We start from the raw sequence: 144,179 nt of genomic DNA, 5'->3' as shown, positions 1-144,179 counted from the left end.
ATACACAAGACAGGCTGCGAGTGCGAAGTCCCTTCTTCCGATTAGTTCGTTCTATTCTCTGGAAACCGCCGAGACCGTACCAACCGTTAATCTGTTCACCGGTTGTCGGAACTGTTCGAGCGTTCTCCCGCCGTGAGAATGCATGCACGCGACACGGCACGGACTACTTTCCGCATCGGAGGCGTGCGAGGGCCAGTCGCGCCAACATTTTCCCGCGCTGACCCTCCTCCTCTGCGTCCGCGCTGCGACGCAGCCTTCGTTGATTTCCGAAGTTTAGGTTTCGCGATCAGCCAGTTGCGTTTTCACTGTTCTCTTGCGCTGAGCTACAATAACTATTCGGCAAAATTCAAGCTCACTGTTATAGAATTTGCCTAAGGAAACGGGAACCGTGCCGCAGAAGAGTTCGCTTTTTAATACAAGACCGGGAAGGAGACCGTTCCGAGGACTGAAGCATGGAAAGTTTCCTGCCGTTGAAGAATACCTTTTCAAATATGTGCGAGAGCTTAGCCCACTGGTATCGCCGTGCCGTGGCACCTCGTTACTCCCAGCATTGTCGCGAAGAGCTTCAAGAAGACGCCTCAACGCACTCGACGGAACCAACCCACGAAACACGAAAGCTCTATAAAACGTTTTATAGAGGTTTATAGAGGTTTTAAACGTTTTAAAGACGTTTTATAGAGGTTATGTGTTTCATGGGAAGGACGACGCGCTTTGGGAAAGCGGTGACAGCGGCCGCGGCGATGATTCTCAGTCGGACTTCTCAACCAGTGATTCTGACTAGACCGCGCATGACCGAATCTGGCTGGTTAAAGTACGTGCTAATTCTGTTAAAAACCCTTCGTTTGCGCTATAATTTATTTTCTTCTTCAATGTATTATATCGCGCGTGTTAGGACTATATATTGTGCGTTATTTCAGATGTGCTCGCGAAATCTCCGCGTAATTTGCGCACCCCCTTTTCGGAGCTCCAAATTCGCGAAAAAAAGTGCGCAAATTATGCGAGTAAATACGGTAATTTATCTTGCAATACACCCTGCAGTTTTATTTTCATACCACAGAAACGATTTGTTGACAAACCATGGGCGTTCCTCGGAAATGCTGGCAGCGCCGTGTGGGCTGACAACACTTCGCTGGGAACTACCGTATAATGTGGAATATAGGTCGACCCCCTTACCTTGACCGGCAAAAAAAAAGAAAAACGCGTAACTGTTGACTGAAGCACTTTATTCAGTCCTCCGAACTGTCGGAGCTCTCCTCCGAGGACGACTGCCTCTCGCTAGCCGCCTCCCACAGCATGTCGTCCTCGGTGCCATCGAGAGCGTTGCTGATGCAGCACTTCTTGAATGCGCGCACCACCATTTCTTCAGGCAGGGACCTCCATGCCTCGGAGACCCAACCAGAAACTGTCGCGAGAGGTGGCCTGCGCAGCCGGCCTGTCGGGGTCCGCGGGTTGTCGCCAGCCATCCATTCATTGTACAACGCACACACACGGTCCTTAAAAGGCTTATTAAGGACGACGTCCAGCGGCTGAAGCGTTGACGTCATCCCTCCCGGGATGACGACAAGATCAGTCTTCCCGTCGCGAAGTGCCTCCTTCACCGATGCCGTCAAATGCCCGCGAAATGCATCCAACACGAGCATGTTCCGGTGCTGTAGGAGGGCTCCGGACCGCCGGTTCCACACTGCGCGGATCCACTCGCGCATTAGGGCCTCGTCCATGTACCCCTTCTCGTTCACGCGGACGACGACATCCCGCGGGAAGGCCTCCTTCGGCAGCGTCTTCCGCTTAAGGAGGGACGCGGCTTTCGTATCGCGAAAAATGGCAAAAAAATCGATTTTTTGAAAATCACATTTTCAGTTTCTGTAGCCTTTTTTATATCCGATTCCAAAATATCTTCACCGAAAACTGCGTAGAAGTGCTATAAAAAAATTGTTGCGCCTGCCGAGGTGGCAAAAATTATTGGGGAAATCGCAAAAAAACACTGATTTTCAAAAAATCATAGCTCCGCAACGACGCCACCGGGCGCCGATATCTTGGGCTCATCGGAAAGCGCATTTCTCCGTCTTCAAATTCCCCGCCTCAGCTGGCTCCTCCCTTCGAAAGCAAGCGCACAAAAAGCAAATGTTCGAAGGTCGTTTCGAGTCCTCCGATTGGCCGCGTCCGCCATGTTGCCCCAGCGCGCCTCGCCATTGTTCCGATGCTCGCTCCAGGAGATCGTCGTCTGCAGCTCGTGCGTCTCGAGCTCACGGCTGTTGAAAGTCGCGCTACTTCGTGGCGTATTCGCAAGCGCTCTGTGTTCACGGCTCAACGATAACATTGAACAAGAACTACGTTTTAGTTTGGAGCTACTAGCGGAAGCTCGGTGGGATTACGATGGCGCGCCGCACTCGTAGCGAACATCGCAAACGCGCGTCTCGGACCGACTCTCAAGCGTTGACTCGTCCGATCCGTGGTTGGAGGTTCTGCTTATGCGCACTTCGGACGTCGTGACGAAGATTATCGCAGGACGACTCTTTGTACTCGCGACCACGCATTACGTGCTTTGAAACATCGAGCACTGTGGCCGGCGCGTCTACTGCTCAGAGTCGTCACTAGGCCTAACTCCGCTCACGGCGTCGGCACGCGAGACGAACCTCGAACTTTGCGGGCAAGAACAACGCGTTAGCGGACTCGCGGCAGTGTGCTTCTTCGCAAGGAACGAAGTGCTTCCCCCTCCGGCTCCTCGGTACAGCGGATGGTCATTTTACACATCGGCAGCGGACCCCACGGCCAAGCTCGTCGCGCAGCGGGCGCGCGTCGGCGTCCCGAAATGCGAGGCCAAACACGTTGCGCGCATATTTTTCATCGCCGCACCTAGGCATATTGCGCATCGTCACCGAATGCCGCCACCCAGCACATCGCATGCCGACTTCCCGGACTATGCAGCCGAGCACTTAGTGGTGAAATAAAGCACCGGTGAGGCAATTTAGGCGCGCTTGGGGCCGTGCTTGGTATCGCCGTAAGCGCTCATGAATCATCTGAAAAAATAAAAGCCACACAGAAAACCGTGTCCGCGACCGGGTGAATGATGAAGCGCATCGCAGGCGAGGTTTACAAATTAACTTGACGAGTGAAACAGGGAGATGAATTCATATCTGCCCAGTTCGCGTCTTGAATAAACTGCTAAGGAATTCCTATTCCACCAATGTCTTGGCCATAACTGCCTGTTATTTAGGAGGAAGGGATAGGCTGTCATGATGAGAGCCGCTCTTAGTATCCTATAAAAATGATTCAATGATCAATTGCAATCAAGGCTGTTAATTATGTTAATGAGAGCATGAATACAAGAAAGCTGGCAAATCATCATAGTACATGACCTACTTGCATTACAATATCTTGTTTTTTGTCATGTCTATTACCCCACTTCATAACTTCGTTTAAAATTCATGCTACATGTTCTTTGTATATCAGAAAAGGATTTTAAGAAAAAATAAAGAAAACAAAGGCACAACAGATGAAAGGCTACATGTGCAGGAGGTCCAACCTTATAAAACACATTAAAGATCAAAATCTTCTTGTGTTTTAGAGAAGCAAGGCACCTCAAACTAAAGACAGGGCACTCAAGAAACTGCGCATTACGAAGGGCTCAAAAGATTACGACCCCAGTGCCTTTTGATGAAGTAATATCGTTGGTACAACTTTAAAAGCCGTTTTCTCAAAACGATTTTTCTTGCTTCCTGCTTCGCTTGTTCCGCTGATATCTCCGTGACCGCTGGGTCTATTTCAGTTCCGTTTTTTGTTCTATATTCCTTGGAGCACAGTTCAGGGCGTGACATTCTCGCTTTTTCAGTATGGCCTTTTGATAATTAGCTATTTGACAAGTTGCACAAAGCCTCGATGCCTGTTGCACAGTCACCTCATGAAAAATGAGAACTAAAAAAAATTTAGTTGCAAATAAAAAAATCCAAAAATATCATGCCCGCAATCAGACATCTTAGAATGCATAGCACTTTGAACGAGTTTCCTATCGCATTGTTTAAGCTAGTCAGACTCGGAACAAGAGCAGAAGGTGAAATATATTGTACATCAAAAAGTTGTAAAGATATATTCATGAAATTTCTACAGTAGCATTAAAAAAAACATTTCAAGTAAGTGTGCCAATTTTCATCAAAATCTATGAAGAAATAAGAAAGTTCGTACCGAAAGCCACGTCCCCCCTTAAAGATGATGAACGGGGGCAACTTTCTGCCGTCGGCCGTGCAGGAAAGCATCACGGTGAAGCGCGAATGCTCGCTTCCGGTCGACAGCAGCCTCACTCCTTTGCCCCGTGTTCACAGACGGCTGTGGACGACGGCATGTCGAACCACACCGGCGTTTCGTCGGCGTTGCCGATCTGGCCTAACATGTAGCCATGCTGCCGCCGGAGGCTATTCACGTAGAGTTGAAACTCTATCAACTTGTCCTCGTACTCCTCCGGCAGCTTCTGGCAGATTGACGTGCGCCGTCGAAGGGCAAACCCTTTGCGTCGCATGAAGCAGTGGACCCAATAAATGGACCCCTTGAAGTCTTCCCTCGACAGACCGGCTTCACGGGCGAGCTCGACAGCTTTTGTGCGAATGAGCTCCGCACTCACTGGCAGGGACCTGGCACGGTACTCGCGGACGAAATCCGCCACTTTGTCCTCGAGTTCCGGGTGCACAGCTCGGCGACCGCGAAACGACGTCTTCCGCGCGTTACACACCGACAGTTTGGATTTCTGGTTGTGCCAGTACCTGACGCTTTTCTCAGACACTCCAAACTGCCGCTGCGCCGACGTGTTGCCATTCGCTTCCGCGAATTCAATGACTTTTCTTTAGAGCTGTGCAAATAGCAAAATTTTGGGTGCGAAGCGAATTCGAATAATAAAGATTGAGTGCGAATCGCATCGAATAATTTCGAATAATTTTCGAATATTTCTCAAACATTTTTCGAATAATTCGAAGTGAAATTACAGAAAAAGTTGCAGAGAATCCCTAAGTATGATCTTGTGAGATCGCAACATGAAAGTGTTTCTTTTCGCTAGGTTGATGAAGTGCTGGTGGGGTCATATTTCATAGTTGTCTTATCAAGAGTGAGGCAATGTAGAGGTCCTTCTTTCAAGCAACGACGAGTCATAAGCAATGTTTCACTGGCAAACAAATGTTTCTTTGCATCACTCCCTCTTCTGAACAACTTATTGGTGAGCTATGGCCGCAGCATGAGGCTGTGTTCGGAGTCAACTTTTTTTAACACGAAAGTGTTTTATGCCGGGGTCCACCAAGTACATCCGTCACAGATATGATGTTGATAAAATGGACGCCAACGGGTGATAAAGAAAAAAAACCAAGAAAAAGATACCCCGCTGGGAATCGAACCCACGACGTTGCGGCCGCGACGGCAAGCGCCCTACCGACTACGCTAACTCGGGAGATGCTAGACACGGCGCGAACGCACCTTATGTCTTTCACACATTCTCTTTTGCGTCGGGCGGAGCGGGGCGGTGCTGCAGTCTGTGAGATGTGACAAGAAGTAATGCTTCATGATCGACACTTACTAGCGCTTACTCCGAGATTGCACGTGATATCGGAGGCCATGGTTAAAGCGTCTCAATACGAGAGAGGTAGACTGACCGCTCTGGCGTCGCCGAGTCACCCTTGACGCAGTTACATTGTTTGCCTTTGGCTTCGTGTTAGCGTGCGTCGGCTCATCGGAGTAGTGCAGCTTCCACGTGCACCAACGGGATTTCTCCGCCGCCGACTGCTTCTATTGCGAGAGCACCGACTAACAAAACAGCTGCAATATGCGTTGCAGAAAGGACGCGATTTCGACGGGCGAATGTCGTGCCTTCGTGGAGCGAGACAGAGGCCAGCGGGACGCACGCGTTTGCGGCTCAGGCTACGAACCTCTAGCTCCCGTGTTGCTGAAGCGCAGTGTGTGTTATGTATGCATGAGCACAGGCGTAGGCTACCCATTACTAGAAAGCGCACACCATGCCGTTTCTCTCTTTAATTGACGACGCTTTGAAGAAGTGCATACCGTGTACCAGTGTTGATTATGCACTTGTTGATATCGTCCTTACACGGGATTCACTATTCGCTGTGTCCAAATATATGTTCACACCGTCAGCTACCACAACGGTTTAACCCTTTGCGGTCCGTTGTCGGGCAGCGCCCGACAACGCAACACGGCCGTAGCGGTCCGCTGTCGGGCCCCGCCCGACAAGGGTGTTCGTGGTTTAAATTTTGCTGTTTTCTCACCGCGAGTCGCGCGCATTTTTTGTATACATGAAGGGCCATCTCTTGAGGAATAAGTGAGCTTTGTTTGTTGAGGTTTTACTTTTTTGACACTAGGGTGCAGCACTATGATCAGCACGGGGCCTAGAGCGTACCCACTCGCGCGCGCGGTTCGCTGAGAAGCATGGCCACGTTTTCACCGCGTGCGTTTTACGGCGGTGCTTTTAGCGAAAGCGAGGATGACTTTAGTGAGGAAGAGAATTACGTGCCTCCACCAGACAGTGATGACAGTGATTCGACAGAAGTGAGTGACGAAGACGACGACGGCGGCGGTGGAAACCTGCAGTAATAACCCTGGCCTGCACACAGGGGAATGCTTTGAGCGGTATCATACGTTGCCCAAATATCACTAAAAGAGTTGCCTGCAGAATGCAGGAGCAAAAATAAATATCCTGTGCGTTTCTCTTCCACAGCTTGTGTTTTTATTTGCGGCGCCAGAAACTGGCGAAATAGTTTCGGACCGCTAGAGCCGGAAAGTGGGTAAAGGTTTTGGACCGCAAAGGGTTAATCATGATCATGGGCGTTAGTCGTCGCGATAGAAACTTGCTGTCAACATGGGTGCATCCACGTCAAACGGTGCTATAGCTGCCAAACACGAATAGACATTGTACCAGCTCTCATATATCACTACACAATAAGCACTACTTCTGTGAATTCACGTTTCACTTTCGTGTTATACCAATTCCTATGACGGAGGGATCAGCCATGTTTTTGTTTTTTTTGCCAAGAAGGGGTTGCAAGTTGGGGGGTTGACTTATAATCGGAGTCGACTTATAATCGGCAATATACGGTAGGTAGCATGTTTTGTAGCGTTAGCTACACTGGCCTAGCCGAGCCAGTTTCGCATGCCTCCTCAAGAGCTGTGCTGCACATGCACGAGGATCAGTGATGTCACACAGCTGGCGCACTGGAGCTGGCACCTCCCGCGTATTGTGCCGCCGCTGGTCTGCGCTTTCCAGAGGAGTGACGTCGTAGCCTTGGCAGATGTGCTGGCGTTAGCGTGCGCGAAGCTATTCGCCTTCGCTGTGCAGTCACCGTCTGACACTGCGTTGGAGCTGCTTTATAGCGCCTCTGACTGGCGTTTGCCAGTGTGGTTTAGCCATGGAGAAGGAGAGCGCAAATGCTGCTCAACGGCACAGAAGAGTGGAGAAGCTTAACTCATTGGATCCCGAAGTAGTTGCCTGGCAAATAAATATACATGTGCCACATAATACGTACCGTAATTACTCAAATCTAGGCCGACCCCGATTCTAAGCCAACCCCCTAAAGTCCGAAGCCCGAAAAAACAAAAAACTTACCTCGAATGTAGGCCGGGTAAAATTCACAAAGAGAAAACAGTTATTGTGCAGCACAGCATCACAGTCGCGCGCTGCTTTTCATAGCCCACAGAGCGCACCTTCACTTCTTTGGCCCCTTTTTCTGAGACTGTGTACGCCACCGGCATATCAAAATACACTGGCGTTTGGTCCGCGTTGCCGATTTGGCCTAGCAGATACGCTCTCTCTTCTCTCTTCCGAAGCACGAAACGCTGGAACTCCAGCAACTTCTCTTCATAGTCAGCCGGTAACTTTTGGGTGATTGAGGTGCGACAACGGAGGCTGAAGCCAAAGCGCTTCATGAATTTCTGCAGCCCTCGGCTGGCTTTGAAGTCTGCCACCGAAACACCTTGCTCCCTTGAAAGCGCCCTCGCCGTCGCCTGGAGCACTTCCATTGTCACTGGAAGGGCAGCTGCTCGCTGCGTCCGAACGAAGTCGGCCAATGCCGTCTCCATTTCAGGGTGACGGCCTTTCCGTGGACCGGTAAAAGCCATCCTCGTTGCGGCGCACGCGAGGAGCTTCTCCCGTTGGCCCTTCCAGCGACGAACATTCTTTTCGTCCACTCCAAAGTCCCGCCCGGCTTGAACGTTGGAGTACGACTCCGCAACTAGCTCAACTTTCCTTTTATACGCCGCACTATAATGACTACGCTCGTTTGGCGCCATTGAGCTACGCCACACACAGACCACTCGAAGCGAGACTCGAACTGACAAATGGCTCGCCTCAACACTCGCCACAAAGATAAAAATGGCGGCCTCGCGTGCGTACTTAAGCCAGGTGTTGGCTCGGCTACTAACGGCTACAATACTGTCTAGGTGGCGCTAGTTTTCCAACACTTATCTCGATGAAAAATGGCGTGTTTTTCAAAATCCTCGAATCTAAGCCGAGCCCCCACTTTGGCACATCGTTTTTTCGAAAAAACCATCAACTTAGATTCAAATAAATACGGTATACCGTGTGTGTGTCATTGGAGCAGCAGTAAGCATGATAATCAAGCTAATCCTAGACAATCAGGAAAGCTAAGAATAATCACCTGAACCTTTGCTAACGCTACGTTATCCTGGCATAGCCGAGCTACGCCACTGCAACATTTTTTCATCGTGTAAAGCCACAGAGCACAGAGTCGTTAGTAGTTAACCAGCACACCTGTAACCAATCTGACATACCTATGCTTGCTCTGTCCCCAGCGCAAGTGTGAGCATAGTTTGCAACTGCCACTCCTCTTTCTCACAACAGCGCTCTCCCATAGCTGCCGCGTAGGGAGAAAGAAGGTAATAGGAGAAGACTGCTGTTGTCCCCAGGCACTGTATCTAAACATTCAGATGCCACAGAGCTCACACAAGTGCGTCTCAAAGAGCTAGTCGGCATTTGGCAATGACTGTACCTTGGAACTTCGTGACACAGAAAGACATTTCCTATGCATTGTCACCATTTTATCTGCAATGATAGTTCAAGCGCTGACTGTTAACAAATAATTGTGCACCTGTGGGAGAGCGGTACCAGCGAGCTTCTCACAGTGGTGCTTTGAGTGATTAGACATCAAATAAAAATTGTTTTTCTCGATGCCCAAAATTCAAAAGTATGCATACGATAGTGCCAAATATAATTGGCACAAGTGTGGGCAGAATAATTTAGGCAATGCAGGAAGGCTCTCAAACCACCACAGTGGCAGCCACCCTAGGGCTAAGCGAAATGTTAGTATCGGCAGAAGCCGGGGGACAGCAGCACCGTGAGAACTTTTCTAGAAGTCTCAGAAACTTGCAGCCCCCCTATAGCAACACAAAGCAACGCTTCATTCTGAGAAGGTTGCCACCGTACATGTACAGCCGTGACCATTTGGTATTTGCTTCTGCCACTGTTTTTGTTTGTTTTTAAACTGTCAAGGGGTTAACAGATGCCGTACTTGAAGGCATCGGTTTCACTTAGTGATACGTTGCCCGTCTTGTCTGTGCAGAGAGACGATGCTGTACGCGCTGCACCGAGTGGTGGCGGCAGCGGGCCACAAGATGTCGGACCTGATGCGGCGGAGCGTGACGGCCAGCGTGAGCAGCTACCTCAGCAGTTCTGAGGACGGCTGCCGCACGGCTGCTGCTGGCTGCCTGGGTTCCCTCTGCCGGTGGCTGCCACCAGACGAGCTGGCCATCTTTGCCCGAGAACATCTACTGAGTCAGTTTACCCGCAATACGTTCTACCATTTTGTTTCTTGCCGTTGCTCCAAAATCAAAAAGCAGAACGAAATGACAAAGGAAATGAAGCGAAAAAAAGCAAAATGAAAGCGACAAGGGAGAGTAAAATTGCCTGCTCGCATTACAATCAAGTACAAAACTCAAACTATGTTCGTGGCGTTAGCAGCAGACTTCCCATCAGAGGTAGAGTGACCTAGAATAGGGGGAGTGTCCAAAGCGCCGTGCGAATACATGGGAGGAGCGAGGGCCTTTTGCAGTGAACTTCCGCGCCGCGGCGCTGCCGTGCCGGACCCGTGGGCTTTCTCCGCGGCGGAAGCCGCGTCAAAGCGGTGAGCGTCTGCTACGCGCGTGATATTTTGGCCGCTATTAGCTAAAATTGTGGAAATTTGGGAAAAATTTAATATTGCGTCACTGTAACATAGTACTGCAGCGACTCATCACACAGAGAACGCGTTTGTGTGTTTTGAAACGGGGTTTTTGTATATATCTTTGCAGCTGGTTTGTCACCGCATTGGTCCACACTTCCGCGGCTGTTTGAGGAACGCATCCGGCGCACACTTCATCGTGAGAAAAGGCGCTTAGCTTACTTTCGTGTGGAATGACAAACGTAAACTTGCTGCAGGAGAGAATAAACTGGAGATAACCAGGAGAACATAGCACATATGCACGTAGTAACTAGCTCATGCATGCTAACGCGTTTGCACCCTTCATATCTTTTATTTCGTGCATTCGATTCGTTTTACAAGGCTGCCTCCGGCGCTCTGCTGTTTCAAGCCGTTTCACGCGAAGCCGAATGTGTCAGTCGGCGTGACCGCGGTACCAAAAGTAAAAAATCACTCGCGTAACTCGCGTCTTGTTCACTTGGTATACACGAAAATTGGCACGGAGGGGCACGAATGTACGTATGCCCAACACGACCGATAGGCCATGGCATCACTAACTTGACATGTTTGCCATTTGCGTAACGACTAACAATAATAATATGGTGTATGGCGCGCAAACCCGCTTTCAGCCAGAAATAATTCTGACGATGTGTGGTCTGACGATTTGTTTCCGTCAGGTTATAAAAAACGTGGTGGTCACCAATATCGATGTCAACATGTTAGACTTACCCATACATATTGAAAAACTGACCGCGTAGGTAAAATGTATGCGAAAAAATTACATGAAAAAAAAACATGGTTCCTTATGCATTCGCCGGAGATGACTCGAAAACGAAAGCCATTTTTTCGTCAGTCGATGCATTGATCCTACCTCGCTCCTCTCCGAAAGCTTTCTGCACATAACGTGGTTTCGGACTGCCCACAGGATTGAAGGCATTGCAAGCTTTCTGCACCTCACCTGCTTTTACATTGCCTACATCGGGGGCCGATCATGGAGGCAATGGAAAGCGACCATGTCATGTGATGGCGTTATCATATTACGTCACGTTGAATGACATCATAGTGACGTCACAAGTTCTGTCGACGTCATCGCGTGATGATTTTGTGCATCACTCGTGTTAGCTACGCGGGACTCCGATGGTCAATTTTCATGTTTGATGAGGCAGCTAAGGCTTTAGCGTTAAAAAAAAGACAAACCAAAGAAAATGTAACGATAACAGTGCAACATCGTGTATGCCTCACTTCATGTTACGAGCGATCGCCCGAAAACAAACGTGATTCTCAGTTCAGAGCAGCTGATTGCACGCGTCTGCGGTACAAAAGAGGCTTGCTTTACCCGTCTGGTCATCTCTTTATATTTATTCAAGAGATGAGCAGACTCGCTATTTAAGTACTCTCGGAGCATCAGCACGAAATTGTGGCGGACGCTATATTGAGGTCATCAGGAAAAAGCGGGAAATTGCGGTCGGGTGCCCTGTTGGCGCGCACTCAACTGCTGCAGAAACAATTGTATTTTATGTAACTACTCGTCCACATATTTTCGTAAATTCTCTGAACCGGGTGAACGCTAACCTCCGAGAACCGTGAAAACATCTGAAGTTGAGAATGAGCTGTTTGAAACTGTTTTAATTTCATATGGTGAAGGCTTGAAGCAATGCACGCATCTCGCGCGAACGTTTCATACTGACGTTCAGCGATCCAATGCCACATGCGATAATATATATATATATATAATCTTACAGTATTTTCGTTCAGGCAGCTTGTACAGAGAATGGGGGCATTTGCAACTTTGTTTCATGATATCTGGATATTTGTAAAGCATTCTCTATATTACGCCTTTTATCCAAAAACTTGTGGAATAAGGTTAGTTTACCTGGCATTGCTTTTCTTTCAAATGTTTGCGCACGGTGAGCCTTGTTGTACGCTACCTCAGAAATAAAAATAAGCCAACAGCATTGCGGTCGTATGGCCATCTCTACTCTTTTTTACCTTTTTTTTGTTTCCCTTGCGTCTTCCCGGTGTGTTCCGTACATAATAAAGAGCTTGTGGAGGCTAATGAATTGTCAAATAAAGCGGTGCGCATATGGCTAGCAAACCAGTGGCGACTATGAGTAAAAAGCTCGTGAAGTCACTGCGCCCAAGTATTTCAGCTGACTGCGCGTGCAATTTGCTTTTTTTATTACTCTTAAATCGTGCATGCGTGATGCTATTGCCCGATTACTCGTGCGAATAGGGTTGCTTTTTTTCGTTCTTTGCTTGTGAGCGTCCGTTTTGCGCGTTTTTACACACGCACCAACGTTCTCGGACTCTGTGACCGGAACTAGGCCACGCTGATGCCGCTTGACACATGATTTTTTGCATTCTGTTGTTGCCCCAGCACTAACACAACGCTTAAAGATGGATAAGTTTCATTCCGCACCGCATTACTAAAGTTAAGTAGACTTCAAGCGCCCTGTGTGGAAATGCGGCGCAAAAAACTACAGCGCGCAGCAGACGCCCCTCGCTTTCCGCGCGCTTCCCGGCGCGGAAAGCCCACGGGTCCGGCGCAGCAGCGGCGCGGCGCGGGAGTTCACGACAAAAGGCCCACGCGGGAGCCGGCGCTTTGGACACTCCCCCTATTCTAGGTCACTCTATCAGAGGTGCCAGGTGCATTGTCATCATCGTCATAAATTGGTGACAAGCACATTTTGTCATCGGCTTGCATAGGTTTGTGTAAGACCCGTGTGCATCGTATCTGTTCTCTGTGAAGTGCAACTTGTGATGCGTCACTTTCGCTATGAAAGTGCTCGACAAAGGAAAGGTATTTTGCATGCTAAATACATCTGTGTCATGTATATTTCCTGTGCGCTCGAGACTTCTCATCATGAGTAGCCTGAAGAGAGATCTTCAGCTAGACATTGATTGAGAAAAAAGTTGCTACAGGCTGAAAAGGGAAAATATCCAGACCTCAAAGACAAGATTACAGACCTTGTTAATCAAAACGATTAAAAAATACCGAAGCCAAAAACGATTAAAAAATACCGATTTCTTTTATTTGCTTATTTGATCCTACATCTAAAAAAATTATTCTAAGGCAATTTATTCGCAAGATAGATGCAAAACATCTTTTTTTCTAATGTGCAGAGGATAGGCTTTTCACTACACTGCATTACGGAAAGTGCCGAACCTTCTTTAGGCTTTGGTGCCGAAAATGTCTCTGAAATTTAAAAAGTAAAGCGCAGGGAAGTGAGTCCCTGAAAACGAACCTTAGATGCACCGGTGGGACTTGGCTTACATCTAAGGGCGATATGTCGAGACGCGGTCGCCTTCCGAATCCGATGATTTATAGAAGCTATGCTGCTATGTGCAGTCGCTGCCACACACACAGGAGAACCGAAATTCTTCATTTCTCAAAACTTCAGCAAACGAGGGCATTTTTTTTTTCTGAACGGAGCTGTTCCGGCAGGTGCGCACCACTCACGCACAGAGGAGGACGCCATTTTCTAACTTCGTTTGCATGAATCAAGTGATTTCTCGACCAAAATGCACGCTTTGAGCACATTTTAAAGTTTTTTACTGCGATATCTGTTGAAGCCAAACAGATCACAGCAAAATGAATCAGGATAGTGTAACTGGGGCACCACCAAATGCATGTTTCATGATGGATGAGCCCAGCTCATCTTCGGTAGGAGCAGTATAAGCTGTGTGGACGAGCTCAGCTAGTCTTCAGAAGGAAAAGGGTTAAGCAACTCGGTGTATACTGACTTTGTCAAGGTAACGGCACACGACTGAGGCATATGCAGAAGGGATCTTTGACCCAGCAAGACTTATCACACAAGAGAATGAACTGCCAAGAGAATAAATTTACCATTCTTTGAAGGCAAGTTGTGCTTGTATCCCTTCTTTTCTAATACAGTGGAACCTCGTTAAGGCGTACCTGCCGGGGACGCCGCATAACTACGCACTAAACGGTAGTACGCATTAACCACCAAGTAAAAATCTGCATCTCCTCGCGTACGCCATCGCCGCCAGCAAAGAAATATATTCAGTGCCACAGCAAATATTGCCTAAAGTACCCATTGCAAAGCCTTTTCTTTCTCTTTGCCAAAGTGGAGAAAAGATTTTGGTGCTCTCGCACGACCGTCCGATAGCGGGCGGTGGCGACGCCAAGGAGCATTTCAGAACTAATACAGGGTCCGGTATACACAGTGACCGACATAGCGACAGAACGGACAGTGTCGGCTTTCCGCGATATAAGTGCGTACGTCTGTACCGCGATCTGCCCCTAAGTGAAAACTGACGCAGTTCCAGTGAAACGCGGTACGGCTGCGTGGAGCCGATCGTCTCCTGGCTAGTTGCGTGCAGCGCGTCACCTTCTCGGCTCACGCCGTCACTGCCGGGCCGCTTGCTGTACCGCACGCGCGCATTTGTCGTGGGAGTGTTCTTCGTACCCACTTCGCTCCAGACCGTGCACAGATGCAGCGAGTAGCTTGTTCGGTTAACGCGCGATGACAAACTTCCTGCAAGCGATGCGCACTTCGCGACGCTCTAGCGGTCCTGGCAGTGGACGGAAGCGCGTTTGGGTGGTCGCCCAATAAAAGCGTGCAGTATGGTTACAGCAGCGCTACGCTTGCTGTGCCGTACTTGTGTTTAGCGTGATAGCGTCAATGCAAAGAGGTTTCGCGTCGCCCGCGACCAGCAACGCTGAACTCCGCAACAGCGAGCTGCTTTCGTTTTTACAAAGCGGCGCGCGCTTGAACACGGCCCCGCACAACGACGCGGGAGGAATCAGCGACCCAGCGCGTGCAGGTTGTCGCCTATTAAAGGCGTGCAGTAGGCTTAAAGTAGTGCTGCGCCGCACGCGTGCCCGAGCAGATATCGGAAGATACCTATTGTGATAAGGTTGCCGGCGATAAGACATGCTGGCGCGTTCGTCGGTGGTCGCCGCCTCACCTTCGTTCTTTCCCGATGCTTACCCGCAAAGGCGTCGCCGCAATCGCGCGGAAGTCGGAATCAATGATCGACCAATCTACGCACTTCTCGAAAAGACGGAAAACCTTTGGCGGCACATTATGGCGTCCGGAAGTTCAGCGGCGCAGCAAAATTTTATGCCACAAAAAGTTAGCGCGGTACACAGGGCACGCACTAACCAGTAGGCATGGCATGCCGGTAGGCGTAGGACGAAGCACTACGGATTAAGCGGTCAGCGAATGCATTAGGCTCTATGAGACTTGGTCGGGGATTCGTCGCAACTACGTTTTAACCGTTAGTACGCTTAAAGCGGGTACGTATTAACGAGGTTCGACTGTAGTTGACATTGGGATATGTCACAGTTTTATCGTTAAACTCTGGTAACAATACATGTGCATTTTTATATCGAACCCACAAAATCGGGTGCACGTTAGGTACATGTAAATACGGTATTTGAAGACAGTTTTTATCAAGTTGAGCCGAATAAACGCTTTTTCTTGACATTTTTCCTCCACGCATGTCTAGTTCATTTAGTGTTTTCAAGTAACATATTTGGATGCACTTGGCATGTCCTTTTCTTTCTTTTTTTTTTTTTAGAGCACTTCTGATAAGCCAAGCTCCTGATAAGACAGATTTTCACAGTCCCTTTGAGTTCGTTTTAACGGGAGTCTACTGCAATAATTTCTGAGGTTTTACATGCTGGAACCATTGTAGTGGGGACTGTATTAATTTTGAGCTGCTGGGGTTCTTTAATGTGCACTTAAATCCAAGTACACGAGTGTTCTTGCAATTAGCCCCCATCGAAATGTGGCCGCCATGGCCAGGAATTAAATCCCAGTCCTCAAGCTTAGTAGCATGAGGCCTTACCTGCCAAGCTGCCACAGCGGGTGAGGTGAATCTTGCAATGGGGATGTGACCTTTGTATGAACATTCAGCTTTACTAGGTGAATGAACAACCGTATTGAATTTGCAGAAGGCAGTGAAAGCTTGTTAACAGTGCAAGTAATGTATGTTGTCGTACAGGTGATGACCCTAGCGAGGACTGGACGTTAAGGCATGGTTGTAGTGTAACCCTCTCGGTGGCGCTCAAGCAAGCTCCCGAGCGCATCCTCACAGACGACTGGAGAGACCGAGTGGTCAAGACCCTGATCAAGTACATGACTGCCGACCGAGTAAGTACTCCACAGTGCCTAGAATGTGTTAAGGGGGGACGCAGGGATCAAATCGCGAAAAATGGCAAAATAGTCGATTTTCTGAAAATCACATTTTCAGTTTCTGTAGCTCTTTTTCTAATTCCAAAATATCTTCGCTGAAAACGACGTAGAAGTGCCATTAAAAATTGTTGCGCCCCCTGAGGTGGCGAAAATTATTGCGGAAATCGCAAAAAAGAAAGCGTTTTTAAAAAAAAATATAGCTCCGTAACGGCGCGACCGAGCACCACCATCTAGGGCTCGTCTGAAAGAGCGTTTCTCCGTCTTCAAATTCCCCACCTCAGCTGGCTCCTCAATTTAAAAACAAGCCCACAAAAAGCAAACGTTTAAAGGTCGTTGCGAGGCCCCCAATTGGGCGCTGCCACCATGATGCTTCAGCGCGCCTCGCCATTGGTCCGATGGTCGCACCTGGTGTGCGTCGTCCGCGGCTTCCGCGTTGCGGGGTCACGGCTGTCGAAAATCACGCTAATTACTGAAGCGTTCGCACTCGTTTTGTGTTGTGCTGGTCGACGATAATTACGCGTTAGCAGCTGCACTCGGAAGCTCATTCATCAGACCATGCATCAGAGTGCGATAGCCCGACGCGCTCTTCGCGAACATCGCAGAAGCACGTCTCGGACCTGTATTGCGTTGTGGGACCCGCGGTTAGAATTTCTGCCTGTCGGCATCTCGGACCTCGTGACGAAGACCACCGCGGGACGGCTTTTTGTGCTCGTGATCGAACATGACTAACTTTGAAACATCGGGCACCGTGGCAGCGCACACTGCGACCGTGCTAACTGCTCGGAGTTGTGGCTAGGCTTAACTACGTTCACGGCGCCGACGAATCCAAACTTTGCGGGGAAGAACATCGTGCTAGCAGACATGCAAAAGTGAACAATCCGCAATGCGCTTTGCTGCAAGCAACTAATGATATCGCCCGCTGGCAGCTCAGAGTCGCTGATCGGAATTTGATGCATCGGCAGCTGCGCCACGGACCCCACGGCCACGGCCGCTCGATCTCCCCAAGTTCATCGCACAGCGATCGCTCGAACCACCGCGACAATTTCGCGCGTTGCCGCCCCAAAATGCGAGGCCAAGCATATTGCACGCCGATGTTTCATCGCTGCGGCTTGGCGTATTGCACATCGCCAGCAAATGCCGCCACCCAGCATATCGGGCACAGACTTCCCGAACCCCGCGGCCGAGCACTTTGCGGGGAAATAAGCACTCAGTGGTGATGTAATTTAGGCGCGCTTCAAGCCGTGCATGGTATCGCAGCAAGCTTTTGTAAATGTACTGAAATAATGAAAGCCTCGCCGACTACCATTACCACGACCGGGTAAATGATGAAGCGTATCAAGGCAGGGGTGACAAATGAACTTGTGTAAAGGAGTGGACAAATTTTTATCTGCCAAACTCGCTTCGTTAAGTACTACTCAGAAATTCCTGTGCCACCAATGTCTTGGCCATAACTGCCACAGCACACCTAAATTTGCATGCCACAGACTTGTAATGTGCAAGTCTGGGCATTAAACCTGAAGGCTCACCCTTCAAAGAGCTGACAAAAATAACCAATAAAGAAAAAGGAAAGCACGTAGTGCAGAAAAATGAAAGATCAAGGACATAAGAAAACCCCTGCAAGCAAAGACACTAAATATTACAGCTCCAGAGCATTTTGATTTACATGTAGTGGCTGTGCAACTTTAGGGCCCGTTTTCTCAGAAGTGTGTTTTGACCCGACTGTCCCGCTTGTAGAAAGCGTAGCACGACTATGGCTTGATGGATTTTCATGAGGTCTGTTGCATTGTTTTCCCTAGTCAGTTCTCTATGCTATGACATTCCTATATTTTTGAATTACTCTCTCGTCTTTTTACTCTTTAGCTAATTTGACATGACAATAACAAATGCATTATGCAAACATGGATGTAATGTTCTGTGTAAAAAAAAAATCGGGGTAATAAAAATATTTGGAGAATGTCATAGCATGAACCATTCCTATGGCTAAAATATAAGGGCAACTTTGGGCTTTTACCATGTTTTGTTGTCATGCCAGGCTTTCTGCAAGTTTGGTACAACAAAGATGCAAGTAAAAATTTATAATGTCAAAACCGCTGGAGATATCTTAATGAAACTTTGTAAATAGTCATTCAGTGCACTTCCCAATAAGCATGCCAAATTTCATTGTTCTACTACAAGAAATAAAGAATTTCAGCTTCGATCCCCACCTCCCCCCTTAAGCTGTCATTCCGGTTACTCTTATGGGTAACTTGCAAAATCTGTTCAAGATTTTGTTGGACGATGTTTGACCTAAGCTGTTTCTTTTATTGGGTGATCATCATAAGTAAAGTTTGTTTTGGAGAAGTTCTACTGTGTAAGCTCTGTAATCACATTTACTGCCGTATTACACACACATTTGACCGACAGCTCTTCCTAAGCAGAGGAAGGTGTTGCTGTCCTCAGCTGAAAGGGGCATCGCCTATTTATGCATGCGTCAAGGTACATTCCAGAATAATTGCTCGTGCTCATGTATGCTGGAAATTTACAAAATTATTCCCATCGTGCGCATAATCTGATTAGCCCAAGCTCTTGCAGTAAAAATTCATGAAAAAAATTAGGAGCTGTCAGATTTTGCATATGTGACAAATGGATAACAGTGACTACCTGGGGAAAAACGAACACGCTCAAAAGGCAAAACAATGTGCATGCTACAGTACGTAGAATTGACCTGACTATTGTTTCTTTTCATGCAGGTTCCCATTGTGATTGGTGGTGTACGTGGAACTGGCCACTGTTTACGTCACCTGCTGCTCGTCAACTCTGAAGAGCTGCCTCAAGTACTATTAACAACGTTTGCCAAGGTAGGTGAAGCTTAGGCAGGGTTAAGATCATGTGTTTTAGGAGCTCATGCTGTTGAGCCTTGTAATATTTAACAGTTTGGTAATCGCAGAATAGATATACGTAACCAGAATTTCATATCGAAAGTATGATTGAAGCAGGCCAATAAACATGGAAGGTGTAAGAGCCAGAAGTTTGTGAGTGAATGGAGACTTAGTTGAGACATCAAAGGGGCCCTGCAACACTTTTCCAACTGATCATCCAAGGACTTCATTAAAGAAGTTTATTGCTTTACGAATCGACTGACACAAAAAATTTTATACTCTGTCAAGTCCGAGTGGAGTTACAAAGATTTGTTGCATACTCTAGGTGCCTTCTCCCTTCTTTCCTCCCGGTGAGTGCGCTGAAAGCTACATGGGGTGTGGGGGGGGGGGGAAGAGCTACATCTACACGTAACGACCTTGAGCCCTTTCTTGTTTTCTTTGAACGTGTGCACAGTTAACACATAAACGTTGGACGTGCCTCACTTGCGCATCGCGTGGGTACATCGCAGCACACCGCAACTGCTGCGTAACTACAGTAGAATCTCGGTGATATGAATCTCAAGGGGAGGTGAAAATATTCATATCACTCAAAAGTTCGTAGCACCAAAAAACTGGCAAAATTTGTTTGCAAACCACGATATATGCACAAAACATTTGTTGCCGTCGAAAGAACTCGCGTATGTCTTTCTGGGACACATGCAAACAGACCAACAAGAGACGGCGCAGCTGGCTGCCACGTATGTACGCGTCAAAGCTTCTTTTAGGCCTACTGCAAACTAAGTGCCAAACTCCGCTCCACCATAGTCACACACGAACGACAAAAACACCAAAATGCTTCATGCCTTTTTGTGACTTTATTGCCTTCAATCTACCACTGCATTAGCCGCATACCTTCGGAGCTCCGTAGTCGCTATTGATGATCGCGTCGATAGCAACTGCGGTTTCGTGTGCAGCTGTTGCAGTGTACGATAGTTCTGTTTACAATCCATGTGCGCCGGCCGCACACGTACGTTCAAAACTGCGTCATTGCTGTCTATGATCGTGTCCGCTGCAGTTTTGTCCGCAGAAGACCTTGCAGCTAACAGCATCGCTTTGATTCGGTGAGCGTTGGATGTGCATGCTCTTCCGTAGTTTCGTCAGCTTCGTCGTCGTGATACATGGCTGTGTCGATAGCGTTCGTGGTTTCGTGTGCTGCGGTTGTGGCAAACAGTAGTTCCGTTTTCAATCCGTGCGTGCAGGCTGCACACGTGCCTTCAGAACTGCGTCGTTACTGTCTGTGACCGTATCATCTGTGGTTTTTTTCTGCCGCGGTTGCAGCAAGCAGCTTCGCTTTGACTCTGTGAACGTCGGATGCACGTGTATTTTCAGAGTTTCGTCATCACCATGCATGACTGCGTCAATAGTGACTGGTTTTGCCCACAGTAGTTGTGGGAAATGATACAGTCGACTCCCGATAATTCGAAGTCGCTTAATTGGAATTGTCGGTTAATTGGAAGTGGAGTGGGGGTCCCGTCAGTTTTGCATGCAGTTCAACAGGAAGAAATTCTCGGTAATTGGAAGCTAGAGGTCTGAAATTTCGGTTAATTCGAATTTATTTTCAATTGAATTCCCGGAGGAAATTGTAATGTTTGTTAAATTTCCTATTTTTGAAGTGCTAAACAACAATGCGTGTGCGACCGGCACCCAAGGGCATCACAGTTGACCACAGCGCCGCAGCTCAAAGCGTCAGCTGATGGCATCGCAGTTGCATGCAGCGCCCCAGATCACGAAGCGGCTGCTCCGGCGGTTCCGGTTCCGGGCCTCATTGTTGATCTCGTTACGGTCATGTGCGGACTCAGCGTTTCCACGTGCGACGAAGCTCCACGTGCATTTACTATGGCAACTCGCGGGCCTTATCGGATGCTTGACTTGGCGACGAAAGTCAAAATTTTGAAAGAAGTTGAGCAAGGAGGCACCGCCAAGCAAGATATTGCGCGGAAATACGGCATCAAGCCTAATACCCTGTCTAACATCCTGAAGAACAAGCGCTCGGTACTGGACGCATTCGAAAATGACCAGTTCAAGATGTCTCGCAAGAGAATGTGCACCGGCGCCCACCCGGAGTTAGAGCAAGCGCTGCTCATCTGGATTCGGGAGGCTCGAAGCAACAGACTTCCTCTCAGCGGCGATATCGTTGCAGCGAAAGCATCATCGCTTGCGATTATGCTAGGCATCAAGAACTTTGCTTCGTCCGATGGGTGGCTCACACGGTTCAAGCAACGCCACGACATGGTGTTTCTGGATTCGGGAGGCTCGAAGCAAGACTTCCTCTCAGCGGCGATATCGTTGCAGCGAAAGCATCATCGCTTGCGATTATGCTAGGCATCGAGAACTTTGCTTCGTCCGATGGGTGGCTCACACGGTTCAAGCAACGCCACGACATGGTGTTTAAAAGCGTGAACGGGGAAAGGGCTGCCGTCAACGCTGCAACATGTGCTACGTGGAGGGAAAATCAACTTCGCAAATACTTGGGAGAATATCGGCCGGAAGATATCTTCAATGCCGACGAGACAGCACTTTTTTACAGAATGTTGCCCGAGAAGACGCTGACCTTTAAGGACGATGACTGTGCTGGAGGGAAGCGTAGCAAAGAAAGTGCGTCGGTGCTGATAGCGGCGAACATGACGGGCACTGAGCGATGTCGCCTGCTCGTGATAGGCAAAGCTGCTAAGCCTAGATGTTTCAAGGGCGTGAAAACGCTGCCTGTCGACTATGCGTCTAACAGGAAAGCGTGGATGACCGCAGACCTATTCAAGGATTGGCTGACAAAATTGGATCGCAAGTTCGCGTTATCTAAACGCAATGTATTGCTCCTTGTGGACCAATGCAGTGCACACATGAATGTGCCGCCCTTGAGTGCAATACGTGTCGCCTACCTGCCAGCGAACACAACATCGGTGTTACAACCACTGGACCAGGGGATCATCAAAAACGTGAAAGTACTGTACAGGAAGCATCTTCTTGAGCGGATGCTGTTGTGTATGGACAATGCAAGTCAGTATGAGGTGAGCCTTCTCAGTGCTATCCATATGCTGGCGCGAGCGTGGGGTCGCGTAAAGGATGAAACCATTGCGAACTGCTTTAGGGCGTGCGGCTTCATTCCAAGTGGTGCAGATGATGACGCGTCTTGTACAGTAGGGGAAGAAGACACAAGTGAGCTTGACGTCGACGGTCTCCTGCCAGCTCTCGGCGACGTCCCTTTCGAGGTGTACGTTGCCACTGACAGTTCGGTAGAAACGTGCGGTGCACTGTCGGACGGTGAGATCGTGGAGATGGTTCGGCCCAGCGAGCCTAGTCACGAAACTGAGGTTGACGACGACGCCGCCGCAAGTGAGCCACTACCGCGGGCTGCTGATGTAGCCGCAGGCCTTGCCCTCGCGCAGCGGTTTTTCACTGCTGAGAGCAACGCCGAGGAAGCACTCGGGCACATATACAGCCTGCAGGACTTGCTTTCTGCTGCAAGATTCAGCAAACAGAAGCAAACGGCAATCACAGATTTTTTCTCATAAACTGCTTTGAAATAAATGTATTTTTCGTTCATTGTGGTTAATTGGAATTCCGCTTAATTCGAAGTTTTTCGCGGTCCCCGTGAACTTCGTATTAACGAGAGTCGACTGTAACCACCATTCTCATTGCATGTGCGCTGGACGCGTACATACTTGCAATGCACCTGGAGGCTGCTGCTCTCGGCCGTCGCTCAACGGTTTGGGTACCGAAGTTCATATCACCCGTCGCGATGCGGAAAGGTGTTAAGATCATCCAAATTTTGGCCCATTGGACACAGTGGAATTCAGCCAGGGAATTTCACAAAATGTGTCTGCTCGAATTTCCTATCAGCCGAGTTCGTATCACCAAGATTGTACCGTATGTAACTTACGATGTTCAAATCAGCCAATGTCCATGTCTCTTGGGTATGTGACGCAGTTGATTTTGGGTATGTGGCATCATTTGTTGAGAGAAGAGCGAACGATCTCTAGCTGACTTTGAAACTTAATTGTAAATTCCCTGCTACATGCTGCACTATAATGTTTGGCTCACACGTTCGCAGGATCGTCGACTACTGATCGGCAGCATTTTCTTACCGTGTTCAAAAAGTGTTGCAGGGCCCCCCCAAACAATTTATTGAACGTCGTAAAACAGCTGCAGTGCGGCTTCTTTCTTCTCAGAAGCACAAAAGACCAATGATTCGGGCTCAGCAAAGACCAGCATTCATTTAAATGAGAGTTCAAATTACATTTGCTATAATAATATCAAAGTGCTCATATTGCAGTACTAAGCAGCAGAGCTTGTCAGTGTTTGCTGCATTTCATAATTTTTTTGCTGAAGGTACTAGACGTCCTCTTGATCATTGTGAGATGGATCACAGAGCACAAACACTACTGACACGTAGTGTAAATTTAAATAAGAAGAAGAAAGAGGCAGTGTGAATGCTCATAGCATAAGAGTTAATCAAATTACCAATAATATTGAAAGATTGCAAGGCCTATTCTTTAGTCGGCATGGAATGTAATAGCAACCTGCTGAAGCTGTGTACGCCATGCTCTGCAGGTTTGTAGATAAAGACATTGTAGAGAAAGTGAAAAGGCAGGCACAGCATACTGTATGAGTTAGCAGTCCCGCTATTTATGGCTCAAGTTGTGACGAGAAAAACAAGACATTAAAGCCAGCACAAGTGCAATGACCACAGTCCTAGAAATCATAACTCTGCTGTAAATTGTACAAAAGCATTCACATTGTGCTCATAGTCTGATATGACAATTTTCTTTTGCTGTGGTAGTGATGACGACACCTAGCTAAATTTTATACTGGTTGCAGATTTTGTCATTAGCATCCGGTAAGTAGGCAGAAGGTTGGTTGGAGGTTTAACCCCCCCCCCCCCCCAACGGGCGTCGGCAGGGGGGTGCAAAAGGGGCAGTTGCCCCCCTCAAGCCCGACCAGCACTTGCCCCCCGCCAAAGCTACACCAATGCTCCACCCTCCCCCAGTAGTGATGCAGCATGGGTCTGCACCCTCCAAGACAAAATCTGCCGACCCCCATGCCCCCCAAAATATTTCTGTCTATACATCCCTGGCATCATAGCGCAAGGTCCTCGTCTGTTTCATGTTCTTCTGTCTTTCGTCTCAGTTCATCTATGCAGCGCATCTTTTCACTTCGCATAGGTTAGCTGTTCTTGACAGTATCGGGCTGCTTGAGGCAGTGCGTACAGCCAATTAGCGTCGGGTATGCAGTGTCGTGGGCAGTCAGGGATGGGCAATCAGAAGATGCCCAGTGACAATCAGGCGAGATGCTTCATTGCCGTTGGCTCACATCAGTGTGGCCCTTCTCCACGCAGTGCCTGAACCACGGGAGCAACGAGGTGAAGCAGCTGGTGGCCCAGACAGTGCAGTGGCTGTCGCGCAGCCTGGACAAAGGCGCACCTCCACAACTGCTGCGCACCCTGGTGCCCCAGCTGGTGAATGGAACCAAGGAGAAGAACACCATGGTGCGTGCCAACAGCGAGTACGCACTGGTCGCTCTGCTGCACCTGCGGGCCTCCACACAGGGACTAGAGGTGAGTGCTACTTCCACCTGCGTGCACACTCGCTGGCAAATGGAAACAGCTAGGCTTGTGTGAATATTCGAACGAATATTACAGTATTTGAATTCGCTTGTGAAACGAATTTAAATTATTCTAAATTTCGAAGTATTCGAAATGAACGAATAAACATATATAAACCACATGCAATCCCCTGTAAAGGTGGTTTCACTGCAGTGCAGGGGTGCTGTACCATGAATACACCTTTCCAGGGAAAATCCGCGCTGCCGCGAAGCCCCACTTCAAGGTTAAATGAACAAATTACCCTCACATCAATTCATCATTTTTAAATGCGAAGCATTTCTTAGCGAACTTCTGCGACTTTGAGCATATCTATCTATCTATCTATCTATCTATCTAGCCGCCTACGACTTTGTGCTCTCCTGGCCGTTTCGTTAATCGGATGTATACCAAAATTGGTGTGTCATAACATCGCCTTATTACGAACATAAATGACAAGTCATATCATGAAAATCATGGCACGCATGTCATGAGCAGCATGATTTACATTCAACGGCCTTTGGGCTCTTGCGGCCGTTCCGTTAATTTCATATATACCAAAATTGGTTCGGCGTGACAAGAGTTCAAGACGAACATAATGACAGGTTCTAACATGCAAATCATGACGCGCATGTCATGTGCAGCATGATTTACATGACATGGTCTCGGGGCGCTCGCGGCCGTTTAAATGAAGGGATACATACGAAAACTGGTATGACGAGACATTTCTGTATGACGAGCATAACTGACACATGGTAACATGAAAATCGTGATATGCATGTCATGTATGACATGATTTACATGCCACGCTCATGGTGCACTCGCGGCCGTTTCACTAGATTGATATACACCAAAATTGGTACTGTGCAATGTGGCTTTATGAAGAACATGAATAACAGGTGGTAGCGTGAAAACCATGACATCCATGACATGTATGTCATGATTTACATGCCACGCTCATGGTGCATTCGCGTCCGTTTCGCTTGCGTGATATACACCAAAATTGGTGTTACGCGACACGACAGTATGACGAACGTAAGTGCGACGTGGTAGCATGAAAATCATGACATGCAAGTCATGTACGACCTGATTTACATGCCACGCTCATGATGCGCTAGCGGCAGTTTCAGTAGATTGATATACACCAAAATTGGTATTGCGTGATGTGACTGTATGAAGAACATGAATGCCAGTTGGTAAGATGAAAACCATGACATGCATGTCATGTATGTCATGATTTAATTGCCACGCTCATGATGCATTCGCGGCCGCTTCGCTAGCTCGATGTACACCAAAATTGGTATTGCGCGAAGCGACTGAATGACGAAGGTAAATGAGACGTGGTAACATGAAAATCATGACATGCATGACATGCACGACATGATTTACATGTCATGCTCATGACGCACTCGTGCCGTTTCGCTTGCTTGACATACACCAAAATTGGTATTGCGCGACGCGGCTGCATGACGAACGTAAATGAGAGGTGGTAACATGGAAATCATGACATGCAGGTTATGTATGTCATGATTTACATGCCGCGCTCATTGTGCATTCCCGGCCCTTTCGCTAGCTTGGTATACACCAAAATTGGTATTGCGCGACGCCACTGTATGACGAACGTAAATGAAAGGTGGTAACATGACAATCATGACATGCATGAAATGTACGAGATGATTTACATGCCATGCTCATGGCACAGTCGTGGCCATTTCGCTAGATTGATATGCACCAAAATTGGTATTGCGCGATGTGACTGTATGAAGAACACTAATAATAGGTGGTAACATGAAAACTATGACATGCATGCCATGTATGTCATGACTTATATGCCACGCTCATGCTGCATTCGCGGCCACTTCACTCCTTTGATATACACCAATATTGGTATTGCGCGATGTGACTGTATGACGAACATAAATGGGAGGTCTTAACATGCGAATCATGTTATGCATGTCATGTACGGTATGATTTACATGCCACTGTCATGGTGCGCTTCCGGCCATTTTCTTAACGTGATAAATACCAAAATTGGTATGGCATGACACGAGTGCGTGATGAACATAAACGACAGGTCATGCATTTATATACCAGAATATGCGTTTCATTGGCATGGTGTACACTATAGATTGTGCATGCATGCGTGCATGGCAAACATGTGATATATGGCGGACTAGATTCCATGGCATGAATGATTTCATTTGGCTCAAGGACAAACAAGGCGACGTGTGCAGCTCTTTTTTGCTGGCTGCTTCGCATTACATCGATTCCCACAGTGCGTGGGATCTGCTGAATTTTTTTAAGTTTAAAAGTTCATTATACCAGCTTATATGCTCTAAGTAAATTTTTAAATGTAACATATTTTACAGGTTGTCACTTGCATTCTACCGAAAGTCAAATCCTGCTACTATTCAGAGTTGCTTCTACTTCCTTTTGAACCAAAAAGAACGACATTTGCACGTGCCTTGTTTGAATTTTAAAAATTATTGTGCAGATTACTTGGGTCATGACAAATATGCTATTTTTCTTTATAATATGTTATATATTCTATTCGAATTCGATTCGAAATTATTCGACCAAATCACTATTCGCTTCGAACCTAAAATTTACTATTCGCACAAGCCTAGAAACATTTCTAAGGAATGTGTGTGGTGCGCACAAATGAATGCGTGCCACATGTAATCTGCATTTATGCATGTGTTCAGGAGCTAGTTGTTTTGACATGCTGGTGTTGCTGGTTGCAGCTTTATTGTTCGGCACACAGTTTGCAGGTTTGACCCCAGCTGCTACAGCAGTTTACAGTAAAAGCTCGTTAATTCGAATTCCACGGGGACGCTGAGCAATTTCGAATTAAACAAAATTCGAAATAATGAAAATGAGCCAAAATGGGTGGATTTCGGGGGTGGGGGCACGAAAAATATTTATTGGCCAAAAAAGTCGGTAATGACCATCTGCTTCTTTTCTCTGAATGCCAGAGCTGCGGCTCTCTGTTCCAGCGCGCGGACGCGGCCCAGGGAATCCTCTTCACCCTTATAAAGTTCCAACGAAAGCAGTTTGCTTTCAGCCATTTTATTTACATTCCTCCACCTCTTCTACCTCTTCTTCTAGCCTCTTCTTTTCCGCCTTCTCCAACCGATTCCTTTGGATCACTACATCTTCCCAGGCTCCTGTTTTCATCTCTCCGGAGATGGTATGGAAGTATATTTGCGAGTGACGCCTCTTCGATCTTTCCGCGAGGTCCCTGGTAATAAACTATCTTCAGTATGCCTTGCTGTCTTGCGATCTTCGTGACGAAGTAGGGACCCGTAAACGGAGACTTCGAGTCAAGACCTTTGCGCACAAGGATCATGCTTCCAGGCTGCACATCGGGTATCTCTGATCGATGACGCTTATCGAAGTTCCTTTTCACCGTCTGGCGATATCGTTGTTTCTTTTCTTCCGCCATAGGTTTTTCCTTGAGAACGATCTTGTCAACCAACCCAAGCTCTTGATCAGCAGGCAACCAGCTTGATTTTCCGAAAGCCGCAAAGTTGGGACTGCATCCAAGTCCTGCAGTATAGGAGCGATTGTGATGGGATACAGCCGCCTCCAGAGCACACTTCCACCCGCCTTTGAAGTCTGGGTATAAAGACATAAACATCTTCAGGTCTCTAATCATCCTCTCTGCAAGGGAATTAGCTTCAGGGTGGTATGGTGCTGGGAAACGTAATTTAATGCCTCTTTCTTCTGCCCATCGTCGAAGCTTAAGACTTCGAAAAGCTGGTCCATTGTCGGCAACAATAACTTTGACATCCTTGAACACATTCCGCTCCAGGAGTGATATCACTGAATTCGCATCTTCCCGGCCGGCCTTAGCAGCAACATATCGTGTGCACTCGTCCACGGCAACCAAAAACGCTTGAGTTTTTCGTACGCCCTCGCCTTTCTTCTTGACTTCCGCAAAGTCGAGGTAAAGTACTTCAAAAGGTACCTCTGAGTATACCGGCATTACCATTTTATTCCCTCGTGGCCTAAACTTTGCTTTGAAGAGCTGGCATTCGTGGCATGTCTTAATGTAGTTAGCGACATCCGCTTTCATGTTCGGCCAAGTGAATCTTGCAGTGAGCTTTCTGTACGTTCTCCAAAATCCATCGTGTCCTCCAGATTCTGGACTGTTATGGTACAGCCTCAGAATAGCTTGCACTTCTGTCGCCGGCACGTCTACCTTTCCGTTCTTAAATGTCAATTTTCCTGTACCTTCCCACAGCTTTATAAAGTTGACGTGTTCAGCTTCTATTTCTTGTGGTATATGCAGTCTGGACAAGGCATCAGCATCCTGGTGATTTTGTCCAGGGCGATGAGCTACCTCGAAGGTGTACTGTTGGATCTCGCTTGTCCATCGTGCAATTCTCCCCTTTGGCTGTGCGAGATGAAGCAGATAAGTCAAGGCCTGGTTGTCGGTGAACAATTTAAAACATCTGCCTTCCAAGTATGTTCTGAAATATCTCAAGGCCATGACAACTGCCAGAGCTTCTTTCTCTGTGGTGCAGTAATTAATTTGGGCTTTCGTAAATGTGTACGAAAAATATCCGATTACTTGTAGTTGTCGGGACGCCGGCTCTTTGTCATCTCTTTGGTAAAGAACAGCTCCACTTCCGTAGTGTGAAGCATCGGTGTAGAGCTCGAAGGGTAACGTGAAATCCGGCAGCGTTAGCACAGGGTCAGAAGAGATGATTGTAACCAGTTCCGAATAGGCTCGTTCACATTCGTCAGACCACATGAACGGGACGCCTTTCTGTGTTAAGGTGGTGAGACACTTCGTCTTTTTAGCGTAGTCTTTTATAAAAGCTCTGAAGTGTTCTGCAAGACCTAAAAACACACGAAGGGAATGAACGTCATGGGGCTTCGCAAGAGACCTGATTCGCTGCACACTTTCTTCCTTGGTACTCTTTGTCTTGCCGTCAAAGCGCCTGCCGAGAAATACTGCGGTCCGGCAAAAGAACTCACTCTTCTTTGCATTAATTTTTAGTTGTGCATCACTGAGCGCTTGCAGCACTGCCGACAGGTGGATCGCATGGTCGTCTCTGGTCCTTGAATAAACTAAGATGTCGTCAACGTACACATTACAAAACTTCCCAATGAAATCTTTCAGTAGAGAATTCATCATTTTCTGGAAAAATGCACCTGAATTCTTCCACCCAAACGGGAGCCGGTTGTACTCGTACACATCAAATGGTGTAACGAACGCCGTAAACTTCTTCGTGTCTTCCCTCAAAGGTACCTGCCAATATCCTTTACACAAGTCTATCCTGGAGAACCATTCACACCCGCCGGTCTCATCAATTATCTCATCAATTCTTGGCATTGGGAAAGGAAACAAGTCTGTCTGCCGGTTGATGAGTCGGTAATCTGTGCATAACCGGAACGATCCATCTTCTTTGGGCACGATCGTAATTGGTGACGCAAACGAAGACGTGGATGGTCGAATGATGCCCGCGTCTAGCATGCCTTGAAGCTCCTGTCTTAACCAAGTCTTCTTCTCGTGACTCAATGCATACGGCTTCTTTCTTACGACGTTTTTGTCACGTAGTTCGAAAGGAACTTCGATTGCTGTGGTAGCTGTGGGATAAGTGCCAACAGAAATGAGTTCCGCGTACTTCGACGTGACTTCTTCGGCGCACTTTACAATTTTAGGATGCGTTCCTCTAATATGGGAGCAACTTTCGACATTGTCAGTTGTTATGACATCGTTCCACAGTATGTTTATTTTCAGAAGTTTCATGTCGGGTCGGGACAGAAGAAAATCAAAATTAACACCCGACATTACGAGGCTTTTCACCCGTACTACCCGGCCTCTGAAGCGAACTTCTGCCTCGGTCCATTTCGTGAACTCCCTGCAAGTTCCGTCATAGCTACACACCCTGATTGGTTTTCCTGGACAGATGTCATCTTTAGGTACTATGTCCTCGTTAATCAGGCTCACTGAAGCACCTGTGTCGATCAGCGCTGAAACGCTGGAACCATTGACAACCATCGCAGCGAAAAGAATGTTTGGGCTTACAATAAAAACGGTCTCTCGCTCCACTAAATGCCCCTGCACACAATTATGCAACGATTCTCCAAGTAAAGTGTCAGTCTCATAGAATTGATGTGACGGCTGATCTGTCACGCAATTCTCGTACGGGAAGACACCTTTTCTAGAGGATCCTGCTGCATTTGGTTGCGGTGGTGAATCTTTCAAACCGATTGCATCTGTAGAGTTAGAACTAATGTACTGCAAACGATGAAGCAGCTCCTCAGAGGTTACAGGTGCCTTGAGTTCCATTTGCATTCGACTTCCTTTCTTCATTCCCTGTATTATAAGTGGCACGACACATGATTCTGGAAGGTTCGGATCAGCGTTATACAGCAATTGTTGTTTTATGAAGAAATAGTCGACTAGGTTGTCACTGTTTTGTTCATACTTGATGGCTTTGTCCCATAATTCTACTGCATTCTTTCGGAAGGCACTGACACAGCTGTCCTTCCATGACTGCCATAAATCTTCCTTGTGTTGGGCAAAACGCAAGTCAAACCATTGTTTGGCATTTCCAGAAAGGCATGCTCGCATATTTCGTATTTTGTCGCGGTCCGTGTACCAATGATTCTGCTCACATGCACATTCGAATGCGTTCAACCAATAATCTACACCGGAACTGCCGTCAAAGCTGTCCGGGTTTACTGTCATGTGACGAGTCCTGTCTGATGCCAGAACCGTCAAGAGTGCTTGCTGGTGCTGTAGTTGCTGCTTTTGCAGCCAAGTGAACTGCGAAAGAGCGTTCGACCAGCTTGACGTATCTGTCATTGCATCAGAATGGCTCGGTGGTTGCTCCTTAATGGTGTTTTCCTTTTCCCAGGCTTCGAACTCCGAAAAAGGTACATTTATCTTCACAGTACCTCTGGCGATGACGTCGCTGATTGGCTCTTTGGCAATGGTGGCGATGGATTCGATTCGGCCAGGTGTTGTCATCTCTTTTGGAGCCGTAACGAAGTTCTCGCCGTCTAGCTCGTAGCCTGCGATCAGTGGCTCGCCGTCCCGCTGTGTGAGGTAGAAGGTCACCCACATCTTCCGGATCCTGTCAAAGGCTGCGCCAAATATAAAGTTCCAACGAAAGCAGTTTGCTTTCAGCCATTTTATTTACATTCCTCCACCTCTTCTACCTCTTCTTCTAGCCTCTTCTTTTCCGCCTTCTCCAACCGATTCCTTTGGATCACTACAACCCTCTTCAAAGCTGAAGAAGAGACGCGTCACATTAAGTGCCTCCATCACCTCAGAAGCTGACGGGCGCACAGGCTCTTCGTCATCCTAGTCTTCCTCACCTTCTGGCTCTTCAGCAACAGGCTGCGCACCGGCTACTCGAGCGATAATGTCCTCATCAGTCAGGGCACCACACACCGATGCACAGGTGTCAACTTCAACATAATCGGCAAAACTTACGCCCTGAAGAGTGCCGCGCAATGCCACTGGCATGAGCTCCTCAGCCCCGTCCACCCCGACGTCACAACTATCCTGCGCACTTCCAGCTGCAAATCCACTGTGGCAGAAACAGTTTGCGATTGTGGTCGCCGTCACCTGTTCCCATGTGCGCATCAACATGTGCATGGCAATTAGCAGCGTAATGCTGAAGTCCTTCCCGTCGCCCGCGCACTAAATCATTCCCTCCAGCATGTGACACCTATAAAAGCACTTGATATTCCTCTATACCTCTTTATACTTATCACACCCTGGTCCATTGGCTGTAGGGCCGCAGTCGTGTATGCTGGAAGCAACACTAACTTTGTTGCTCTCAGCTCAACGTCGACTTTGTGCGCTGAACAGTTGTCGACAACAAGAAGAACGCATCTGCCGCCCAGTTCCATTCGCCTGTCGAATTTCAATAGCCACTTCCTGAATAGGTCACCTGTCATCCAGGCTTTCTTGTCTGCGACGTACTCTGTCTGGAGTGAGCGAATGTTTTTGAAGCACCGTGGCTTGTGCGCTTTGCCAATCACAAAGGGGGACCTTGTCCGTGCCGGTCATATTTGCGGCGACCAGAACAGTGATACGCTCTTTGCTGCGCTTGCCACCCGCACAGCTGTCTCCCTTGTAGGTGATCATCTTGTCTGGCTGCAGCTTGAAAAATAACGTTGTCTCATCAGCGTTAAACACATCCTGTGGCGAGTAGCTCTCCAAGTACTGCTGCAGGGTGTCGCTTCTCCAAGTAGCGCATGTTTCGGCGTCCACTTCCTTTGCCTCACCGGATAACGTGCGGAATATGAGATTGTGCCGCTCCCTGAAACGATGAAACCATCCCTCGGAGGCGACAAAGTCTTCAATGTCCAAGCACAGGGCGAAATCGGCTGCCTTGGCCATGATGATAGGTCCGCTCAATGCGATACTCTGAGCTCTCATTTCTTTAACCCAGATAATCAATGCTGACTCCAGTTCTGGGAATTTCGCTGTCCTTAGCCTTTTCCGACTGGCGCCAAAATCCTTGGCTTCATAGGCGTTTTCAATGGCTGTCCTGTTCTGTATGTATGTTGACAACGTGCTCGGAGGTATGCCGTGCTTCCTTGCAATTTCATATTTGTTCGACTTCCCTTGGTCTACCTCTCGCAAAATCTCCGCCTTCTCCTTGACAGTCTTCGCACAGTAGTGCTTGCCCCGCGGCATCTTGCAACTTTGATGCGGAACAAAGTGACGCCGCCGGGTACGGCCTAGGACTACTCCGCCACTCCGCTGCCTCAGCGTCCCGCGTATAGTAGGACAAGTGGCGCCAGCTAGCGGGAAGGCGACAGAACAAAATTGCTCCCGTGATTTTGGAGGCCATACTTTGCTCGCCCTTTGCCCGGAGGCCACCTCAAGCACCGAGCATCAAAGTTCGAAAAAACCGGTCGTGCCACCTATCGTTCGTCCGTAAAAGCTTCCACTGGTGTTTGACGACGATGACGCTCGGCGGCGCGCGCTTCGAATTATCCGCAGAGGCGGCAATTTCTGTTCGAAATAACGAGTCGTTTTACACGTGGTCTCCTATGCACTGCGGACCGGACTGTGGCGACCATTTCGAATTATCCAAGATTTCGAATTAACGAGCTTTCACTGTAACTCCCTCAGTGTCCGGTTATTTCTGAGGTGATGCATACCAGTGTCGTTCTTTGTTTTTTTTTTTTTTCCTAAAATGATGCACAAAGCAGAAAGAACACGTTATATTGGTAATGCAGAACCACAAACTGCCACAATTATGGCAGGTGAGGTCTTGGTATGTTCCGGACATTCATATTTGACAGAGAAATAAAATACACTGCAGACTCTCAAGAACACTGTTGTTCTCAGTTTGCACGTATTTCCGCAAAGGCACAACAGTGTCACGATAAAAAAACAATGCAGTCGAAGTTCCTCTTTTCTCAGACACTGAGCAATGAGCTTCTAAGTGTGACCCTGTTTGGTTTCCATGAAGGTCATTTGTGTTATCATAAAAACTGAAATATAGGTCAGACTTTTTTTTCAATAAATTGCAATGAAAAATCGACCCTTTCTTAGATACCGGTAATTGGCAAAAAACTACAGGAGTCCAGTAACTATGTGCAACTGAAGTCAACCACCTGTATCACCACCATCAGCGTCGCTTTGTTTACTACCAGCCTCGTGCCATGGGAGAGCCCTGTTTGGAGATTTCCGTGCTGTCTCGTGAATCTATTAGGGTGCCAGAGTGCTTTTCTTCTACTTCTCTGTGAAAATGAGGGGAGGCCGACGACGGCTCGCCGTAGCGTTCAAGAAAACAGCAGTCGAGGTTGTAAAGAACACGGAGTTGAAAGTGTGTGAGCGAAGTGTTGGGATGCTAGTGTAGGCGACGATTAATGTGACTGAGAGCTGCAAGTCCCAAACAAGAGCTGAAATTTTTGAATTTTGTCCTTGCTCATGTGGAGGGTGTCCTTGCTGCTGCATCTCACCGGATACTCTTTCGTCGCTGTTTCTCGTGCAGAGAGGGATGTTGGCAGCTCTGGTTGTAGCGGTGGGCAGATTGGGTGCAGATTGGGCGGCTGTGAGCGGTGGTCATATTGAGTGCGCCGCAGAAGCATTCGCTACTGGCAGGTGCAGAAGGATATCATCACAACGTACCGCAATCAGAAAAAAAAAAACTTAATTTCAGTGCCAGACCTCTGCATATCCAGAGTTAGAGACAAAAGTGAGTTTAACAAGGGACCTGCATTCATTATCCCTATTGGTGCACCCTGAGAGTGCATCCAAATTAAAACTGTCAAAATAGCTTGTGCCTTTGGGCCCGCGAGGGCATATTTCAAAAGCTCTCTAAAATGGGTGCAATGTTTTGTGAAGATTCAGCTCGTTTTTAGGTTCCGGCATGTGGAATCGGCTGGTAAACATTCCTGCAAATTAAATGGCATTGTCACTGTGCAGCATTTCATAACACATTGTTTCGTGGTAAGAGCACCTTCTGATACATTGGCTGTTCCATGCACTCATTTTTATTTGTTCCCTGTTGAATACTTGTAAGTCTGGATATTGACCTACATTCCAGTTCTTGTGGTAGCCTCACATTTGTTTGTGGGAGTTGTCTGAAAGTTGCAACAGTATATACCACGGATGCAGGACCGTCCATTAGCACAGACTAGGTTGACTGCCATACGCTTTAGTTAAAAAATGCAAAACTTTCTTTGTGCCTCGGAAGGAGTGCTCACATAACGTGGCACATGTTCTCCCACATGCAGGAGTGCCTCGCCGTGCTCGACCCAGGTGCGAGGGAGTCCCTGCAGGATGTCTATACCAAAGTGCTGCGCAAGGTGGCCTCCCATCCAGAGCCCAAGGAAGAAGACCTCGATGATGGCGTTCTCTCCTGATCATCTTCCTTGTTCTCCTCTCCCCATCCCTCGACAGTGCACAGAATAAAAAAAAAAAATGTGTGTGTAAAGTTTAACTTTCGCCTCGATCTCTGATGTTTTCACTTGGCGGTTGTACGTACATTCGGTAACCATGGGGCCAGACGGTGAGTAGGGCAAATGCTATCACCGACGTCAGTACGCCATACGGGGCACCAGGTGCCGCTGCCTCTTGTGGGCCTCACTTCCAGAAGGCTTGTGAATCCACATTCGAGAGCACAAGCCGTATATTTGAAACTAGTACAAACCTGGATTGAATCAGAAGGTGGTTTCAAGTAGTTCATACAGTTAAACATAGATATAGTGAGGTCATTGAAACAGGAAATGAACTTTGCTATACTGAAACCTTGTTTGCTGGAATTTGGTGTTTTATGCCAGTCGCTGAGATTTCTTTTTTACATGGGAAGTGCCACAAGGGTCATCAAAATAATAAAGCAGCATAAAACAATTTTTCAAGGCAGCTTTGCACTGTGGTGTCAAGTCTGAAGGATGTGCAGAGTTGGGTGGCCTACTTTATTTCTCTCTTCCCTCTACTATTTCGTGTATGTTCTTTTTTTGTCTCTGTCTATTTCTGTTTCTGCTCCTCGTCTTTTTTCATTTCTCTCTTCCTCTTTCTTTCTCTCTCTTTCTGTCAATATATTTCTATCTGTCTTTCATTCCCTCTTTATGTATTTATTTCTCTCTTTCTTTCTATTCTATGCTACCCTCTTTTCCATCTTCCTCACTTCCCTTTCCCACCCCCTTGGTTCCCATCCTCTTCGGATCCGAAGCTTGCAGCTTCAGTCCCTGCCGGCAGCAAGTTGTCTTTTCGTCCACTTCACTTTCTTCACATCTGTTTCACAATTACTACAACGCACTCGAAAACAGTACAATTAACGTCCCCTATACTCTCCTTGGCCTCATTATCTGCTGGTTTTCATTGGCGAACCGAAGACACTTTGACCGTTTCGATCTCTCTATCTAGCCGCCTATGTCTTGGTGCTCTAGTGGTCGTCTCCTTAACTTGGTAGATACCAAAACTGGCATAAGAGGACATGAGCGTATGACGAACACGAATTGCAGGTCATGGCATGAATACAGTTAAAACTCTATCTAACGAAGTGATGTCAACGTGTGAAATATTTTGGGAGATTCGTAAAACTGAGAAAAGAATTTTTTAGTCTTGCGATATCTAAAATTAATGAGAACAGACAATAACGCCAAGGAAAGTTTCCTTGGCGTTATTGTCTGTTCTCATTAATACTGTGTCTAACAAAAAAAAACGAGCCCTTAAAAGCAATCTTCTTTCCTTCATTGATATCTAAAATTGTAACATTGTGACACCCAAAAGCTACCACGGCATTGTTTGCTGCCAACGTGTCGTTTCGTATGAAAAACCCACGAGAGAAGCATGAACCGGCATGAATCTTCGTCCTCTTCTTCCTCTCAGTCCTCTTCATCTTCTGCCTCGCTCCCAGAACACGTGCGCCGATTTCTCCGGCGTGGCCTGTAATAACCCTGATGGGTGAGAGGAGAGAACGAGTACAGAGAGAAAAATAAAGAGAAAATCATGGCGAGAAAGAAATTACTTGTCAGGCGGCTGGCTTCGAACCCGCGTACCCACGGTCTGAAGGCGAGCGTCTTAACCACTCGGCTGTCCAGGCACGCTGACAGACCGTAACATAGATTTGTATAGTATCGTATAGATCGAAAAGGGAAGTGAAGGTGAGGAGGAGAGATGCGAGAAAGAGGGAAAGGAGGAGTGGAGAGAGTAAAGCATAGCATATACAGAATGAGGAAGAAAGAAATAGAAAAAAGAAGCAAGTGAGAAATGGAGACAAAGATAGCAAAGAAATGGAAAAAAAGAGAGAAAGGAAGAAATAGAAATAAACAGAGACAAAAAAGACGGAAAAAACAGAGATGAGAGAAAAGCAAAGGAAAAAAGAGAAACGAAGAAGGCCGCCAAGCTCCGTACTTTCTTCATGCTTGGCACCCCTAGCGCGAAGCAGCCCTTTTTTTTTTCTTTTTCTTTTTTTGTTAATCACGTACGTGTAGCTTAGTCAGTCGCTCTTCTTTGCGATAAATATCGCCTTTTTAGGCATAATCTCACGAATGAGCGATAATACCAAGTAGCTCGCGTCAGCATACTTCTGTCAGGCAACAAAACGGATATGCATTGAAGCCATCTTTACCCGCTGCGTTGCCAGAATGATCCAGCGCACGTGACGGGCGAACAATTTTGCTGAACAAAAACCGGCTGAAGCAACGATTTGAACCTGGCTTCCTACGGCCTCGCGCAGCAACCTATTCAAGCGCTAAACAGTGTGCGTCGTGTTATGGCGCTTTTCTCCCATGTTCTCTCTAGGGCAAAGCTAAGACACGGAAACATTCCGCGCGATGTTGGGTTTGCCAGTACGCCGGGTATCGTCATTTCGCATGCCCTCAGCATTCTTTCCCGACATACATGCGCAACAATTATTCTGATGCAGAAACTTACGTGTTACACATCGGTACTACCGCTACACGTACAGGCCCGTAGCCAGGAATTTTTTTCGGGGACCCCTGGCTACGGGTGCGGCTACACTATGTATATATACTACACACTTCATTAAAAAGGTGTGTGCGCTTCATACCGAATGAGATTACCTTATCCAAATATACAGTTCTTACGTCTTTATTTCATTATTGCTTGGATATTCTCTCTGTGTCACGATGTCGTGCACACAACCGGATTTGCGGAGTTTTCTTCTTTTTTATTCGAAATAGGCGAGTCTGATACTGCAGATAATAACTTGTCCTACCAAATACTCGGTGACAATGGTGAGTACTCTTTCTCTGGTCGTCATCGTCGTTATGAACGAACAAAATATTTATTTCCGCATTCAGCTTCACGAGAAGCAGCGCTGCCGCGTAACCGGTTCATCTTAGCAGTTCTCGCACCGGCGCCTGCAATACTCACGCCATTCAAACGACCACCGCCCAGTTTGTTTTACTCTCGCGTCCTTTTCGCACTCTGTTTCCCTTTTATGCGGCACCTCGTGTGAACACCGATTGACAGTATCCATGACGGTGATCATGAAAGCGGTCGCCGTCGTCCTTCCGGACAGCCGTGATCGTGTAGTGGTTAGTACCACGACCTACTATACTCCTGACCTGCCCAGATGTGCCCTCTCCAGCGCCCACGTTCTAGTTCATACCTACTGCCGCTAGGGATGTAACCTACGAGCGTTGTGGCGCTAGTCAGCACCTGTCCGCTGACGTCAATTTACCGCTCGTGATGATGTTTCTCCAGCGCAGAGCGCTCATATCATGTAATTATTATTCACAAATGCAAAATACTTTGGAAATAAAAAAACGGAAAGTGAATTAGAACTTTTTTTGCATTTAAAAGGACACAGCCGTCCTACACTATGCAAGTCTACGGCTTCTCACGTTAGTCAACCAGTGCGCAGTAAATACTTAGCCGCACAGAATAGCTTACTTGACCCTCGGTCTAAGTTTGCAGAAACAGTCACATAATGCCGGCAGTTCGTCACGTAATACAGGCGTTCTTACTCCAGTGCCGTCCAAACGGTCGCAGAGTAGCAGACGAACAGGTTATAGGAAGCGCCACCTACGGCAAGCGGTTGAACGAGAGCGGGGACGCGCGCTTCCATAGGACCCCCGATATCTGGGCAGGTCAGGAGTATAGTAGGTCGTGGTTAGTACCTTGCGTTGTGGCCGCAATAACCCAGGTTCGAATCCTGGTCACGGCATGCTTTTTATTTTTTCAGTTTCGCTTATTTTTATTATTCTCAAGAGAACACTATGTTACGCGTAGCAGCGTTGACGGATAACCGGTTTGTAAGTTCTCGCACCGGCGCCTGCAATACTCACGCCATTCAAACGACCACCGCCCAGTTTGTTTCACTCTCGCGTCCTTTTCGCACTCTGTTTTCCTTTTATGCGGCACCTCGTGTGAACACCGATTGACAGTATCCATGACGGTGATCACGAAAGCGGTCGCCGTCGTCCTTCCGGACAGCCGATCGTATAGTGGTTAGTACCTTGCGTTGTGGCCGCAATAACCCAGGTTCGAATCCTGGTCACGGCATGCTTTTCATTTTTTCAGTTTCGCTTATTTTTATTATTCTCAAGAGAACACTGTGTTACGCGTAGCAGCGTTGACGGATAACCGGTTTGTAAGTTCTCGCACCGGCGCCTGCAATACTCACCCCATTCAAACGACCGCCGCCATTTTTTATTTGATTGCCCTTTATCTTCGCGTTTTTTTTTACTTTAGTAATAGGGAGGTAAAAATTAACGTAATTATCCATAAGCTACAATAATTTTTCTTGGCCAATCCCCCAGAGTGGGTATGTGCCAAAATTGGTAGGCTTCAATCAATCAATCAATCAGTCAATCAATCAATCAATCAATCAATCAATCAATGTGCTGCCTACTCTGCCTACTGGCCGTGTTGTTCTCAACACGTTGTTTTCCCCGCAGTGGGTTGCGCCAGGTTGCCAAGGTCCAACCAACCAACCAACGTTGTTTTTGCACGGAGACGTGCGTGAGCGGCCCTACAAGGTCGAAGACTTTCGAGACTCCCTCGCCACTGCTGGTGTGCTCCCTGACGTCGTGGCGTTAGGGGCGTACCAGATCAACCACGTCTGGGCGGTGGCCCTGAAATCCGGTGAAGCCACGAAGAAATTAGCAGCGGTTAAGGAGCTGAATGCCAAAGGCCGCCGGTGCGTGGTTTTTGACCCTGAGGACCAGAAGGTCAAACTGCGCCTCCATTGGATGCTTCACGGCGTCCAAGACGACGACATCCGGACCGCTTTCGCTGCCTTCGGGAACGTCACCGAGGTTACCCGAGAGCGTTGGCGCGTACAAGGCATGCGAGAGAAGGGCTCCACCACAAGGACCGTATTGTTGAAGCTGAAGCCGGGAGTAAATGTCGACGACTTGCCCCACCAGATTCGTGTCGCCGGCGAGTTGGCCCTCGTGGTGGTGCCCGGTCGGGCAATGCAGTGCCTGCGCTGCCACGGCACGGGACATTTTCGCCGGGACTGCAGGGTGCCCCGGTGTTCGAAGTGACACGCGGACTCGGACTGCGTCTGTACCCACGCGTGGGCGACCGGGCGGCCAAAGGTCGACGACAACGAAGAGCTCATGGATGTCGCCGAGGCGGAGGAGGCAAACCGAGGAGGCAGGAAAGCGGACGGGGTCACAGGACACGATGGCGCCTTCCGGCAGTGACGCCCCGAAGGCGTATTGTCCTGGGGACAAGCAAAGTCCAGGTGACGCGTCTGGGTCAACGGGCAACGAGCCGTCCATCACAGGTCCTGCATGCAGCGTCGTCAGGAGGCGACACCGGCAAATGTGTCGTTCCAGCACAGCAAAGGGCGGCGGTAGACTCGGATAGCGACCGACAGTCAACCAGCAGCCAAGGTCGGCGACATTAAGACCTCGATAGAGACACAGCCGGAAAAGAGTGGCGTCCACACGCCTACCAATGCCGCCGCCGCGTCGAAGCGTCCCCACCCCGAGACCAGCAACCACGGTACCCAACCGACGGCGCCTGGCGTCGAGGAACCCCCGGCAAAGACAGCCCAAGTACGGCGGTCGACTCTGCGACCGCGCCCGAACGTGTCTTCCGTGAAGCGCGGCGGCAACGCGGAGCCCGTAGGGCAAGTTCAAGTACCGGCGCCGGATGGCATCGTCTAGCCACGTGCTAGACGCGAGAGGTAGGCACCATGCTGTTGGTCCCTTTTCCTGTCGTTAAAATGGCGCCTGTCTGCCCGTTAAAAGTCGCGACGATACCGACTTGTAACCGAACGAGAGATAGACGTGCTGGCAGTTCATGCAGGAAACGAAAGTTGATGGAGAAGAAGAGACCGGCAGCATGGTGCAACGTTTCGCGTCTAGATTTTTTGTTGTAGTCAGTCATGCAGTGGGCACATCGGCTGGATGCTTACTTTTTGTTAAAAAATTGCCGGGAGGTGAATGCTCACTTTTCTTGCGCGTGGGGCCGGTGTGCCTTTCTTGACTTCTCGATGTACAACACCGAGTGGCGTATTGTGTGCATATACGCGCCCAATAAAATTGAACAGAGGGCCCTGTTTTTTCATGGCGTAGAAGAACGGCTCTGTTCGGGAAGGCAGCTAATCTTGCTGGGTGACTTTAACTGTGTCCTGAGCGCGCACGACAAGACGAGCAGTAGTGCATTCAGAGATAAGAGCACTGAAACCCTCACTCGGCTTGTTGAAAACTGGGACCTGGAGGATGTCGCAGAAACTTTCCAAAGTACGAGTGCTGTAAAGTACACGCGATTCGAAGGTACTAGCCACGCAAGGCTCGACCGTATCTACGTATCTGTCGACATCCTTCAGAAATGTACCAGTTAGAAATAGTCCCGGTGTCGTTCTCTGACCACTGTTTAGTCCAATGCTCTATAGGATGTTCAAAGCGAAGTAATGCCTTCTCGTGGGATTTATGGAAACTGAATAATAAGCTTCTGCAAGAGGAAGTTTTTGATTTGGTAGTTAAGGAGGAAATTGGCAAACTAGACCCCAGCAAAAACCTGCACTTATGGCAACAGTGGGAACTATGTAAGGAAACTTTAAAACTAAAAGCAATAGATAGGGCTACGCGCATTCGGTATGACGAGAAAAGAAATGAGGCTGAGTTGAAATTGCTTCTCAACAAGTTATTCAAACAGGGATACCGAGCCCCCGGTAAATGGATCGAGGACATTAGAAAAATAAAACAAAAGATTGAGCAGCTAGATGAACAACGTTATCGGGGTGCGCTTGTGAGGGCAAGGGCAAAGGACACCGCTGCTGGCGAAGCGCCATCGAAACGCGCGCTAGCCATGGAAAAAGCACGAGCCGAAAGGAACCAAATACACGAAATAGAATGGGCTGGTTCCCTATCAACCGATACAGACGGCATCAAAACTGCTTTTACTGAGCATTATCGGGCGCTGTTCGCATTGTGTGACGTAGACTTTGAGAACTTTAAAAATGAATTTCTCCCTGGTTTACCCCGTCTGGACGACGAAAGAAAAGATATTTTGCAACGGGCAATAACTGTAACCGAAGTCGAAAAAGCCATAGATAAACTAAACCCTCGAAAATCACCTGGTCCATGACGGATTCACCGCTGCTTTTTACAAAACGTTTAAGTCCGAAATTAGCCCTATCTTATCTGTTATATTCAATGAAGCCTTCAGTTTAAAAACATTGCCTTCTTCATACCGGTCGTCTCACACAGTACTCATTCCTAAAACCGAGGATGTACATAAACTTAGATCTGTTGCAGCGTACCGACCGATAGCACTGACCAACGTAGAGTACAAAATTTTCATGAAGGTATTATAGCTCAAAGATTACAGACCGTGATGAAGGACATCGTCGGGCCTCATCAAACTTGTGGGATCAAAGGGCGTTCATTGTTGTCAATATCCACAAAGCGCGCAGCATACTCGAATGTTGTGATTATTCAAATGAGCGGGTTGCCATCCTACAGATTGATCTAGATAAGGCTTTTGATTGTGTTGACCATAGGATTTTGTTTGCTGTTTTAGATCATGCTAACTTGGGTTCTGTTATCAGCGAGGGAGTGGCCCTGGCGTATCGAAACTGCACGACAAGGTTGATTGTCAATAAGAGCCTGAGGGCGCCCATTACCGTGCAACGCTCGGTCCGTCAGGGTTGCCCCCTCAGCCCCCTGTTATTTTGTTTGTACATTGAAACTTTATGGCCTGAAAATAATCAATGACAATAGAATCAGTGGTTTTCAGTTACAGGAAGTCGAAGTAAAGCTGCTTGTATATTCAGATGATGTAGCTATTTTTGCAAAGGAACAACATAGTATCAAACAGGCTGTTGAAAGGGTGCGTGACTTCAGGAAAATTACAGGGAGTGGTGTTAACTGGTCTAAGTGCCTAGGGCTCTGGCATGGGTTGTGGCCAACGAAGCCAGACTTTTTTGCTAATGTGCCTTGGGCGATGATCCCGGGCAACTACCTGGGCGTCCCGCTCGACGGTTATCGCGACAGCAATCAGTATTGGAAGCTGCAGGCCAAAGACACACGGGAGAAAGCGGAGAAGTGGAAAGGAGCCGCCTTATCGATCTTTGCTCGAGCCACCGTTTGCAACCTGTTTTTTTACAAGCAATCTCTGGTATGTAATGCAGGTACTGCATTGTTCTCGGACTAATGTACAGAAGTTCCATAGGATTTTTGCCATATTTGTCTAGGCTTCTGAGTGGGAACGGTGCAGCTGTACCAACTTGTTTCGACGGGTAAAAGACGGTGTATGGACTGGGACGGCAGCTTGTCAACCGGTTTTTGTTTTTTAGAGATGTCACCGATCCTTTCCTGCGCACGCTATGTCAATTGAGATTGGGTAGACTTCTGCCTGAGTTTGTTGTGTCAACCGAAGATTGCGTAGGAGGGATCGGTGGCTTTTATAGAGAAATAGTGTCTAGTGTAAGATTCCTTACTGTACGATTTTCGAGAGAGTACCTGGCCACTGTGAGACGGAAGGAACTTTACTTTGAACTATGTGATTTTGTCTTCCCAGTGCCGCTGTACAGCTCACTGTACAGTGGAGGCCCTGATAGCAATGTCTTAAAGAGGGTTAAAAGAATGCATGTGCAGCAGGGAACTAAAACCTTTTTCTTTAAACTACTACATACCGGTACATTGGCAGTTAAAGCTTTTTAGAGCCAGAAACTATAGACCATGTTTTTTTTACATTGTTGGGAAGGGGTTTATTTTTGGGACGTTTTGCAAAGAACTATTAAGAAAGAATTGCCACTGAATCCGTACGGCATTCGGTACTTGAATGTAATTTCCGAAGATGGGCTACCGTTTGACACAATCATGCTCACGGGCCTCCACTCATTGTGGCCATCGAGAATAGCAGGCTATCATTTCGATAAAGATGCGCGGCCTGCACGAGCCTGCTTCAGAGAAAACATTCATTGGTTTCTCGAGATACAAAAAGCTGCACCCGAACCACCCGACTGGCTCTCAAGAGTAGAGCCGCTGGTGACTTTGCGAGAATTTTAACCTGATGATACCAGCAACATGCTGGTTGACAACCATTACCACATGTACAGTGCACATTGAGTGTTTTTACAACCAGTGTTTTTGTGTTCTATCTGTACCAAAGCCAGGTAATAAAGAAAAAAATATCATGAAAGCCGTCACTGTCGTCCTTCCGGACAGCCGTGATCGTATAGTGGTTAGTACCTTCGTTGTGGCCGCAATAACCCAGGTTCGAATCCTGGTCACGGCATATACTTTTTTTAGTTTCGCTTATTTTTATTATTCTAAAGAGAAATTCGGCAGATCCCACGTACCGTGGGAATTGATGATATGCGAAGTATGCGCAGGAAGGTGACTGTGGGGCAGTTTTTCACATTGAGCGAAACGTTACGGAATGACGCTAGAGAAATGTGCAAATGGTATACGCACACACATACCTTGAAGAGTCGCACATTTGTTTTACAACCAGTTGTTTACAGTTGCTTAACGATGCCAACAGCAACATAGTTGTTACCAACACAAGAGGCAGTGAGCTTATAAGTGGTGCCTATGTTCTTCAATACTAGATAGCGCGAATTCGAATAGGTCAATGTAGGAACACAGATGCACAGGACAGGCGCTACTCGCAACTAAGCTTTATTCAGAAAAGTTTCCCTAGATATATACACAGCCGAGTGGCACGCGCAGGCGTACTTCACGTACGTTACAGTCACAGTTGCAGTTATTGCAGCTACGTTACAGTTGTGCTTATACTTATCCGTTGTAACGGAGGACGCACGCACGTTTCACGAACCCGTGTGCATGCGTGGAAGGGGTTCTTGGCAGTTCTTAAATGATGTCATCGATCATCACCGTGATCAGTGAACACTAACAGCTGGACAGGACTTGTTATCGGATCCGTTCGTGATCGCGGCTACGAACGGTCTAAATGTAGTGAAGTGCGAGGTATAATAGAGCTGGTAGAAACGGCGGATGGCTCTGACGAAGAAATGATCTATGATGCCTCCTGTCCTCGACGTGGCACCGAGGTCTTGTGATGCCCTGTGCAGATCAAGCCGTCTTTCGTGCCGTCTAAGAACCAGGCGTTGGGTTTTGATAAATCAATGCTGAAGTCACCCGTAATGATGAGGGATATGGTCCTCTCGGCAGAGTTATTGTAGGAAGCATTGACACCGGTTTTTGCGTAATACACGTGCACGACATTTCGGACCACGTGGACGAGTGGATGGTAGCCCAGCGTCTTCCAGGGGTGCTCTGTCTTCAGCTCCCTAACTTTCCGTCGTCCGCCGCTGTAGTGTATACTGGTTACGCTGCTCGGCTGCGGACCCGAAAGTCGCGGGTTCGATCCCGGCCGCGGCGGTCGCATTTCGATAAAAGCGAAATGCTAGAGGTCCGTGTACTGTGCGATGCCAGTGCACGTCAAGGAATACCAGATGGTCAAAACTTCCGGAGCCCTTCACTACGGCTTCTCTCATAATCATATTGTGGTTTTAGGACGTAAAACCCCAACTTGTCAATGTCTATGTTCGCGGTTACTGCGATCATTCAGACACTCTTATAACTGTGGCACATACCCGCATAACATATGAACTCTGGTATGCGGGTATGTGCCACACGTGAGTGAGGGAAAGGGTTTCATGACGTACGCGACCGTATTTTGCGTTATTCATGTCATGACCAGTGCATCGTGATCTTCATACACTCATCCTATGCTATGCAAATTTTGGTATATTAAAACCTATCGAGACGACCAGGAGAGCGCCCAGACGTAGGCGGCTAGATAGATAGATAGATAGACAGACAGATGGATACGTAGATATAAACGCCCAAAGTGCCTGAGGTTCGCTAAGAAATGCTTCACATTTACCAATTTATCTGATTGCCGTACAAGTGCGGTGTATAAGATCCCTTTCAGCTGCGGCCGCTTCTACGTAGGACAGACGGGCCGATGCATAAATCAGAGATTGCTGGAACGTAAGAGATCGCTAACAGGAGGCTCACCTTCTAATCTATCTTTACATTGTCGAGATTGTAAGTGCACGCCAAAATTCGATGAATGCGCAGTGTTGTACCGGCATAGAAATGAAGAAACGCGCCTGATGATTGAAGCATGGCATATTGTAGTGTAGTAAGAGACTGTAACCCACAACCGAAGTAGAAAACGGAACCAAAGAGGACGACGACGGTGTGCGCGAGCGAGACGCTCGCGAAGCTCGAGAGCTGGAGAACGTCGCCGGGCTGGGAGAGGGCGGCCAGGAACGAGCGTCCCGGGAACGAGGAAGCACCACGGGCCGGGCCTAGCAGCTGTTCCGGTGGTGAACGAGCGTGCGGGCCAGGAGCTGAGATCGTGGCCTCGGTGCCACGTCCAAGCGGTTCCGGCGCAACCCGAGCTGGCCCCTTCTGGAGCCGAGATCGTGGCCTCGGTGCCACGCCCAAACTGACCTTTTCCCGAGCCGAGATCGTGGCCGTGGTGCCACGTCCGAGTCGGCCGTCGTCAGCGTGGGCCTGTACGTTCCGCGACGAGCAGGTCGTCGTATGTTCGTGCACTTTCGCACCACGCACCTGTCCGCTTCGTGCTGGCATCATCGCTACCTGACTGCGGTATGTGAGTGACGTTCGACGGGCCTATACGGCAGGACGCGCCGATTCTCTCGCGTGTGATTAGAACTCTAAAAGTTAGGACTTAAGGATATCTGTATTGTTCAGTGGGACAAAGCGTGTGTAATTTTGTGTGTGTAATTGTGTGTGTCAAGTCGATAAATGTGTTTCTTGTTCGTGCCTTGGTTTTCCTGCATCTGAGGGCCCAAGAACCACCACACATATCTAGAATAGTGGTAGCGCATGCGTGAGCCAACCGTCGATTAACTTGCACAAAGATGAAATCAAATGCCTTAACAGTTATCTTCCACGTAGACCCCCACGCGTGCCGGATTGATAGGTTCGCCTGTAGCATGGGCATGTACAGATACGTTTTCGTGCCTTCGTTCTTTTCCGCCGTTGTGAATCTCTTCAGTTGTTAGTCGGCGTTTGTGGTGTCCTGTCTTCTTTCTTGTGTCCGTGTTTGCACGCCCTGTCTTTTTAGAATGAGAACACTATATCACGCTTAGTAGCGCTGAAGGATAACCGGTTTGTAAGTTCGGCGCCTGCAATACTCACCCCATTCCACCGCCCAGTTTGTTTTACTCTCGCGTCCTTATCGCACGCTGTTTTCCTTTTATGCGGCACCTTACGTGAACACCGATTGACAGTATCCATCACGGTGACCATGAAAGCTGTCGCCGTCGTCCTTCCGGACAGCCGTGATCGTATAGTGGTTAGTACCTTGCGTTGTGGCCGTAATAACCCAGGTTCGAATCCTGGTCACGGCATGCTTTTTTTTTTAGTTTCGCTTCTTTTTATTATTCTAAAGAGTACACTGTATTACGCGTAGCGGCGTTGACGGATAACCGGTTTGTAAGTTCGGCGCCTACAATACTCACCCTATTCGAACGACCACCGCCCAGTTTGTTTTACTCTCGCGTCCTTATCGCACGCTGTTTTCCTTTTATGCGGCAACTCACGTGAACACCGATTGACAGTATCCATGACGGTGATCATGAAAGCGGTCGCCGTCGTCCTTCCGGACAGCCGTGATCGTATAGTGGTTAGTACCTTGCGTTGTGGCCGCAATAACCCAGGTTCGAATCCTGGTCACGGCATTCTTTTTTTTTAGTTTCGCTTCTTTTTATTATTCTAAAGAGAACACTGTATTACGCGTAGCAGCGTTGACGGATAACCGGTTTGTAAGTTCTCGCACCGGCGCCTGCAATACTCACGCCATTCAAACGACCACCACCCAGTTTGTTTTACTCTCGCGTCCTTATCGCACGCTGTTTTCCTTTTATGCGGCACCTCACGTGAACACCGATTGACAGTATCCATGACGGTGATCATGAAAGCGGTCGCCGTCGTCCTTCCGGACAGCCGTGATCGTATAGTGGTTAGTACCTTGCGTTGTGGCCGCAATAACCCAGGTTCGAATCCTGGTCACGGCATTCTTTTTTTTTAGTTTCGCTTCTTTTTATTATTCTAAAGAGAACACTGTATTACGCGTAGCAGCGTTGACGGATAACCGGTTTGTAAGTTCTCGCACCGGCGCCTGCAATACTCACGCCATTCAAACGACCACCACCCAGTTTGTTTTACTCTCGCGTCCTTATCGCACGCTGTTTTCCTTTTATGCGGCACCTCACGTGAACACCGATTGACAGTATCCATGACGGTGATCATGAAAGCGGACGCCGACGTCCTTCCGGACAGCCGTGATCGTATAGTGGTTAGTACCTTGCGTTGTGGCCGCAATAACCCAGGTTCGAATCCTGGTCACGGCATGCGTTTTTTAGTTTCGCTTATTTTTATTATTCTAAAGAGAACACTGTATTACGCGTAGCGGCGTTGACGGATAACCGGTTTGTAAGTTCGGCGCCTACAATACTCACCCTATTCAAACGACCACCGCCCAGTTTGTTTTACTCTCGCGTCCTTATCACACGCTGTTTTCCTTTTATGCGGCACCTCACGTGAACACCGATTAACAGTATCCATCACGGTGACCATGAAAGCTGTCGCCGTCGTCCTTCCGGACAGCCGTGATCGTATAGTGGTTAGTACCTTGCGTTGTGGCCGCAATAACCCAGGTTCGAATCCTGGTCACGGCATGCTTTCTTTTAGTTTCGCTTCTTTTTATTATTCTACACTGTATTACGCGTAGCGGCGTTGACGGATAACCGGTTTGTAAGTTCGGCGCCGGCAATACTCACCCTATTCAAACGACCACCGCCCAGTTTGTTTTACTCTCGCGTCCTTATCGCACGCTGTTTTCCTTTTATGCGGCACCTCACGTGAACACCGATTGACAGTATCCATGACGGTGAACATGAAAGCGGTCGCCGTCGTCCTTCCGCGCAGCCGTGATCGTATAGTGGTTAGTACCTTGCGTTGTGGCCGCAATAACCCAGGTTCGAATCCTGGTCACGGCATGCTTTTTTTTTAGTTTCGCTTCTTTTTATTATTCTAAAGAGAACACTGTATTACGCGTAGCGGCGTTGACGGAGAACCGGTTTGTAAGTTCGGCGCCTACAATACTCACCCTATTCAAACGACCACCGCCCAGTTTGTTTTACTCTCGCGTCCTTATCGCACGCTGTTTTCCTTTTATGCGGCACCTCACGTGAACACCGATTGACAGTATCCATGACGGTGAACATGAAAGCGGTCGCCGTCGTCCTTCCGGACAGCCGTGATCGTATAGTGGTTAGTACCTTGCGTTGTGGCCGCAATAACCCAGGTTCGAATCCTGGTCACGGCATGCTTTTTTTTAGTTTCGATTCTTTTTATTATTCTAAAGAGAACACTGTATTACGCGTAGCATCGTTGACGGATAACCGGTTAGTAAGTTCTCGCACCGGCGCCTGCAATACTCACCCCAGTGGCGCACTGAAGGGGGGGGGGGGGGGTTCGGGGGTTGTAACCCCCCCCCCCCCCCCCTGAGGCCGACCAACCCCCCCCCCCCCGTAACTGCCCCGCTGTCCTTCTCACCGGTAGTCCAAGGTTCATATCCAGAGGTGTCCTGAGGTCGACTTTTCCTGACTGGCTCTAGAAATGTGTTGTATTCACTCATCTACTCCTAAATTGAAAGAACGCACACCGCATGCTCTATGGCTCTGCGTTCCTAAATTTCCAGGGAAGCAGCTTTCCAATAATAATATCTGGGGTTTAACGTCCCAAAACCACGATATGATTATGAGAGACGCCGTAGTGAAGGGCTCATGAAATTTTGAACCCCTGGGGTTCTTTAACGTGCACCTAAATCTAAATACACGGGCCTCAATCATATTTTCGCCTCCATCGAAAATGCAGCTGCCGCGGCCGGGATTGGATCCCGCGACCTTCGGGTCAGCAGTCGAGCGCCATAACTTATCACTAGACCACCGTAGCGGGGCGCAGCTTTCCAAGAAAAAATATGCTTTCACGGGTTGTCAGTCTGGCCCCTTTTTTATTTTCTTGCCCCTTTGATTACTACAATAGAGCATATGCCACGGCAAATATAAGAATGGAACACATCGAGGGACGAGCTCTCATTTCACTCCAGCCGCAACCAAAAATATTTCTCAGATACGTCTAAACGACTGTTTTTCGATCGTCAAGAGATCCTACGTCATAATTTTTCTCTCTCATATAAATTTCATTGAACGAGAATTCAATTCGCCCTTAAAACATAAGACTATCGGCCGTGTTTGGATGTTCCCGTAGCCTGAAAATAAAACTCTGCAAAAACACCTACACAAGTCGATATCTTCGGTTTTCTTCAGGCCCCACTAAAAAGCGGAATATATTAGTCTTAGACATTAATACGAAGAGCCGGAACATACTGCAGTGCACAACGTGAAAAAACAAAAGAAAAACAGATGATATATTCAAGAAACTCACCAAGAACAGCTACGGAAAGTCATTTATTCAGAAAGCAGTTCACTTCCAAAAACACGACGCAAGCTGATAAATCTAGCAACACCCCCCCCCCTTTTCCAATCAACACCACCACAGAGATGCATCAGTCTCTACTATCCGAGTAGTGATCGAAACCATCGCTCCCAATGACCGGCCGCCGAAAGAGAAAATTCAAGACACCAGCTGAACTGAGAACCTGAAAGAAAGGCGGGAACCAAGTTTGCAAGAGATCGCAACTCATAGCCGAAGATTCCGAGGACGCGGACCGCCGAATCAATTTTCCTGAAACAACAGTTTTCGCAGTTGAAACCAACTACCGGAAATGAATCCTGACATATGTTGACGACCCAAACAACGTGAACCGCGCTCAATGCAACCTACCCCTTGTGTACAGCACACAAAAAAAAAGAAAGAAAAAAAGAGAGACAGAGGCATCTGCGTACCCACTTCGACGCGTCTGTTTAAAAAGCTCCCCACCCCCTTCAGTGTTCAACTCATGCCTTCCGGTCAAGCCCTTGCACTGCTTCTTCAGTGGTTATAAGGGAAAGGAAAAAGGCACCTAATTTCTGTCTGCCTATAGGCGACACGGCGCAGTGCCTTGTAGGGGTGGGGGTAAAGAGGGAATAAAAGAATAGTAGGAAAATAGAGAGAAAAGTGATAGGAGCACATCCATCCAACGAAGAGAAAAGAGGACAGGAAAGATGGGGAAACGGTCACGGGAGTTCAGGGACGGGTCCGCGAAACACAGCTAGAGGCACGGTGCACAACATCGGCGAAGCGGCGAAGGCCCCGTCGATGAGCGGCGCACGGCATAGCGGGCGAGGAGTCCGTCACGGGGCGCCGGTCAGCGAGAGGTACGAGGAGTAATCCAGGACATCGCGGTCGGCACGTCCGTCTTGCTTGAACTTTTGCCGGCAAGCACCGCCGCCGCCTGAAGCACCCTTCCATACCCGCCGAACAAGAAAAGAAGCCCTATTCAGGTGTTTCCCTTCCTCAAACTCCGAAGAGGGAACCGTATGGTTTCGGGACAATGCTCACTCAAATTGATAAGAAGGCGTCGGCGGCATCTGATCCATCCGCCAAGCTTCGACGCACGTGTTTTCTATTTTCTTCGGGGCTGCTGGTGAATGGTACCGTCTATCGCTTAATGGCTGCAACGGAGTTGTCGCGCATTTTTTTTTTTCTGAACCTCGTTGACAGCGGACGAACGAGACGTGTTAGTGCGGCGAGAAGAAAGGCCACCTCGCAAGCGGCTCGTTCATCGAAGCGACCGCGAACCCACGGAGGCTGCGTAGCACGAGCACACGACGAGTTTAAGCACATTGAGTGGTTCCTGCATTTCTGAGCAAGCCTTGGAGCAACTAGTGTGTGCGTCGCCAGCCATTGTCGCAGCATCGCACGCACACAGTGACTCTAAGCATGCCCACGGCCGGTCTGGAAGCGCGCGCCGGCCGTGGCATGCCATGCGGAGTCTGGCCGTCACAAAGATGGGAGGAGCAAGAAGCCGTGGCAGAAGAAGTAAATGTTTTGAACGACGTCTGCTAAGAAAAAAAGAACCTTGGGAAAGTGCGGAAGGTCTGTTGGGGCGGCACGTTTTCTTTTTCTCAGTAAACGTCTCTCGCCCTCTCTTTTTACCACTTCTTTTTTGCATGTACATCGGACGGAAACTACAAAGTTTGATGTGCACACATGCGTGCACGTTCAGTTTGCTTGCTAGAACTTGTTGCTGTGTTTGCTGCGTGAATCTGAAGCCCTCTCTCGAAGCGCCAGTCGAAGGAGGCTATGGTCGAACACATCCTCACAAGCGACGCAGCAACAACACCGGAATGCCCGATTACGTCCACAGAGGAACCGGCAACTCAGCAGATATCGTCGTCTCGAGCGTCCATTAACCAGTCAATTTTTACTAAGGATGGTTCAGCCCCCGAACCTATATGCGCCGGAGTGACCTGGGAATCTACGCTGGAAAGTAAGTAAGTGTGGTTATAATGCAGTTTATCCGTGAGCTGAGAATTGTACTGTACGTGTGCTTCATTGAACTGTACATGCTATTTATAATCAATACTATGTAGTTTAAAAGTAATATTTATGGTGCGCTTTGAAATTTATTGTTTGGTGAGACTCCAAGGAAGCGTAGGAAATTATCAGCTGCAGCGTTTTTTAAGAGTTAAAGTTGCCATGCATGCGGGCTTGTTCGTATGGCATTTTCTTATTACACTGGTAGTGCAAATACACGGGACACAAGAAACGCACACGAAAACACACACACGGCGCTGGGTGTCTTCATGTGCCTTTCTTGCGTCCTGTTTGTATGCGCTACCTACCATTGTAATAAAGTTTTTAACATCATTGCGCGACCGCCAGCCAGCCGACATGTCGGTTCAATTTGTAGTTTATTTTCTACGTGCACTGCTCCACTGAACGGTTTTTTGGCCTTGTCAAGTTATTTCAAGACCTTTCTGTAAAACGCTGAATAATCATCATAATTCTTGTTATTATTATTATTATTATTATTATTATTATTATTATTATTATTATTATTATTATTATCATTTGGTATTTTATTTGTTGTCGGATTACTCCAGCTGAAGCAAGGAAATGTCATATTATGCAATGTGCTTGCCCCCCCCCCCCCGCACTCCTGTAATCTTGTCAGAAGTTCAACCCCCCCCTGAGAGAAATCCTGAGTGCGCTAATGACTCACCCCATTCAAACGACCATCACCCAGTTTGTTTTACTCTCGCGTCCTTCTCGCGCGCTGTTTACCTTTTGTGTGGCACCTCACGTGAACACCAATTGACAGTACCCATGACGGTGACCATGAAAGCTCTCGCCGTCGTCCTTCCGGACAGCCGTGATCGTATAGTGGTGAGTACCTTGCGTTGTGGCCGCAATAACCCAGGTTCGAATCCTGGTCACAGCATACTTTTTTTTAGTTTCGCTTCTTTTTATTATTCTAAAGAGAACACTGTATTACGCGTAGCAGCGTTGACGGATAACCGGTTTGTAAGTTCTCGCACCGGCGCCTGCAATACTCACCCCATTCAAACGACCATCACCCAGTTTGTTTTACTCTCGCGTCCTTCTCGCGCGCTGTTTTCCTTTTGTGTGGCACCTCACGTGAACACCGATTGACAGTATCCATGACGGTGATCATGAAAGCGGTCGCCGTCGTCCTTCCGGACAGCTGTGATTCGTTTAGAAACGAACAACTTCATGTCGGTGTGGGAGCAGTTTAAGTGTGACGTAAAGATTGTTGCCATCGAAAGAGCCTGTGTATTACGTCACAAGGAAAGGCAACAAGAGAAGCAGTTACAAAGTGAGCTGGACTACATGTTAAGCGTAGAAAACGAAGCGCCGGGAAAGTTGAAAAAAGAAATAAAGGAGGTGAAAGCAAAGCTCGAATTTATCGACGAAGATAAGTACCGCGGAGCAATGATAAGAGCACGCACTGAACGATTGTGGATGGGCGAAACGCCCACTAAGCGAGTGCTCAGTGAAGATAAGAAACATGCAGCAAACAAAGAGATAACTGAAATACGATATCGCAATCACACTACACGTGACCGTGAAGAGATAAATCTTGCGTTTGTTGAGTTTTACACGGAACTTCTTAGCAATAAAATTAACGACCCCAAGCGCTTCAAAGAGGACTTTCTGGCCCTTATGCCAAGATTGGAAGACTCTGAGAGGGAGTTAATAGAAGCAGAAATTACGATGGCGGAAATTGAAGCAGCTATAGACGGTCTAAGTAACGGCAAGTCACCGGGCCCGGACGGCCTGGGTGCTGCCATATACAAACATTTTAAGACAGAAATGGCAGTAGCATTACATCGAGTTATCACAGAATGCTATTAGAAGAAACAGGCACCTCACTCATCTAGGACTGCTCACGCAGTATTGATACCCAAAACTGATGATCCTGCAAAGTTAATTTCAGTAGAGTCCTATCGGCCCATTAGTCTGACCAACACCGACTATAGAATATACATGAAGGTGTTAGCTACACGGCTCCAAAATGTTATCACGTCCCTAGTCGGCCCACATCAGGCATGTGGTATTAAAGGCAGAACCATCTTCACGAACATACACATAGCCAGAAGTATCCTGGAATGCTGTGACGCAATGCATGACCGCGTGGCCATGATTCAGCTAGATCTGCATAAAGCGTTTGACAAAGTTGTACACGAAGTTTTGTTTTTATTGTTTGAGCATGTGAACGTTGGAGCTGTTATTACCGAAGGTGTTAAAATGGTGTACCATGAGTGTACGGCTAAGTTAGTAATCAATAAAGAATTAACTGCTTCTCTTCCTGTGCGCTCGAGCGTGAAACAAGGATGTGCTCTGTCGCCTCTCCTTTTCGCGCTATACTTGGAGCCATTTTGTTTACGTATGCTTGCAACCCCTAGTGTAAGAGGGTATTCGTTTTTGAGTAGTGAAACCAGAATATTAGCCTATGCTGACGATATTGCCGTGTTCTGCACTGACAAAGAAAGTGTGCAGGAAGTAAGAATAGCTACAGATTTCTGCGCAACGACCGGTAGTGCAATCAGTTGGCCAAAGTACCTTGGCTTTTGGCATAGCAATTGGCAGAGCACACCTGAGGTTTACTGTAATATGAATTGGAAAATCACGCCGGGAAAGTACCTCGGCGTTCCTTAAAATTTAGATCATTACCGGAATGCTACGGAGTACTGGTCCGAGGAAAACAAACGCATCAAAAATCGTACCGACAAGTGGGGTGGCCGCAATTTCTCGATGTTTGCAAGAGCGTCTGTTTGCAATGTATTTTTGATTGCCAAAGTTTTTTATGTTTTGCAAGTGTTAACCATGACCCGAACTTCGGTTCAGGAAATGCACCGAGTATTCGCGACCTATATATGGGGATCGCAGTGGGAGCGCACGAGCTGGTGCAATTTATTTCATAAGGTGAAAAATGGTGGCCTAGGCCTATTGCATCTGTTCCTTAAACAGCTGGTGAGAAGATTCGTTTTTGTTCAGGATCAAACTGATATTTTTTAACGCGATAGCGTTAAAGAGCTCGTATCGCAAAAATTCCGCCGTCGGTGTCGGCGTCGGCACCGTTGGTTGTGAGCGAAAAATCATCATCTTGTCCGTGACCGAAAAATCGAAAAAGCTGCAAATAAAATAAATAATAAAAATGTTGGGTCCGAGTGAGAATCGAACCCAGGCCGTCTGCGTGGCAAGCAGGTGTTCTACCACACAGCCACGCCTCTTTTTTTTTTTTCCTTTATTGCCTGCATGCATAACAAAGGAATACATATGTACATGCTAAAACATGTCAACCACACTTTGGCTAACATTACATTATTAAAATCTCTTAAGTTTCACTAACTCATCAAGAATCTCCACCCACACGGGTGGTTCACTCTGCGCACGATATATTTCCCGAATATACGCAATACTTTCGATGAAGTTGACTCTCGTCGAACGGGCATCCACATCAACATGTCTAACTGCCATTCTCGTTTTCCACAGACTGTGGAGGCCAAGGAGCATAAACATATCGTACGGAACTCCCCCCGCATTATCTGTTGGTAAAAAACGAATTCCCAAAGGCGTAATCGGTAGTTCTTTTTTAAGGGTCCGCTGTAAGACGTCCCAGTGGAAGATTGCATCCCAGCAGTCGATGAAAGCATGTTCGATGGTTTCTGGTTTGTTGCAAAGCAAGCAGTTTACAGTCCATGGAACATCTATGCCTTTTTCATCCAGCCATGTTTTTACGGGTAGCGTGTTTGTATGTAGCTTGAAGAAAAACGTTTTTTGAGAAGGTCTAATTGGCATCTTTTTAACCCGTTTCAATACATCGTCTCCGTGGCCTCCCCAGTTTACAGATCTGTACAAAGGTATCGGCAACATTGAATCAACTAAATCTCTGTACAGTGTTTTTCTTGTCACAGAACACAAATACTCCATTGAAAAGCGAGTGTACAAAAAACGGAAAGAATCGACCACTTCACGCAAATAGCCAGTGACGCTTCCTGCCGTCATATCTGCGGAAGTTACAAGAAATTGCGGCAGTGCTTTCCCCAATCTAACTTGAATCACTGTGCGCAGAAAATCGTTTGTCTGCTCACGCAAAAAAAGAAAACGAGACACAATTTGTCTGATAAAGAAATGTGACAGACCTAGCCCACCACTGCGGACGGAACGAAACAAATTGGTTCTGCTTGCCCTCTCCCAACTTGAAGCCCATATGAATACGGCAAAAACACGGTGCATTTTTTGCACATTTGAACGACACATAGATAGGATTTGCAAGACGTACCACACTTTCGCCATTAAGAAAATATTACACACGGTGGCGCGTCCAAACATTGATAAATGGCGCCCCTGCCAAGCCTTTGTTTTTTCCCTCATTCTCTCTGCCTCGTCACACCAATACTGCTTACTGTCCTTATAGTGCTCGAGGGGCACACCCAAGTACTTAGCCGGCGTTGTTGACCACCGCACGTTTGCAAAATGAGCCGGTGTATTGTCCCAGTGACCGTGCCAAATCCCGAGGCTCTTCTCCCAATTTATCTGAGCTCCAGATTGCTCACAGTATGTCTTTACGAGGCTTACAGCTTCAAGAACGCTGTCGCGATCCTCGCAGAAAACCGCGATGTCATCAGCGTATGCCAGTATTTTAACTTCAGCACGTTGTAATTTGAAACCTCGTATGTTTTCATTGCGCATCACTGCTAAACAAAAGGGCTCGAGATATAGCGCGAAAAGCAATGGGCTTAGAGGACACCCTTGTCTGAGGGAAGACATCACTGAAAGCTTTGCGCTGAGAGACTTGTTAATTATAATCTGTGTAGTACATTGGTCATAGGCCATTCTCACGCCATCTAAAATTATTTTTCCAACATTCACGTACTCTAAAATAAGAAAAAGAACATCGTGGGATACGCGGTCGAAGGCTTTCGCCAGGTCAAGCTGCAACAAAGCAACGCGTCCAGCGAAAGCATCGCAACACTCCAGAACACTTCGTGCTACGTGTGTGTTTGTAGCAATCGTGCGACCTTTAATGCCGCAAGTTTGGTGCGGGCCGACTAGTTCAGTTACGACTGCTTGAAGTCTCTTTGCCAACACCTTCATGAATATCTTGTAATCGGTATTTGTAAGGCTGATTGGCCTGTAACCACCCACCGATAAGAGCGTCTTGTGGTCATCTGTTTTAGGTATTAAAACCATGTGCGCACTCCTGAAAGACGGTGGCACCCGTTGCTTTTCGTATGCCTCCGCGTATACATGCTGCAATACTTTAGCAAGCCAAGGTGCAAATGCCTTGTAGAAAGCAGCTCCTAATCCATCGGGACCTGGCGACTTGCCTGCAGGAAGTTCTTCGATTGCGCGTTCTATTTCCCGCACGCTTATCGGTTCCTCCAGACTAGCTTTGACCTCGTCATCGACACGTGGCATGAAATTTAAAAACCGTGCTTCATATTCATCTCCCGCATGGATTGGGACCCCAAACAATTGGCGGTAATGTTCTATGAAGGCCTGTTCTATCATATTCTTGTCAGAAGTAACACCATCACGATAAGTAATCTGTCCTATCTCATTTTTTCTCGCATAGCGCTTTTCATCAGCAAGAGCGCGTTTGTTCGGCGTTCCATCAGCCCATAGTCTTTCCGCACGTGCCCTAATAACTGCTGCTCTATATTTTTCTCTGTCAATGGCTTCCATCTCGCTTTTTATTTTTCTAATTTCTTCGCGATACTTTCCGGGCTGCGCACTATCCATTGAAATAAGGAAATCGAGTTCCTTCTGGAGCTCGTTTTCTCTCATTTTTTCATTATAGCGTCTAGTGGTGCCTATCTCAATCGCAGCCATCTTCACGTGGACCTTAAAGTCTTCCCATGCTTCCGCGTAATGTAAAAACTTATTTCTTAACAAGTTTCTAATCTGGCTGGTAACATCATTCACAAACTTCTCATCATCCAAGTGTTTTTCGTTAAACTTCCACATCGCCCAATCAAACCGCAGTTTTTGGGCTTGGTACCCAGTGTAAACCATACTATGCTATGGTCGCTAAAAGACACCGGCTGTACAACATAGCTATCGCAAAAAGGCACTAGATCTAACGAGATATAGGCTCTGTCAAGTCTTGCCTGGCTATCTCGCTGATAGTGCGTAAATGGCGGCTGCGATGTACTGGCCATAAGGCGACCTACATCTTCTAGGTTGTAATCGCTTATTAAAGTGTTTAAGAACACTGCACTCCTGTCACGAGCGGTAGTACGTTTAGCGCGATCTTCTGCATAACACACACAGTTAAAATCACCCAGAAAAATGATCTGTCTGTCGCATTGAAGGTACCGTTCGACCTCCGTGAAGAAAACTTCCCTTTCGTTTATGTCATTTGGCGCATACAAACAGATAAGCCTCCATTGTGATCCGCTAAAACGAAAGTCGAGGACTATCAGTCTTCCGTTTTCGTTCACATTGACGGCCTCTTCACTTATACCAATGCCTCTTCGAACCAAGACAGCGCAGCCACCAGACGTGCCGACAGCGTGACAGATGCATACGTTGTAATATGTTTTAAAGGGCATTACCATTTTGTTTGTTTGCTCCTCACTTTCAACTTTCGTCTCTTGTATGGCGATAATATCAAGGTCCTTTTCAACGCATAGACGGCTCAGCTGGTACTGCCTCCGCCTTGCTGCGAGGCCGCGCACATTAATAGTAGCAACTCTAATTCCCCTCTCCAAATTCATTGCTAATACTTGAAAGAATTAAACACAACACATAACAGCACATAATCACACGTAGCACCGTTAACTCTACTCATAGTTATGTCAACAAGTGTTCATTACGGCCAGAGCAGCTGGTTTTCTAAACAAATGCAGTCCACAGCGTACCTTTCTCGAGGAGCCGCTGTCCACGCCATTCCTTCGGTAATGGTTAGCACTCGAGGGCGCGCCCGAGTGCTTTCGCAGGAACAAGTCTCCCAGTCTACTTAGGTGTCGTTTCCGCCGTTCTCTTGTCCGGCGGGATATTCGGCGAGGGCCGTATTGAGAACCGACGCATTCCCGCCGCCTTTTGCGGTGGTTCCTCGCTGTTCATTGCGTCGGTCTTCGTGCCGTCGTTCGTTGACTCCTCTCGCGTCCTCTTCCCTATCGAGCCTCCAGCCTTGGTTATGTCCATAGGTTCGCTGCCAGCAGATTCCGAGATATCCGGCGCTGTCTTCGTCGCTGTGTCCTTTTTTTGGGCGTCGATGGTCGAGTCCTTGTTCACATGCCTTGAAGGTCCTCCTGGCCCACGCGCTGCTCCGGCCGTTTGTCCCTGCGGTTTCGCCGATTCCGTCGCAGAGGCTTTCGCCTCCTTGACGCTTCCGGCTGAGGCTTCCTCAGCTTCCACTTCATCCATAAGGAGTTCAGCGTTTTCGTCTGCGGCCGTTGGCACTGCCACGTTTGCGTACGTCCTCACGCACTGCGACTCTTCATGGCCGTGACGGCGACAACGTGTGCAGCGCGGGACGCGGCAGTCGCGCCGGATGTGTCCTGTGTTGCGGCACCGAAGGCAGAGTGGTGCTCTTCCAGGAATAACTACTAGGGCTTCCTCACCTGCTATGCGTAGCAGATGGGGTACGTCATCCGCCCCCAGGCCCTTCCGCGGCACCAGGGTGACCAGTCGAGTCGAAGAGCCTTTATCCTGAAGGCCGAGCACACGCCACTTTTCCCTCGCCACGTCGGTGACTCGGCCGTAGGGTGCCAGGGCTTCACGAATGTCTTCATCCGGCACGGTATGCAGCATCCAATGTAGCTTCAGGAGCAGTGCTTGATTGCCGGGGTCAATGACGATGCACCGGCTGTCCTTCACATTCACTTCTTTCGCCCGTAACAATTCTTTCATTGCGTCACAACTTTTGAACGTTACGGCCCAAACGTGACTCATTCGATACGCCCCCAGGGCAACCACGTCCGTCAGCAATTTCATGCTTGACAGCATATCACGGAAATGTTCCACCCTGTATGGCCTTGCACGTACATCGGCGTGTAAAAATAACGTATTAATAACGAGTCGCCCTGTCGGTAGTTGAGGCAGAAGTACCTGGTAATCCGGATCCTCGTTGGCAAAAAACCTTGAACCGCGGCCCTGCTGGGCCGCTGAAGCCGCTCCTACGGAGCTCATGTCAGACACGTCCGCACCCTACGGTGGCCGGAAGTAGAATCCCCCCACAGCCACGCCTCTGCTTGGAGCTGCACTGAAAGTAACTTTCATGCTTCCCAAAAATACGCGTCCTGTAATACAGGTGTCACAGTACGAGATGTAATATCGCAGTAATATTGCCTGGTACAAGTGTACATTGCCATCGGGCGTCACATCATGTCAATATCATAACGACTTTGTGGTTTAAAGACAGCCACCCATTACAGAAGGCACACACATTACTGCGCGTATTCCAGTAAGACCACGTAGTGGGTGCATCGCAACTTCGAAAAAGTTTCTCGCGCATAATTGCCCCTGGTTTAAAGCATGCTACGCATTACATAAGGCACGCACCTTAGTGCGCGCATTCTGTTAAACACTTGTAGTGTTCGAAGCGCACACTAGGGGCAGGATATCGCTATCGCGTTCAACTCTTAAAGGCGAAGCTTAAGCGTCCCCCAATTTTTTGAGAACTGTGATCCAAGCGCGATTGCAGAATCCCCTACCCGATTTTGTTCTGTCGTCCTTTTCTTTTGAAGCGGGACCGCTGAGTCCTTATTTGCGTGAAGTTGTTTCGTCTGCACGCCTGCTCAAGGAAAGATTTTCTTATGAATACTTGTCTGATGTCACCAAAAAGAAATTGTATGTGATCTTCGGGATTGTTTTTGCCAGTACCATTCTATCGAGCTCCGTACAGGCTGGGTCCTGAGCGCGATGTGTTAAAGCGTGTTAAAAGAATGCCGGTTAGGACCCTCAGTCAAAACCTTCTTTTTTCAGGTGCATACCGGCACTCTCCTTGTATTGCCATGGTTACAAAGTAAAGGGCTCTTTGTACCCTGGTCAGTGAACTGTTTAATATGCGGGAAACCAGAAACGATAGAGCATATCTTCCTCGTTTGCCACGATGCTGTATTCTTGTGGGATGTACAACAATGGACACTAAAAAACAAGTACCTATTAGCGCTTTCGGAATTCGCCTTCTTCCATGTGCAGGTACAGGGGAAGTGCCGAGTGACGTGCTAATGTTGCTTTGCATGCATAGCGTGTGGAAGACAAGAATGGATATCCGACATGCTCATATAGAGGCTCACTCAGCAAGGGACTATTTTGTTGAGGGTATGTTGTACACACGAGACTTGTTCAACGCACAGGCTGAACCTCCCGAGTGGCTACCTGTACTTGATCAATTGGCTTCTGTGAAGCCTTTTTAAAGCATGCGCACTGGCCAAGCTGAAGCTAGTGTTTTTATAAAGTGTATATATTCTGTATATGATCATTTTGGTTGTGGTTGTAAAAAGTAATAAAGAAAAAAAAAACTTCCGGCCAGCCGTGATCGTATAGTGGTTAGTACCTTGCGCTGTGGCCGCAATAACCCCGGTTCGAATCCTGGTCACGGCATGCTTTTTTTTTAGTTTCGCTTATTTTTATTATTCTCAAGAAAACACTGTATTACGCGTAGCAGCGTTGACGGATAACCGGTTTGTAAGTTCTCGCACCGGCGCCTGCAATACTCACTCCATTCAAACGACCACCGCCCATTTTGTTTTACTCTCGCGTCCTTATCGCACTCTGTTTTCCCTTTATGCGGCACCTCACGTGAACACCGATTGACAGTATCCATGACGGTGATCATGAATGCAGTCACCGTCGTCCTTCCGGACAGCCGTGATGGATTCCACTTCCGGCCGCTGAAGCGAACGGACGTGCGATGGCTGGCTCCAGCGGAGCGGTGACAGCGGCCCATTTAAGCCGCGGAAACAGGTCTTTTGAAGATGATAAGGACTATGAAGTTGTATTGCCAAACCTTCCTACAGGGCGTATTGTTTTAAATACGGTGTTTTTGCACGCTGACGTACGAGCCCGGCCGTATCGAGTGGAAGATTTCCGTGACACTCTGGCAAGCCTGCGATTGCTCCCCGAGGTGGCTGCGTTGGGGGCGTATAGGATGAGCCATGTGTGGGCGGTGACTTTCAAGAACATGGACGCAGTCAAGACGATCCTGGCGCACGGAGACATCAAGGTTAAAAACTGCCGTTGTCTCGTCATAGATCCGGCAAACCAAGATGTGCGTATGAAGGTGCACTGGCTGCTGCACAACGTTCTTGATGAAGATGTGCGACGTGCGTTCGAGCCGTACGCTCAAGTGACTGACATTAGCAGGGAGCGATGGCGTGTAAGCGGCATCACCGAAAAAGGCTCCACGACCCGCATTGTGACACTTCGGTTGAAGGTGGGCGTTAAAATTGATGACCTGCCTCATCAAGTGAACGTAAGCGGTGAGCAGGCTTTGGTGGTTGTAGCAGGCAGAGCGCCAGTTTGCTTACGTTGCCGAGCAAAGGGGCACATACGGCGTGATTGCCGTGTGCCACGATGTGGTATCTGCCGAAGGTTTGGCCATGGGGATAATGACTGCACGCTGTCTTATGCCAGCGTTATAGGTCCCGCGACAGGCAACGACCACACTGAGTTGTTCATGGATGAGCATGAAGCTGAAGAAGCAGCAAGTACGACCGGGAAAAAAGAACAGGTTACGCCCCAACTGGCGAAATCAAGTGAGCCCAGCGGTATAGCAGACGGAAAGTTCGTGGAGAAGCCGTCTGAGCCAGAGCCACTGAAGCCGGAAGCATCAGTCAACGCGGAACAGCACCTGCCTACTGTAACTGATCCCAGTGACGCCGAGACACTGAAAGACGACATGGAAGTCAGCGAAAACACAGGCAGTGGACTAGCTGGAAAGCGACCGAGAGACAATGGGGGCGAAGGCGAGACTTCCTCCGGGGATTGTGGTGGTGGAGAACCACCAACTAAAACCTCAGGAATTCGGCGTCCGACTTTGAGGCCACGGCCGAACTTCCAGGCCAACTCACGGGCGGAGGCCAAGCAGCTTCCGCAGCATACGCCACCTGGGACTTGAGACTCTTGTGCTTTTTTCCGGACAGAAAGTAACCCGTAAGTGAGCATTGTTTGCCTAGCAATATGCCTGTAAAATGTTGTGAGCCTGGTGTGAAAATTCTGCAGCCGTTTCTTTTTACAAGCGTTCACCTGAAGTAGGCACTCTGTTTTTCGCACGCTCAAAAAGATAAAAGCATGGCTTACAAAATAGAAGCAGCCTTACGTGTCGCTACATTTAACGTTAGAGGCTTACGTTCTAGGAGGCGGCAGTATCAGTTACGTCGTTTGTTTCTTGAAAATGACGTTGATATTGCCGCCGTGCAGGAAACAAAAATTGAATCTGAAGAGCAGATGGATACTATATTTTCGACTTTCCGCTCTAGCTACAATATATGTGTTAGTCATTCTTTAGGTACATCAGGTGGATGTCTTCTCTTTATAAAGAACACAATTGGTCTTGTTCAAGAAAGCGTACAAACTGATAATGAAGGACGATTAATAGCATGTGATTTTCTTTTTTCGGGTGTGAGTTGGCGCGTTGTTTGCGTATATGCGCCAAATAGACAGCATGATAGGAAAACGTTCTTTGAAAGTCTTGAAGTGCATCTATCGAGTGATAAGACAGCAATAATTCTAGGCGATTTCAATTGTGTATGTAATGCCGAAGACAGGGCATGTAAAACGCCTATACGTGACTCTAGTGCCTTGTTTTTGGATTCGATGGTTCGTGAGCGAGATTTGGAAGACGTGGGATATGTGCTATCGCAGGCTACCCACTACACACATTACCAGTTCAACAGCCAGGCCAGGCTCGACAGAGCCTATGTGTCTGCGTCATTGCTTCCCCTGTGCCAAGACTACGCTGTGAAGAATGTCTCATTTAGTGACCACAGTCTAGTCATGTTCACCATTAATAAAAAAGAAAAGCCCAAATTTAATTGGGACCTCTGGAAGTTGAACAATAAGTTACTTGAGGATGAAAAGTTTGTGGAAAACATAGAGAAGGAATTAAAAGAAGTGGTCGAGGGCAACACAACCAGTCTAATTCACGCATGGGAGTGTTTCAAGGAAAAAGTAAAAATAGATGCGATTGGAAGGTCAGCTTCAATAAAGCACAACAAATTGAAAGAAGAAAGGCAACTACAGTGCGAACTCGATTTTTTGCTCTGTCAAGAGTGCACGCAACCTGGCATGCGCAGCAAAGAAATCAAAGAAGTGAAACAAAAATTAGAGGCTGCAGATGTGGAAAGATACAGAGGAGCAGTAGTACGCGCACGCGCAGAAAGACTTTGGTGTGGCGAGGTTCCTACAAAACGTGCAGTAGCAGATGAAAGGAGCTACGCGACAAGAAATGAAATCCGGGCGATAGAATACAAAAATGAAGTTACAAAAGATAAAACGCAGATTGAGCATGCGTTTGTGGAATATTTCCAACAGTTGCTGGGGGGCTTAAAACAGGACGGAAGCACGTACTTTCGGCATTTCTTGTCACTTATGCCGAAGATTGATGACGACGCGAAAGCTAGATTAGAAGCACCCATCTCTGTCAGAGAAATTGAAATGACCATTGAAAAAATGAACAACGGAAAGACGCCGGGCCCAGATGGACTAGGTGTTGCATTCTATAAGAAATTTAAAAGTCTTGTGGCAGAAGCCCTGCGGAATATGCTAGGTGAGGCATACGAAAAGAAAGGACTACCAACATCCTTCAGAAGAACGCACATAGTGTTAATCCCGAAAAGTGACGACCCTACGAAACAGCTGTCTGTCAAGTCGTATAGACCAATAACCTTAGCGAATGTTGACTACAAAATATTCATGGGAGTGTTAGCCAGGCGGATCCAAACTGTGATTAAAGAAATAGTCGGACCACATCAGACTTGTGGCATAAAAGGCAGAACGATTACGACGAATATTCACATTGCAAGAAATATTTTAGAATGCTGTGATGAGTTTGAGTCTCGAGTAGCTATGCTACAAATTGATCTCGAGAAGGCGTTTGATCGCGTGAACCACGATGTACTCTTGAACATTCTTGACTACGTCAACATAGGAAATGTGGTGCTAGAAGGGGTACGAATGGCGTACACGGGGTGCACTACGAGGATTGTGATAAACAAACAGCTTAGCGAGAATATACAAGTCTTATCGAGCGTAAAACAAGGATGTCCTGCGTCTGCACTGCTTTTTGCTATCTATTTAGAACCTCTCTGTCAGAAAGTGCTACAGAATGACCAGGTGCGAGGGTTTCGCTTGATGTCCGCGGAGGTCAAAATTCTGAGTTACGCGGACGATATTGCTGTGTTCTGCCAAGACCGGGAGAGTGTCAGAGCAGCACTAAACGACGTGAAGTCCTTCTGTGAGTGCACGGATAGTAAAGTAAATTGGAGTAAGTGTCTTGGAATATGGCATGGAAACTGGCACAGCACACCATCGTTATATGAAAACATTACGTGGAAGGTCACACCTGACAAGTACTTAGGTGTACCTCTCCAACACTACAGGGACACAACAGAATATTGGAGAGAAGAAACGGAACAGCTAAAAATCAAGACGAAAAAGTGGGGTGGGCGAGACTTTTCCATTTTTACGAGGTCAACAGTCAGCAACATATTTCTTATTTCAAGAGTGTGGTATGTTTTACAAGTGCTATTTATGTCACGCGTTGCTGTACAAAAGCTCCACAGAGTGTTGGCAGTGTTTATCTGGGCTTCGACGTGGGAGAGGACAAGTCGCACAAATCTGTTCCGTTCTGTGCAAAGTGGGGGGCTAGGTCTTGTACACTTGTTCCTGAGGCAGATAGTGGCTAGGTTTATTTTTTTACGAGATCAAGGTGATTGTTTTTTGAGAACGGTGATACATGTGCGGTTGTCCAAATTTTTGCCTGATTTTATTGTAACCACAGTCAACGGGGTGACAAGGCGACCTAGGGGTTACATGCAAGAAGTGATTGCGGCTTTGGAAATTTTGAGAGTGCGATTTTCGATGGAGTATCTCTCTAAGGTGTCGCGAAAGAGACTGTACAAGGACCTCGTAGAAATTATGTTGCCAGAGCCTCTGTATAGAACATTGTACCCCAATGGGCCAGGGGATGACGTCTTAAAGAGAGTGAAAAAGATGCCAGTTCGGCCCTCAGTTAAGACATTCTTTTTCAAACTTCATAGTGGCACACTCCCTACGTTACCTTGGCTCCGTGAAAAAGGAATATTTGTCCCTTGGTCAGTAGACTGTATTATCTGCAGAAAACCTGAGACAGTTGACCACATTTTTCTCGACTGTACTGATGCAGTCTTTCTCTGGGACATCCTTCAAAGGACCTTGAAGAAAGAACTGCCCGTTACGCCGTATGGCATCCGTTTTCTGCCTGTCATAAGCGTAGGGGGTGTGCCCTACGATATGTTCATGGCACTGGTTCTTCACAGTGTGTGGAGAACACGGATGGCAGTGCGAAACGTAGACGTGAATCCCCGGCCTGCTCGAGAGTATTTCATTGAAAGTGTACAATATTTGATGACTGCATACGAGGCACAAAATGATAAGCCAGAGTGGTTCCCCTGTTTGGTTGAATTGGTTGGCATGAAGCGTCTGCCTTTTTAACTCCCATGTGCTGAAAGGTGGGGCAGCACTTTTATATGTGACACTGCAATGTATCTTTATATGTTGAGTTGTACCTTGTTTGCTAAGCAGGCAATAAAGAAAAAAAAAATCCGGACAGCCGTGATCGTATAGTGGTTAGTACCTTGCGTTGTGGCCGCAATAACCCAGGTTCGAATCCTGGTCACGGCATGCTTTTTTTTTTAGTTTCGCTTATTTTTATTATTCTCAAGAGAACACTGTATTACGCGTAGCAGCGTTGACGGATAACCGGTTTGTAAGTTCTCGCATGGGCGCCTGCAGTATCACCCCATTCAAACGACCACCGCCCAGTTTGTTTCACTCTCGCGTCCTTATCGCACTCTGTTTTCCTTTTATGCGGCACCTCGCGTGAACACCGATTGACAGTATCCATGACGGTGATCATGAAAGCGGTCGCCGTCGTCCTTCCGGACAGCCGTGATCGTATAGTGGTTAGTACCTTGCGTTGTGGCCGCAATAACCCAGGTTCGAATCCTGGTCACGGCATGCTTTTTTTTAGTTTCGCTTATTTTTATTATTCTCAAGAGAACACTGTATTACGCGTAGCAGCGTTGACGGATAACCGGTTTGTAAGTTCTCGCACCGGCGCCTGCAATACTCACTCCATTCAAACGACCACCGCCCATTTTGTTTCACTCTCGCGTCCTTATTGCACTCTGTTTTCCCTTTATGCGGCACCTCATGTGAACACTGATTGACAGTATCCATGACGGTGATCATGAATGCAGTCACCGTCGTCCTTCCGGACAGCCGTGATCGTATAGTGGTTAGTACCTTGCGTTGTGGTCGCAATAACCCAGGTTCGAATCCTGGTCACGGCATGCTTTTTTTTAGTTTCGCTTATTTTTATTATTCTCAAGAGAACACTGTATTACGCGTAGCAGCGTTGACGGATAACCGGTTTGTAAGTTCTCGCACCGGCGCCTGCAATACTCACTCCATTCAAACGACCACCGCCCAGTTTGTCTCACTCTCGCGTCCTTATCGCACTCTGTTTTCCTTTTATGCGGCACTTCATGTGAACACCGATTGACAGTATCCATGACGGTGATCATGAAAGCGGTCGCCGTCGTCCTTCCGGACAGCCGTATATCAGGGTTGCCAGGTTTGGCTACTTTGCGCCAATTTGGCTATTTTTTTAGGCCGGTGGCGGCAGAAAAAGTGTGTTGGCTACTTGGCTACTTTTTGGCTAGTTTCTTGTTGCCTCAATTTGAACCAAATTATCAATAGCTTGTGACGTCGCAGCCGCTGGCGTTCGAGTATGCGGTGTCAAAACATGGTTATCAAGGCATGTTACAAGCTCCCGAAATTTAATTTGGCGCTCGCATTATACAAAAGAAAAGTCTTATGCATAAGTGGCTGGGACTTGGGAGAATACTGTTGCATGGCGTCTCATTTCGCAGACCACCTATTGCTGAACGCGACTTTTAACTAATTGAAAGTGAACAGGACAACCGAAAGCGCTCCGCATCCAAGGTGTTATGGACTTGTCGACATTAGAAATCGGATATCTGACGAACTGCTTGAGTCGTTTCCAAGAATTAGGGGCGGACTGCGACTCGGGAATATTAATTACTCGAACTTCGTCATCACGCGAGAAACGATTGCCGAAGTGAGTACAATTTATGCTTCAATCACGGAAACTGACTTTGTGCACACTTATGCAGCACTAGTTTTTATTGTCGGTGGTACTTGTAGCCCTTTCAAGAAAAGTCACGCAAGGCGCGCGAAGAGGACGTCATTTCTGCAACAGCGTAAGAAACTTCATCATCCGGCACGAAATTATTGCTAAAGTCAACAACTTTTTTTTATTCAAGTACCCTAAAGGCCTGGGTAGGCATTACATAGGGGAGTTATAACACAATAAAACTGTTACAATTACAGTGTACAAATTGAATAACAAATACAAACGATTGATACAAATAAATATAAATATGCACATACGCTATACATATGTAGAGATACTATTACTTAACACAACAGGGATGCTACGCGGAGAAAATAAAGTACTACTAAAAAGAAAAAAAAGAAAAGAACAGGACAACAAAAACTCTAAGGAAAATTTTCGCAGTGTTCAAAACAACAAAAGGATGCAAAGAAAGGATAATTCCCGTTCATTGAAATTCCGCGTACAAAGAACAACGACAAGATTGATCGTCTTTCTAGCAGCTCGGCTCCTGGTCCAGATGGTATTTGTCCTAAACTGCTAAAGTTAACTAAACCTGTTATTTCTCCCATTTTCGCATGCCTTTTCCAACAATCGATTCAGTCAGGATGCGTTCCTGACGGATGAGAATGCTTTATTCTCAGAAATTATGATTTTGAAGGGTTTCTGGTGTAGTTCTTTACGTTTCCACCAAAAGGCTACTGAATTTAGTCATTTGAATAACAAGGTCGCAGTCATTTTCACACAGGTGTGGCTACTTCTGGCTACTTTTAGTGCCCTTGGCTCAAGTTGGCTACTTTCTGGCTAGTTTTTCCGATTTATTGGCTATTTTTTGTCTTTTCGACCTGGCAACCCTGACGTAGATTCCACTTCCGGCCGCCACGGGTGACGGACGTGTTTTCATGGGCTCGAACGAGCCAGTGCTTGCGGCACAGTTTAGCCGCGGAAACAGGGACGCTATGGAAGATAACCAGGATTATCAAGTACTGCTGCCACATCTGCCGAAAGGTCGTATTGTTTTGAACATATTTTTGCACGGTGACCTGCAAGCGAGACCGTACCGAGTCGAAGACTACAGGGATGCCCTCGCTCAATTGGAATTGCTACCTGAGGTGGAAGCCTTAGGTGCATTTCAAATGAATCATGTGTGGGCCGTGACGCTCAAAAGTCGTTAAGGTATGCGAAAGTTGTTAGCTGCCGGACATATTAATGTGAAAAACAGGAAGTGCCTGGTGGTAGACCCAAACAACCAGGAGGTTCGAGTGAAGATACACTGGGTGCTCCACAATGTAACAAATGAGGATATACGTGTGGCCTTCGAGCCGTATGGCGAAGTCACAGAAGTGAATAGGGAACGCTGGCGCGTGTCCGGTGTGTCAGAGAAAGGTTCGACAACGCGTGTGCTAAGCCTGAAGCTAAAGACAGGGGTCACAATTGAAGACGTTCCCCACCAAGTACGTGTCGCCGGAGAACTTGCTCTCGTCGTAATTCCTGGAAAGGCCCCTCTTTGTTTGCGCTGCCAAGGAAAAGGTCACATCCGCCGTGACTGCCGAATCACTCGATGCCAGCGGTGCCGACGGTTTGGCCACGACGAAGCCCAGTGTGTGCCTACGTACGCGAACATAACGGGACCCGCGAAAAGCAAAGATGCTTCTGAAAATTTCATGGACGAAGTTGAAGCCGAAGAAGCAGCAGCGATGGCGCCGGAGAAACCCAAAAAGCCGGAAACGCCCCCCCAGTACGACGGTGAAACGGGTGTTGATAGCGAGCGACCAAAAGAAGTCGAAAGAAACGTCAGGAGAACCAAAAAGTGAGGCACCCCAATATAACACGACCGGAAATCGTGTGGTAAAAGCGGCTGCGCCGTGCGACTCTTCCAAAGATGAGTGTGAAGCCATGGAAGGCATCGCATCGATGTCCGCCAAACGAGGGCATAACGAAACCTTCGAAGACTCGGACCATCCTAAGGATGCAAGCGGCGGTCCTCCGCCACCTAAATCGGCTCTGATGCGACGAATGTCGTTCAAGCCGAAACCGAACATTCCTCCTGACGGACGACCAAAGCGAAACCGCCGAGCTAAAGGCGGGGCCGATCGCTTCCCTTGTGCAAGCCAGCGACATGCCTCCTCTAAAACAAAGACGTTTAGACGCTGCTGCGGAGTCCAGCCACCGGACATCTGTTGAGAGGGAAGACACGGGGCAGCTGGATGATGCCGACAGTGAATTGCCGCAGCACGGTGAACCCTCTTATACATCTCTGCGCTCCGAGGTAAACGCTGTGCGATCTAAGTGCTCCTCACAAATTAAGAACGGAAAGCTTGCCGTGTCGTTACGAATCGCCACTTTGAATGTACGTGGACTAGCAGCCAAGAAGCGTCAAAGTCAAATTAATCGTCTCTTTCTCGAAAATAATTTAGATCTGGCAGCTGTGCAAGAAACCAAGATTGAAAGTGAGGAGCACACGGATCGTATGGTGGAAACTTTTCGAAGACACTATAATGTTTGTGTGAGCCACGCTAAAGGTACACCCGGGGGCTGCGCAATTTATATAAGAAACAACGTAGGCATTGAAAGTGAAAAAGTTGTAGCGTCAGAGGAGGGGCGCTTGATTGTGCTTGACTTTTTGTATTCTGGAAAGGAATGGCGTGTTGTTTGTATTTATGCACCAAACACTGATAATGAGCGTGTTGTATTGTTTAAAAGAGTAGAACAGTTTCTGAAATGTCAAAAATGCATTATCATGCTCGGTGATTTTAACTGTGTTTGCATGGCTGAAGACAGAGCTAGAAGTGTGCCTGCACGAGATAAAAGTGAACGCCTACTGATCTCGCTGCTCGAAGAATATTACATGGAAGATTTAGGATACTTACTTTCAAAAGTAGGCTGTCCCACTTTCACGCATTGCCAACGCGGAAGCTGTGCTAGGCTGGATATGATATACGCTGCGGTCTCTCTTGCCAAAGAGTGTGTTAACTTCGAAGTTAAACACGTATTTTTTAGCGACCATAGCCTTGTAACAGCCACACTTGGAACCAACTTAAAAAAGAGCCGGTTCAACTGGGAACTATGGAAGTTCAACGTGAAACTCTTAGAAGACGAAACATTTACACAAAGTGTAAAACAAATTCGCAATGTCCATAGACTGTCGCGCCACCGAGCGGAATTCAGGAGCGTCCTCTCGAGGAGGGTTAGTAGACGACAAAATGGCGGCAGTATGCAGTCGCTCCCTTGTTCGGCTGTGCTAGCCCCACTGTTAACGCGTTGGCAAGAAAGGAACACCACGACTTTGCATGTTCTCTGCATCAGTGAACAAACCGGGCCCTCCGTGACACGAGAAATCTGATTCGTTCTTACGAGACGCGAAGTTTTCGTGAAAATACGTGGCAACTCGCGCTTTCAATGCTAGCCCACAGTGTACATATACTATCAGATTCGCGAGGCTTTCTGTAGCCACCTAGGTAAGCTAAATGTTATCGCCTGACATATTCAGTTGAAGCTCACCCTGTTTTACTTGCATATATAATTGGTCAGTGTTTCTTGTAGTGCATGAGTCCCATAACACTGTACGCGGGAGGGAGGTCGCGCGGGCTCGCGATGTGCTCATGTATAACTGAGCGAGCTCCAGTTGGCGATACATTAAAATAGGGCCTCTATCCTTTGTCAGCAAAGCGATGTTACGAATCCTGCGAGCGACGTTTCAATCATCCGAGGACGCGTCTGCTCGACGCCTTTCGTGGAGCGAACGCTTTCCATCCACGCCGTCCTTCGCCAGTGTGTTGGGTTTCATTAGTTTCATAGCCACCGCTGCGCCGCTTGTTTTTGTACGTTTGTTGATAGGTGGCAGCACACTGCAAGCGATTTGCTTGTTGACCGGTCTGAGAGCAAAACCTGGCAAAACGTTCTCCGCGCCCAGACGTCTCTCTAATTGTAAACGTGGTGACGCGGAGTGGTCGAAGTCGTTCGGCGGAGGAAATTCTTCAGATTGCGTTCAGCAGTGATGTTGAAAGAAACCAACTTGACGACGAGGATTTTTCACTGGACGTAGAAGACTGAAAGCACCGAGAGTGACAGCGACGATGAACCACCAGCTGCTAACTCACGAGGAGCGAGTTGCACTTGACGTCCCCTCGTGCGTTAATGTTCTTTCAGGCTCGTAAGTCACTTTGATTGTATTTAATATATAATATCCTTGAGCGAGATCATAATAAAAGCATAGTTCCTCTTGTGCATTGCATGTATCAATTATTGTGGATATTATGGAGGGCCGCATGCCGCCAACACGCTCGAGCTCGACCAGCGAAGCGAAACGGTTAGAGCGATGGAACGTGCAGTCACGGCCACAATCCACGCCTCTCGGCGAACTTCTTCGACGTTGCGAAAAGCATACGTGTGCATTCTTTTCGATATTCATGTTTCGATCGTGCTGATCGAACCTGCAACATGCGAGTGAAGTACACACGGCTAGAGTCTCGGCATGGCTGTGACACAAGCGCTACTGAATGGCATGTTAAATGCTTGTGTTCCGTTGAAGACGTAACTCCGCGTTTCCGACTGCGCAAGTAATGACGACGGGGTATTATCACAGAACACTTTTATGTTTGCAAGCCATCATCACGCGCAGCAGCGATGGCGCTACTCGCTGGCGGCCTACTACTGCGGCAAATCCGTGAGGTAGGCTCGGTACGTACTACCTCGGAGTGCCGTTAAGCTCATACGTCTGTTCTAGTTCATACAGGTTTATGTAGCACGCACAGGATTTCGCAATGCATCGTTATGCACGGTAACGGAGCTGAAATATAACCTTTCACTTCGCAGCAAATAATTAGGTGGCGAGTACTTAGCACTTTCCATGGTTTGGGAAAGTATTTGTCTCATATCCATTTCAGCGCAGCTCATGACTTCATCCGGTGAAAGTGGCACGGTCCGTACGTCCGCACGTCCTATCTGTTCCTATGCTAACAAACGGGTTGACCCTCCTCCTGGCGCCATCTTGAAAAGCACGGCGCGCCACCTATAGTTCGTGGGCATTGCGAATAATCGAAGACATGGTATCGAGAAAAACACACGGATGAATAGCGGAGTGGGAAAACTTTAAAAACGCGGTCGAAATGACTGCGATTGAAAGGGGAAGCATACTTTATCAGAAAAAAAAGACTAAAGAGAAAGAACTTCAATGTCAGCTCAATTATCTTATGCGCATGGAAAGTGCAAATCCCGGCTTATATACAAAAGAAATACGCGAGGTAAAAAACAAGCTTGAACTTATCGCAGCAGAGAAGTACAAAGGAGCAGTGATAAGAGCACGAGCTGAAAAGATATGGATGGGTGAAACGCCCAACAAGCGTGCGCTGTGCGACGAAATAAGATATTCAGTCAAAAATGAAATACGCCAGATTCATTATCACAATGAAGTGACGTGTGAAAAGAGTAAAATCGAAGATGCATTTGTAGAATACTACAGTGAGTTATTCATGAATAAAACGAACCATGCAGCTGGTTCTAAAGCTGCGATCATTAATTTATTGCCAAAGCTTGAAAATGAAATCAAAACGCGAATGGAGCTGCCAATAAGTGTGAACGAAGTGAGAAACGCTATTAAGGAACTAGCCGCAGGGAAAACTCCTGGACCCGATGGATTAGGGGCCGCCTTTTACAAAACGTTTATTGAAGAGCTTAGTCCGATTTTGCACGAGGTCATCAGTGAGGCGTACGAAAACAAAGCGTTGCCTCCCTCCTTTCTATCCGCTTATATTGTCCTAATACGAAAGACAGAAAATCCAGACAAACTAATGTCAGTAGGAGCTTACCGCCCAATAACTCTTACAAACGTAGACTATAAAATATATACAAAAGTTCTAGCCAAACGATTACAAAGCGTTGTCACGCTGCTGGTAGGACCGCATCAGACATGCGGCATAAAGGGTCGTTCGATTTGTACCAATGTGCATGTAGCCCGCAGCGTTTTAGAGTGTTGCGACGCCGTGGCGGGACGGGTTGCTATGCTTCAACTTGATCTTGCTAAGGCGTTTGACCGTGTCGCACACGAATTTCTTTTTTCTTTGCTTGAACACGCCAACCTTGGAAAGGTAATGCTGGAACGTTTGAAAATGGCTTACAGTAATTGTACAGTGCGAATAATTGTGAGCAAGAACCTTACAAGAAGCATTGACGTCAGGTCATCCATAAAACAAGGCTGTGCGCTGTCTTCTCTGCTTTTTGCGCTATACTTTGAACATTTCTGTCTCAGCTTAATTAACAACAGCAAAATTAATGGATTCGTGCTTCAAACGCAACACGTCAAAGTTCTCGCATATGCTGATGACGTTGGTGTTTTCTGCACTGATCGCAAAAGCATAGAAGAGACGATCAGCGTCACCAAAGCATTCTGCGAGCAGACAGGTTGTGCGATAAACTGGCAGAAGAGCATAGGTTTCTGGCATGGCACGTGGGACGTTAAGCCGCAATCATTCCATGTCCAACACACCCTCTGCGTATTTAGGTGTACCCCTGGAACATTACAACCAGACAGGAGATTACTGGGACGACCTGACGTCAAAGGTGAAGGAAAAAGTTGGTGGATGGCAAGGCCGTGAATTGCCAATGTTCGCGCGTGCGAGTGCTTGCAATGTTTTTCTCATTGCAAAAGTGTGGTATATGCCACAGTTTCTGTCAATGTCTCGCGTAAATGTGCAAAAATTGCACCGTATTTTTGCGGTCTTCATTTGGGGCTCAAACTGCGAAAGAGTCAGCAGAACAAACTTTTTTCGTTCACTGAAAGACGGGGGCCTTGGTCTTTCACATCTGTTCATCAGACAATTTGTGTCGCGGTTTGTGTTTTTACGGGACCAGAAAGACCCGTTTTTGAGAACCGTTATGCATGTGAGGTTAAAAAATGCAATTCCTGATTTTGTTGTGTCTAGTGCAGCTGCAATTGATGGCGCTATAAAAGGCTACCTCAAAGAAGTGGTGATGGCATTCAGGATACTTCAAGCACGATTTTCACTCGAGTATTTGAGTCTTGTATCAAGAAAAAAGCTGTGCAAAGACCTGATCACTGTAATGATGCCCACACCATTATATAGATCACTAAACTATAAATGCCCCGGGCAAGACGTGCTAAAAGGAGTAAAAAAAATGACCGTTAGAGGATCTATAAGATCGTTTTTCTTTAAATTACACACGAACACATTGCCTGTGAAAACATGGCTTAAAGACAAAGGCATATTTATACCGTGGACGACAAACTGCACCCTGTGTAACAAACCGGAGACGATCGAACACACATTCATTGACTGCTGGGACCCAATATTTTTTTGGGATGTGTTACAAAGAACCCTGAAGAAAGAGCTACCGATAACACCACATGGAATACGTTATCTTTCAGTGCAGAATGAGTGTGGTGTTCCATACGACATGATAATGTTATTGGGGCTTTACAGCCTCTGGATCACACGCATGGCCGTGAGGCATATGGATTCTAAAGCCAAATCGACACGGGAAAACTTTATTGAGTGTGCAATGTATGTGCGCGAGACATATCGAACATTGGATGAACCTCCAGATTGTATGGAGGTATTTGATGAAATGGTGAAAATGAAAAGTTTTTAATCCATCACAATGGTCGAGTAGACCAATGTGGTTTTTATACATATGTATTGCTTTATTTCTGAATAAAAAGGTTATAAAAAAAATTCCGGACAGCCGTGATCGTATAGAGGTTAGTACCTTGCGTTGTGGCCGCAATAACCCAGGTTCAAATCCTGGTCACGGCATGCTTTTTTTTTTAGTTTCGCTTATTTTTATTATTCTAAAGAGAACACTGTATTACGCGTAGCAGCGTTGACGGATAACCGGTGTGTAAGTTCTCGCACCGGCGCCTGCAATACTCACCCCATTCAAACGACCACCGCCCAGTTTGTTTCACTCTCGCGTCCTTATCGCACTCTGTTTTCCTTTTATGCGGCACCTCGCGTGAACACCGATTGACAGTATCCATGACGGTGATCATGAAAGCGGTCGCCGTCGTCCTTCCGGACAGCCGTGATCCTATAGTGGTTAGTACTTTGCGTTGTGGCCGCAATAACCCAGGTTCGAATCCTGGTCACGGCATGCTTTTTTTTTTTAGTTTCGCTTATTTTTATTATTCTCAAGAGAACACTGTATTACGCGTAGCAGCGTTGACGGATAACCGGTTTGTAAGTTCTCGCATCGGCGCCTGCAAAACTCACTCCATTCAAACGACCACCGCCCAGTTTGTTTCACTCTCGCGTCCTTATCGCACTCTGTTTTCCTTTTATGCGGCACCTCGCGTGAACACCGATTGACAGTATCCATGACGGTGATCATGAAAGCGGTCGCCGTCGTCCTTCCGGACAGCCGTGATCCTATAGTGGTTAGTACCTTGCGTTGTGGCCACAATAACCCAGGTTCGAATCCTGGTCACGGCATGCTTTTTTTTAGTTTCGCTTATTTTTATTATTCTCAAGAGAACACTCTATTACGCGTAGCAGCGTTGACGGATAACCAGTTTGTAAGTTCTCGCACCGGCGCCTGCAATACTCACTCCATTCAAACGACAACCGCCCATTTTGTTTTACTCTCGCGTCCTTATCGCACTCTGTTTTCCCTTTATGCGGCACCTCATGTGAACACCGATTGACAGTGTCCATGATGGTGATCACGAATGCAGTCACCGTCGTCCTTCCGGACAGCCGTGAGAGTGACTTCCGGCCGCGACAACGTACGGACGTGTTCTCATGAGCTCCGACGGAGTGGCGATAGCGGCCAAGCTCGGTCGCGGAAACAGGTTATCTGCAATGGAAAATGAATACCAGGTTGTTCTGCCCAGTTTGCCTACAGGTCGGTTTATTTTAAATACCGTGTTTTTGCTCGCGGACGTCAGTGCTCGGCCCTACCGGGTAGAAGACTTTCGCGACGCTCTGGCTCAACATTCGGTACTCCCCGAGGTAGTCGCTTTGGGGGCGTACCGCATGAGCCATGTGTGGGCGGTCACCTTCAAGGACGCTGAAACGGTGAAGAAGCTGGTCAGCATCGGTGAACTGCAAGTTAAAAGCAAGCGCTGTATCGTCATCGACCCGGCCAACAGGGACGTCCGAATGAAGGTGCACTGGTTTCTCCACAGTGTGCCTGACGAGGACGTGCGCCTTGCCTTCACGCCCTTCGGTAAAGTCACCGACATCGTCAGGGAGCGCTGGAGGGCCGAGGGATTGACCGACAAAGGGTCTACAACGAGGCTTGTGACTCTGAAGCTGCACTCCGGCGTCAAAATCGACGACTTGCCACACCAGTTAAGTGTGTCCGGTGAGCACGCCCTTTTTTTGTGCCGGGCAGGGCTCCGCTCTGCCTTCCCTGCCGGGGCACGGGCCACATCCGCCGCGAGTGCCGCATTCCGCGATGTGGCTTTTGTCGGCGATTCGGTCACGAAGACGGCCAGTGTGAACGAACGTACGCCAGCGTGACAGGGCCCGGGAGCAGCGACGACACCGCCGACCTGCTCATGGACGAGGCTGACTTGGAAGAGGCGACGCCTCAGACAAACGCCCGTGAAACGCAGCCATCTACATCGTCCTCTGTTCCGGAGGGCGAGCGTGATAAGCGGCAAGTCGATGAAGCCTCCAAGGACCAGCATGAGCCCGTCAAAGGCGTCGACACTGCACCGACTAGACGGGATACGCCCCCAGAAGTGCAGCCACCGGTGAGCGTGATTGAAGCCGGCGAGAAGTGTATGGTTTGTTCACACGGCGAAGGGAGCCCGATGGCCGGAAAGCGGCCGCATGAGAGCACCGTCGACAGTGAGTCGCAGCGGGACGATGGTGGAGGCGGCGAGCCACCGACGAAAACGCCAGGTTTAAGACGCTCTCCATTTAGACCGCGACCTAACATTCCGGGCGAACCACGGCGGGCGGGCAATCCGCCTTCGTGAGAGATGGTTTTTATGTCGGGTAAAGGGGGGGGGGGGGGAGGGGTGGGGTTGGGCCGAAAATGGTGTAGGAAAAAGCTACAATGTGGATCACTCTGTTTGCTCTGCTCTTCAAACGCGACAGCTTCACGGCCACTGGCCGGGTTTTGTTTCGCGGTGTCATCCGCGAGAAGAATATCGCAATAAGTTTCACCTCTGGTTTGTTCTTCGCAACGGACACCATTCGGAAGGGCAGCCTCCTTTGCAGCCATGGCCCAGCTAACAAAAGCGAGTTTGCGCGTAGCAACCCTGAATGTAAGAGGGTTAAGCGCTAGAAGGCGACAGTGCAAATTAAGCCGCTTACTGCTCGAAAACGATTTGGACTTGGTCGCCGTTCAAGAGACCACAATAGAAAGCCAGGAGGTTGCCGACCGAATGGTATCCGTTTTTTGTCCTTATTTCAATGTAGTACATTTTTGTCACGCTGTTGGCAATTCGGACGGCTGTGCTGTCTTCATACGTAATGACTTTGGTAGTTGCGTACAAACGGTTGAGTCGTGCCAATCTGGCCGCCTTTTAGTGGTAGATTTTAGTCTTTCGGGTACGAGTTACCGCGTTGTCTGTACTTACGCACCGAATGTCGAAAGAGATTGCACAATTTTTTTGAAAGGTTTCTAACGCATCTAAACTGTGAAAAAGTGCTAATACTCCTAGGCGATTTCAACTGTGTTTGTGCAGCTGAAGACCGGTCCAAAAAGAGCCGTATTCACGATAAGAGCGCTGAGTTGTTATCGGAGATAGTACATGACCGCGGTTTAGATGACGTGGGCTGCGTTTTTTCCAATGGTACTCGCCCGACTTACACCCATTTTCAGCGAGATAGCCATGCAAGATTGGACAGAATCTATGCCTCAGCCGAACTTGTGCTGTGCACTGCGTACGAAGTGAAACCTATTTCCTTCAGCGACCACTGTTTGGTTATTGCCGGCTTTGGCAGAGTGCAGGCGAAACCACATTTAAATTGGAACCTGTGGAAATTTAATGTGAAGCTCCTAGAGGACGATAATTTCGTAAGCGTAGTAACCGACGAACTGGAGAAGCTACACGCCTCGCAGTCAATAAATCTCGCTGCTGAATGGGAGGAGTTTAAACAAAGAGTAAAAATAGCTGCCATAGAAAGAAGTAGCATACTCAAGCATAAGCGGAGCCAAAGTGAACGTGAGCTTCGTGAGCGGCTTGAATACTTTACCTGCATGGAAAACATCCAACCTGGTGTTTTTAGGAAGGAAATGAGAGACGTGAAGAGTCAACTGGAGCAAATTGACGCTGAGAAGTACAAGGCCGCGATAATACGAACAAGAGCGGAAAAATTGTGGGTCGGTGAAAGGCCAACAAAACGCGCGTTTTCTGATGAAAAGAAATATGCGTGCCAGAAAGAAATCCGTCAAATAGCTAGTGGCAACGATGTCACGTCGGATAGGAAGGTCATCATGCGCGTGATAGCCGATCATTTTACTTATCTGCTTGGACAACAAAGGAACACTATGGAAGGATTTCGGGAGAGATTTTTACCTTTTATGCCGAGGCTAGACGACGAAGTTAAAGCACGTTTGGAGGTGCAGATTTCTCTACGAGAAATCGAGGACGCAATCGGCGACTTGACGCTGGGCAAGGCGCCCGGGCCCGATGGCCTAGGGGCCGCCTTCTATAAAGCTTTTAAATTTAAGGTAGCTCCTGTGTTGCTTGGAGTTTTCGCTGAAGCTTACGACCGTAAGCGAGTTCCGCTTTCATTCAGAAGGTCGCACGTTGTGCTGATACCCAAGAGTGATGACCCCGAAAAACGTCTCTCCGTGGGCTCTTATCGTCCTATCAGCCTCACCAACGTGGACTACAAAATATTTATGAAAGTATTAGCCAAAAGACTCCAGGGGGTTATTGCAAAGCTGGTAGGGCCACACCAGACTAGCGGTATTAAAGGCCGCAGCATAGCGACAAACATTCACGTCGCACGAAGTGTTCTTGAATGTTGTGACGTTCTAGGCGAGCGCGTGGCAATGATGCAGCTCGACCTGGCGAAAGCTTTTGACCGAGTCTCGCACGAGATTTTATTGGACATTCTCAAACATTCAAATGTTGGCCATGTAATACTAGAAGGCGTCAGAATGGCGTACACGGACTGCACCATGCGTATTATAGCAAACGGAGAACTTACGGAGAGCGTGAACGTCCGCTCGTCAGTGAGGCAGGGATGTCCTTTGTCGCCTTTGCTTTTTGCACTTTATCTCGAACCGCTCTGTTTGGCCATTGACCACACGGAAGCTATTACGGGCTTCAGGCTGGAGACAGCACACGTCAAAGTTTTGGCTTACGCAGATGATGTTGCTGTGTTCTGCTCAGATAGGGAGAGCATCAAACAAGCCACTAATATTGTATGCGACTTTTGTGACTGCACCGGTGCCCAAATAAACTGGGATAAGAGTTACGGGTTTTGGCATGGTGACTGGGATGTTACCCCAGAGCATTACTCTCGGTTACGCTGGTCGGCAATTCCAACACGTTACCTAGGCGTGCCACTTGAATCTTATCGTGATCCAGAAGCGCACTGGTCTGACCAGGCGCGAAGTGCAAAAGAAAAGTCTACTGCGTGGCAAGGCAGGCAATTGTCTATTTTTTCACGAGCAACTGTCTGTAACATTTTTCTGATCTCCAAAATCTGGTATGTGATGAATGTGTTATGTGCGTCGCGAGTTAGCATACAAAACCTTCACCGCGTTTTTGCTGTTTTTATGTGGGCGTCCACTTGGGAGCGGACTAGCAGAATGAATTTGTTCCGCCCTGTTAAGAAAGGTGGCCTTGGTCTTGTCCATTTGTTTTTGCGACAGGTTGTGTCGCGATTTATGTATTTACGGGATCAAAATCACCCGTTCCTCCGCACTATCATACAAACGAGGCTACGGCGACTACTCCCGGAACTTATAGCGTCGTCGCGCGAAATGATCAACGGTTCTGTAACCGGGTACCTGCGCGAGGTGGTTCTCTCGTTCAGGTTGCTGAACGCACGATTTTCGTTAGATTATTTATTTAATGTTAAGAAGAAAAAGCTATATAAGGACCTAGTGGAAAACATGCTACCAGAGCCCTTGTACCGTTTCCCACATCGCGGAGGCGCTAGACAGGATGTGCTCAAACGAGTAAAGAAGTTAAAACATTCTTCTTTCAGTTGCACACAAACACACTCGCTGTTAAAACCTGGCTCCAAGATAAAGGCATCTTTATACCCTGGTCCACTGACTGCATCTTATGTAAAAAACCGGAAACGATTGAACATGTATTTCTAGACTGTTGGGACCCAATATTTCATTGGGATGTGCTTCAACGCACATTAAAGAAACAACTACCCCTTGACCCTTATGGCATTCGTTTCTTACCGGTAGACGTATCCGGGGGCTTTCCGTACGATGTTATCATGGTCCTGGGATTTCACGCCTTGTGGAAAACGAGAACGCAATATCAGCATGTTGATAAAGATATACGCCCTGTTCGCGAACATTTCATTGAAAGTGTCGTGCGTCTGCGAGATGTGTATCGCGCTCTTGCCGATCCGCCAGACTGGATCTCTGTACTCGATGTAATGGTATGCATGAAAAGATTTTAATCCCGCGGTAGCCAAAGTCTGGCTGCCAGGTTTTATGTCTTGTAATATATGATTTCGGCAATAAAGAAAAAAAAATTCCGGACAGCCGTGATCGTATAGTGGTTAGTACCTTGCGTTGTGGCCGCAATAACCCAGGTTCGAATCCTTGTCACGGCATGCTTTTTATTTTTTCAGTTTCGCTTATTTTTTATTATTCTAAAGAGAACACTGTATTACGCGTAGCAGCGTTGACGGATAACCGGTTTGTAAGTTCTCGCATCGGCGCCTGCAGTACTCACCCCATTCAAACGACCCCTCGCCCAGTTTGTTTCACTCTCGCGTCCTTTTCGCACTCTGTTTGCCTTTTATGCGGCACCTCGTGTGAACACCGATTGACAGTATCCATGACGGTGATCATGAAAGCGGTCGCCGTCGTCCTTCCGGACAGCCGTGATCGTATAGTGGTTAGTACCTTGCGTTGTGGCCGCAATAACCCAGGTTCGAATCCTGGTCACGGCATGCTTTCTTTTAGTTTCGCTTATTTTTATTATTCTAAAGAAAACACTGTATTACGCGTAGCAGCGTTGACGGATAACCGGTTTGTAAGTTCGCGCATCGGCGCCTGCAATACTCACCCCATTCAAACGACCACCGCCCAGTTTGTTTCACTCTCGCGTCCTTTTCGCACTCTGTTTCCCTTTTATGCGGCACCTCGTGTGAACACCGATTGACAGTATCCACGACGGTGATCATGAAAGCGGTCGCCGTCGTCCTTCCGGACAGCCGTGATCGTATAGTGGTTAGTACCTTGCGTTGTGGCCGCAATAACCCAGGTTCGAATCCTGGTCACGGCATGCTTTTTTTTAGTTTCGCTTATTTTTATTATTCTAAAGAGAACACTGTATTACGCGTAGCAGCGTTGACGGATAACCGGTTTGTAAGTTCTCGCATCGGCGCCTGCAATACTCACCCCATTCAAACGACCACCGCCCAGTTTGTTTCACTCTCGCGTCCGTTTCGCACTCTGTTTACCTTTTATGCGGCACCTCGTGTGAACACCGATTGACAGTATCCATGACGGTGATCATGAAAGCAGTCACCGTTGTCCTTGCGGACAGTCAGGATTCCACTTCCGGCCACGACAGTGAACGGACATGCTATGATGTGCTCCCATGTAGGGACGGTTTCAGTGGCTCGTGTGGGCCGCGGTATCACGTGTACCGGAAAGCCAGGCGAAGATTTCCAGGTTGTTCTGCCTTATTTGCCTTCAGGTGATTCTGTTTTGCACACGGTTTTTTGCATGGCAATTTAAAAGCCAGACCGTATCGAGTGGAGCATGTCCGAGACAGCCTTGCTTGTCTTTCGCTGCTGCCGGAAGTGGTCGTCCTTGGGGCATACCCAGTGAACCACCTGTGGGCAGTGACGTTCAAGGATGATGAAGGCAAAAAGAAGATGTTGGTGGCGGAGTCATTCGACGTCAAGGACCGTCGCTGTATGGTGATTGACCCCCGTGACCGTGGTGTGCGGCTAAAGCTATACTGGCTGCTTCATGGCGTGTCGGACGAAGATGTGCGAGTTGCCTTGTCGCCTTTCGGGAAAGTAACCGAAATAAGCAGAGACAAGTGGAAGGTCCAGGGTTGCAGTGACAAAGGTTCAACCACCCGCTCGGTTACAATGAAACTGCATGTGGGCGTTACTGTGGACGACCTGCCACCCCAACTGCGTGTTGCGGAAGACATGGCGCTCGTCGTCATTCCTGGCAGAGCACCGCTCTGCCTCCGATGCCGTGGCATCGGGCACATTCGATGGGACTGCTGCGTGCCGCGTTGTGGGGTTTGTCGTCGCTATGGCCACGATGACTCTCTCTGCGTGTGGTCATACGCCAGCATTACAGGGCCAAGCCGAACGGACGAAGTGTCTGAGCACCTGATGGACGCCGCGGACTCCGAAGAGGCGAGCAGGGAAGATGACAATGTGGAAACGCCTGTAACGCCCCTTGAACTTTCTTCAGGAGCCGCACAGGAAGGGACCAGTGAAGGCGACAAGCCCCGTGTTGCGCCAGGAACGAAGGCAGAGAATAAAGCAGGAGACGACGACGCGAAAGCCGCGAGCAAGTCATCGGCAGCTGCGCGAGAGTTCAGCCCGGGAGCAACGGACATCGAGATGACCTCGGCAGGAGGCATCGCTTCAAAGCGGGCTCGTGAGGCATCTGACAGCACTGGAAACGTGGGCACGTCAGGCACCGGAGAACCTCCAAAAAAGACAGCGACTGGTCGACGGCCTACCTTGAAACCAAGGCCAAACCTGCCGCCTGACCGTGGGGAGACCCCAACGCCGCCTCCGCCTTAGCGGAGGAGACGTTCCAGAGGAGCACAAGTACCCACTGCTGCGACGTGAGTAGGACACCCGGCCAAGCAACCATCATGAAATGGCGACTAACTTTAAAACTAGCATGCGCGTTGCGACGTTGAATGCAAGGGGACTGTGTTCACGCAGGAGGCAATGCCAGATTAGTCGCATTCTTTTGGAAAACGACTTAGACCTTTTGGCTGTACAAGAAACTAAAACGGAAAGTGAAGAACAAACGGAGCAAATGGTTCAAGTTTTTCGCCCTAGGTACAATGTATGCGTTTGTCATGCTGTGGGGCGGTCAGGAGGTTGCGTCGTTTTCATTCGTAGTAGCATCGCGGTTGTTGAAAATGTGTCCACCTGCGCTAGCGGTAGGCTGGTTGTGTGCGATTTTATTTTTCTGGAATGCCTTGGCGTGTCGTGTGCATTTGTGCACCGAACAGAACGCACGAATGGGAAACATTTTTTAGGGCGGTTGAGGGGTTTTTGAAAACAGAAAGAATTGTTGTGTTTCTAGGAGACTTTAACTGTGTCTGTAGAGCTGAAGATAACACGACGAACCTCAGTGTGCGTGATAGAAGCGCTGAGTTGTTGAGCGCAATAGTGACCGAGAGAGAACTGGAAGATGTCGGTTACGTAATGACGCGAGAGGGCCAAGTACGGTACACGCATTTTCAAGGTCAGTCGCATGCGAGGTTAGACAGAATATATATGCCAGCGAAGTTGGTACCTCTATGCTCCTCCTATGAAACGCAGCCTCTTAGTTTTAGTGATGATTGTTTGGTCACGGTTAGCATTGGCAAAAAACGAAAGGCTGCGAAGTTTAATTGGTTTCTATGGAAATTTAATGAAAAGCTACTGCAAGATGAAGTATTTCTCACGAAAACCAAAGAATGTCTTACAACTGTCCTTCTTTTAGAAACCAACAACTTCATGTCGGTGTGGGCCGGAGCAGTTTAAGTGTGACGTAAAGATGGTTGCCATCGAAAGAGCCTGTGTATTACGTCACAAGGAAAGGCAACAAGAGAAGCAGTTACAAAGTGAGCTAGACTACATGTTAAGCGTAGAAAACGAAGCGCCGGGAAAGTTCAAAAAAGAAATAAAGGAGGTGAAACCAAAGCTCGAATTCATCGACGAAGATAAGTACCGCGGATCAATGATAAGAGCACGCACTGAACGATTGTGGATGAGCGAAACGCCCACTAAGCGAGTGCTCAGTGAAGAAAAGAAACATGCAGCAAACAAAGAGATAACTGAAATACGATATCGCAATCACATTACACGAGACCGTGAAGAGATAAATCTTGCGTTTGTTGAGTTTTATACGGAACTTCTTAGCAATAAAATTATCGACCCCAAGCGCTTCAAAGAGGACTTTCTGGCCTTTATGCCAAGATTGGAAGACTCTGATAGGGAGTTAATAGAAGCAGAAATTACGGTAGCGGAAATTGAAGCAGCTGTAGAAGGTCTAAGTAACGGCAAGTCAACGGGGCCGGATGGGCTGGGCGCTGCCATATACAAACATTTTAAGACAGAAATGGCAGAGGCATTACATCGAGTTATCACAGAATGCTATGAGAAGAAGCAGGCACCTCACTCATTTAGGACTGCTCACGTAGTATTGATACCCAAAACTGATGATCCTGCAAAGTTAGTTTCAGTAGAGTCCTATAGGCCCATTAGTCTGACCAACACCGACTATAAAATATACATGAAGGTGTTAACTAAAAGGCTCCAAAGTGTTATCACATCCCTTGTCGGCCCGCATCAGACATGTGGTATTAAAGGGGTCATGAACCACTTTTCCAAGTAATGATACAATTACCTTAGTATCGGAGTTTACTGCCTCTCGAATCGATTGCCGCAAAAATTTCTCGAATCCGTCAAGAATCAGCGGAGTTACGGGGGTTTGGCGCACGCTCTCAGCGCTTTCTCTTTTTTCTCGTGCCGACGAGGGCACTGGAAGCTAGACAGGGAGGGATGGCACGGGGGTAAGAAGTTACGTCAGCGCGCGTCATGAAACGCGATCGCTCTCCTGCTGTGATTCGCATGCGCGAGTGCGGCTACCGTGTAAAGTTAGCAAACTGAGGAGTGCGGCGCGGGCAAGTGGCGGCACCCCGTGGCAAGAAGCGCATCTCATCCGGCTATCGGCCAATAAGCATGCTATGTCTCCGCGACGTCAAACGTCAACGTGCAGACGCCCCGCCCACCGACGAGAGTGAGAACCGGCCTCTGTTTGAAAAGAGGGCGCCTGAGGAAACGGCAACTTCGCGCTCCGCTTGTGGCCTTTACGCGGCGCGCACGACTGTAATATTTTGCAGAGCAGTTCATAGCCGTGTCAGCTTTCCGCAGGTTGTGTTTTTTCAACAAGCCCAAGGGGTGCTTCATGACCCTTTAAAGGCAGAACCATCTTCACAAACATACACATAGCCAGAAGTATCCTGGAATGCTGTGACGCAATGCATGACCGCGTCGCCATGATTCAGCTAGATATGCATAAAGCGTTTGACGAAGTTGTACACGAAGTTTTGTTTGTATTGTTGGAGAATGTGAATGTTGGATCTGTTATTACCGAAGGTGTTAAAATGGTGTACCATGAGTGTACGGCTAAGTTAGTAATCAATAAAGAATTAACTACTTCTACTCCAGTGCGCTCGAGCGTGAAACAAGGATGTGCTCTGTCGCCTCTCCTTTTCGCGCTATACTTGGAGCCATTTTGTTTACGTATGCTTGCAACCCCTAGTGTAAGAGGGTATTCGTTTTTGAGTAGTGAAACCAGAATATTAGCCTATGCTGATGATATTGCTATGTTCTGCACTGACAAAGAAAGTGTGCAAGAAGTTGTAAGAATAGCTACAGACTTCTGCGCAACGACCGGTAGTGCAATCAGTTGGCCAAAGTGCCTTGGCTTTTGGCATGGCACTTGGCAGAGCACACCTGAGGTTTATTGTAATATGAATTGGAAAATCACGCCGGGAAAGTACCTCGGCGTTCCTTTAGATCATTACCGGAATGCTACGGATTACTGGTCCGAGGAAAACAAACGCATCAAAAATTGTACCGACAAGTGGGGTGGCCGCAATTTCTCGATGTTTGCAAGAGCATCTGTTTGCAATGTATTTTTGATTGACAAAGTTTTTTATGTTTTGCAAATGTTAACCATGACCCGAACTTCGGTTCAGAAAGTGCACCGAGTATTCGTGACCTTTATATGGAGATCGCAGTGGGAGCGCACGAGCCGGTGCAGTTTATTTCATAAAGTGAAAAACGGTGGCCTAGGGCTATTGCATCTGTTCCATAAACAGCTGGCGAGCTGATTTGTTTTTGTTCGGGATCAAACTGATAATTTTTTGAGAACTGTGATCCGAGCACGATTGCAGAATCCCTTACCCGATTTTGTTGTGTCGTCCTTTTCGTTTGAAGCTGGACCGCTGAGTCCTTATTTGCGTGAAGTTGTTTCGTCTACACGCCTGCTCAAGGAAAGATTTTCTTATGAATACTTGTCTGATGTCACCAAAAAGAAATTGTATCGTGATCTTCGGGATGTGTTTTTGCCAGTACCATTCTATCGAGCTCCGTACAGGCTGGGTCCTGAGCGCGATGTGTTAAAGCGTGTTAAAAGAATGCCGGTTAGACCCTCAGTCAAAACCCTGTTTTTTCAGGTGCATACCGTAGAGGCGTGCACGGGCTCCGGGTAACCCGAAAGCCCGAGCCCGACCCGGCCCGCGGGCCGGGCTCGGGCGGGCCGACGTATTTTCACCTCGGGCCCGGGCCGGGCTCGGGCTACTTGGAGTTTTATTGGGCCGGGCTCGGGCCCGGCGCGAAGCCCGACTCAAGCCCGAAATATAGAGAATGAGCGGGAATTGTTTTCCAACACGCATACAGCGCCTTTTCCGCGACCGCCCTTTACCGCTTCTCCCTTCCATTCGCTTCTTTAAACAAATGGGGAGCAGGTAAAGCACTGCCTCTGTTGCACTCCGACAAACAGAGAAGTAACACCACTTGAGCTAGTGACGGCGCCACGCGACTGTTCCGCGTTAGATTTAAGGCCAAATCCCATATGAGTGAAAATGCACGCGACAGCGACGAGCGATCCGGCGTAGATCGCCTTCGTGCAAGCTGACGCTTGCGCGGGCAAAAGCGCCGCACTTCGTTGAAGCCTAAATCGTTGGACTGCTTGCTGTTTTTGCACGACAATTTGTAATATGTGTAACAGAGACTGTTCGTCGTGTGTCGTTTGATCACATTTGATGTGCTCAATAAAATGCCAAATTACCGGAAAACGATGTTTTGTTTTCGCAGCGAACCTTCAAAAAGCCGGGCCGGGCCCGGTATTGTGTTTTCGTACGTCGGGCCGGGCCGGGCGGGCTCGCAGCCCTTTGCCGTCGGGCTCGGGCGGGCCTTCGACAAAGTCAGCGGGCCCGGGCCGGGCTCGGGCTCGGAAATATGGCCCGTGCACAGCTCTAGCATACCGGCACTCTCAGTGTATTGCCATGGTTACAAAGTAAAGGGGCGCCATCTCTCGGGGGCCGTTCGCAAGTGCCGCCTTCTCTCTCCCGCCTCCTCCACGGTTGCCGAGCTTGCGGCTATCAATCTGGCCGCGGAGTTTCTCAGCGACCAGCCGGCCGTCCACTCTGCCGCGATCCTGTGCGACTCTCGTGCGGCTCTGGCCGCGGTTTCCCGGGAAGAAGACGGCAGTCCACTCGCCCAAAGGGTCGCCAGGAAACTGCGCGTCGTTCTCCACGCAGGCTGTGAACTCTCCCTTCACTGGGTCCCGTCCCACGTCGGGATACCCGGCAACGAAGATGCTGACCGCGCCGCAAAGGAAGCTCACGACCTCTGCAACGACTTCACCGACTTTGTGAGTTCTGCAGACGTTGGCCGCCTCTTAGTCGCCAGATACGTTCGAGGCAAACATCCGGATCCTCGTGTTGCCTCTGGCAACGCCCCACGGCGTCTCCCACTCAAGGGACTCGCCCGACGTGATCTGCGTCTCCTACTCCGACTGAGGATTGGGTGCCACTATGCCGCCGAAAGGAAGCATAGACTCTCGGGCAAAGGCAGCCCATACTGCACAGACTGCGGTGAAACGGAAACGCTACAGCATCTACTGCTCCAATGCACTGCATTTGATGCCAGCAGGAAGACCATGCTCGAGGTTTACGCCAGGCTTGGGCTTCCACGGTCCTCTGACAAGGACCTCCTTTTCCCCGAGTGTCGTGGTGACTCAGTCAAGCGGGCCCTCTCCGCCCTGCTGGACTTCATTGACAGCAGTGGACTCAGAGATCGTGTTTGATTCTCTTTTTTTTTGTTACTCTTTATTTATCATTATTATTATTATTTTTTTTTGTTTGTGTTGCTCCCGTGGTACCCCTACTTCGAGCCCTCCCCTTTTTTTTATTTTATTATTATTCTTATTTATCCACTCTCTACCTTTTTCTCTCCACTATCCTCTTTAATTCCCCCTTCCCATCCCCCTGTGAACTACTGCTGAGGTGTCCTCCTTACGAGAGACAGTTGCGGGGTTCACATTTTTTCTTCATTTCCTACAATAGAACCACTTCCCCCCCCAAGTAAAGGGCTCTTTGTACCCTGGCCAGTGAACTGTTTAATATGCGGGAAACCAGAAACGATAGAGCATATCTTCCTCGTTTGCCACGATGCTGTATTCTTGTGGGAGGTACACAACAATGGACACTAAAAAAAGAAGTACCTATTAGCGCTTTCGGAATTCGCCTTCTTCCATGTGTAGGTACAGGGGAAGTGCCAAGTGACATGTTAATGTTGCTTTGCATGCATAGCGTGTGGAAGACAAGAGTGGATATTCGACATGCTCATATAGAGGCTCACTCAGCAAGGGGTTATTTTGTTGAGAGTATGTTGTACACACGAGACTTGTTCAATGCACAGCCTGAACCTCCCGAGTGGCTACCTGTACTTTATCAATTGGCTTCTGTGAAGCCTTTTTAAAGCATACGCACTGGCCAAGCTGAAGCTAGTGTTTTTATAAAGTGTATATATTCTGTATATGATCATTTTGGTTGTGGTTGTAAAAAGCAATAAAGAAAAAATAAACTTCCGGCCAGCCGTGATCGTATAGTGGTTAGTACCTTGCGTTGTGGCCGCAATAACCCAGGTTACAATCCTGGTCACGGCATGCTTTTTTTTTTAGTTTCGCTTATTTTTATTATTCTCAAGAGAACACTGTATTACGCGTAGCAGCGTTGACGGATAACCAGTTTGTAAGTTCTCGCACCGGCGCCTGCAATACTCACCCCATTCAAACGACCACCACCCTGTTTGTTTCACTCTCGCGTCCTTATCGCACTCTGTTTCCTTTTATGCGGCACCTCATATGAACAACGATTGGCTTTATCCATGACGCTGATCATGAATGCAGTCACCGTCGTCCTTCCGGACAGCCGTGATCGTATAGTGGTTAGTACCTTGCGTTGTGGCCGCAATAGCCCAGGTTCGAATCCTGGTCACGGCATGCTTTTTTTTAGTTTCGCTTATTTTTATTATTCTCAAGCGAACACTGTATTACGCGTAGCAGCGTTGACGGATAACCGGTTTGTAAGTTCTCGCACCGGCGCCTGCAATACTCACCCCATTCAAACGACCACCGCCCATTTTGTTTTACTCTCGCGTCCTTATCGCACTCTGTTTCCTTTTATGCGGCACCTCATATGAACACCGATTGGCAGTATCCATGACGGTGATCATGAATGCAGTCACCGTCGTCCTTCTGGACAGCCTCTGGTCAATAAATAATGAGCTGGCGTATGAAGGCAAGTGCGTTGAAGTATCTGTGAGTAGAAGTGAGCATCCACGTGAGCCCTCATAAGGCTAATAGTAATGCTGAAGTTCAGTAGTTATGAGAATGAAAAATTACGGAGGGCTGTAACGTATACGACGTCGTTGTTGAAACGTAGGCGGAAAGCGGTTTATGTTTGTCCAACATATACTTTTTCGCTGCCCGTCTTATCCACCCCTCAAAGACAGAAGGGAGAGGGCCCCCGATGCCGGCCGCTCTCCGTCTTTCTTGCGTTCCATCCTTCCTTTTCTTCTTTTTCTTTTTCACAGCTACTGTCCAATACCCCATCAATTGTCGCGGTTGTTTATTTGTTTTAACGCGATGAAGGTAAAGAGCTCATTTCGCTGGAATTTCGCTGTAGGCGTAGGTTTCGGCGTGGTTGGTAGTGAGCGAAAAATCGTGATGAATGCAGATAAAAAAAAAATCAAGGGCTCGAGCCTTCTGCGTGGCAAGCAGGTGTCCTACCGCAAGGCCACGCCAGTGCTTCAAACTTCTCCGTAAAAATGCCCCGTAAAGGTGATAAATGATACAGGAGTCGCGTTAACATGTGTAATGAAGCGTGGCAGAAACGTAAGATCGCACCAAACGTCACGCCATATTTAGCAACAAGTGGGTGGTTTAGTGGCCCCTCCATTACGAAGCGCTCGGGCAATAACTGATCATCGTCATCAGCAGCAGCAACAACATCAATAAAGCGTGTAGTTAAACAGGTGCACGTACTGCCTTACGGACGCGTAGTGGATACTTCGCAACTCGCAGAATGATCACTTATGACGTAGTGGGCACTTCTCAACATTACTTGCAGCAGTGGCGTAGACAAAGTTTTTTCGGGGCGCGCGGGGGGGGGAGACCTCCTTGATCCGACATTGGGTTTGGGCAGATAAGTGAGGTCGAGTGTCATTTTGTGCTCTATCCCACGGGAAGAACATTTTCGGGGGGGGGGGGGGGGAGTCACGGGTCCGGTGTGCCCCCCCCCCTCTGGCTACGCCACTGACTTGCAGTACATTCCAGGATAGTTTAAAACGGCCAATGTTACGTGTATACAGACGTCCTTTCTTCGCGGCACTGTCCACGTGCTCACCGACAAGCGAAGCTTCGCTAGAGAAGGAGAAGGAGATGCAAGCGGGGCTTTCTTTAATAGCAGATCTGTTCTAGAGCAGGTCCTGACCACAAATGTGCGTCCGCATCGCATATCACGCTGCGGTTCGCAGATATACACATAGATGGCGTAACTGCCTTGGTCGCGAAAGAATGTGTGTGTGTGTGTGTGTGTGTGAAGAGAGTGTCCTCGCATCCAATAGAACCAATAATATATATATATATATATATATATATATATGCATGTGTGTGCGTGCGTGTGTGTTGCTGTTCAACGTAGACGTGAGCCCGTCCCTCTACCGCAGTTTGAGTTTATTTCACCGCGATTTTTACATGGTTTCCATTGTATGGACACTAATACAAATGAAATGATACCAACTGTGGTGGGGAATCCGGGGAAAAAAATGCGCCGAATCAAACACACCTTGACTGGCCCCGCAACCAGGCCTGCCTTCCCACGCATCGGTGTGCTGCTTAGTCGCACGCAGTTCAGTTCCACTGTGCTGAGCTCTGCGGACGTGGCGGAATGGACGTACACTTTCGGCGGAGCCCTCCGCGCGCGTGGGAAGAGGCTCTGGACGCAACGCTCTATGCCAAAAGGGGAGCGCACACCGCCCCCATGAACCGCCACTGCAGTAGGCAAAGACAGAGTCTCGCGTAGATGACGCGAGCGGAGGTCGAGTATCCCCTACACTGTAAGAAAAAAAAAGGTGTCCTTCGACTCACCTTTGCTACACACGTGAGTCTCCTATGTATAACTCTCTTTAGAGAGTCACGTTGACTCTTTTGGAGAGTCGTGGGACGCACGACTCTCCAAAAGAGAGTTACTGTGCCTTTTTAAAGAGAATCATACATCCCGCGACTCTCCTAAAGAGAATCAGCGTGCTTCTCTAAAGGGAGTTATACATGGGAGGGTCACATGTGTAGCAAAGAATGAATGAATGAATAAACTTTATTGAAAGTCCGGGCGAGGCGGGGGGAAGAGGGGGACCTTCTTTTCTTAGAGTGTAGGCGACAGAACAAGTCGAGCGTAGGTGTAAGCCACAGTTAGTAGGTGAACAGGAATAAAAATCCAGCGTATGCCCGAAGCCTGTCTGGTATGGATGAAGCATGTATCTGTAAAAAGAAGTCTTGAAATTCGAAACAATAGGAAATATCAGGCTTACTAATCATCATATTGCAAATTTACGTGTCATTGCTCTAAATCGTTTGTTTTAAAAAGTATTATTATTGTTATGATCGTTGCTCCGTATTACCTTTATTAGCGTGATTACTGACAGCCTTCATCCGCAAGCTTCTTTTTTATAATATACCATCTGGTACGTCATAATTGAGCCATAGTGGGTTTATGTGATCGATTAAGAATCATCATCATATTGACTGCACTCGGCTTTCTCGAAGCTCGTGCGCTCGAGAAGTGAGAACGCATCCTTGGCACCAAGACGGCCTTCTCCCGGTGTCCTCGGTTTTCAGGCCCTCAAGGCATCTTCTGCTCTGAAATCGCCGCCTTTTCAGGTAGGGTTGCTATCGTAGCTGGAAAAAAATTATTCGGTGGTATGCCGTTCGCGCCGCTAAATACTTGTCTTTTGTTGGCCTGCGTTTAGCGCTGCGATTGAAAACAGTGGCATGTCCCTCAGGGGTGTGTGCGGTCATGCAGGCGTCTGGTCGTTCCTACCACGAACTAAGTGCATGGGTTGGACGCTCCCCCGCTCTGCCATTCTTGCTACGCCATGTCTGCGAAAAATAAGCTCACAGTGCTTCTTTCGTGGATCTCTAGGCTCCCAATGGATGCAACAAACCTCTTTTACTTACGTGTCTTGTATATGGTACTTATGCTCGTTTTCGCACCCAGTGCAAATTGTCAGTCTCTGTTCCTTGTCTCCCAATGCGATTATTTTCGGTGCCTCCCTGTTCCAGGTTTCCTCTTTATCTTTATCTGTGATCCACGTCAACGTTCTGTACTATATTAACCCGGGGATACAGCTACGTAATGTATAGCTACCATCTACACAAGTCACTCGTACAGTCGGCCAAATATTTTAACTATCGTGCGCGAGTGCCGACTTTTTTGTGCGTCAGCGCCGTACGACGGAGCCAAGTTGTAAACAGGGCGAGAGTAAGCGACCCTCTTACAAGGAAAAAAAAAAGAGCGTTTGCGTCACCAGATAACAAATGAACGATCCACATTTTTCAGCTTATCTCATGCTCGCGGGCGCTCGAGTGTCCTTGCGGGCGTGTGACGTCTGCGGATTTCATTTTCTCGGTTGCTTGCTTATCTTCGGAATATAAGATACGAGCAAGACGCGCTGCGCTGCCTGTTCGCCTGAAATGAGTTAATGCAGGGTGACGTTTTCACGAAGGAACAGCCAAGCAGACGATGGGCCCAGCTGAGCGCGCTTCGTGGGCATGCGCTTACTCTCGCCCTGTTTACAACTTGGCTCCGTCGTACGGCGCTGACGAACAAAAAAGTCGGCGCACGATAGTTAAAGATTTGGCCGACTGTACATCGTAGCCTTCTCTCGTTGCGCTCGAGTGTCCTTGCGTACTTTAAATCACTGTCGCTTAAGGGCGACGCAATGAATGTGATAGCAACAAACTGTAATATTATACCAAGTAAGGCTAGCAGTAAACTCTCTTAGATTCCATCTCACGTAACTCACGCTGGTGTAAGGGAATATGGCCGCTCCAGGGAGAGAAGCGGTTTTCGTGCAGCCTGTCGTCTCAACGCTAAGCGGTGACAGCACAGCTCGTAGAAGGGTATACGAGCTGTTTCCTGATGTCTGCCGTGAGAGAGCGCGCGCGAGCGCTCGCGACTAAAGTCACTGGAACGGGAAAAGTACCGCGTTCTTTTTCTCTTCGCCGCCGCGCCCTTTTGGCGGCTTCGCCACATAAATGGTCCAGCTCGCTCGCCTCGCTAGCGTCTCCCGGCCGCCGACGCACGGCGCTTTGAAGGGCGATTGTTTTTATAGCCTCAGAAATGCGTGCAGGAACATTACGACATCCCGTATCGTTTTGACATTTCATCGCAAGCCTGTTGAGGCATCGATGAAGGCCTGGGTGCTGCGCTTTCGGGTGCAGAAACCGGCGGGAAACGGGAAAGCCCTCTTTTCTATTCCCAGCGGGAAAAAGGATGCCAAGCGAAAGGCTGTGTGGCTGCACAGAATACGGCGCGAAAAATTTGTTCCCACGACTGATGCCCGCCTTTGTGAGGCAAGCGTTTCATTGAGAATTCGCAAATGTTGTTTCGGTCAATGTTGGCGTCTCCGCTGCACTAGTGCAGCTTGTATCGCGTGGTTGCTGCAGAAGGTTCATGCACAATAACATTGCCGGGCAGCTCTTAATTATGTTTGGCGTAAAATTGACGCCTTCGGGCTCACATATAATGATCAGTGCGCCATGAAAACTGATTGCTACAGCGAGTGAATGCGAGCCAGTTGGTAAGAATCCATGGTTAAAAACAGCGCGAAGAAGACGTGGACAAGAAATGGTCTGGTCCTTGTATGTGCTGCGCACATACAAGGACCAGACAGCACGTGAAGTCTACGAGGCTTTCGCAATGAAACGTAAAGATGAAGCATGTGTAAGCGAGCCGTCTATTTAACAGACAAGGAGTGTTGCTATCTCCGTAACTAATCACCTATGACTAAACGACATTGTGCCGCTGGACGCATGCGCCGCTAGAAGCTCTCTTATGTTTCCCTTCCCCGTTTTTTCTGTATCTGTGTATATTTTGCGCGTTTTAACAATAAACAATCAGTTGGCAGTCAGCGCTAGTCCTGTGTTCTTTCCTGTTCGCGTCTTCTTCGCGCTGTTTTTAACCACGAATTGCTACAGATGTGTATTCCGTGACGTGACTGTATTACGAACATAAATAACAGTGTGTACCAATGATAATAATGGCACGCATGTCATGTAAGGCATGATTTACATGCCATGCGTATGGTGCAACCGCGACCGCGGTTCGCTGGCTTGATATGCACCAAGATTGGTAGCGCGTGACGTGACTGTATAATTGTGCCTTTTGTGTCAATGCGACGGATACCACGCATTGTGGGAATCAATCTAATGCGAAGCAGCCAACAAAGAGCTGCATATTTCGCCTTGTTCGTCTTTGAGGCAGATATGAAATCATTGATGTCATGACATCTAAGTTCACTATATATCGCATGTTTGTCATGCATGCATGCATGTAGAATCTGGTACAACGCATGACCATACACAACCATATACAACGCATGACCTGTAATTTATGTTCGTCACGCACCCATGTCATGCCGTACCGAATTTCGTATACATCCAGGTAACAAAACGGCCGGAAGCGCACAAAGACAGAGTAATGTAAACCATACCGTACATGTCATGCATGTCATGGTTTTCACGTTACCTCCTGTCATTCATGTTCGTCATACAGTCACCTCGCGCTGTACCAATTTTGGTGTATATCAAGCTACCGAACCGGCGGCGAGCGCACCATGAGCGTGGCAAGTGATGCTCCACATGACATGCAAGTCATGATTTTCATGTTACCACCTGTCACTGACGTTAGTCATACAGAAATATCTCGTCATATCAATTTGGGTATATATGCATCTCACTGAACGACCGCGACCGCCCCGAGACCATGTAATATAAATCATGTTTTACATGGTATGCCTGCCATGACTTGCACGTTATGACCAGTAACTTATGATCGTCATACACTCTTGTCACACCATATCAATTTTGGTGTGTATCAAGATAGCGAAGCGGCCGCGAGCGCACCATGAGCGTGGCATGTAAATCATGCCGTACACGGCGTACATGTCAATATTTTCATGTTACCACGTGCCGTTTATATTCGCCATACAGTCATGTTATGCCATACCAAATTTGGTATACATCCCATTAACGAAACGGCCAGGAGAGCACATAGTCGCGGGCGTCTAGATAGATAGATAGATAGATAGATAGATAGATAGATAGATAGATAGATAGATAGATAGATAGATAGATAGATAGATAGATAGATAGATAGATAGATAGATAGATAGAACGTTCAAACTCGCAGAAGTTCACTAAGAAATGATTCGAATTTAATAAATGGCGACAGCCAAGCGCGTAAATGGTGCGCAGTTCGCATTTCTTTATCGCGTTAGTACGCGTGCGTGCGCGTGTAGGCATGTTAAAACTGCCGCTATTTCTTTCTTAATCAGTTAAAGAACAACGGTATGCTTCATTCGGGGCTGCAAAAGCGCACGCATTGCGTAAAACATGCGTTACTCCGCGTGAAATGAACACCGCGCCGCCGCAGCTTCGGCCGCACTGGACCAAATATGGCGGCCGGCCGGACAGTCGCGGTACTTTTCCCGTTCCAGTGACTTTACTCGCGACCGCGCCCTTATGATCAAAGTTCGCAGTTACTGGTCAAGCGACGCAGCCCTTCCCCACTCCCCTGGCGTCCCTTCATGCTCCCAACGAAAGACGAGCAGGACTTTCTCTCTCTACTTGAGCAGCAATCGACGGCAGGCCTCGCACGCGGGGTGACGTTATTGTATGCACCCTCCGTGCGACGGAGATGGCCGGCTCGCTTCATTTCTGCTTCAGCCGCGTTCGTCGCGAGCCCTCGCGAGCTTCTACTTGCGGTTAGAACATACGATGCGCGGAGTGATGTTATCGATTTGGACTTTATACGGAAAATGGTGATGACGGCGAAGGCAAAAACCCGTTGAGAGTGTCCAGATAATTGCTATCGCAGTAAAAGGCAAATAAAAGTTACGCATGTAATGTGTCTACTTTCCTCCTGTTTCTGATCACGTTCTTTTGAAATACCGCACGTATGGTACATTCGAATGGTGCGAATGCCAACTGAAGTGCAGTAGGTCAACAAGCATTTTTGCGTTATGTGAACATCTAAATCCTCACGAACTGAAGACAGCGTATTCGTCTTGCGCAGGTATCTGCGTCTAGTAGCTTCACAGTTTATGTAGACGCCTTTGGAGAGCAAAGACGCAGACAACGGGTTCCCCCTGCGCACCTTTCGTCCCGAAGGAGCTGCTAGTAAAGCTGGGCGATGGGTAAGTGCGCTTAAATTTCTTGCGCCATATGCATCAACACAAACCCGTCGTTTCAGCTTTTTACTGTATTCGCATCATGTGAACGGATTGTTCTTCACGTTTGTAGACTTGCTGAGGGCGGCATGGCTTATTACATAACACATCTCGAGCTAATTGGTTGTTCATCATAGGCAAAAAAAAAAAAACGGCAGATCCGGAATCGGTTTCATCCGAAGCAGTCAGCCAGCAGCCGTCTATGCTGCGTTTTATGGCTTTGAGCAAAGGTTATTTACGAGGTAGATCGACGTATTTTTGTAAATGGGGTAGTTGTACGCACATCGTGGCCTCCAGGCACGTTGACTATGGCCTAACGTAACGCCAGCGCTCACGTTAGAGCACAGGCGTCAGTTTTATCGAAGCAAAACGCACGCTACGGCGCGATGATGTGAATATCATTCGTTGCCGTATTGGCGTATTCGTCCGGTGACGAACAACGCTTGAATATGGCTTGCTGAGTCATAGGAGCAGGCACGTAATGTTTATTTAGAGTGTTATAAAAGCGGAGCCAACACTGGAAGCACAGTGGACGGTAACCCGACATGACTGTATCATAGGAGTAAGTACACATGAAATGCTTGTTACCTTGTTATAAAATGCAACCACAATTGATCTTGCACCGCTGTGACGCCTGCATAGGTTCTAGTTTTCTAGTATTATTACTACTCCAAAGGATCGTTTTCAAAACCAGAGTCAAGACCTGGCGTGTACCTCCGGTAGAATACTTGACTGCCACGCAGAATGCCTGGTTTCGATTGTTATTATTTGCATTCGTCGGGTGAACGCTGCTTATGCCAGACTTTAACGCTCTCGCGTTTAAATGACCAATGTTTGTTCTCGCTGTTCCTGGGTAGATACAAACAGTGAATCACCTGTGGCCCATACCCGCATACCGCGGCCCTTGGTATACGGGAATGTGGTACACGTGACTGGAGGAAAAAGTTTCATGACGTACACGACAGGATTAAAAATATCTGAGGTTTAACGTCCCTAAACCACGATATGATTATGAGAGACGCCGTAGTGGAGGGCTCCGGAAATTTCGACCACCTGGGGTTCTTTAACGTGCACCTAAATCTAAGTACACGGGCCTATGGCATTTCCGCCTCTATCAAAAATACAGCCGCCGCGGCAGGGATTCCTATATCGCGACCTCCGGGTCAGCAGTCGAGCGCCATAACCACTAGACCACCGTGGCGGGGCACACGACATGATTTTCACGTTAAATGCGAAGCATTTCTTAGCGAACCTTAGCCGCTTACGTCTGGGTGCTCTCGTGATGGCCTCCTTAACTTGGTGCAGACCAAAATTGGCAGGGTAAGATGATTTGACGAATATGACTGTCGGGTCATGACATGAAGAATGTGAAAATTCTGTCGCGTACGTCGTCAAACCCTTTCCTCCGGAAACGTGTGGCACATACCCGTTTACCACGGGCAGCGGTGTACGGTTATGCGCCACAGGTGACTGACAGTTTATATCTACCCAGGAACGGCGAGAAGAGAGATTGGTCACATAAATGCGAGAGTGTTAAGAAAAACCAATATCGGCAGCGTTGACGCCGACGAATGCAAACAATAAAACTTAATATCCCCGTCAGGAATCGAACCCAAGAATTCTGCGTGGCAGTCAGCTATACTACCACAGAGCCACGCCAGCTCTGGAAACTGCTTTGGGAAAACCAAAGCCTATACAGCCTATGCAGGCGCAATGTCGGTGCAATGTCAGTAGTGGTTGGGGTGCTGGCTATCTAATTTTATAAGAAAACATATGTACTCCTACGATACAGGAGTCATATCAGGTTAACGTCTGTGGTTCCAGCGTTGGCTACGCTTTTATAGCAGTCTATTATACATTACATTTGTATTCCTATGATTCAGCAAGCTATATTGAAACGTTGCTCGACCCTGGAGGAATACATTAACGAAAGTCACGCATGATATTCACATCAGTGCACCGCAAAATGCACTTGATTTCGATAATACTGACGTATGGTGCTCTAACGTGAGTGCTGACGTTGCGCCACACCATAAGTTACCCTTAAAGGCCAGCTTTATCGACGTACCTGGTAAGCCCACGGTCTTCACACACCGTCTCCCGCTAAAGGGGACCACGAGGCGATGCGAAGCAGCGTTTCGGCATGCCGAGCCCGCTTTTCAGAGGGGGAGGGGACAGGCGTAGGGGAGAGGGTGTTGGAAGTTCGTAGAGGAGGCTGTCCCGCAATTGCGCTGGTTTCCCCGCGTCCAGGCAGGCGGTCGCAAACCTCGTCCTCAAGAAGAGCTGCTGCTGGAGGGAACCGGACTGAGGAGCAGAAGAAGCGTATAAGAGGTTTATTTACATTTTTTACATATAGACAACTCGTTCCGGAATGTCCTTCGCATGCATTCGCTCGCGTCTTTTAACCCCTTGGCGGTCCCTAGATTCCAGACCTGGGGAAACAGGGGAAGACGTTTCCATCCAATCGGGCGGCGAATCCTGCAGGTCACTTTGCTGGCACCGCCCCCAGCACACGCACACACAACCCGAACACGCGCATTGTTCTCACAACGATGTCGCGTCGGGGGAAGCCTGCCGCCAGCATGCGGGTTGTGATGAGTCCCTCATGTCGCTGCTCGAGCCGACCACCCATGCGGCCGAACGGCGGCTGCAGGCCCGGCAAATCCACTGGTATGCGTCTGGGCAGCTGGCGCTGATTTGAGCGTAGACGACCTACCAGCCGGAGACGCACAGCGCGGTGGTCCGAGGTCCGTCTTCGGCGGAAACTCGGCGTCGCGGCCTTTCCTGGGGCACAAAGGCGCCATGTGTCGCATTTCCGCTCCGGCACCGGCGACAATGGTGCTGTCTCGAGCAAATTGAAACCATGCTCCTCCTGGCGCATGAGAATCAGCCGGGCGTCTTCGCGCTCTTCCTTATCGCCGCAAAGCGAGGCGGCTGCCTTTATACCGTCCCGGCGCCCCGCGGCAAAGGGTGGCTCGCCGATCGCAACAGCTCCTCCGGGGCCAGGAAACTCTGGAATGGCCAGGAACTCAATTGCTGGCCATGAAGAGGGGGTCTCGGAGTCGACGATGACCGCAGACATGCAGCTCGAAGAACCTCACACAAAGGGAAACAGCAGAAAGAACGATCCAGGTGACAAAACACCACACCGCGCACAAGCGTTCAGAATCTGCCTTCAACCCGCCAGGCTTATCAAAACAAAATGTTAATAGTAAAAACTCAAAATTATGAACCTCATTAAATTTTGACCCCTGAGAGGCACATTAAAATAAAGCAAGTGACCATCTTCCCCTTGAAAGTTTTGCGCAAGACAGAAATCGCTATTATGGATGATAGGTTGACTCCACTTGGGAACTATTCAGTAAACAATTATAAGGCACCTATCAAGCAAAAGGTTATATTCGTATGCTCCGACATTACATTTCAATCTCGGCTACCACGTTCGCCGGCATTTCTATTCCTTTAACCCTTTCTTATGCCGGAGGAAAAGTTGTAATCTTGGAGAACAAGACTCCATCGGAGCAGGGTTCCTTTTTTTGTTTTTTTAGATGATCACTACACTTCCGCTGAATCGGACTCTCTTGGTCTGGACGACAGTGTACAGATTCATGGGGAAGCTTATGTGCTCTCCCGGTAACGTGATCCGTACGTAACTCTGCCTTTCTGAACTTATACTTGTTGCAGTTCTCGGCTTATGCGATCACCTGATCATCAAGCATCGAAACAAAACAAAGGAGATTAACCTGCCTACATCAGGCCCGTATGGTTAATCTCACCTACCGATGTTGGCACTTACAAAATCAAACGCACAAAGCTCTTCTGAGCGCTTTAACTCTAGGCTATACTCTCATTCATGGAGCTCCGCACTACTTAAAACGCACGATTGGCGGCACGCCGAGTTCTTTCAAACAAAGTTTGTCTCAACGTGCGTCCGTAATGCAACGTTACGGCGAACAGCACACACTGACGCTTTGCCAAATTACTATACACATTGAAAACACCTGACATAAAAAGTTACATTTTGGTACTGTGAACCAAGCCTGGCGTGCTGGTCACTCTCAAGAGCACGCAACGAAAACTGCTCTAATCAGCACAAGATTTAAGCGTTTCGCTAAGCAAGTTGGTTTTACGCTGAAACCTTCCTTTAAAATTTTCTTTTACTGCACATTGACGCATCAATGACAGCCTACTAGGTTTCACTAAGCCATTAAGGCACCACAATAATACACAGGGTTCGCGCTATGAAACCTTAATAAGAAACTAGTATTAATGATTAACGCGACTACAATACTCTCATCAGACTTCAGTACCATGCGGCTATTATTCTTAAAACTTCGCACCGCGTCTTGTAATATGCTAAATAAAGCTTACTGAAGTCGAACTCAAACAAATTAATCATTCAAAGCTTCTTTTACACGCGCGTGCATAACACCCTGCTGGACCATGCCCCGTTTCCCAATCTCTGAATTCCTTTGAATCGCACTCGATGGGGTCTCGGTCCTGGCGACTTTGGAGTTCGCCCGAGGCTACAGAGGGCACCCGCCTTTACTCGCGCTTTGCTGCCACGCTTCGTAGGGCTGTTCGGCCGCTTTCCTTCAGTTCGGCGAAAGGAAAGCCACAAACGTGGGGAAAGAATGAGTCTGCCCCCTTCCTTTGTACTTGTCCCCGCGCGGCACCCCACTACTGTTGCCTTTTGTCGCAGAGATGCGGTTTGTTTTTCGACACTGCACCCCTTCCGCCGCTTGCGCCTGACCATACGCGTCAATGGACGTTCTCTCGAGCTACGCGCTGTCCTACTGTGCGGTCTTATTGGCTGCAGTGTGAAATCCTTCGCGAGTGTTGGCTGTGCGGACTGCTTCAGCCTCTTTCTTTTCCGGCGGTTTCTACAACCATTCTTCTTAGTTAGGCGTGTCGCGATCGTACCCTCGAATCTACCGATAACCGGGGACCCATCGCGCTCGACCGCCTTCACCTTTGCTTCTTTTGGGAATACCAGAGAGCCGCTCAATTTCTGAGGCACCTCCGCCTCGCCGCTGACCTCTTTATCGCTGCTGGAAACAGCCTCGTCTCCGCAAGGAGCGCTCTCTGGGTTTGTCTTTGAGCCCTTTTCCCGCACAGTGACGTTACGTCTCACAGCTTCTTCCTTGGTTGGGATATGCACACACGCCAGTCCGGGGTCTTTCTTTTGCTCACCACTTAATGAACCTCTGTCCACTCGCAAAAGCCCCTCAAAACTAAGCGAACCCCCAGCCAACAGCAATACCTTCTCTTCTCTCTCCGCTTCGTTGTACGGTCGGGCCCCTTGATCTGCACTGTCACTGGTGACATCTAAAACTGGGCGCTCCTCGACGGTACTAATTAACTTTGGTAGCGTCGCGTCCTTGTTAAGCTCTTGGCTAGCTTGGCCTTCCCCCTGCATTGTCGGACGATCATTTACGTGCTCAGGCGCGAGGAATGTCTCCAGCTCCGCATTAGCCTTATTAGGGCTGCTGAAACAATCCTCGGCCCCGCAAGGAACACCTTTCTGATACGCCCCTGGCTCTAGACTGCCGATGGCCTCGTCCTGTACGTGCTCTAGATTAACCCATTCGTAGAGGCACGCATCTTTCTCTAACAGGGTCTCACAACTCGCGACCTGTCGCTCCTTTGATTCAAGAGGCGATTCTACCTGTATCTCACTGTCATTTCCCTCTCTCTTATGCTCGCACTTTTCCTGTTCTTGCTCTCTTGCTTTTTCAGGAATGCGGCTTACTCTTCCATGAAGTGTTAAACGCTGCAGCTCAATTTCGAGCTGTAACCTCCGTACCTTTATTTCATGTCTCTCTTTTTCGTACGCTCTCTTCATTTCCTCCTCCTTCAGAGTTTTCTGAACCAGTTCCCAAGCAATCTGAATGCTCTCCGCACTACTACCACTTTCGTCTATTTCTTTCAATAGATCACACTTTTTCATCTCGTCATCGCATTCCAGTTCCAATTCCTCACACAACAGCAACAATTCTCTCTCGCGCAACTTCACCAGGTCCATGGTCACTGCTTTTAAGTGTTGGCTTTGCCCTCTCAATGATGCTCAAACAAACGCACTTTGCATCCCAACAATTGACGATTCCCAGGAATTCAAATTATTAACCCAGAAATTGAAGCCTGGCAAATCTCAATGCAGAAACCAAACGCTCACCCGCAAATGCAGCGCCATGTCACCAGGTCCATCCCACCCGCTGATCACCAGTGTTGGAAGTTCGTAGAGGAGGCTGTCCCGCAATTGCGCTGGTTTCCCCGCGTCCAGGCAGGCGGTCGCAAACCTCGTCCTCAAGAAGAGCTGCTGCTGGAGGGAACCGGACTGAGGAGCAGAAGAAGCGTATAAGAGGTTTATTTACATTTTTTACATATAGACAACTCGTTCCGGAATGTCCTTCGCATGCATTCGCTCGCGTCTTTTAACCCCTTGGCGGTCCCTAGATTCCAGACCTGGGGAAACAGGGGAAGACGTTTCCATCCAATCGGGCGGCGAATCCTGCAGGTCACTTTGCTGGCACCGCCCCCAGCACACGCACACACAACCCGAACACGCGCATTGTTCTCACAACGATGTCGCGTCGGGGGAAGCCTGCCGCCAGCATGCGGGTTGTGATGAGTCCCTCATGTCGCTGCTCGAGCCGACCACCCATGCGGCCGAACGGCGGCTGCAGGCCCGGCAAATCCACTGGTATGCGTCTGGGCAGCTGGCGCTGATTTGAGCGTAGACGACCTACCAGCCGGAGACGCACAGCGCGGTGGTCCGAGGTCCGTCTTCGGCGGAAACTCGGCGTCGCGGCCTTTCCTGGGGCACAAAGGCGCCATGTGTCGCATTTCCGCTCCGGCACCGGCGACAATGGTGCTGTCTCGAGCAAATTGAAACCATGCTCCTCCTGGCGCATGAGAATCAGCCGGGCGTCTTCGCGCTCTTCCTTATCGCCGCAAAGCGAGGCGGCTGCCTTTATACCGTCCCGGCGCCCCGCGGCAAAGGGTGGCTCGCCGATCGCAACAAGGGGGAAGTGGGTGAGAGGGGAAAGGGAGGGAGATGGGGAGTGAACAGGGTTTGCGCATGCGCATTAAGGGTGGTCACGCCGCACACCACCGGTTTGAACTCCGCCATAAGATGCTTCGCATCTAAAACACTACGATCCACCTCGTAACTCCTGGCTCAAAGCGATAAAATACACCATAAAAGTACTTACTGACTGCTTCACATGAAACCGATTCCCACAAGGCGTGGGATCTGCCGAATTTTTTCATTTCGTGACCAGACAGTCATGTTCGTCATACGCTATGCCCTCCTATGCAATTTTGGTCTATACCTAGTTAAGGAGGCAACCATGAAAGCAACCAGACGTAAGCGGATAGATAGATAGATAGATAGATAGATAGATAGATAGATAGATAGATAGATAGATAGATAGATAGATAGATAGATAGATAGATAGATAGATAGATAGATAGATAGATAGATAGATAGAAACGCTCAAAGTGGCCTTGGTTCCCTAAGAAATGCTTCGCATTTGTTAAGCGAAGAGACGCACACTTTAAGAAGCGCACACTTTACGAAGACTGGAAGAAGGAACGCTTGGAAAAGGCGCTGTGCCTGGTGTTCCTTCTATCCGTCTTAGTAAAGTGTGCACTGTTTTTCTTTTGTCTTTTTTTCCATGATGGCTTCTTATCACCTATTCTCGGGAACACAAAATTCAAGCATGCCTTATTTTCGATGACCAAAATTGCTTAGGCTCCTCATCTGTTAGGATGGGAAAAGACGTTCCATCCCTAATATACTTTTGTGTGTACAGCTTGCTGACGTGTATGTGTTTTTCGATACGCAACTGTCGATATTTTGATCCCTTTTTTTTATTTCAACGACTTCTCAGCCTTGCCCTTTGCTCGTTTTAATAGCACCGTGGGCCTCGTCAAGCCGTTTTGTGGGTTTTAGCTCACGGCCCTCAACATCTGGATTTGTCGAAATCTGATGTTGAAATAAAAATGCTCGTGGTTCTAATTCCGATATACAAATGACACCATTTGTTTATGTCGGGTGCAAAATCGTACCTGCATGGTTAGCAGTCGAGCTGCGACCGGAATTAAAGCGAAAAACATGATCTGATAAATATTTGCTGGCGCCGCTTTTCCATTCTTTCAGGAAATAGGCTCAGCAACGACTACAGTCCTGACAGCTACGACGACGCAGACCCCGCGCTTGAGGAGGAAGCTCTTGCAGGTGATCTTGTTGCCTACAGCTCTTTTCACCCAAAGTTTGTGTCACATCTCGACGAAATATTTTGCTAAGCACGATCGCTTTGGTGAAGGTCGTGTTTAACGAGGCTTTGGACGTAGAGTGTTTCGACTCGAACTTCGCAAAAATTTTTCTACCCCTTTAGCAGTGCTTGCCGGCAGCAGATAGCCAACCATTGCATGTAATTTGAGAGGGTTGTTGAATTCATTTTATTAAGAAATATGGCGTGACGGTCTATTCGGTCTTATAGGCTAACTGATTGCTGTAACTCTAATTCATAGGCTATAAAATATTGTATAATTCATTCTACCACTTCCATTAAATCTAAATTGGGTCTTAGTAAAACTTGTTGCTGGGCTAGTTGCTTACTGAAATGCAAAAAAAGACCCGCAAAGACCCGCACCATCGAGAAAGGATTCAAGACAGAACAGAATAGGGTGTCCCATTCTGTTCTGTCTTGAATCCTTCCTTGATGGCACGCGTCTTTTGATATAATTCAGCAAATTCGCTCTCCAGCATCTTGGCGTCAAATTATGCAAATGCTACGCACCTTTATATGGTCGATCAGATTGCGTGTGCCAAAGGGTTAACAGCCTAGCTTTCCGCCGTTGGAATAATTCTTAGGCACAAATGAATGAATTTGTTTTTTCGATTGCGACATTATATCCGTTGGCAGCAGTTTTCTTTTTCTAGAAATGCTGCTTTCTTTCCTCTCGGTTATAATTCACGCGCAACATTTAAAGGAGCTAAAGTCAGAGTCATATTAACTAAGGTTCACTAAGATTGAGCGTTGGGCTAATTGGCGCAACATAATTCGGTGTTTTCCCCGCTCGAGGAATGCGGACGACACACAAAAGACACACATAACGCGGATTCACAAAACTTTCTTCAGTAAGCGTTATTTGCTGTTGGCTCGTTACCGTCACTAATTCTACGAGCAGCACCAGGATTAAATGATATTGGGCTTTCAGAAACAATCTAGCTGAAGGGGTGTTGTGAATTCGGCCAATGTGTGTGTCTTTTTTTTTAATTTTCGCTAAGCTATGTATTTAACGAGGAGATTGGCCAGCTGTGTTCAGTCGGTGATTTCAACTATCGAGGTTGTTCCTTTTAAAATTTTTACGAACAGCCTCTTGCCCTTATGCTGATGACGCAGAAGCCTGCTGCCGTTGTGACCGCAGCTATTCATATCATATTCAGTACTTTAGAAACACCCAGTGCAAGACAATAAGGCATTTTTAGACATCTCGAAAAGAGGCGCGCGGTATCGTAAGATATATATATATATATATATATATATATATATATATATATATTTGAAGGAAAGCAGATGATTTTTCAAGGGCTCGTTTATCTTTGTTAGACACAGTATTAATGAGAACTAACAGACAATAACGCCAAGGAAAGTACAGGGGGTGTTATCTGTAGTATTTAGAATATAAATGTGAAGAAAGTAAAGTGGACGAAAAGATGACTTGCCACCGGCAGGGACCGAACCTGCGACCTTCGAAGGTCGCAGGTTCGGTCCCTGCCGGCGGCAAGTCATCTTCTCGTCCACTTTACTTTCTTCACATTTATATTCTAAATACTACAGATAACACCCCCTGTACTTTCCTTGGCGTTATTGTCTGTTAGTTCTCATTAATATATATATATATATATATATATATATATATATATATATATATATATATATATATATATATTGCGGCTGCTTGAATCCTTACGCGCAATTGCACATGTGGGCACCTCGTAGTAAAACAGGTCAGAAATTAATTAACGCAATGTCTTTCAAAAGCACGGGTGGCAGAAAATCCGATGTCAGCGTCAGGGGCGTTGCGGCAAGAGAGAAAAATCTCGCTGGATGCAAAGTACTCACAGGGTCGCATATGAATTCTCCTAAGACTCGAACGCGGAAGCCATCCGAAGTGCTATTTTAGCATAATCATCATCGGAGCTTGGGATGTGATGCAAGTAGCTGCGTGCTTTGTTGATGCTATTGCTAATGATGATAATGATGATTTATGACTTGGCCCTTTCGTAAGGGCTGGCAGCTTTCGACCACTCACTCGTTAGGCGTTCCACATCGAGTGACGCCTGGAGCGATTCTACGCCTCTACTTAAAGTGACACCTTGCCTTGCCTGACACCGTAGAACTGTACAGGGTCTTTTTCCAAAGCGGTTTCAAGAAGCGGTGTGGCTTTGTGGTAGAATATTTGATTGCCAAGCAGAATACCTTAGCTTGATTACGGCTCCCTCCACCGGCAGCGTTTTGATGAGTTACGCCAGATCTAGTGATGTTGGAGCTAGCTGCCAGCCTTAATTCTTATAAGATTCCAACTTGTTGCGTGGGATGCAATAGCTCTGCTGGGCCGGAGAACGAGTATAAAGGGGGAGAGAATGAAAGAGAAAGGTAAATTCTTGGCGAGGCGAGCTCCGAACCCGCGTACCCATACTTCGATGGCGAGCGTCGTTACTACTCGGCTGTCCAGGCCCGCTAGCACAGCATAGCATAGCCTTTTATAGCATAGCATAGCAAGGGTGTTGGAAAGGGAAGTGAGGATGAGGAGGAGAGAAAGGAGAAGGGGAACGAGTAAAGAGAGAGAGAGAGAGAGATAGATAGAAAGAAATGGAAGAAAGAGAGAAAAAGATAGAAGGCGAGAGAACGACTCTGTACAGAGAGAGAGAGAGAGAGGAGATAGGAAGAAAGAAAAGAAATAGAGACAAAAAAAGAAAGAGAGAGAGAGGAAGCATGCCATGTATAGTATAGCATAGCAAGGTGTGCGAAAGAAAGAGGTGAGAGGGTAAAAGCCTAGCCAAGCCAGCGCCAACTAGGTGCCCACCATGTCCGCTATGACGCAGCCTTGCGTGACTTTGTGCAAGCTGCGCTAACTTTTATTACTATTTATTCGGTTTACGTATGGGCTGCGCTGACGTCTCGCGCATGCGTGTTTGTGTATGTGTATGCATGAGGTCACTCCCGAGTAAATATACGGTCTGTCGATTGGTCGCCGCACTTGGATAGAATATAGAGCTAAAGAGATGTTAAATCAATATGAATTTGTCGACACACTCTTCGGCATGCGCTGTGTCACAAACTTATTCATAAAGGTAGAACCTTTTGGGCATGCAGTACATATCATTAGAATGAATATCGAAGCATTTCGCTGGAACAAACTTTCTGCTGTTGGTTCATCATCTGCCGTAACAGTATAATTATAAAAGGAGCGCTTTTTCGCCGTAAAAACGTTGCGGACGGCTCGCTTTTTTTTCTTTCGTTTGATGGCGGCAAAATACACAGATATTTATTGGGAAATCAGGTTAGATATCCAAGCTTCATCTCGGAATGCATGACCGCCTACTATTTTGCAAGCATATGGCTTAATCGATTGTTATTTATTTCTAGAATTGTGCTTTTCATAATACTGCTTTACAGGTATTATGAACAGTGTAATGAAGTAATTGTAATTATGAACAGTGTAATGAACAGTGTCATTGTGGACAGTGTAGCGAAGTAAGTACAATGTTGAGCATAACGCTACGAAACATTTTTGATTGAAGAGGTTACGTTATTATTGAATCGTTCCAGTGTTATTCGATTCGATTAGCATCTGGAACGGTTCAATTCGTAGCAATCCAATGTATAAAGCAATGGCTGCAAAGCCGCTCTTATGTAGCGAATTTTTGTAACCTGGAATTCGTGAACCTACGTACATCGCCTGTAATACCACACAGGTAGGAAAAACTTAGTGCCGATCATTGAGACAAAGCGAAAGGCGTGATATAGTTTTTACAACACTTTTTGAGAATGGATGGCGCATATCGGTAATTAATACAAGTCACCAAGTAACAGACGCACTTCAGTCTTAGTGTATACTACTCTACAATTAACACGCCTGTATTTTTTTTTCCAAACATGAAAACGGTGTCTTTTTTTGTTCCTCGCAGTGGTCCAGCAAAACTGTGCGTGTGCAACCATAACGATTCACGCGGACATAATAAGATTTTCCAAAAGGATTTGCACACAGCTCATAACCAATGTATACACTTCGAACTAGAAGTCTATAACTACCATAACTAACGTAAATTCCCGGGCACTTTGAGTTCGTATCCGTCTTCCCTAGCGCAGCTATATTTTGTGATGCCTCGCACATTTTCGTGGATTATGGATCACTAAACAAAACCAATCATAATGCCTTCTCGTAATGATGTACTGAGGCTTCGTTTTTATTTCAGGAGACCCGTATGACTTCGAGCCGAGCGGTTTCTACGATGAAGAGGATGAGGTTCCTATGGCTGAAGTCGCAGGTAAACGTTGTTTTTCCCGTCAATCACTTAACTTAGTGTTATTGTTAAAGGGACACTAAAAGTAAAGAACAATTTAGGCGGTATTTATAATAGAGGGAGATAGTCTGAAACGTAGTTATTATCGACAGCAGTGCTGCATTAGTCGAGATATTAAAGTATGTGCAACACGAAACGCTGCTCCAGAGAGACATTTTATTGCTAGTTCTATGAAGTGGGACCCCTTTAATATTATTCATTCACAAACGTTCCAAAAACCATAATAAATGGAGTGCGGTTTATTGCGGAATTATATGTGGCACTTGCTGGTGTACCTCATTTTGCATCTATATTGCTATATTTTCCCGTCATTCATTCTTTTTTGAGACTGTACAGAGGAGCCGAGGCCTTCGTCAGGCATTTCAGCCTTTAACCCCGGCTTCCTACCGTAAAAAAATAAAATTTACTTCCCTTAAAAATTATAGCTTACTTCAAAATTATAGCTGTGCATTTTTATTCGATTCTTGCAGAAGATATGCTGTTCACATGGGCCTACATGGCCTTAACTCGCATCCCGTTATGGTTTTCCGCAAGGAGTAGCCGCTGTCCTCAACGACACTGCTTTTGGGTACTGAGAGGAAAAATTCAATAGATGAAGGCCGAAACACGTCATGGCCGACATGTTTGGGCGCCATCTATCAACAGTTGTGCCGGGAATGGGGGCTCTTTAAAGGGGCCCTGCAAAACTTTTTTCAGTATTGTCTGACAGCGCTGCCGAGTCGAGGCTCCTGAAAACACGTGAGCCAAAAATTATAGCGCAGCACGCGGCCTGGAATTTACAATTCGCAAAGTCAGCTAGAAATCGCTCGCTCTTCTCTCGACAAATGCCGTAAACCCAAATGACCGTGCCATAAACCTAAAGTCTACGCCCATTGGCTGACTTGAGCATCGCGCGCTGCTGATTTGCCGCTGCCGCCGCGGGATGCCGCCACGGGATGCCGTCACATGTCCGCTCGCGATCACACTGAAAGCAAGCCGCGCCTTCGAAGACGAACGGACGCATCTTCTTGCCCTGTCGTCATCGACGCAGCCGTCGTCTGCTGCCAAATTTTCAGCCGCTGCAAATCGTTCAATTTCGTTGCCAAGCTAAAGAAATCTATAATAGCTCAATTGCATGCACAGCTGACCACGGAACAAAATCATTTGCCGGAATGCAGACGCTCGTAAAGCAAGCATTTAGTTAAGTCACGGCTCGCGAGTGCGCCACTGTTGCCCGACTTTGAGGCCGCTCGCGTGTTTGTAAAAACATTCAATTATAAATTAAGTGCTCGACAATTATGCGCCTAAATTTCGCCAGCTTCTTTGTGAACGCACATGGATTAAGCCCCATAACACAGACTATGATCCATAATTGGGTGTCATGGCCCCTGCGCCGCCATGTCGATAAAACATTAGGTCACTATTCTGCAACAGGTGACCGTATTTTTTTATAATGATAATATTGCGCACGTAACACGAAGACACAGACGAAAAGTTCACAAGGACCAGCGCAGACTATCAACTGACCTTTATTCAAAAAAGAAACAACAATATATACTCGCTACACGCACCTAATGATCACTGCGCGTGCGCAGAACGGCATAGCGTCTTCCTTTACATAAAGAACATTAAAGCATCTAACATACACGTTGCACTATCACATCTTCTTAAGCAAGTCAATTTCGCTATCATTCAACGCTACGGATGGATATTATCATTATGCAACCATACCAACTAGCCCGCCTTTCCGTTTTATTTTTGCGTATTTTTTAATTGTCTTTTGCCTGCTGGTATTTACGACACAACTTCCCTATTTCAACTCGTTCCGAACTGCACTTGATGAAAAATTACGTGTGCATCTCAGTCTTAATTGTGCAATATAAACCTTTAACTCGGGCATTGCTGTTACGTGCCATGGGGTCGTTGTCGAATCCTACGGATGCTACGATTATATTTACGCCAGTTACCTCCATTCCATAGATGATCTTCAAGCTTACATAGATTTTGCCTCCGGCCTGCAGTATACCATCTAATCATCACATGCATGGCTTAGCTTGTATTCATGCGCCTTCTAATTTGATTCAAATATCTTACGCTCTATTAAACCGGCAGCCCGAATGACATGGTTGAAATGCGGAAATTTTGGCTTCAGGAGTTTCGATTCGAATTAACAGCCAATACGGTTATAAAGTATCAACTGGTGATTTTGACAGTACGAAAATTCTTTAAGCTCTGCACCAACGCCAATCCTCGAGAGGAAGTAGCTTTCTTTCTTTTTCCGTTGACATGTCCGCAAAATGCATGACCACAAATAAATGTGAATGTTAACCTCAAAAATTCTGCTTTTCTGGCTAACATATTTATTTGTATTTTATAAGGCGTCAAAATGAATTCGTTCCTCTTTTTCCTAATACTGTTAGCTCAATTTCCTTTGAAAAGCCGCCATTTTTGTATATTCTAAGTCCTCCAGACAGACAACTTTGTTTTAAGCCCACTAACTTGTTATTTACATGTTGTAGATATGTTGTACATATGTTGTGATAATGGGATTTATAATCATGCTTATAAAAAGACCAGCCCTCTCGCTTCTTCCTTTTACCTTCTACAAACTCATACTTTTGTTTCAGATGATCCATCCGAGTAAGTTGAACCTTGCGACAGCGGTACGCTTTTTGCTGCTATATTACCGTTCGCACTTTCGTATAGTAACAACGCCTTATCCCGCGTTTATCTACGGCCTTGCTCTGAGAAATAAGCGATTCCAGCCTGTGTAACCTTGTACTACAAAACGCCTTTTGCTCAGTTGGACGTTAAAGCCATGCAAGCGCAGAGATTCTGCTTAACCACTTGTACTTAAGGGGGACTAAACAGACTGTGCACATGCACAACTGTGCAATTTCAACAAACTTTTGCCGGTGCTTCTTCAAAACGGAAAGATGTAGTAAGAAGCACCGGCAAAAGTTTGTTTAATGTTGCGATTCTGTTGTGCACAAGATTCCTCTTTCCTGCGGGCGTTACTACGTTGGTCAAACGGGCCGGTGTGCTAATGACCGCTTGCGCGAGCACGCGAACAAGGTCTCTAAACAAGCAAAAGACAGTCAACTGTCCATTCATTGCAATGAATGCGGCTGCCAGCCATCTTTTAAAGATTCGAGTTTCCTATCAAAGTACTATGACGAACGTGCGCGTCTCGTTTCTGAAGCGTATCACATTTGTAATGGCGGCGAGGCATGTGTTAGCCTCCCCTCGATTTCACTGCTCCCGAAGGAGATAGCTTTTCTGTCGAGTTAAGAATTTCTTGTCTTTGCGCAGGCTGACCGGGTTTTTCTGCTTTTTTGTTATGCTTTCTTTAGTCATGGTGGAGTATAAATATGCGGACTGGTAGAATAAAGCACATTTGGTTGATAGTCAGCGCCGTGTTTGTGCCCTTTCTTTGTCCCGTCTCGTAGCGCTGTTTTCTACTTGAAGCAGACATCGGTCATTTAAACGCGAGAGCGTTGAAGTCTGGCACCGGCAGCGTTCACCAGACAAATGCAAATAATAAGAACCGAACCCAGGCATTCTGCGTGGAAGTCAAGTATTCTACCGGAGATCCACGCCGGGTCTTGAATCTGCTTTTGAAAAAGATCCTTTGGAGTAGCAGTAATACTAGAAAACTATGATCATATGCAGGCATCACATCGGTGCAACGTCAATTGTGGTTGCATTTTATAACAAGGTAACAAGCACTGCATTTGTATTCCTATGACGCAGGAGCCACGCCCCTTCCCATATTGTGGCTTCCTTAAATAGGCACTATCCTCAAAATCGGTGCTTTCCTCAAATAGCCAAGGCCCTCCGCAAGTGTCTTATTTGCAGAGACTTATTTGAACATCCTGTTAAAACAACAGTGTCGCACTACAAACCGCGTGGCTTCCCAAAGTGCTTAATTTAATTTCATAATTGGGCTCCATGTGTTTCTAATCGACGGTGTTCAATTGTCCTGGGAAACTACACTCTTTGTAGTGCGATTCTGCGGTGTTACCAAAATGTTCCAGTAGATCTCTGCTGTACAGAACCCGGAGTCGTTTTTGATAACTAGCTTTTTTCAAGAGATATGATTTTGTTCGCCTATTTCCCATTCAGTTATGTCAGGACGCCGTTGCTGCCGCCGAGAGATGGCGCCACGTACAGATGTCCCAAAATCCTGGGAATGATATATGTCGTTGCGTCGTAGGACGGTTCGTAGCCGTCGTGTTGTGATGCTAAACGCCAGTTTGTGCTGAGGTAATTGAACACTTGACGGTTTCATGTGCGTCATGAAAAGCTCTTAGAAAGTGGCATTGTGAACTAGTAGCAGAATTTCTCATACTAATATCTCATGCACCTCATACATTGCAGTGATTCCGAAGGATATGGCGTTGTCAGTGCGCTCCTGAGCTGCCTGCTGTACCTCGGCGTAGTGGTTCTTATTTTCTTCGTGTTGTCGGCGGCAACGCGTAGTAGTGAGTGCATTGACATTGTGTGTGCGTGCATGCATGCGCGCGCGCGTGTGCCTGAGCGTGTGCGCGCGCGGTAGGAGGCAGGGTTAAGAGGATGCACATGTGAAACACTTCGCTTTGCACATGCTCAAAGATCGCGTTCTCGCAGCTATTTATGTGGCTGTGCTGAAAGCACAGATTTGTCCTGGAACAATGATTGTTGTGACACAAAATGATTAAAACCTGCTAATTAACCTTTCATCGAAATGTTGACGGAAGGTCTTTGCAGGTCGATAATTTGCCTTGATCTCTCACGGGCATTCTGAGCAGGTCAAGACAGAAGTTATAGAAAACTTAAGGCGACAGCCTCACGAGGCTTACCCAAATGTAACCAGAATATTGCTGCGCTGAACGGAGCGATCGTAGTGCGCAATCCTCCCGCTAGGGGAGCATCGCGCAACCCCTTTCGAGTAAATTGCATCCGGTGCCTTCTCCCACGAGGGTTTTCTCTGGGTACAGTGATTTTTTTCGTGGAATCAGTTTCACGCGCTAGGCGTTTTTTTTTTTCGTGATGGACGATTGAAGTGAATAGCGGGCGGCTGTGAAGTTTTGTTTCTTGCTCTGGCAATATGACTCAGAAATTGTCGCGATATTAAACACTGTTTAATATCGCGACAATGAGGTCGCTGCAATGAGAAATGAGGTCGCTGCAATGAGAAAAACCTAAGTGTATGAGTTATTTTCTCTTTTTTGAAAAGGGGGAAATGTCGATTCACGAGAAATTTCTTTCTGCAGAACGGGTGGGCATCCGTAAACTTCACAAACGAACAAAAATGTAAAACAAAATGTGTACTTATGCTTGAAGACCGATGATGGAACATTGAAGAGTTGGAGAAGTTATCTGGTATAGCTTGGAGCTCCGTTCAGCAAACTTTAAGAGAAGATTTGGGAGTGAGAAGGGTGGCTTAGAAATTACTGCCTCGAATTCCGATAAACGAGCAAAGATATCGTTCGAGTAAAAACAGGCCGTGCTTTGAAACAACAGCTCTAAAGCGACCCAGACTGTGCCCCAAGGCTGTTACTCGTGACCAGTCATAATGCGATTGTTACCACTCCGAAAAAAAATTCCCCTCCGCACACAGTTCACTTAAATTGGCCATCACACAAAACGCCGAGCGCACGAAACTGATTTCGTGAAAAAAAAAATCGCTGTATCCAAAGAAAAGCTTCCTAAGATGCGAGCGGATGCGATTTACTCGAAGGGTGTGGAACGATGATCGCCTAGCAGGAGGTAATAATAATATCTGGGGTTTAGCGTACCAAAACCACGACGCCTAGCAGGAGAACTGCGCATTATGGAAGCTCCATCCAGCGCAGAGCAATTCCGGTTACTTTTAGGTGCCCCCTCGTATATGACTCGTGAGTCGAGCAATAGGGCATCTGGCGTTGCCAGCACAAAACTGCATGCACCAAAATTTACGTCACATGGCGTCATCAATGATGTGTCACGGCGTCATCTATGCAATTGGCTGACAGCGTCCCTGTTATACTATATTGTCTCGTGAAAAATATAAGAAACGAGAGCAGAGGCTAAAGCCTCTGCTCTCGTGAGCGTTGCCTAAAGAAACTGACTTTTTTGTTTGCGGTCCACTTGTGGACCGCAAATATAAGAACACATGTTCCAACGGTCTGACCTTGATTAAAAGGGGCCGACTGACTCAGCTGCAACCAATTAAGAAGGTGTCCGCTTTCGAGACATGCTACTTAGTGGAGCGGATCCTATATTGTTTTAGTGGTTGTTTTTTGGCAGCAGTCACAAGATTGAACGAATCGCTTCAGGTTTTGCGGTCGTGCTTTTACGAGATTCTCGTAAATAACTTGTCGGAACGCTTTCGGATGACCATCTGCTTAAACACTCTACACGTAGCAAGGTGGTACCGGTGAAGATAATACAGTACACCATTTTCTTTGATAAGTTCGTAGGTCTGCCTCTATCCATATTTCGACCCTTTCATGCTGAGTGGTTTCAGCGCACTTGTGATGGACGAACGCAAGAAAGAGATACGAGTCACGACGATGCCCGTCATTCTAAGTGAACCATTTATTAACTTGAGGAAAGATAGATTTAAGCGTGGGGTATTGTACTGCCAAGGATATTCAGTAAGTTGTCGTCTTGCAACGACATGCAAAACAGCTAGTGGTCTTCGTAAGGAGCGAATCCTCCATTCTTTTTACTGTTTGAACATGGAAATTTCCTTGAAGGTTTTCAGCTCTACACTTTTTCATTCTGTGCTTGACAGCATCTACAGCTCATTCTTATGCACGAATTTCCTCCTCTGACAAAAAAAAAAAGCAAGCGCAGTGGAAGAAGCAGTGCCGAAAAGTTGGGCAAGAATTGCCCGTATGACTTGATGCGTCTCAAGTACGAAACTAGGGCAATTATCCGAGAGACTTGTTCTCCGTATTACACAAGTAATGAAACGGACAGACAATTAAGCCAAGGAAAGCATAGGAGACGTTATTTATGGTTCCTTAACTGCATTGTAACGATTCTCACTTAAATTGAAAGAAACTAAAGTGGACGAGAAAATCACCCTTTCCATCGCCCTCTGGCAAAAAGAGAGTGTTCCACACTCGCCGCCTGGGCTACGGGTGGCACTGGCTAACACTCCCAGGTATTAAGCACGCATAAATACCCTACAAAAAGTGGACTGGGGAGCACCATCCACTGTAGCTCAAATGGTAGAGCATCGGACGCGAAATCCGAAGTTTACGGGTTCGGATCCCACCGACGGAACGGGTGTTTTTTCGTCCGCTTTAATTTCTTTGAATTTAAATGAGAATCATCGCAATACAGTTAGGAAACCACAAGTAACGTCCCCCGCTTTAATTTCTTTGAATTTAAATGAGAATCATCGCAATACAGTTAGGAAACCACAAGTAACGTCCCCTATGCTTTCCTTGGCTTAATTGTGCGTCCGTTTCATTTGATGCGTCTCAAGAAACATTGAATTCGTTTGACATCTTAAGGCCCGATAACGTTTACCATAGCAGCCACCTGTAAACACAATGGCAAAGGCCCCCCTAGCTTATGTTGCAACGCAGACATTCAGTTCGCGGCACATTGAATTTGCACTTCTTGTAATTCAACTTAAGGTCGCTTATCTTGCCATCTGCGAAGCACAACACGAAAGGTGCGCAGATGCTTAGAACCTCTTCGAACATGTTACAAAAATGTGCTCGATGTAAACAGATAAACAAAAATATTTTGCCGGATGGCGAAATACCTTCGAAGGAGCATTATGAAATTACTTGAGACACCTATATTGCTGAAAATTGAGTTTCCATAAGTACTGGCGCCCTTCAAGACTTACATACATGCAGCTGACTTCAAGTATATAAGAAAACGTTAATTCAAAACATTTTATTAGTCACCTGAACTTAAGTTTGGCAGTATATATATATATATATATATATACATATACGTGTGTGTGTGTGTGTGTGTGTGTGTGTGTGTGTGTGTGTGTGTGTGTGTGTTCAATTAACGCTGAAGCGCTCGCCTCAGCAAAGCAACGGCGCGTACACCTGTACACCTTGTCAACTCGTGTGCAGATGACGATAAGGATGACGGCGGTGGCGGTGGCGGCAGCTTAACGGAGGCCACGAAGAATACTGAGCCCACGTATCCGGTCATATTCAAACCCGGGCAACCCCTGCCACCAACGGCTATCACACGGGCAAAGACTGTTTCAGTATCGACGCCGTCACCACCAAAACCCGTAACCACAACTCCTATGTCCACGCATCCGCCGGTAACAACACGGCCAACCACAGGTGTGTTCGTTGTCAAGGCAAGATATTTCCGATTGACAGGGTGCTATGCCTGTCAGAAACGGTTTTGTCACGAACGGTTCCTGTCACGAATATCGGCGCTAGTTCTGACAATGATAGATAAGCTCGCATTTTGAACTTTCCGCAGCACTTGTTAAGGCATTCTGGCGCTGAGGAGTTCGCGAAAGCACACTAACGCTCTTAAATAAGATCTAGGTGCGCTGAAACGGTCATAAGGCGATATATTGCAGCCAAAGAATTCGGATTGCGTTGGTGTCATCAGTAATGCATGTACATCGCTCAGTAAACTACGTCTCAGGTATTGAACTCTGAATTGTACGCTCGTCTTCTGTGATACCAGTTTCGCTCGCATTAGCGGTTCATAGTACACCCGTGAGCAAACGTACACGAACCATTGCCGTCCGCATACCTTGGCCGTCTGCGCCGTCTAGTGGCGAGCCGTCTGCTGTCGAGGGCATTTCTCTGACAAATTCCGTCGGAGTAATGATGCTGTCGACCGCTATTCCGTCAAAGCAATGCCCTCGGCAACAATCGACTCGTGACTACAGGCGGCGGAGAAAGCGATTTCGGCTTGCGCTTCCGTGGTCCGCATACTTTTGCTCACGGGTGTACATGGCGTTTAGGAAGTTTTCAGAGGAGAATATCGGATGACGCCCGTTACAGGCCTGAACGTGCAGCCCGACTACCAAACTGGCGATGGATCACCGCTCGCAGGGTGACATGAATCTCGGAGCTAAATAATTGTGTTGGCACAGTGTGGGCTCGAATTAATCTACAGAAAGATGCCGCGCCCCCAAATTTAGGGGATCACCTTCAAGAGACCCCAACAAAGGATACAGGTGCACGGAAGCCCTCAATACAACGTATCGCTCTTAATTTACTCTTCTTGCGAAGATATGTCAAAATATTTCGTCCTCCCACTGCGGTTGCTCGTTATGGTAAAGATCCAAGAAAATGTTGAATCGACAATGGCTGCTAACACGTGCTTCGGCAGCGCGCATTGTGTGAAGGGAAGCAACTTGCTCTCACGAGAAATTGCTTCTTAGCGAGTCGCATTACTGGAATGCAATTCATGCAGCCCGCCAAGAACGAGGTAGCGCGAGTGTTCTTAGGGCATCATTGCTACCTTTTGCTGCCGACAGCTTCGGACAGCCGGTGGGACGACTCCTGCAAATAATCGGAATAAGTTGATGACAGAATGAAAAAATATAGAAATTTATTTAAATGTTTTTAACGCCGCCTTACAAAAAAAAGGATTGTGAGGAAAAATCATCGACTAGTATAATACCACGTCACTGGCGTTTTTTTTTTTTTTGGGGGGGGGGGGGGGGAGTTATGCATGTTCGTGCGTGTGTTTTTATGTGTTCGTGCACATATACACATGCAAAATCAATCAATCAATCAATCAATCAATCAAATTTCATTCTCGCTGCAGGCAATACAGTGCATTGTCACTGCGTATTATGGGACGCGACGAAAAGATTAGCGTTTTCGCAGCTTGACTAAGCCCTGGGTCGGAATCAGGTGTTTGCTGAAACCCCCCTTGTCTGCGGCAGTGATTATTACTGTCCTTTTTTCTAAGCGTGAAATTGTTTCAGAAAGATCAATGAAATGCTTTGACTTATACGACGACGTAGACAATATATGCAAGAATAAAATCGATGGAATAGAATGTATACTCAAAAACGTCTCAGGCGTAATTTTTATCAAAGACCCAGCTGTTGTAAGCCATACGTCGAAATATATTAAATACCATTTGAGACTGCAAAGGCTTATCCAAGCATTAGCCCGATGAAATTGCTCCGCGCCATGATATTGTACTTCTAGAATTGAACTACATATAGCACTGGCGTAGCCAAGGGGATTGGCAGTGTTCTAAACCCCCCTAATTTTTCTATTTTGCGAGTGTGTATATAAAGGCACACAAACAAACGCACGCACGAACGCACGAACATACATAATGTATGGTTGAACCCCCTCCCCCCCTCCCGCCTATACAAATTTCTGGCTGCGCTACTGGAATAATACAGCCATGGCTCACAATAGGCATGCTCAAACCAAGTTTTCAGAAAACGAACATAGGTTTAAAGCAAGCACAAGAAGAAATTCGGGAAGAGGAAGATGAATGGAAAGAATGTTCGAATACTTCAGTAGACTGCAGCAGTTTTTTCAGCAAAAGCAGTGGAGCTGTGAAAAAAAAGTGCGTAAAGACATTTAAGCAGAGAAATGGTTGACGTATTAGCATAATTGAAGCAGAGCATGCGCAAGAGGTTTAAGTACGTGACGGATGAGTGCAGTGATGTAGTTGGGCACCATTTGAAGGTCCTCCTTGCAGCACTTGCAACTGTATGAAACTCGCAACGAATGATTTATGATCCGGCACAGTGGGCCCTAAAATTAGGTTTTTGTAATCGGCGACCTTTAGAAACTCTGTATTTCCCCAAAAACATCGCCTACGCGCTGCCTATTTTGGCTTTGTGTGCTGTTCAGAGAACGTACAACAATCCACTACGTTTAAGGCAGTCGATCGTTGCCATTCCACTGATTTACGTAACATGATTTACAACTAGAATGCATTCAAGGGACGGTGAGTTTTGTGCACGAATAAGTGCTTGCTATACAGTGCTTCCATTTTCGGCAGTTGTTTATTACAACGCGCGAAGCTAGCCCGCCCTCTGGTTCTATATTAATGACAAACATAACTATTCGCGGCCTTTCAAGTGTAGGCGTGTACCATGACGCACTTCTATCGAGAAAAATGTCATGTGCTCGACGAGGCACGCAGTGATCACGTCTCGCTTTGCGCGATGTCGCAGGTGCGCCGACGACTACAACGAGCGTGAGTACCACTAGAAGGAAGACCACGACCGCCACAACTACCACTACGAGTACCACGACTACCACGACTACCACGACGACTAGCACGACAACTACGACGACTACGACGACAACCACCACGACAACTACGACTACCACGACTACCACGACAACTACGACGACTACTACGACATCCTCTACTACGACGACAACTACGACATCCACTACTACGACGACAACCACGACATCCACTACTACGACGACAACCACGACATCCACTACTACGACGACAACCACGACGACGACGACTACAACCACCACGACAACTACGACTACTACGACTACCACGACGACTACCACGACAACTACGACGACTACTACGACACCCACTACTACGACGACAACTACGACATCCACTACTACGACGACAACCACGACATCCACTACTACGACGACAACCACGACATCCACTACCACGACGACCACGACGACGACGACTACAACCACCACGACAACTACGACTACCACGACTACCACCACAACTACGACGACGACGACTACCACGACAACTACAACTACGAGTACCACGACGACTACGACTACCTCGACAACTACGACGACGACTACCACGACAACTACGACTACCACGACAACTACCACGACTACGACTACCACGACAACTACAACTACGAGTACCACGACGACTACGACTACCTCGACAACTACGACGACGACTACCACGACAACTACGACTACGACTACCACTTCCACGACATCTGCTTTCCCGGCAGGTAAGCCACGCATCATTTCCGCCGCGCAAGAAACGTGTAAGCTCGTCAGGTAATAATTGATTGCGTTGAAGTGCGGTACGGGCTAAAGGCTCGTTCACACCGGCGACTAGCAACGGTCGCGCGACTAAGTTAGTCGCATAGCGACTGGTCGCAATTGGTCGCAAATGGCCGTCTTGGTCGCAAAGCGACTGCTTTGGCTCAGTCGCTCGCTGCTCGATTTTTCAGTCGCGCGACTGCAGTCGCAAACCTCTGAACCAATCAGATGCGCAGGAACAGGACATCAGCCTTTTTTACGGGGCAACGGCAATGCAAGCTGTATACGAGCAGACGTTATAGGTCGCACGCAGGTGTGAACGTCGGTCGCTTTGAGTCGCTTTTTGACCGCCAGTCGCAAACGGTCGCGCGACTGTCGCTAGTCGCAGGCGTGAACGGGCCTTAACGTTCTCTGTGCTCAATAGAAATAGAGACAGAAAAGCTATGGGGTTAAGAACAGTGCTCAGCGAACGAAGTTCACAAGTGCTATGACCTCTGCCGCCGAGTTGATGTTAATTTCTCTTGGTTAGAACATTCTTAAGACGGCTTTTAAGCGAATGTAGTTGCTGCCGTCGCTACTGGTCGTTCTGGTTCGTTTGTCACAATTCCCACGCGTTTACTTTACCGGGTTGTGATGCAACGAAGCTTTGCCTGCTCTCTGTGTGAGCTTCCAGTAAAGCGTCATTTTCAGCGTGTTCCTTTTCGATATAAGCAGTCGCGTCGAGATAGTTAACAAGCCGAGTGGTTATAATCGCGGTCCAATAAAAGTACATAATCCAGACATGTCGCTCTGCGATAAAATAAAGACAGGTGTGAGTCGAGGATACAGGGGAAAGGTTTTACTATTTCACCGTTCTAGATTGCATTTCCCTCGATACGTAGTGGCCTACGTTATCGCGATAGCGGTTCACGTGCTAGCGAGAAGCCCCTGTATGTTGATGTTAAGTCAAAGTAAGAACTAACAGGGGCGTGCGAATATCGTAAACTTAACATAACAATTCGAATAGCGTTCTATTCGGTTCGGCACTCCAGTTCATCAGTGCATATTCGAAATACCAAATATTTTTCGAATAATGTTCACAAGGCTTGGGCTTGTTGGAAATTCATGATAGTGTACTACCATACTCAATTCGGTGTCATCAATATTGGGCACGTATTCGATTCTGTTCTGAAATTCGCTATTCGCGCACCCCTAACTGCTAACGACCAATAAAGAGATAAAAACGCTATGTTCGCTATGAGCGTTTTAAATAGGACGCTCGGGCACGAGAAAAAGACGTCCAAAATGACTAGAATGGTTTAATCAGTAATGACACCTAATGTTCATAAGAAGCGCACTGTACCATGAATAAAGAATGCAGTGTTAGATAATATGAGAATAGTTTAAAATTTAGACGAGCATGTGACAGATGATCTTAACGTGCGCAGCAGCTCAGAGAAACAGGGAAATTGCAAGATACGATTTGACAGTACCACCGCTTCACTCTCAACCAGATTTTTATAAAAAATGGCAGCATTAATATACATAGACACCAGCGCACCACGCGTAACAATGACTATTGACATTGAGGGGAAGCTAGATCATTTTACATTGTCACCCCCAAAAATGGAGCCTCACAATCGTTGCGTTCGATTGATGGTTGGCTTATGCAATTCGATTTTCGTTTGTTGGTATGAAATGCTTCGATAATTTCGGCAAGGTAGAGAGGTGGACGAGTTGGAAACGGTGCATGCTTGAAAAACCACCGCCACCAGACGGGAACACAAGGCGAAGAGTACACAGGACGAGCGCTGTCTAAAAACTGAAGTTTATTGGAACAAAACAGAACACACGAAAAACCAACACCATGCGTGCCAACTTCACTTGTTAGACAGCGCTCGTCCTGAGTCCTTCTCGTCTTGTGGATCCGTCGTGTTCACGCTGGTTTTCCAAGCAAGTTCGGCAGCTCATGTGGTCAGCTGTTCCCTGTGGCTCGAAAGTATTTCTGTTTCACTCAAGAACGGCATGCAACCAACATGATCAATGCCGTCTATAGACTGTGACCGAACGTTGTTTTTACAACCAAGCTGTATGTGGCTAGGGTTTCGTCTTTTCTGTTCGTCACCAAAAAACTCATGTGGTGCACGAACTCTGCAAAGCCCATCATTCACCACCAGTCCACTAAAAATGAAGAAGGGAACATACGGTCGGCAAACAGAAGAGGTGGTGCACGAAGTGTCAGGTGTGTATGCGGCAAGCCAGACAAGACGATGCATTCCACTAAACGGAGAATGCGGCAAAAAGACGCAAGTACCATGCTGCTCAAACGGGAAACAGCTGTTCCCTGTGGCTCGAAAGTATTTCTGTTTCACTCAAGAACGGCATGCAACCAACATGATCAATGCCGTCTATAGACTGTGACCGAACGTTGTTTTTACAACCAAGCTGTATGTGGCTAGGGTTTCGTCTTTTCTGTTCGTCACCAAAAAACTCATGTGGTGCACGAACTCTGCAAAGCCCATCATTCACCACCAGTCCACTAAAAATGAAGAAGGGAACATACGGTCGGCAAACAGAAGAGGTGGTGCACGAAGTGTCAGGTGTGTATGCGGCAAGCCAGACAAGACGATGCATTCCACTAAACGGAGAATGCGGCAAAAAGACGCAAGTACCATGCTGCTCAAACGGGAATCCATGAAAAAAGGTACGATGAGCTGAAGAGGGGCTTTATGGACAGGCATTCCGGAATTAGTTAGTTGCAGCGTGCGTAATGGCCTACAATTGGAAATTCTGTGTCGCCTCTGTGCAGTACGCTAAACAGCTTCGCTGGTCATCTATCCTCACAGAGTAGACTGACCCTCAATTCATTGGCAACCTTCTGTTCTAACAATGCTATCACTCTGGCCCGTTTGGGAAATATACAGCTTACCACGAGAAAGAGTTAAACGGCGTGCTACAGTATTTCTGCACTCTATAGGCACAGGCTGCCCCACGTGTAGGGTAGCCAACTGAGTCGAAGCTTGGTTAACCTCCCTGCCTTTCCTCTTCGTTACCCGCCACGGTGGTCTGGTGGTTATGGTGCTCGATTGCTGACCCGACGGTTGCGGGATCGAATCCCGGCCGCATTTTCGGTGGAGGCAAATATGCTTGAGGCCCGTGTACTTGCATTTAGGGGCACGTTAAGGAACCCCAGCTGGTCGAAATTTCCGGAGCCCTCGGTTACCACGTCCAACGTAATCAAATCGTGATTTTGGGCCGTAAAACCCAAGCAATTATTATTTCCTCTTCGTTCCTCTTAACCGTGCACTCAGAATGATTCCTCTTGGGCAACATTTAGTCAGAGCTGGCACTCGAGACTTTGCCAAGGCGCACATGCCTAGGCAAAGTCGTGTCAAGAAACAATTAAGGAAAGCTTAAACAAACGGGGCACTAGATTTTTCACTGAAGATGAGCATGTTTTGCGCAGATCATTGCAAACGTTTGCTCACCGGCACCGGCTTTCAGACGATACAGACTGAAAGGCAATGGATGCTTCAGAAAAGAATGAGAAATGCGTCTCGACACTTTATGCGCAAAAATCTGCGCATATTTTAAGGAATGTCGGCAGCCGGTATTTTTTCTTCACCGAACAAACTTGGTAAAGTGTGCGCCATGCTACATAGCGGAATAGCGGGTGCACGACATTGGGTGCGCAATTAAGCCTGCTTGTAGGCTTGTAGAGTGTAGAACTGCTGTACTATACCATTTTGTCTGTCTTGCGGTAAGTCGTACATTACCCACACGTGTCGGTGTTTTAACAGACAATTGCTAGAACAGAAGAGGTCAGTAAAAAAACATTTATTCACACACCGAAGGTTATTGCTCAAGTTCTGGTTGCTTGCCGGTTTTTGGTGAAACTGAAATACTTTGAAATAAAAGGCATGTGCTGAAGAGGGAACTCAACGAACCATTTCATATCAATAAACTAAAAGCGACTTCTATCAGCGAACCATGTGTTATACTTAACGGATGTGAGGTTTCATGTTTAAGGGACAAATAACAGGTTCGATTATCGTGTCAGTGCAAGTCATTGTTACACGTGGTACGCTGGTGTTTAGCCATATCAACGCGATTTATGAAATTGGTTGTCAGTTCAGGGGTGGTCCTGTCCAATCGTATCCTCCTTTTCTGTCTTGTTTCTGTGTGCTGCTTCACCGTTTTAAGATGTTACATGGTAAGCTTTATAGGTGACCATTCTGAAATCATATGCTACCCTTTAAATCACCTTTATCCTCGCAGAGTTCCAAACATAAATTTAGCAGAAATAGATTATTCAGAAGTCAGGGGCACAACCGGCTGATAAACATTGTGATTTGATTACAGTCAAGGAACTTCTATGCACCGTGGGTCATACGGCCGTCGCTGACAAAATGTACCCGAATGATGATATTTGCGAATACCTTTACTACACCGATGTTGTCATCGTGGACGGCAAGATTCGGCCCTCGTTAGAGCGGAACAGCTGGAAGCTATTTCAAATAAAGGCGAAAAAGTATATCAAGGTCAAATCTGGGATTGCCTTCGACCACTGGTGAGAGAACGAAAAACCTCAGCGCGTGTGTTTTTTCGATGCTTCTTAAGTTAGACTTCACCTTCATCGATGCGTGAACATCACTGAGCACACTGATCTTGCTGCAATCTTAAGAAAGATGTTTTTTTTTTTTCCAAGTGTTCGAACTTGTCCATTGATCGTGACAGTATTCAGTGTGAAAATAGTTGTGATGGCATCACAGGGTAGCTTAAAATTTTACCCGCGCCATTAATAATAATAATAAAAAAACTCGTATAGTATTCAAGGCTATATCGCCTTCTGTAGCTGCAACTGTACCTTTCAAAGGCACTTGTAGTTCTAACGCGTTATTTTCCAACTGTTTTGACACGCATTCCATTTAGGTCCCGATTTGCTGTAGTTCTACGACTACTTTTTCAAATGCGAGAACATCAGTACCATTAACGTTCATTAAACATTGTCTACTACGCAAAACACGCTATAAGAAGGCCGTCACAATAGGTCCGGCAAGTCAATAAATGCAGATGGCCACGGGATAGCGTTGACGAAAAAGCCGCTGCTGTACGCGTGTGCGAACACGTACTACTTACTTATGGGTATCAGACAACACCATGAGTAATCCACAAAAAGGCGTCAACGCTTGAGTTCGCGAGGCAAAGTGTTTTTGAGCACAACCTACAGGGGTGGTCTCGTAGACGTGACTCATGCCGACAAAGCTCGTCGATATTGATTTGACTCTCCAAAAGGGAAAGATAGGGTGCGTTCCAATGTACGTACTGTTGACGATGGTGCACTCTAGCAGCATCAGGGGCAATTTCGAAGGCCTTGATTTGTGCAGCCAGGGATCTGTATAGCCCCGAAGTGCCGCGGCGAACCTGCTCGGCAATAAAAGGCTCTGCTGACCTCATGCTTTCGTTGGGGTTCTGTTGATTACGCGACTCCGGGTGCATGAGCGTAGCGATAACAGTCAGCCCGAGTTCGCAATGCTTGTGCATAAATGGCTTGTCGAGCGTGCAAATGTGTGCTAGACGAAATCCTAGATTCATTTCTGGCGTTGCATTTTGTATAATTTTTTGTTGCATGAGAGCGCGTCAAAATATTTGGGGGCGGGGAAGGAGGTCCTGAAGTTTGAGAAGCCTACAGCCGCACCCCAATTCACAACTTTCCGATAGCGTGCTTGTCTATGCTTGCTTTGTAAAAGGGAAAAGTGGGCAACATTGAGGGTGAACTTCAGGCTATTTAGTGACACTGACACATCCTTTCAATACTCCGAACGAAACCATTCTTTCACAACAGTATAATAAGGATGCTGCTGCGTCGACATAGCGCTTTTCGAAAAAGGTACATCAGCCTTAAACCGGCGAAGGATGTTCCTTTCTGAAGGGAGGTCGTCAAGATAGAGTAGGGATTTCCTCTAATTGGCAAGAATTTCGGACGCTAAGAAGCGAGCTTGTAATTTATGAGGGTGCGAAGTGAAGACGGCGTAATCTGTTGCAAGTGTATATGTCTAGCGGCTACCGGCGCTGAGAATTGCGTCAATATTCGCATTTCGCAAAAAGCACGCCTCCTTTCCAGAGCTGCACAGAAACCGAGTACCTCTGCACCCATCGTTCTTTCCTGGAGGCCACCGAACGTTTTCTCTAAAAAGTGTTTTAAAGTTTTTAGCCAGCGTACGCTTCTTACGTGCAGTTTCATGCCTCCAATAATCTCAGCCTTTTGCAAAGAAATCGCTGAGATTTCTATTTCGCAGGTCATACGCCCCGCACTCATGGCCTTGACAAGGACTGTTACTGAGGCTGCGTAACTCTGTAATGACCAAAGGTTTTGCCCTTTTTAATCGTAATCAGGCATAATCGTTAAGTCTAATTTAGGCCCACACACGAATGTTTTCTATCCTTCACATTGAGTTATGCTTGTTTTACATAATTGACCACCAACGTTCTGTGAGACGCTCTTTGACCACAGCTACACTTATGCCAGTAAAAAACTACTGTCATCATAATGAATTCTGGCAAACCAGGTTGACCACCTAAGTATCAAAGCGTTGATGATCGGAAGATCACGTACACCTAAAAATGTAAAATATAAATCGGCGCAAACAAATATGTGCTAGCGTACAACTTACTCACATGCAAACCAAACAAGCATAACAGAACGCAATAGTAGCAGAACGCAGAAATATATCTTCAGAGCTTGCCCCTCTTTAACAAGCATACGATGTGTGACGTCCCATTTTAGTTTGGAGGCTTTCACAAGACTGACAAATGGATGCACATAATGAAGAGTGGACGTGCGCCACTGTGTTCCTAGACATATTAGTTCAATTAGCCTTAACCGAACGTCATTTCTTCCACGGCAGGCACATCACACCGCACCTGGTACGTGAAGCCAAGGCTGAGCTCAACAAGCTGGCAAGCAATAATATTGGCAGCTACGGCTTACTGAATGTCATCAGGAAGCCCAATGAACTTAATAAGGTTGTGCACGCCATGAGGCCAGTTATAGAGGTAAGGGAAACGGTTAGTTTTTTTTTTTCGGTTGCAACTCGACTCCGCATTCTGTTCAAAGTCCTTTTGTTGCCACCGCTAGCTGCCAAAGTACGAATTGCGGACACTCCATTATTCCTTGGCTTTTAATTTCATTTATCCTCTCACGATAATTTATTACGCTGGAACACAAACTGTGCGGAGCATGGAACCCACAATACACATCTAGTGAAGGGTGCATTCTTTGACCGATAGATAATAATTGTTCCCCAGGACGACCCTGGCTGGCTTCAATGACACCTCCTAATTTATTCGTGTTTCGTATGTCACTTCTGTTGACTGGCGACACATAAAGTGCCGACGAGCATGCATATACTATGCGCAGTTCGCTGTGGCTGCAGGACAGGCACTGTGCAGTAGTACTGTGCACTATGTACTACCCGTTGTATCGAAATATTTTAAACACCTAAAAGAAACAGCTTTTCCTGGCAAAACTGCACGCGTTCCTACTCTTAAAATCGTGGAGTAAACGAGGTAGATGTTATCTCTGCGGGAACTCGACAAGTTCTAGTTCGTAAGTTACTCAACAGACGCTGCAATACTGATTTTGCTAAACAAGTTGTGCTGGGCGTAATTGAGCTGAAAAACTACTTCCTTAAAATGCATCTCACACAGACCTGAACGATCTGACAGATGACAGATCTGAACGATCTGACAAAAGAACTGGCAATCCAGTCTACGAGTTTAGGATTATTAAGAATGAGGCTCAGCTTAAATAGTGGTTTATGGTGTACGCGATGACTGTCGTGAAGCAGAAGAACCTGTTGTTCTCCACAAACCTGGCATAGATCAACACAGTCAAACGTGGAGAAAATAAGCCTGAAGAAGCCACTGCGTATAGCGTCTCAAGAAACGCGCTGAGTGCAGCGTTAAAGAACGAGGCCGACATTAGGGCCAATGCGGACTAGAGGCTTCCGGCGCCCGACGAGCATAAGAATGTTGAGTCGCTGTTTACATCGATACCGCATTTTCTCGCGTGTAACTCGCATATACCCCGCACCCCCAACTGCAAACCGCGAAATATCAAAACATGAAAACATCCCCGCGTAATGCCGTGAAGTTGCCTTCCGTTCAGTACTGTAAAGTGGTGCCGTGAAGCTAACTTGTGCACCAAAATTCGCACCGGAAGTGTGGTAGATTCTGTAACAGATTTATATGGAAATCATACGAGGTATCGAAACAGCTTCCTGTTTTTCGCGAGTTGAATGTATGTTGGTGTGGCTGTAGCACAAAAACGCCGGTTGTGCACTTCTCGCCACCAGGCGCAAGGATGGCTGTTTATTGCGGGAAACCGATGGGTGCACCTTTAAACTCCGTTGCATTCTATTGCCCTTCCATTGCTTCATGGTAAAAAGCTCCAAAAACTGTCTAGTGAACCTTCTCGTTTTACCCTATCCGATTACTCTCTTTTTAAAAAGCAAATGCGAACATTCCGCATTACCACAAATTGTTGGTATACCTTTCTAAATGACTAACCTGAGCTACCACTGCCTGCCCCACTGCAACAGGCACTCAAGGACCTCCAGGGCAGCGATGCCGACAGAAGGACCGTGATCGCTATCGGATCATATGATTACAGTGGTTCGGGCTTTATGAAGAAATACAAGGGCATATTTAAAGATATCATCAAGTAAGTACGGCATGCCGGCATGACGCCACTACTATCCACCAAACGAAAATATTTATACGTTTTTGAATGCTAGCAAAGTACTGGTCAATCATCGTTCTCGCCTTCGAGTCGTCCTAGGTGAATGCATTAACGGCCCTGCGAGTTTTTTTTTTTTTTTATCTAATGTAATAGAGTTGACATAAATGGGAATGAATTAGAAGGACGAAAAAGCACCTTTGCCGTCGGTAGGGTCCGAACCCACAACCTTCGAATTACGCGTCCGGCGCTCTACCACTCGAGCTACGGGGACATTTCATCCTCTTTAATTAACTTCCCATTGTGTCATTATTGCTGCATTACAAGTGAAAGCGACAAATAATATCACACATGTATGCCTGGCTTGATGTATTTTGGCTTCGTTAGCCATGATAAAAGACAGTCGCATAATATCACACATGTATTCATGGCTTAATGTCTTTTGGCTTCGTTATCCACGATAAAAGATAGTCGTTTCTGTCACGATCGGAGCCGAGTTGATATGGACGTGCGCGCTTACAACCAATCTTACGTCCATTCGTTAGACGTTTCGTGCATATGCATTACGGGCAAATGGCGGCAGGTAGGGAAGAGGCAACGGGGAGGGTACGTGCGCATGAAAACAATGGTTGTGTTCGTTAATTTATTTACACGTGCCGCAGTTCTTGTATAGAGCCATGTCAGGAGTGGGAAAGTATATACACAAGTAGCCAGGCAAAAATGCAAGAATATGCTACATATTATAATAAAAAATACACAAAAGAAAGAATTTTAATGCTAGCGATACGCTCACTAATAGCAACTAAAAAGTCATTGGCAGTAAGGATCCAGCCTTACCGGGCAGAGAACGTCGTAGCTCAAGCGTACGTGGAAAAAAAAACTGTATTTAACTTTATTAGTACGAGCAAAGTAATCTGTTATATTCAAGTCATGGGAGCTACTGGTACAACTTTCGTTAGTAAATGTGATGAGACGAGAGTCAGAAAGACCGGAAGAGGAGTTAATGATTGCATATGAAACTTTAAAGCTCCGATTTGAGAATGCGAGATTAGTGGTTTCATATTCAGCGAATGAAGACCAAGTGTTGGTGCGAAGCCGCGACTCTATTTGTTCAAAATGAAACGGATACATTTTCGTTAAACATCATCGATAGGGCTTAATTTCATGGTTTTTATAGGGGAACCGAACGATGGAAGTATATTCTAGAACCGCGCCGCAAACCAGTGCTTGACATAAAATCACTGTAGTATCAGGACGCGTCTGAGATAAGGTACGGGGCAGGTGATCTACTCTTTGAGGTGTTTCTCGTTTACGTATTCTATGTCGTTATAGTCCATGAAAGATGATCTGTTAGTAATGGCACCCAAATATTTATGCTGGGAGACTGTTTTAGTCGAATGCCACGCAGAAAATAGTTAAAAAAGAGAAGTGGCAACGGCAATTGCCATATGAAATCACGAATTTTTCATTCTAGTTGATGTTCATTTGGGGGGATAGTACTTGTCAGAGTAACCGATGGAAGGATATACCCGAAGAAATTTGAGATAAAAGTGGATAATAACAAAAAAAAGTTTGGGAAAGTACTGAGACGCACAGCTGGCGGCTAAACGCTACAACGCATCTTGTAAAGGGGCCTTGAACTCGTGGTCATCAGTTGCGCTGGCAATCGTGACAGGAAAGTGGATGCATTGGACGCTTGTCCTAGTAACACGCGAATGTACATTTCTGTGCCATAAGATTGTCAGCCCTTTTTATGTTAACAATCAATCCTTACCGGTATGCAAGCAGCAGGGTGACACAAGACGTCCTTCACATCGTAGCTGTAATAAAAAATAATTGTGAAAACTGTTAAGGGGAGATCATTTACGGCGCAGCCAAAGGTCAGGTGTGTGCATGGTTTTCTTCATAAACGTGACACAGGAATTACTGTAATAACGCGATAACATTAAAGACGCTGCAGTATTCTGAATGGATTGAAGAGTTTGTATTGGGGTGGTTTGAGTAAGATCCCGCAAAGCACATGCGTGCTCTACTTTAGAACCAACCAAGCGTTCGCTGAGTGGTATCGCACTGAACTTACAAATACTTGCTCTCATTCCTGTGTTCAAGACACTGCCACCGCTTTATAACGCATTTTTTATGCACTCTGCTTTTGTTGTGCGAACTTAGCCTACTGATGAACCACTACTTCTGAACCACTTTTTTTTTAAATAGCGGGAGGCAGTCAAGTTGCTTTAGTGCAGCTTTTACTTCCGCCATTATTCGTGCACTATGCATGAAAATAAAGCATCAATTCAATTCAGTTCAACTGTGCCCGGCTGTCACTCCCAGGGAACAGCCACCTCTCCATGCTGATTACTCTAGTAGCTTTTTATAACTGTTGCTTTCTTTCGCAGGAAGATAAGTGAATCATTGAATTGAATTCAACTAGGCACTTCCACGCGTGTGCCTGACCGGGAACAAAATCTGCTCTTTTGTACTGAGAAACCGAGTTTCAAGGTACAAAGAAAACATGCCACAGTCGGCCTTATGGAATTGATTAGATCTCAGTCCTTATCAGGCAGTAACAGGGCTGTATGTCGAAACGCTCATGTAATACGAAGCGGCGGTTTGGCTTACTCAGGTGATGTAGTCTAGTTGCCTCACGTCTTTCTAGTGCGGCACGGCTAATCTACAGCTGACAGCGAGGTTGAACTGACATGTCTACAGGTGTATTCTACTGAGCTCATCATGGGTGACTTTGCAAGCTTGAGCATCCGTTGCATATGCTCGTGCAGTAATGTGGTGCATATTCTTTCTCGATCTAGTACGTTCAAGGCCGACGCGGCCATTGCTATATCTTCGGTGAGCTCGATGGAGAACGCGGCAAGCTGCTACGCCGCACCGCCTAATGTCTTCAGAGCACAAAAATCAAGGTTTCCGAGCCTGGTAAGTACCTGCAGCTGTCGATATCTGAACGTGTCAGCAGCTGCGTCATCTTTACTTGCCCTTATTTTTTGCCCGCTTTCATGACATCCGGCGCACGGACAGTAGAAGCATACAGGAAGAGAGATATCGTGATTGCCCTTCAGGTGAACTTAACGTAGCCGATCAATTCACAAGGAAATGTATTTGTTAATGTGTTCAGGGTATAACTTCATCACGCAAAGATCTATAATCTTGTTTCTGTGTTTGACTTTGCACGTAGGTTAGATGAATGCGATAAACCACGGTCGATTTGGCAGAGAATTTCGAAGGACGCGACAAAAGCGGCATGGTGCGCGACAAACGACTTTTTCGTCTGCTAAACGCGCGAAATTTGCTGAGACAAGTGTGTCTGTCGGTTCGAAGCAAGGGCGATTAAAGATGGAGTCGAGAGGCCTCCACGCTGCGCTGTTTATTAAGAAGTTGACACAAAATTAACGCGGCAGACTAGAAAAAAATAGCCAGAAGGCCCATGAGCGCGTGTAGCAGAGCGCGCGAATGAGGAAAAAAGGACCGAGAAGAAATAATCAACCACGGCCGAACGCAGGTAAACCAAGTTTGTCGAATGATAGCTCGGGTTTGCTTGCTTCGGGAAACGACGACACCATTTGCTTGCAGAGATTTCGCTTTATTGCATGTCTACGTTTAGGCAAATGCTGCTAAAGCCCCGCTTTTCTGTAAAGTATCGAGAGAGAGCGAGCTGCGATAGATTAATTAGTGGCCTGTGCAGGAATTACCGTGTTGTATATCATTTTCGCGTGTATTAGCAGGGTAGCTGGGACCCGTGCCGTGGACTGGCCTGTGCAAAAAGCAGAACACATCTTGGCGAGCGTGCAGCTTGTGAAAGTCGTGCGTTTTGTCAGTTGCCTGTTCTTGTTGCAAATCGTACCGCGAAGCTTCGTCGTGAATTCCAAATATTCCGCGAAGTTAATGCGTGTAAGGGGATAACTCAGCCAACATCGTAATATGGTCGATAACTAATAAGCAGCGGTTTTCCTGTGGCATACGGGGAAAGGTATGTCACACGCGACAATTTGACAAGGGCTGTGACTGTCCGTATCAAGTCAGGCAGCAGACTGCCAAGTTGCTTTCTCCGTTGACAAACTGAGCACCTTAGTACATACCATGAAACGTTTCGACGCTTGCTTGACCAAGTAACAGTCTAACAGAGCTTGTCGCGGGATCGAATCTCGGCCGCGGCGGCTGTATTTTTGATGGAGGCGAAAATGTTTGAGGCCCGTGTACTTAGAATAAGGTGCACGTTAAAGAACCCCAGGCGGTCGAAATTTCCGGAGCCTTCCGCTACGGCGTCTCTCATAATCATATCGTGGTTTTGGGACGTTAAACCCAGGTATTATTATTATTATTATTATTATTATTATTATTATTATTATTATTATTATTATTATTATTATTATTATTATTATTATAGTCTGACAGAGCTTGAAAAAATGTAAGAATGGGCTTGTTGGTACTGATACTGACACATGGCGAAACTTCTGGCGCACAAAAAAGACATGGACGAAGAAAGTGATGACAGGACAATGCGCTTAGTTCCAACAGAATGTTTATTAAACAGAGACGGAACATATACGTTGACCAGTTGCGCGCATGCGCCGAGAGTCTTCGCTTGGCCGACAAAGCAAAATCAAATACAACGGTAACTAGTGGGCGGGAGCGCCGTCGGCGCATTTCCCGTGCCAACAAACAAGCGCGATCTACGCCGATTTCTGGGGCTGTGCGCATACTACAGACGCTTTGCCAAAGGTTTTTCCAAAATCGCTGAACCGCTCAACCAACTAACGAAAGACGGCGTACCGTTTGTTTGGGGTCAGGATCAGTACCGTGCCTTTGATACCCTACGAAAGCATCTCCAGGCTCCCCCTGTACTCGGTCAATTTGACGAGAACGCTACCACAGAGCTACACACCGATACCAGCAACGTCGGACTTGGAGCTGTATTGATTCAATGTCAAAATGGCCTAGAGCGTGTGATTGCCTATGCAAGTCGAACATTATCATCTGCATAGAAAAACTACTCTGCAACAGAAAAAGAATGCTTAGCCGTTGTTTGGGCTATAACAAAGTTTCAACCATACTTGTACGGCCGCCCATTCAGAGTTGTTAGCAACCACCATTCTCTATGCTGGCTCGTCAATCTCAAAGATCCTTCAGGTCGTCTGGCACGGTGGAGCCTTCGGCTGCAAGAAATTGACGTTACCATCATTCACAAGTCGGGACGCAAACACACCGACGCTGACTGCCTCTCACATGCACCAGTCGGAAGTGCCAACGCAGACCTTGATGAGGACGCCACTTTGCTTTCCTCGGTATCAGCAACCGACTTCGCTCAACAACAGCGCGACGACTTGAAACTCAGCCCACTCTTAATGCTGTGGTGCGCAAAAGAACGAAAACACGAAGGAAGGCAAACGAAACACGGCGCCACTATCAACTGAAAATTTATTGAAAACACCAAACATATATATGTGCGGTTAGATGAACCCGTGTTAAAAACACGTGCACACACAGAGATTGTCTCAATGACGCGCTTCCAGAAAATTTCTCTCCGCAGCAAGTAATGTGACGGAGGGCTTCGCGACACGTGCATCACCAGCTTTATTAATCAGATATGCTTCCTCAATTTCACGCGCTACCCCATCTTTGAACCAAGATTCCACTGTCGTCTCAGCGAACTGTGGTGCGCAGCCGCATTCTCTGCAGTGCAAGGAAAGGTGCATGGCTGCCCCTTTAGCGAAGCTTTATGAGCCAGCAGCCTGTTAACATTGCGCCGTGTTTCGTTTGTCTTCCATCGTGTTTTCGTTCATTCGCGCACCACACCACAGCATCAAGATGAGTTGCCAAATCGCCCAGCAGTCCGTACTTCTCAGCCCACTCATTGACTATCTGGAAGGGCGCAAATGCACTGTTCCTCGTAATTTCGCATGCTCGCTAGCCTCCTTTTGTTTCCGGGATGGAGTCCTTTATAAGAAGAACTTCGACCATACGCAAGCTACTTATTGCTAGTTGCGCCGGCCTCGCTTCGTGACGATACTTTACATGCTTCTTACGACGAACCATCTTCCGGACACCTGGCTGCACGCGCACGTTGGAACGAATTCGTCGCTCCTATTACTGGCCACGTCTCACGAAGACTGTCAAGCATTACGTTCGCACATGTCGCGACTGCCAACGCCGTAAAACTCCACCTGTACGACCAGCGGGACTTGTACACCCAATCGCCACACCGAAAGCACCATTTCATCAGGTTGGCATGGACTTGCTGGGATCATTCCCCACGTCTTCGTCTGGAAATCGGTGGATTGTGGCACTGGTCGCCACCGATTATATAACTCGATACTGGGAAACAAAGGCCCTGCCCAAAGCTACCGCAGCCGACATCGCCCATTTTTTCGTCAGCAATATCGTCCTCCGTCACGGAGCGCCAGCTGTAATAATTACTGATCGTGAGACAGCTTTCAGCGCCGAGATGCTACAGGAAGTTTTGAGGCTGAGTGGCACAGAGCATCGCAAAACCACGGCTTATCACCCCCAAATAAACGGACTCACTGAACGGCTGAACAAGACGATTGCAGACATGCTGTCAGTGTATGGGGCCATTGACCACAAGAACTGGGACGATATCTTCCCTTACGTAACTTTTGCTTACAACACTGCAGTGCAAGAAAGAGCAGGTTTCACCCCTTTTCGCTTAGTACGTGGTCGAGAGGTCACTGCAATGCTCGACGCAATGCTCCTCCCCGACAACCTGGGACTGTTTAACACGGACACTGCCACGTTCGCTCAACGCGCCGTGGAGGCCCGTCAACTCGCCCGACGCCGTATTCAGAGTCGCCAAACTGCAGACACACACCGCTACAGTCTTCGTCACCGAGAAGTTACCGTCAAACTAGGTGATGAAGTCTGGGTGTGAACCCCCATCCGACAGCGAGGCCGGTCAGAGAAGTTACCGTGGCGCTACTTCGGCCCCTACAAGGTTCTACGCCGACTCATCGGCGTAACCTACGAGGTTCTCCCAGAAGGCACCTCAAGACGTTCCCGTCGGCTTCCACAAATCGATGTGGTTCATGTTTCAATGCTCAAGCCATATTTCTCGCGCCGTTAATCGAACGTAGAGTGACGTTCACACTACAATGGCTACTTAGCTTCTTTCTTGTTGTTACTTTTCTGCTTGTTCTTGTTGTGTCTTGCTTTCTCTATTTACTTCTTCAGCGACGGCAGCATGTTCATTTTGCCTTACGACACAATTGTTTCGTTTGTATAGTGACGTTTTTTTTTCTTTCCTCATTTTTTAGCGCGCATAACCAGCATCGAGACGATGCTTCTCCGGGAGAGGGAGTAATGCCACATGCCATCATGTATGAGCCATCCGCTGTGGCACGTGCACGCTTAGGAGTGGAGAAGAAGAGGCCGTTGTTATTGCTGGTCTGGTTCTGGGGAAGACGTCAACTCCTGGTTGTCTGTCTTATTTCGTCCGCGACAATATACACAGTCAGCGCCACCTCTGTTTGAAAGACAGAGGAGGCGCTGACACAGTTTGAAAGTACGAGTTGAAAGCCGTCATTGTATCAGCATAATTAGCAGATTCGTCATTAATTAAAAAAAGTGGTGTTATCAGTCGCACGTCGTAATAGAGATGCCAAAACCTCTTCGCGTTGGTTTAAGGAGGCTAAGTCAGTCACTCCATAATAGCAGTCTATTGGTGACTCCTATTTCACACGAAATATATGATTAAAAAGTGCGAATTTCACAGGGTCATCAGTACGTTTTGAGCATCGTAGTCTACCAAATCGCCGTGGTAAATGTAACTTGCCTCTTCTTATACACGGCCTTAAGGCTTTTCTTCCTTGTTTTAAACGAAAAATTGCGGAACACATCGGTGAGTAATATTTTCGAAAGCAACACCTAATTATTAAACTCACCATCAGCACTAATCCACGAAGTTGCTGAAAGAGCCACTGAATTCATTAATAATCGAACTATCAAACGCGCTCTTAGAATTGGGAAACGATGTATATATTTGCTGAGGTTCTGAAAGAGAAAATTAGCAGAAACCGCTTTATGATCCGAAGTGCCTCCTGTAACATCACATATAAAACCGGCATTCACGGTGTAGGCTGAGAAAGAGTAGGCCTAGCACTGCCTGACCTCTCGGTGGCTTCTCTACTACCCGCTCGTGGCGAGCCCATTTTGAGAGCTCAAGAAGTGCAATAAGCGAGGCTCGTCTCCTGTCGGGATTAGGGACAACCACGAGACGCCAAAAGCATTGAAATATACTATAAGGAACACATCTGAAGAGATAATCTTGCGAGTATGCAAGTACGTATTCAGACTCTGTAGGAGGTACCATGCACCAACCCCATCCTGATCAAATCTGTTCTTTCGTGCCGTGCAGGAGACTCACTGGCCGCTGGTGCGTGCTAACGAGACGTACGCTGAAGGCAAAATGCTGAGAGGACTGTCTCTCGAGATGGGGACATTGATCTACGTCCTCGAAACGGAAGCCGCTACCCTCCGCGATAGCCCTTACACTAGGTGCACAGATTTTGGCATGACGTCCCGCGATGTGGTAAGTTCTTTCTGTACCTAAGAACGTCCTTGCTGTGTGATACTGCCACTAGTGTTACACACCGTTTACTAAAACAATTGCTTGAAATAGTTCTGAAAGCGTTTGCTCATCATCCGCTACGGTGGATGAGTGGTTACGGAGCTTGGCGGCTGACCCGAAGGTCGCGGGTTCGATCCCGGCAGCGACGGTCGCGTTTCGATGGAGGCAAAATGGTAGAGGCCCGTATTTCTGCAATGTCAGTGCGCGTTAAAGAACACCAGATGGTAGAAATTTCTGAAACCCTCCAGTATGGCGTCTCTCATAATCATGTCGTAGTTTTGAGACGTAAGACCCCAGATATTATAAAACGTGCCCAGCTTGGTACCGGCGTAAGGTCGTCTTTCAGGTTTCCATGAAAGTGTGCGTTATCTATTTACATATAAATGTATGTATATATTAGTATGCCTTTCATCAAGTCCCCCCACTCAATGACCCGTATACGGGCTGGGCTAGCTATAACCGAAGTATTACATTTCCCTGCTTCACAATGTAATGAATTGTGAAAAAGCTAATATATCTCTAAAAACCACGTGAAATTCTCAAAAGAATGCAGTCAACCTAAATTTATTGCTTATGTACTTGTCTGAGTGGGCCTACCGGATACATCAGGAATCGGGAATAGGGCACCAGTGGCGTAGCCAGAACTTCTGTTAGGAGGGGGGGGGGGGCTGGCATTTCAACACACACACAGATATATCGAAAACGTCGATGTAGGACAGTGGAACCCGCTGGAGTTCGTCAGTCTGCTGCGGTGTTAAATTAGAAGCAATCATCGACTTAATTGCGCTATCGGGGCAAGTATTCGATTGGTGCTGGGCATAGGGGTCGGAAAAAGCGGCCACCGTGAAAGCATTCACTGCGTTGTCTTCTAAGGTGGACAGCAATGCCAAAGAGATGCAGCGCCCACCTCCAGGGGCTGCAACATTTAGTTTTCCGTCGGGGAACATCGTGGGAAGGCGGGCGAAGGTGGTCGGCGGGGCTGGGGAGAACGAGACTGGCGACGTTGGGGGGATGGTGAGCGGGAGTAGCGGGGATCACTCGTAGGTGCCTGAGAGCACAGTGGTCCGGGGCTCCGGGCTGGTCGCATGACGATAAGCGGGACGGGCGTTGAAAGAACGCGGGGAAGTTTGTGCAGTAGGACTCCAGTGACTTCTGCAACGGCGAGAAACGTGCCCGATACGGTGACAAGAGAAGCATATGGGCTTGCCATGTGTTCGCCATGCGAACAGATTGCGGAACGTGAATGGAGAGCCAGACGGGAATGGACATGCAGTCGTGAATTGTTGCTGGAAGTCGGTATGGGGAGGCGTCGAAACAGAGCAAATACCCATGCTGGCAATTTCCTGTCGTGCCACTGCTTGCCTTAGGGGCAAGGCGATTGAAGGAGAGGGGTCAAGGGGTGTTGGTGGCATTGTAGCAGGAGCGACCGCTTCAAGTTCACGCCGGACGAGTCGTGTTAAGTTATCGCAGGCGTCTGGAGGACGATATGTGTCGAGGCAAGATGACGTCGCTGCGGTATTCGGTAGGCGCTAGAACTGGTGTGAGATGCGTCTGCTTTTAGGCTGTTCCAGGCGGCAACATTCTTGAATTATCGCATCAACAGACGAAACTTTACTAAACACCAGCAAGTTAAACGCGTCGTCGGCGATACCCTTGGGGATGTGCGCAACTTTTTCTTACTCGGACATGTTTTCGTCGGCTTTGCGGCAGAGGGCTAGGACACTCTGAATATAACTGATGTAGGACTCAATGGAAGTTTGCGAGCGAGTTGATAATTCATTCTTTGCGGCTTGTCGACGGCCAAAATGGTTTCCAAAACGCTCACGGATCTTATCCTTGAAACTGTCCCTGCTTGTAATGTCATGCTCGTGGGTGTCAAACCAGACATGAGGGATTCCGTCGAGGTAAAAGATGACATTCGCGAGCATGAGTGTGGGGTAGTGATGCAGAACTATCGATGGTACTATCGATACTATCGATAGTTCAGTCACTATCGAAATATCGATGGTAAAAAAAAAACTATAGCGCTATCGATAATAGGTTTGACAGTACTACCTACTGTATAAAATCAACCGCGCGAACTCATTGCAGCATAAGCTTGGTTCCCCAAGTGTACGGAACAGGAGGAGCAGGCTGAAGGGCAAGAAAGTTGACATGCTTGCGCTCCTTCGCCAGAATTCTTGGCTGACACACGACAATTAAGTTGAATCATTCAGGTGTACAGGAAACGAGATCGTTACATTTGACGGTACTGTACGGCTTCAAATTTATATTGCATTTTGCGATTTCAAAATAAAAATATCAAGAACTGTAGGTTTGTTAATTGTAAGGTGTAAGTGGTTACTTTTGAATATGAATTTATTGGTGGACATATTCCTGCATTTTCATTGCTGAAATAATTTTGATTTCGCTAAAAAATTGCTCATAATGTAAGTAAACTGAGTATTTCTGATAGTAGGCTATCGAAATGCTTTTTGGCAGTATCGCCTTCCAGCAACAGCATAATTGTTCACAGTATAGTAATTATAGTAATGTCGGTAATAATACTACCGATTGTACTGTCAATTGCACTATCGGTAATACTATCGATAGTTTATCGATAGTTTCTTTGTACAATCGATAGTTCCAACGATGCTATCGATAGTCGATTTGCCGATAGTTTTGCATCATTAGTGTGGGGTCGCACTTGTAACTGGCGCTGATGCGTTCGTAGAGGCGCAGCCATCGTTCGACGTCGGAACCCTCGAGGCCCGAGAACACGCCAGGGTCTTTCAAGACGGGAAGCGTCACGAAAGTTGTTGTGGCCGGTGGGTTGGCGGGCAGGGCAGGATGCGTGACGACCGGAGTGGGTGTAGTCGAGTCCT

At 47.4% G+C, this 144,179-nt stretch overlaps 3 protein-coding genes and 12 non-coding genes across 15 annotated transcripts in view; 14 read left to right on the top strand and 1 right to left on the bottom strand.

The window, feature by feature from the left end:
* The window catches only part of LOC119390613 (eIF-2-alpha kinase activator GCN1-like), a 298,045-nt gene extending 262,378 nt beyond the window's left edge, over nucleotides 1–35,667 (top strand). Inside the window, 5 exon segments of the mRNA XM_049415316.1 lie at nucleotides 9,561–9,772; nucleotides 16,149–16,297; nucleotides 19,069–19,176; nucleotides 24,569–24,787; nucleotides 35,537–35,667. Coding sequence (XP_049271273.1) covers nucleotides 9,561–9,772; nucleotides 16,149–16,297; nucleotides 19,069–19,176; nucleotides 24,569–24,787; nucleotides 35,537–35,665 — 817 coding nt within the window. The 3' untranslated portion in view covers nucleotides 35,666–35,667.
* A 12,681-nt stretch (nucleotides 35,668–48,348) lies between these two features.
* Trnah-gug (transfer RNA histidin (anticodon GUG)) lies at nucleotides 48,349–48,420 on the top strand. The gene has a single exon. It is a non-coding gene; the product is annotated as a tRNA-His (tRNA).
* A 264-nt stretch (nucleotides 48,421–48,684) lies between these two features.
* Nucleotides 48,685–48,756, top strand: Trnah-gug (transfer RNA histidin (anticodon GUG)). The gene has a single exon. It is a non-coding gene; the product is annotated as a tRNA-His (tRNA).
* A 264-nt stretch (nucleotides 48,757–49,020) lies between these two features.
* Trnah-gug (transfer RNA histidin (anticodon GUG)) lies at nucleotides 49,021–49,092 on the top strand. Its single transcript has one exon. It is a non-coding gene; the product is annotated as a tRNA-His (tRNA).
* Nucleotides 49,093–49,347: 255 nt separating this feature from the next.
* On the top strand, nucleotides 49,348–49,419 carry Trnah-gug (transfer RNA histidin (anticodon GUG)). Its single transcript has one exon. It is a non-coding gene; the product is annotated as a tRNA-His (tRNA).
* A 249-nt stretch (nucleotides 49,420–49,668) lies between these two features.
* Trnah-gug (transfer RNA histidin (anticodon GUG)) lies at nucleotides 49,669–49,740 on the top strand. The gene has a single exon. It is a non-coding gene; the product is annotated as a tRNA-His (tRNA).
* Nucleotides 49,741–49,997: 257 nt separating this feature from the next.
* Nucleotides 49,998–50,069, top strand: Trnah-gug (transfer RNA histidin (anticodon GUG)). Its single transcript has one exon. It is a non-coding gene; the product is annotated as a tRNA-His (tRNA).
* A 10,106-nt stretch (nucleotides 50,070–60,175) lies between these two features.
* On the bottom strand, nucleotides 60,176–61,075 carry LOC119391539 (uncharacterized). The gene has a single exon (XM_037659218.1). The coding sequence runs from the start codon at nucleotides 61,073–61,075 to the stop codon at nucleotides 60,176–60,178; it is 900 nt and encodes a 299-aa protein (XP_037515146.1).
* Nucleotides 61,076–66,343: 5,268 nt separating this feature from the next.
* LOC119391538 (uncharacterized) lies at nucleotides 66,344–67,897 on the top strand. Its single transcript, XM_037659217.2, has one exon. It carries the CDS (start codon nucleotides 66,344–66,346, stop codon nucleotides 67,859–67,861), a length of 1,518 nt encoding a protein of 505 aa, XP_037515145.2. The 3' UTR covers nucleotides 67,862–67,897.
* Nucleotides 67,898–67,978: 81 nt separating this feature from the next.
* Trnah-gug (transfer RNA histidin (anticodon GUG)) lies at nucleotides 67,979–68,050 on the top strand. The gene has a single exon. It is a non-coding gene; the product is annotated as a tRNA-His (tRNA).
* Nucleotides 68,051–68,314: 264 nt separating this feature from the next.
* Trnah-gug (transfer RNA histidin (anticodon GUG)) lies at nucleotides 68,315–68,386 on the top strand. The gene has a single exon. It is a non-coding gene; the product is annotated as a tRNA-His (tRNA).
* Nucleotides 68,387–68,649: 263 nt separating this feature from the next.
* Trnah-gug (transfer RNA histidin (anticodon GUG)) lies at nucleotides 68,650–68,721 on the top strand. Its single transcript has one exon. It is a non-coding gene; the product is annotated as a tRNA-His (tRNA).
* A 14,845-nt stretch (nucleotides 68,722–83,566) lies between these two features.
* Nucleotides 83,567–83,638, top strand: Trnah-gug (transfer RNA histidin (anticodon GUG)). The gene has a single exon. It is a non-coding gene; the product is annotated as a tRNA-His (tRNA).
* A 263-nt stretch (nucleotides 83,639–83,901) lies between these two features.
* On the top strand, nucleotides 83,902–83,973 carry Trnah-gug (transfer RNA histidin (anticodon GUG)). Its single transcript has one exon. It is a non-coding gene; the product is annotated as a tRNA-His (tRNA).
* Nucleotides 83,974–91,889: 7,916 nt separating this feature from the next.
* Trnah-gug (transfer RNA histidin (anticodon GUG)) lies at nucleotides 91,890–91,961 on the top strand. The gene has a single exon. It is a non-coding gene; the product is annotated as a tRNA-His (tRNA).
* The last annotated feature ends 52,218 nt before the right edge of the window (nucleotides 91,962–144,179 follow it).

The sequence above is a fragment of the Rhipicephalus sanguineus genome, chromosome 4 (assembly GCF_013339695.2).
Source record: "Rhipicephalus sanguineus isolate Rsan-2018 chromosome 4, BIME_Rsan_1.4, whole genome shotgun sequence".
Lineage (NCBI taxonomy): Eukaryota > Metazoa > Arthropoda > Arachnida > Ixodida > Ixodidae > Rhipicephalus > Rhipicephalus sanguineus.
Note: the sequence above shows the minus strand (reverse complement) of the source record. Positions and strands in the feature narration are given on the sequence as shown.

Coding starts and splice junctions, on each gene's coding strand:
- LOC119391539 (XM_037659218.1), bottom strand. CDS start 61,075: ATGAAAGAATTGTTACGGGCGAAAGAAGTGAATGTGAAGGACAGCCGG.
- LOC119391538 (XM_037659217.2), top strand. CDS start 66,344: ATGGCGTACACGGGGTGCACTACGAGGATTGTGATAAACAAACAGCTT.